This window comes from Archocentrus centrarchus, chromosome 1 (genome assembly GCF_007364275.1).
Source record: "Archocentrus centrarchus isolate MPI-CPG fArcCen1 chromosome 1, fArcCen1, whole genome shotgun sequence".
Classification (NCBI taxonomy): Eukaryota; Metazoa; Chordata; class Actinopteri; order Cichliformes; family Cichlidae; genus Archocentrus; species Archocentrus centrarchus.
Genome location: NC_044346.1, coordinates 1,710,611 through 1,850,888, shown reverse-complemented (window position 1 = coordinate 1,850,888; position 140,278 = coordinate 1,710,611). Strand labels below are relative to the sequence as shown.

Sequence of the window (140,278 nt, the reverse complement as noted above, 5' to 3'; positions counted from 1 at the left end):
ACACAATGACGGAACATTGTGTTTGATTTTATGATCAATTGTTCTATTTTTCTTTAATCACTCAGCTTCTGTCCGTTAGCCTCGACTGGAGCTGTTTGTGTGTCTGACAGCCATCAGCCTGCAGGGAAATGAGCCCGTGTGTCTAAATCTGTCATATTTCTATGATGAAGTGCTCGTGTTCATGAATATGTGAAATAAAACAAACTCAGCTGTTTAAACTAAGGCATAAAGTTGCTGCTTCCTTTAAGAGAGGATGTTAAACCCAAAGTTTTCTTCTTCCTGCTGTTTTTCCCGCCTGTTTCAGTAAAGGTGGAATTTATTTGATATTTTCTGTACCATTTTCCAAGATGCTGGAGCAAAAGCTCATCAGGAATCCACTCCATCCCTCTGCTGTGACCTTTGACCTGGAGTAAATGCCCCTCAGGCTTCTGCTGCTTTTCGTCTCTCAGAACCACAAAGCCGGGACTCGCCAGCAGCTCCATGTGTGACATCAAACGGATGTGACGGAGTCACTTACCGCAGAGTTTACAGGCGGTAATGAAACAGTAACTGGAGTCTTTTGCACGCATTAAACTGTGAGACTCCGGCCACTCGACTCCGGAGCCTGTCGATGGGAATTCTGAGGACGGAGGAAAGACCACTCTCCTGCACGCAGCCCATGACGTCGCTGTGCTTCATGTGTCTTTATTTTGTGCAGTTTTACGCGTGCATTAAAATTACCCTGACCCACTGAGCCACATCCGCTCTGTTTTCTATTACTTGGATATTTTTAATGCCAGTTTTCAAAGGAAAATATGAAGGAATCAATGCCACAAAACATTCATTTTCCCATTAGTGTGAAGTCCAAGAACAGAAAGTCCAGATGCTGTCCTCTGGATCGAGCCTTTCCTCTCAGATGTCCTGTTCCTGCTAAAATTTCATCTTTATAATCACCTTCTTCTGTTAGTGTGTTGGAAGAGCTTGATGTGAGCTTCTCAGGAAGTGCAGTTTTACAGCGATGAACACATCATTCAGAAAAAGCCATAATAATAAATCCATATCCACGACAGCCTGAGCTGGAAGATAATCATTTAAACAAACCGATGCTCCAAAGTGAGGCTGAGTTTGAGGCTGCCTGCGATGACCTGTTTGGATGCCAGATGTCCACCAACGCCTCATGGGAGCAGTGAGACGCCAATAAATGAGTAACAGAGCTTATCTGAACCTCAAAGATCTGCTGGATGTCATAAAAGTGCAACAAGAAGCATCAGGTTCTAGCAGGTAGCCTCACTTTGCAGTGTTCACCTTTGGAAAAGGACCTACGTTGAGCAAAACACAACCTTCACAGTGCAGACAGCAGATGCAGCTGAAACATAACAGAGCATGGCTACGTTTCCTCAAAAAAGCTTCTGAAAGCTTCCTCCACCTCTGCTCATTGTCAGCTGAATATTTTGGGTCTTTTCATTCATTTTTTATGTGCCGATCCAGTTCAGGGTCACAGGGCTGGATTTCCCAGCTGCAGAGGTCACCGTGTCTAAGAAGGCACTGCCAGTGTTTTAAGACTCTGTGCTGCACGTTTGAAATTCCACTTCAGATTCAGGTTTGATCAGGAATGATTCAGCATGATGAGCAGAGACTTCTGACTCCTTAGAATGAACGTAGCTTTGACTCTGCTCATCTTTCTCTGAAGGCTTCGTCCCTCAGTCAGGACCGCTCGATTCTATTTAAAGGAGCGCGACGCTTCCTGGATCAGGTTTCATTATTTCACATCAGCAAGATCTTCCTCGTGTAATTTAGGGTGCTGTGGTCTACATCGCAGATCCTTCACAGAATTTGGGGGATTTTCTCTGAAAAAACATTGAAATTTTGTCCTTTTGAACTCTATAAAAAAGGTTCAACAGACAGCGCTGAGGTGACTTTACACCTGATTTACAAACTCTTACCCACCCCATCCCTGACTTTAATGTAGGCAATCAAAGCCTGAGGTTTTGGCTTTTATTAGATCATCAAGAAACAAAGAAAATAATCCTTCCAGCTGACACACATCACATCTCTTCCAGAAATGTCTGGCTCGCCTTCCTCCAAAACACAGGGTGAGGTCACAGTGTGCACCCGGGGGGTGGGGGGCATCGGTGGCACGTCCAAACAGACAGTGATGGATGGCTGAGATTAGAGAGCAGCATATCTGGCACTGCCCTCTGAAAGCGCCCGGGCCTTTTCTAACGAGCCTCCGGATCACGTTTCAAAGAGTCCGCTGAGGGGAGCGAGCCGTTTAGGCCGCAGTAATGTTAAAAGCAGGTAGATCGCTGCTTCCTGATTCCTGCCGCTCACACTGAAACGCTGTGTTTTCTTTAGAGCAGCAGGGTTTTCTAATCAGACACACGGCCCAGGAAATATGCTGTATCTGAGTTTGGCGGAGGGCGATCCACCGCTCAGCTTTCACCGGCGACCACAGCTGCTGAGCTGGAAACAGCTTCAGTCTGACGAGCAACTCTTTTTACACGTTTGGACACTTCATCCAAAAATACTCCCTGAAAGGGGCGTTTTACAGCTTTGATACACTTTTAGGATTAAAGGTGACCTTCTTTGCTCCTTGCAGCTCCATATTTTTATTCCTGGACTCCTCCAGAGTCGCTTTGCATGAGTCACGGTTCAAAAATAATCCTTATTAATACCATTTAACCTCCTCATACTGAGCAGGCCTTCCCCCCAGCAGCTGAGTGTTGCAGATAATAACAAACTCATTTTAGAGAGGAACACTTAACTTCCTTAAAACTGTGTTGTGTTCATTATCTCAGTTTGGTTGTGTCATGTTCAATTTCAGCTTTGTCCTTCAGGTGTTAATAAACCCGATCTTCCTGTAAGTGTGCCACACATGAGGACACACAAATGTGACACAACTTTGAACTCAGAACATGAATACTGTGTGTGCGTATTCTTACATTTATTAAGTACTGTACACTTAAACAGGCCAGCACTGCTCACCCCTCTTGAAGCTACTTTTGGCAAACTGGAACTGAAGCTTTCACCACCAGAGGGCGGTGTTTTACTAGCTGCTGTGTTGAAATTCTTTTATGTTTCTTTAATATTTCTCTTTGGTCTCATCCTCGTTTCCTCAGCAGCCTTGTCCGTGTCTCAGCCCGGCAGCGTAAGTAAAAGTGTGTCCTGAACTTTGACCTGTCTGGGTAAATGAGGCTTGCAGTGACTGGTTGCACCATCTTGTGGTAAAAAGTGGTATTACATGAAAGTACAGCCCAGCCCTGGTTTGCTTTCAGCTGATATCTCCTCAATACAACACGCAGATGTTTCGCACACAGTCACAGTCTGCTGAGGCTTTAGTTCATTCTGCAATATTGAAACGATTTTTAAACACAGGAATTTAAAAAACACCCTTAAGTGGACATTAATTCATTTATTTTGTAAGTGAAGTTCACATGACTTCATTTGTTTTAATAAGTCCAACTTTAAAAATGTTGCAGTGCATTTTTTAAAAATGGTTTTTAATTTGTCATTTTTTAAATGAATGCATGATTATTTTTATCACCATGATTGTCTCTGTGCAGCTTTGGTCAGCGTCTGTTGTGTTTAAATGTGCTATAAATACGACTTCACTGTCCAGTGGAGAAAGCATCCTGTGATTTCAGCTCTCGACACATTTCATACAAACTGCAGTCGCTGCTGCAGCTTAGCTGTACACAAACAGAGCCAGAACCCGAGGATGGAGGTGGAGGATCCTGCTCATTTACCCATCAGTGCTCTGAGTCGCCTCCACCATCATCTGCTGTGACTCACTGCTCGCTGCTCTATGTGTAGGTGTGTTTTATCCAGAGTTTGAATCAGAATCAGCACAGCAGGAGGTGATGCACTAATCCTTCCTTTGGGGGATCTGAGGAGGCGGAAGAGGAGGAGAGCAGCAGCCGACACATACAACTCCTGCTGCCCATGGACCTACAGCTGCAGCCTCAACACAAACGAGTCCATTAGGATCTGAATAAATGGAGATTTATGGCTCCTCTGCATCTCTGATCTATCTGGCCCCGTGGCCGGGGGCCCTTTGCATCTGATGGGACGAGTACTCAAACCATCAGGTGTTATTAGAATAACAAAGACTTCTAAAAAATGTGTAGTGTTGTGGTGATTCATTTTTACTGCATCAGTGTTAGAACAGGTTCAGAAACATCAGTGTCTCTGACTCTTTGTAATAAAGTTGTTTTTTTACTTGGTCTAAGTTTACTTTTTTACAGTCTCTCTGTTTAATCTCGCTCTGACCCAGATCTATCTATCTATCTATCTATCTATCTATCTATCTATCTATCTATCTATCTATCTATCTATCTATCTGTGTGTGTGTGTGTGTGTGTGTGTGTGTGTGTGTGTGTGTGTGTGTGTGTGTGTGTGCGCGCGCGCGTGTTATTCTGCTACTCAATTTAAAATTGGGTCATTTTACAAAATAAAATATTATTAAAGCTTATCTCCATAAAATTGTAAAGACTCAAACATATAAATTCAAAATAAACATTGCCGTGATTAGTTGCGCATTTTCCGCGCAGCTTTGTTGCTCTCGAACGCGTCACCGAAATGAACTGTGGGACGGAAAGAAGATGGCGGGACGTTCAAAAGCTCCTTTGACGGTCCGAGTTTACAGCTGAATGAATACAGAGGACGCGCCGGTAACGGAGAGCCGCAGCCTTCCCGCCAACCCTGACCATGGGCGGAGGCCGGACGAAGCCCAAGTCTGCAGTCGGTGTGATTCACTCCCCGCTGGAGGAGCAACAGGCGACGAAACCAAGAGCAAACCGCCTGAGCAGGAGCTTCAGATGGAGGCCGGGGTCGGAGCTGGACTCCCCGAGAAGCCAGCAGTCAGGTCAGCAACATCTTTCTGGGCCTTTAGCGTCGCTTTAGCTCCTCAGAGCTGTTTTCTGTCTCATGTGACCGAACCGACTCCTGGCAACGTCCCGTTCTCCTGTTTGAACTGCACGACACACCAAACTGCATTCAAATATCTGCAAATTTGAGGTTTTCGGGTACAGCTCAATAAAAATCTGCTTCTCGTAACATGAACAAACATGCCTTTATAATCCGGAGGGCTCACACTTCAGTTCGGCTTAGAAGAAACTCCTCAACCTGCAGCTATGCGGCTAAATATTACACGCTTTTGCAACCTACTTAAAGCTAACTTTTGGCCTAAACATGAGTGATTATTATACTTATTCACAGCTGTCCTAACAGGGCATAAATTACTTTGTCTGTGTATATTACACATAGTGAAACTACACTGTCAGACTGATAAACAGACAACAAACAGTGAGATTATTATTATTATTATTATTATTATTATTATTAATCCTTTGGTCCAGATTTTAAGACCCCCACCAGAATCCCCAGGTCCAGACCAGCAGGTAGTTTCTGCGGAGAGTCTCCACATTACGATTCCGACTTCCAGCAGGATATCATCTGGGATGCCACCTCCCCTTCGCCAAACAGACGCGGTAAACTGGAGTTAAAATTGCTGTTTTTATCTGTGTTTAAGGCACTTCCTTCAATGCTGGAGGTGTGTTTGCACCTCGAGGTGATTCTATTATTGTCTTCAGGTAAAAGAGGAAAAAGACACCCATCTGGAGCAGTGAGCATCTCGGAGATCGTCAGCAGGATTGCTCCAAAGGTCAGAATCCGTCAAACAGGACATTTCCTCACCACACACCATGAAGCGTTTTCTCTTAAAGTTAATGATCTACTGCGCTGACTCTGCAGCACGGCAGGCCCGAGGATGCAGATCCGACTTTACAGCAGTGGATCGGAGACAGTGCCACCATCCCCTGCACTCCAGATGTTAGGCCTCCCAAACCCAAGAAGAAGTCCCCGAGGTGGGTTCAGCTCAGGCTACTGATGGGAGCGCAGCTGACGTGTGCTAAAGAGTTTTTGATAAGGAATAAATCTGTCTTTACACTTTACTAAAAGCAGGAAATCAAAAAGCTCGCTGCAGATGACTGCCCCTCTTCTTCCTGTTAAAAGGAAGTTTTTCCTTCCCACTGTCACCAAGTGCTTCAACATAGGGGGTCATCTGATTGTTGGGTTTTCTCTGTGTTATTATAGGATCTTTACCTTGCAGTATAAACTGCCATGAGGCCACTGTTTCTTTTGATTTGGTGTTATATAAATAAAATTGAATTGAACTTTATTTTTCCTCAAGGCTCAAACATTCCTGCAACAAAAGTGCGATGCATGGAGTTAAAAGCAATACAGAATTTGAGGCAAACATGATAGAAAAACCTCACAATGAAGGGCAGCATAAGAAAAAATGAGAAATGCACAAGTGTCTTATTTAAAGATGAAAATAAAGGTGCCACCATAAACCACGAGCCCTGAAGGAGCTGTACTAGAATCACTGATATAAAACCTTAAAATACCAAAAGAATCAGCATGAGGCATATGTTCAGATTACTGCAATATTAAACACCAGTGGACAATAATTATAAATGTAACAAATATAAAAATATCACATACTTTGTCTTATATGCAGATGTGCTGAGTAAATTCCAGAAGTTCACGTTCTCACAGCTCCAGGTTTGAGGTCTGATGCTGTTGAGACCGTAAACCAGCCGGTGCTCGACGTTCTTTCACTAACTCTTATGACACACCTCTGAGGAAAACATCCAGTCCAAAGTTATCAGCTTATTGGTTACAGAAACTTTTCAAGCCTCGAGGAAGAAATAATGTTGGTTATCGTTCTTATAGCACACCAGCGCCTCCTACAGCATTACACAGTACATTACAGTACATTTACTGCCCGTGTTTTTATTTCAGAGGACTGTTGAATCAGCCTGTTTGAGTGAGACAAAAAGGCCTGCAACACCTGATACATGGCCTTTTGTTACTTAAGCACCTCCCACTAACGCCTGCTATTTCCCAGCACTGCTGAGGAACCTAAGAAATCCGATGCACTATACATATATGAAGACCAAAGCTGAGGCAGAAAACAGAAACGGGTAGAAACAAATGACGTAGATCAGGAAAACACACGAAAAGGTTTGAAGTCTTGGCCCGAGTACAACAACCATCTTGAAGCAAGCAAACAGAAACTGAGAGGTGTAAAGAACATAAGTTAACTAACTACAAGCATAATAAACCAAACCATGATACCAAGTGCTCTTGACCTGTCACATCTGAGCAGGTGCACGGGACCAAAGAGGGCTCTTCATGCCCTCGATTTAAAAATGTATCTCATCCGTAAACATCGTCTGGTGGATGGAAACTTAATTCTGGCTCCAGTATCCACTCGCTACACCAGAAGCCCCAAAGATCTATCCCTAGGTGATAGCTGATGTGTTTCCAGTTGGTTCAGGTTGTGACTCTGGGTGTTCTCAGTGAGCTGACATTTTGTTCTGTTGCAGACCGAATGCCGTCGACGACCTGCTGAAACTCGCCAAGCAGTTTGACTTCAACATGTTCCGTCAGGATGAAGAAGAGGTGGAGGATATGCACCAGCAGAGCCTCGAGCTCCTGTCTGAGGACGTCCTGGATTTCGAGAACGGTGTTCAGAGTGAATTTTCACCCTTGCTTCCTGGAAGCTGTCAACCAGCTGTGAGCACAGCAGCAGGGACAGATGTGCAGCTTCATCCGGATCAACACACGGATGACGATTTGGATTTTCTGTTCGATGGGCCGACTCAGCATGTGAGCGGAAATCTGAGTCAGGCGTCCTCAGCTCAGTCACAGGTCAAACCTGCTCTCACATTACCTTCCAAAGAAGCTCCTGGGAAACCGTCCACTTCCTCGAGTTGTCCCACTTCAGCTGTTTCCATGCCAGATGGAAACGGTGCGTCAGCGAAGGACTTCGAGGACGACTGGGAAGAGGATGACCTGCTAAACAGTTCTGTGGTGTTTGAGATGACGCAAAATCCTCTGAAGTTCATCGCTCCAAAGCTCTGCTCCACCCAGAAAACTGCTAGTAAGGAGAATTATCAAAGGAAAACTCCAGCTGCTGCCAGTGTGGCTGTAAGACTCGGCCAATCAGCTGGATCCAAAGTGGAAAAGGAAAACGTTAGGCCTAGAGCGACTTTCAAACTGGAGCCTAATCCTAATTTCTCAGTGGAAAAGATTCAGAATCCAAACCGGCAGGTGGATTACAGTTCAAATTCCACTGACAAAGACTCTCAGCAGACTAGGTTCTCAACAAAAGCTGGATCTTGGCGTGCCCGGCAAACCTGTCAGTCAAACCCGATGAAGCTGGATCTGCAGAAACCACAATTTGACCAAAGGATTTCTGCTGGAAGCTCCTGGTCTGCTGTTCCAGAGACCAAAAACACTCCAAACTTTCCAAAGAAATCTGAAGTTTCTTCCCACAGCGAAGCACCTGCTGTCTCCGACTTCCTAGATGACGATCTGGACTCTTTCTTCCTGTCAGATCTGCTCTGGGACGATCCGGCTGACGATGACCTGCTGTGTGAGGTGTCTGAGGACATGGAGAACCAGATCCAGAGTGTGGTTCAAAAACCGGCTCCTCTTATTGGTCAGATTCCAAACCAGAGCGCAGCTCTGCAGCCAACCAGCAGAAACGGACATGACAACAGGATCCAGCAGCCGGTCCCCCAGAAACCAACTCCTCCCTCCCCAGGTGCAGGTAGACCAGCTGGCAGTTCATTGGATGGTGGATGTTTTTCCAGCATCACTGCAAAGGTGAATGCTGTGAACGAGTCTCTGAGGTTCACACAAACAAAAACAGTTTCAGGATCCACACTCGGGTCAGCGTGTCTGCAGGGGAGCAGCCGGGCCCAGCCAGCTGCGGCACCACAGCGACAACAGCAGCAGCAACCTCTGCAGAGACAACAGCAGCAGCAACCTCTGCAGAGACAACCGCAGCAGCAACCTCTGCAGAGACAACCACCGCAGCAACCTCTGCAGAGACAACCACCGCAGCAACCTCTGCAGAGACAACCACCGCAGCAACCTCTGCAGAGACAACCACCGCAGCATGGGTTGACACAACCGAGACCGCCGCAGCAGCAGGCCACCAAAAACCAATTCACCTTCAAGAGGCCAAACAACCCAGTTTACACAGCGACCAACAAAGGTAAGCGCACAAGTGATCCAATCAATCAAATCAACAGTAATCAAATCTCAGTTGAACTGAGCTGGTGTGTTTTATGAAACTGTGATCAATCGATTATTGGTTGATTCTGTACATTCAGTGAAATGTGGTTAAACCTCTGACACAAATGACTGAAAAAGCTGACTTCATAATAGGTTGTGGATCAAAATATTAAACATAATCATCAGCTTCATCGGATACGATGAATTAAAATTTAAAGCCAAATTGGATCAAAGGCGCTGCAGACGTTTATCTTTAAAGTGTGAAGCACTTTGTAACTGTGGATTTTGAAAAGTGCTTTTAAAAAGAATCTGTTATGTAATTTCAGATTTACGTGCTGATTCGTTGTTTGTCTGAATCTGATTTCTTGCTCCCTTCAGCTGCAGTAAAATGTTCGGCTGCAGAGATCGAGCTGAAGAAGCAGCAGGCGATGGAGCGGAGACGGCAGCGACTGCAGGCTGCCCAGAATCTCCGAGCGCCGACGTGAGGGAGCCGGACCGACCCGGAAAGAACCGACCCCCAGGACTGAGCGCAGTAAACGGGGTCAATACGTCACCTCGGCTGCCTGAGGATCGAAGCAGGCGGACACGCAGACAGCAGCTGCTGCTGCTCTCTGATTTGGTCTGAAGAGGATCTCCTCGTCATTGTCTCCTCTGTGAATGTGTTCCTGCCAAATGTAACTGATGTGTATGTCACTCTGTGTGTTTTTAAATCATTTTCATATTTTTGGTCTGCAGTAAAATATCCGATGAACTTCGGCCTCCCGTGTCTCCAGCTTCACACTACACCTGTAGAGCTTCAGGGAGCAGAAACATCACCTGTTTCCTGTTGTTTGGTCTTCCGTGTGTTCACGGCTGGTTTTGGGAATCTTATATGAACCTTTATAAAGCTGCTTTTTGCATCTGTGCCATCGGCTTTGAGTGCTGGTTCTGCACATGCAGTTTTTATGATCTTGTGACCGCTGGAATGAAAGTTTTTTTGAGTTATGCTTGAAAATGGCACGCATGAGCTCCCTGAGCCATTTGAAGATGGCTCCCAAGGGCGAGTCTTGATCTAGAAGGACTTCAGTAGTTTTCAGTGCATTCTTTGTCCAAGCACAGCTTCAAGTAACTGAAAACTGTTTTCTGGGGTGGAAACGTTTGGAAACTGCTGAGTTTTTACGAGGCGCCAGCCGTGTCGGCGCTTCTGAATGACCAGCGTGGCTTCAGAGTTAGACTGCACCACAGCACGCTGGTTTGGCATTCTTGCACATGCTTCAGTTTTTGGACCTTTACGTGGACGGACTGCGTGTGTGGATGTGGGGATCGGACCTGCAGCTTCAGTAAATACTGAAACCACAGACTGTCAGCTGTCCCACAGTTAACATTTTGGTTTGATGAGCTTATTTGGCTGCTGAGTTTCCAGGAAGTCAAGTTCACAACAATGACAACAAACGAGCGCGAGCAGATGAATGTACAGGTGACTCAGTAAACATCCCTCAGGTGGAGATCCTGGTGGAGTTGCATGCTGTAGAATCAATTTTCAGTTCTTGGTGCCTTAATTTAGTTTCTTTTTATTCACATTGAAAACCAAAATTTAAAGTGATTTATGTAAACATGGTGTGAGCGCTCATCCCCGATATCATTCAGTGTGGCGCCGCGTTTCCTCCAATGTCTCCAACAAAGGTGGAGAGCGTAAAGCTGCCCTGATCCACAGAGAAGCAGCAGGTGGAGTCATGAGACGCAGGCGAACAGTTTCCTGCTCCAAGTGTCCCAGGCTGTTCCTCCTGTGATCAGTCAGGCAGAAATGTGAGAGGACCATCATGTGGGTTTCAGTGGGAGTTACATGTTGGTGCTTTGACTGTGTGGCCTCCATCAGCACAAATGTCTAAACGATCATTTATTCCGTTAATGTTTAAATACTGAAATGGTAACGTGTCTAACTCTCCTGAGAATAAAATGAATCCGAGAAGTTTACAGGATGAACGATCAGTGTGACAGCAGGAAGTGACACAAAGATATTCAACATGTTCCACACAAGCCTCTCTCCCCACAGACAGCAGAATAATTGTGTTTCGCTGGCCGTGTGTTTGCTGGTGGTCTTTGTGGTGCCGCGGGAGGCTGCTCGGTCCTTCGTGGTGTTTCAGGATCATCAGACCTGCAGGAGACTAAAGAACAAAATCTAAACTAGACATTAACCAAACCAAGTGAAACAATATTGGTTATTTGCAAACAGAAAAAGTGCAATAAAAAAGTTGAATATTAGTATTTGTCAAGTTTGGTCACATTTTATTTGATTTTTAACCTGTGTCCAGTTAACTACTAACTAACTATAATTAATTACATTTGTTGTGAATAAACTATTTTCAGATAGTGCTGGGAAATGCTGATCAAAAAGCAATAAATGCCAATAAATCTATACACTTAATAGGTGTTTTGTAGACCCTGTATAGGGCCTGGTGGGTTTTTTCTGACCTCAGCCATTAAAATGTTATTAATATATTTTTAATATATCTTTAATCTGGTGAACAGTGCAGACTTCAGCACCGACTCCCCGTGAAACCAGAACCTGTGCTCACCTTTCTGCTTCACTGCAAATGAAATGGCTTTCTTTGGATTTTAAACTTTGAGGAGAAGCAGAATCCACTGCACTGCAGAATCACTGCAGCTGCTCCCTTTAGATCATCTGCCTCCATCTCCCCCATCCCAGCATCCTCTGTCACTCCAACCCACTGCATGTCCTCCTTCCCTGCATCCATGAACCATCTCTGAGGTCTTCCACTTTTCCTCCTGCCTGTAGCTCCAGTATACACCCCCCCCCCCCCCCCCCCCCCCCCCCCACACACACACACACACACACTCATTTCTAGTCCTGTCCCTCCTGCTCACTCCCAGTGAAGATCTGAACATCTTCAGCTCAGCCTCCTGTCTTTGTGTCAGTGCCACCATCTCCAAAGCATCCATCACAGCAGGTCTCACTACCATCCTGCAAACCTTCCCTTTCACTCTTGCTGTTCTCCGTCTGTCACAGATCACCCCTGACACTCATCTCCATCCTGTCTGCACTCTCTTCTCCTCTCTTGTGCACCGTCTGCTGCTTTGGATGGTTGACCTCAGGTATTTAAACTCATCCACCTTCATTCCCTCTGCTCATTGCATCTTCACCTTTCCACCTGTCTCCCTCTCATTCACCCCTGGACTTCTACTGATGCTCATTCCTCTTCTCTCCAGACCATACCTCCACCTCTTGAGATGCTGCATGAATCTGCTGATGTTTGTAACATTCGATAACATAAAAATGGCTGGCTAAGTTGCCAGATCTGCCCTGGGAGCTGGGTGCTCGGTGACTGTGGTGATTAGCTGGAGGCCACAGACTGTTGTCCTCTCCTCATCCTGCCTTGCTGATTGTTCTCTAGTTTTGCTTTTTGCCTTTTAACTGCTGGTAGCATGAGCTGCACAGGTAGTCCAGCTCCTTCAGGATGGAACATCATGTGCCTCCCAGCACGGTGAGGATCCAGGAGATGAGCTGAGAGCTGGACAGGGCTGAGGAAAGAGATCAACCCAGCAGCAGGACCGGTAACTGCTCTGCTTTTGAGCAGTGTACTTACTTCACAGTGTCTTCATATATAAAAAAAATGTTGCATAAAGCAAGTTAAAAATGGGGCGAACCAGAATTAAAGTGACTGAAATCCAAAAACCAGGGACGCTGATGTTTGAGAAAATGGAGTGTGGAGTGGAGTCTTCTGTGTCTGCTGCTCTGGATCTTTGAGCTCTGTTGGTCACAGCAACAAACTGACTTCTTTTAGTCACATTTTATTTCCCCATTTCTTCTCCATGAAGCACTTTACCAAAGTGGTTTCATGGGGATTTACCAGCAGAATTACAGATGATGTCATTCACGAGTCACTGTACCTGAGGATCGGCCGCCGGCAGCCACCTGTCCCTGACCGGGCGGCCCGTGCACTCGAGCTCGTCGGGCCTCTTCATTACCAGCGTGGCAGCTGTCTGATGGAGCAGATACTTTCCCAGCAGGTAAACTGAGCCTCGTTATCAGCAGACAGGTGTGTAACTGTAGTTGTGCAAATCACAGGCTCACAGATCTGTAATCTGCCTCGCTTCAGTCACATGACATTTGCTCTCACTTCACTCTGTAAGGGAAACTCACCACAGGCTGTTTTGAGTTTAATTACGGAGATCCTTTGGGAAGTTAAAGTCATCTGTGTCAGTGTTTGAAAAGTATACTGTTAAATTATTCTTCAACATGTACACAAAGACAAACTCCTCTCCCTCAGTTTTACTCTTCTTTGGAGCGACTGTGCTGGGGTCAGTTTTTGGAGCATTGTTCATTCAGGGCCCAGAAGAGAAAAGAGTTTCTGTGACTGTTCCTCTGTGTCACACTACAAAGCTTCAAAACAAGTAAAAAACACACACACCAGTCTCCATAACCAGCAGGCAGAGCCAAACCTGACCAATCAGGTTTGAGCACGCTTTAGGACTGCATTTGCTGAAATGCACTGAATAACTACAAACGATTTAGCTCTTTATTAGTTTATAAATGCATTTGTGTTTGAGGCATGAAGGGAAGGTCTTGGCCTAAATATCGACTGACTACACCAGAAGTCCCATAAAACTGCCAGGGGATTGGCCAGTGGATCATAATGAGTTAATGACAACCTAATTGACTACGTAATGGACGTCACCTACCTTAGTAGTGCTGTCAGCAAGAACAATGATCAAGGCTTGCAAGACTCCAGCTCATGATGAAGTCAGACTTCATGACGGCAGCATCAAACCTGCCCTCTATGAAGGCTGGCACCACGTGTTCTGAAAAATCTTAAATAAGATGACAACGTGCCAGAGTGCAGTGCAAGAAATCAAAAGCCAGTGCTTCCATGGGTTGGGCATGTCCTCAGAATGGACTGAGCTGCTCTAAGATAGACACAACCTACAAAAAGAAAACAGCAAACTGTGGCAGCCAACCTGACAGATGTGGATCTGACAGGTCGCCCAAGACGGGCCCAGATGGATACACCTCATCAGTGCTTTATACGTACCCCCCAGGGATGAAGAGGACTAACTGAATGATGATCACTGAGCTGACTGAAAACAGCAAACAGTGCGAACTGGAACATGAAACAGCACACATAGAATCAGCAGTCAGGTCTGATTAAAGGTTTGCTGGCTTTGGCTTCAAAATAAAGTTGTTTTTAAAAGCTTTTTTCTCCCCCACAGGTTATAATTCCCTTCAGTATGAAAGCTTCTGATTGGCTCAATCCAGAGCCCGCATGACTGATGTCTCTGGGTCCCCCCTTTCATGCAAATTCACATAATGGATGCAGTGTGAAGAACTATAAGTACACTTCCCTCCATCTTTGCAATGATAACCAGTCTCCCACCACAGCTCAGACCATCCTGAGCTATTAAAGAAAGTGTTTTTCTCTGAAATGTTTTACCTGATTTGATGTCTTTAAAACAGTTTTTATTACGACCGCCATGGTTCCAAACTCGATTCCCTGCAGGAAAACTGGGATAGAAGTGACTTGGTTGTATTTACACTGTGGCTAATTGGAACTAATCAGAAGGTTAGGGGTTTGATCACCAGCTGCACCTGTCTACCTGCCAAAGTATCCTTGGGCAAGAACCCCAAATTGTTCTCTGATGCGTTCATCGGAGTGAATGTTAGATATAAAACACTTAGGCGTAGAAAAAAAGTGCTTCTCTGAATGTGTGTGACTCAGTAAGCAGGGTTTTATCTGTATCGGTCTCATTAGAAAGTTTTCCATCTACTAGCCAAAAGCAGGCCGTGAGCTTTGAGAAACAGCATCTGAAATACTTTTCTTCTGGTGGCGCTCCCCCTTAAAGACATAAAGAGGCATGTTTAGGGACTTCCAGGTTATCCGTGGCAGTGGTGCAGCGGGTAGTGCTCGCCTTGCAGCCGGAAGGTTGCAGGTTCGAGCCCCTGTCCCTGCGCTGTGTTGTGTCCTTGGGCAAGACACTTAAACTGGTACAGCCGGTCTCTGGCTGCATGACATCTCTGGATGAGTAATCTGGAACAATCATTTCGTTGTGTGCCTCATGCGCACAATGACAATGAGTTGAATCTAACATCTAAAGGGCACCAGAGCTCATTGCAGAGATATCTGGTCTGGGAACACATCAGATTCTCCAGGAGGAGCCGGAAAGCTGTTGATTAAAGGGATATCTGGACCAATCCACTGAACACATAAGGAACTGAACAGTTTGAAGCTGAGTGCCGTTACAACCCACCTGACTCCTACAACGGCATCAGGGTTTACAGCAGATCCTCTTCCCCGCTGCAGCCGACACTTACCTGCAAGTGAAATGAAGTTACCTGAGAATCACGTTGAACTCTGAATGACCTCTGTTTCCTCCCCCGCCTGCCTCTCTCCATGAATTATTCCCATTCAGTCAGAGAGGATGAAGACAGGTGAGAGGACTGGCTGGTGTCCGTCCAGACGGCAGACACGCTGATAAAGAGCGGGACAGGTTTCACTTTAAAGACGCTCCCTGGTGTCACCAAACAAACAGCAGCTACACAAAAACTGGGTCACTAAAACCGGAGAAAACCTCACTCCACGGAACAGCAGGCAGATCTCTGAAATCTGGTTTTAATTCAAACAAATGAGTCAGGAGGAATTCTTCTTATTTTTACTTTGGATTCAACTCAAACTTTCCAGTTTATAAAGTGACCTGTTGAACTAATTTAGGCCTTGAATTTAAATTAGTAACATTTTAATTATGCAGTTCTTCAAAACCAATGTGTTTTACAATTAAAAAGAGAGCAAACAGAAGGTTCACAGACTTTCCTCTCTATACATTTCCATTACAAACTGCCCTCCATCTGCAGTTCCAGAGGTCAGCGCTGAAAAAAAGAGACGCTTCAACTTAGATTTAAAACCAGTCTCAGCTGATGCAGTCTGGGAGGTCATGTGGAGGCCGTTCTAGAGTTTCAGTACAATAATAATAAAGCACCACCCGCAGTCTCTGTAAGCTTCAACCGCACGATGGTCAGGAGTGACTGGGAAGCGGACCTTGAGGGAGGGACACAGCAAGACCATTAAAGGCTTTAAACACAAGCAGTGTCACTTTATACTGGATTCTGTCATTCACAGAGAGCCAGTGCAAAGCTGCTAACACTGCAGTAACTTTTTGTCCTAGTCGGTAACATGGCTGCAGCATTTTGGACTGACTGCAAAAGAGGAAGAAATGAATCATTAACTCCAGCATACAGTGCATTGCAGTCCAGTCTAGATGTAATAAAAGCAAGCATAATTTTGTTTGTTTGTCAGTTATGTCAAATGTTGTCCCAGGATTTTAACCTGTTTTTTTTTTTTTTGTTTTTTTTAAAGAATTAAAGAGCCAGGCTAATTCTTTAAGCTCTGAGCTGGAGGTGGAGGTGGAGGCCCAATATAACCTCTGTCTTGCTGTCAGTCAGCTGTAAAAAACTGTGGGACATCCAAATTTTTATATCCAAGTTACTCTCATTGAGCCTTTGTATATAGTGATGATTTCCATAATTCAATACAGTTGTAAGCTGTCTGCATAGCAGTGAAGAGATGCTATGTTCAGAAATAATTTGACCAAGAGGAAGCATGTACAAAGAAAAACGAACAAGCTCCAATACAGACCGTTGTGGAATTCCAAAGTAGAACCCGACAAATTGCCAGTGGGCTATTTATTGATCTATCTGTATATTCAAATGATGTAGACTTCATAGATAATTGGAAAACATTTTGGGGAAAACCTAGACTTACAGGTGCTGGTCATAAAATTAGAATATCATGAAAAACTTGATTAATTTCAGTAATTCCATTCATAAAGTGAAACTTGTATATTATATTCATTCATTACACACAGACTGATATATTTCAAATGATTGTTTCTTTTAATTTTGATGATTATAACTGACAACTAATGAAAAACTCAAGTTCAGTATCTCCAAAAATTGGAATATTGTGAAAAGGTTCAATATTGAAGACACAATCTAATCAGCTAATTAACTCCAAACACCTGCAAAGGCCTTTAAATGGCCTCTCAGTCTAGTTCTGTAGGCTACACAATCATGGGGAAGACTGCTGACTTGACAGTTGTCCAAAAGACGACCTTTGACACCTCGCACAAGGAGGGAAAGACACAAAAGGTCATTGCTAAAGAGGCTGGCTGTTCACAGAGCTCTGTGTCCAAGCACATTAATAGAGAGGCGAAGGGAAGGAAAAGATGTGGTAGAAAAAAGTGTACAAGCAATAGGGATAACCGCACCCTGGAGAGGATTGTGAAACAAAACCCATTCAAAAATGTGGGGGAGATTCACAAAGAGTGGACTGCTGGAGTCAGTGCTTCAAGAACCACCACGCACAGACGTATGCAGACATGGGTTTCAGCTGTCGCAGTCCTTGTGTCGAGCCACTCTTGAACAAGAGACGGCGTCAGAAGCGTCTCGCCTGGTCTAAAGGCAAAAAGGACTGGACTGCTGCTGAGTGCTCCAAAGTTATGTTCTCTGATCAAAGTACATTTTGCATTTCATTTGGAAATCAAGGTCCCAGAGTCTGGAGGAAGAGAGGAGAGGCACAGAATCCACATTGATTGAGGTCCAGTGTAAAGTTTCCACAGTCAGTGATGGTTTGGGGTGCCATGTCATCTGCTGCTGTTGGTCCACTGTGTTTTCTGAGGTCAAAGGTCAACGCAGCCGTCTACCAGGAAGTTTTAGAGCACTTCATGCTTCCTGCTGCTGACCAACTTTATGGAGATGCAGATTTCATTTTCCAACAGGACTTGGCACCTGCACACAGTGCCAATGCTGCCAGTACCTGCTGTAGCCCCTTAACTGGCAAGGGCCCGGTGACGGGCCGTTTGTAGTCCCTTTTATATGGCAGGCTAGACCCTCCCATTTTTATTGACACGTCATTCGGCCAATCATGTAACTGGCTGCACCAAATCACCTGACAAAGCTACGTGACGCCCTCTGAGTATTATTGGCTCTGGGAAACCCATTTCTTAACATGATTGGCCGAATGAGGTGTCAGTCAAAATGGGCGGGTCTAGCCTGCCATATAAATGCACTTCATTCGGCCGGCGGACCAGACGCAGCCAGTTAATAGGCTATGAAATGGGTTGTTCAGAGCCAATAATAACCAGAGGGTGTTATGTAGTTTTTGTCAGGTGATTTTTTTGCTGCCAGTTAAGGGGTTAAGGACCATGGTATCCCTGTTCTTCATTGGCCAGCAAACTCACCTGACCTTTAACCCCATAGAAAATCTATGGGCTATTGTGAAGAGGAAGATGTGATACGCCAGACCCAACAATTCAGAAGAGCTGAAGCCCACTATCAGAGCAACCTGGGCTCTCATAACACCTGAGCAGTGCCACAGACTGATCGACTCCATGCCACAACGCATTGCTGCAGTAATCCAGGCAAAAGGAGCCCAACTAAGTACTGAGTGCTGTACATGCTCATACTTTTCATGCTCATACTTTTCAGTTTCAACATTTCTAAAAATCCCTTTTTGTATTGGTCTTAAGTAATGTTCTAATTTTCTGAGATACTGAATTTGGGGTTTTCATTAGTTGTCAGTTATAATCTTCAAAATTAAAAGAAACAAACATTTGAAATATATCAGTCTGTGCGTAATGAATGAATGTAATATACAAGTTTCACTTTTTGAATGGAATTACTGAAATAAATCAACATTTTCATGAAATTCTAATTTTATGACCAGAGATGGCATCCATCTATCATTTCTAGAAAATTGCCTGAATTTATTAAACCTCCCAAACTGTAACTACCTGGAGTTGAAATAAGTAAATCAATTAAATGTGGATTATTAAACATTAGGTCTCTCTCTCTTCCAAGTCCTTGTTAGTAAATGATTTAATAATTGATCAATGTATTGATTTATTCTGCCTTACAGAAACCTGGTTACAGCAGGATGAATATGTTAGTTTAAATGAATCAACACCCCCGAGTCACACTAACTGTCAGCATGCTCGAAGCACAGGCTGAGGAGGAGGAGTAGCAGCAATCTTCCATTCCAGATTAGTAATTAATCAAAGACCCAGACAAAGTTTAATTTTTTGGAAATTCTGACTCTTAGCCTTGCCCACCCTAACTGGAAAATTCAAAAACCTGTTTTATTATCTATTGTCCACCTGGTCCTTACTAAGAGTTTCTGTCTGATGGGGTGGCTGTAGCTCAGGAGGTAGAGCAGGTCACCTACTGCTTGGAAGGTCAGCGGTTCGATTTCTGGCTACTCCAGGCTGCATGCCAATGTATCCTTGGGCAAGATCCTTAACCCCAAGTTGCTCTGTCTGTGAATGTTAGATAATAAAAGCACTTAGCTTAGTAAATCATGGAAATGCGGGTGTGAATGGGGTAAATGTAAACGCGTTGTATAAGCGCTTTGAGCGCTCAAACAGAATAGAAAAGCGCTATATAAGAAATAATCCATTTACTATGATTTCTCAGACTTTTTATCTGATTTAGTGCTCAGTTCAGATAAAATAATTATAGCGGATGATTTAAACATCCATGTAGATGCTGAAAATGACAGCCTCAGCACTGCATTTAATCTATTATTAGATTCAATTGGCTTCTCTAAAAATGTAAAGGAGCCCACCCACCACTTTAACCATACTCTGGATCTTGTCCTAACATATGGCATAGAAACGGAAGACCTCACAGTATTCCCTGAAAGCCCCCTCCTGTCTGATCATTTCTTAATAACATTTACATTTACTTTAATGGATTACACAGCAGTGGGGAATAAGTTTTATTACAGTAGAAGTCTTTCTGAAAGTGCTGTAACTAAGTTTAACGACATAATTCCTTCATTATCTCATTCTTCCATGTGCTGCTTTATATAAAGATAATCAGCATGACATCATTCATTTGTTTCTGGACAAGTTCAGACATTAGTGTTCAGTAACATCCCGAAAAAAAAAATCCCAGAATTTCACTCAGCAAACTGGAGCTCCGCCTTTTTGGACAGTCTGTTAGTCCAATGAAGTGTACAGCAGCCATATTATTGGTCAGATAACTACAATAAAAATGTTTCAAAGGCTCCAACAGTACAAACACGGTCCAGATGTCCAGTTCAGGGACTCCAGTTAGCTGAGGTGAAGCCTAGCAGACAGCTAGCAGCTACAGCCGCCTGTGTGCCATCCACCTGTCAGTCAAAGAGGCCACGCCCCTAATAATAAAAACAGGTGAGTTATAAAAACATCCTCCCCATACAGCTGTTACAAAGGTGGTTTTAACAAAATAGAGCTACTTGCAAAAAATTATATTTTCAAGCCCTCTTTTAAAAAAATATAGATGTGGTTCTTCCTTTTTGTGTGTGAATTTTCACTGCTGAAATACAAGAGGCTGTGCTGCCCCCGTGAGGACAGATGGTGCATTAACTGTTCAGGTCAGAAAATCTTGCTTTTTTCCTCCTGATCCTCGACATGCTCATGTTGAAGAATGAAACCTGTTGTAGTCCTGATGTCAGAGAGTTTTTTTTTTCCAGAACAGCAGCAAAAAGAGATGAATTCATTACAAAAGCCATCAGATCTTTAGACTGTTTCTGGTGCTGAGACTCCTTCAATGAACTCTGCAGAAAGGAAAAGCTGTGACAAGCTGTAAATGTAAATGATATTAATCCTTTTTATAGGTTTTTTGCTTCTCCTTCAGTATGTCTGTCTTTCTTTCTAGTGGAAGTTTTAACAATGCTGTTGTTTTCATTAAAGAAAGATTCATAATTGTTTGATTATTTTTATTCTAATGGTGTCCATCATTTTCACGACTTTAATCAAACCCAATGAAAGCTGCACAATTTAATCAATAGGAAAAAGTTTGAAGCGTAGCCACATCGTATCGTAATCTGGAAGTTCGTGTAGCAGATTTACCCAACTGCATAAAATATTTAATAATCAGAAAATCCATCCAAGTGTGGCACCAAATTTGACCAAGCTGGGAAAAAAGAGCTGATGGAGATAAAGAGCAGGTGGAGCTGCAGTCTGCAGATGAACAGCTACATTAGAGCAGTTTGAGGGTTTTTCTGTTTTACATCTTCATGTGTAAGCCAGCAGAGCAGCAGCGGTATGATCACATTTCATACTCTGTCATTAGTCTTGTTTAACATCAGGAAACATGTTTGTGAACTTCCTCTCTCTTCATGGGGTCTTTCACAGCTGCCCGGATCATCAACACTCTACAGAATCATCCTGTCAGTCATCAGTGGCCCGAGCGCTCCTGTTAGTGATGTTATGTCTTGTACTAAAGCCCAGAGGCCTGTGTCGAGCTAAGGCGGCTTTACAAATGGAGCCTGTGTCGTCTTTCAGAATATCTCGTAACAAAAGCCAAACGAGGCCCCGTTTTCTGAAATCATGTGACTGCCTGATTAGGTGAGTTGAGACGTGAGAATAGAGGAAGTGTTCTGGGTGATCAGAGGTGAGTCTGAGCCTCTGTTAGAGCGGCATAATCAGAAACACCTGCATCCTCACCTGTACACATTAGAACTTCAGTCCTTTGTGAGAGAGTGTTTTCTAAGTAAGGGGAAGTTACCAAAAAGGAATCACCTGAGCCCCAACACTGTCATTTGTTTTTATTCTTCAATAAAAATCAATAAAACACCACCTCCACCCAAGCACCCCCTGTATCTGTTTATCCACAAACTCGCCACACACTGTCTATAAACAGTACTTTATTGACATACCATAACCGATCTATTGATACTCAGATTTACCCCGATCAGGATAGATTCATTTAATCTGGTTTTACAATACATCAAATGGAGATTTTGATGACATAATTGCATAATTATGCTAAAAGATCCACAAACCAACATGTCACACAACATCAAACATCCAGCAGATGTCAGCACTCCTGAATCTCCCCTCTGACCTGCTCCCTGACTCCCCCTTGCCATAGCATTTGTGTTGTACCTCATCAATCTCTAGCTCAGGTCTCTTCAACTCCAGGCCTCAAGAGCCCCTGTCCTGCAGGTTTTAGATGTGTCTCTGCTTAATCACACCTGAGTCAAATATAGAAGTCATTAGCAGGACTTTGGAGAACTTGACTGCAGACTGAGGAGGTAATTCAGCCATTTGATTCAGGTGTGTTGGATCAGGGACACATCTAAAAGCTGCAGGACACTGGACCTCGAGGCCTGGAGTTGAAGAGCCCTGCTCTAGTTGCTTCTTGCAGATGTTGGAACACTGAGGTAGGATAATGTGTACAGATGAATGTATTTTGTAATAGAAGATTATGTAGACAAGACCTGATACTATGGAGCCTTCCATTCAGTCATGTCAGCTTCACACAGATGAATCTTAAAATTTTCCATCACAGTGAAAACCAAACATGCTATACAAAAAGGTTGTACCAGCAGTAGTACTTTGTGGGTTTCTGTGTGTTCAGTTATTGAACAGGAATGAGACAACACAACAGAATAAGGAGTCCAATTATTAAATTTAATTAAGCCATTTCAAACAGTTTTACAGATTAATCTGGGTCAGGACTGCATGCCATGCGAATGACATGAAGTGCTGGTACATTCTTTTTCAGCTTACAGTTTAATATAGTCAAAGCTTATCAGTCTTGGTTACATCATTATACAAAACAATATGTGGAAAACAGATGACCTCGAAGTCTCCATTTCTATCATTTATGTAGTCTCCATCAGGGGCTGCCGAGACAGAGTACTTGCATCTGTTATGGATAATCTGTTAGAGACATACCCTGAACGAACTGTTCTTGGCTGAAACCAAACATTATGTACTTTATGTTTATCTTCTAATCTAAGACAAATTTCTCAGGCAAATAAATGTACATAAAGGTATACATATGGCATGTACCATGAGTATATAGCTCAGGAGGTAGAGCAGGTCACCTACTGATCGGAAGTTTGGCAGTTCGATTCCTGTCTGCTCCGGGCTGCATGCCAAAGTATCCTTGGACAAGATACTTAACCCCAAGTTGCTCTCCAACACAAGCGTTGGTGTGTGAATGTTAGATAATAAAAGCACTTAGCTTAGATACTCATGGAAGTGCTTGTGTGAATGGGTAAATGTAAACATGCTGTATAAGCACTTTGAGTGTAGAAAAGCACTATATAAGAACTAGACCATTTACTTTGATGTCTAATGGGAGGAAATGCTTTACACTACGCTGAACACAGAGACACTGAGGAACCGGACCAAAACCCAAACCCAGGATACAGAGCTTTAGTGAATGTGGTGTTGAAGGTGTGGAGGTGGAAAAGGGAGTCCGAGGAGACTCTGTAGTAAGACAGAGTACCAGCAGGCCAGTCTACATACACTCCCACTCTGTGAGAGACCGTGGAAGATGGGGGGATGAATGTTCTTGTGCCATCATGGCACGCAGAATAACGGCCATTTTCAGAGCAGCTCAGCATCCAGGACCGATCATTGAATCCAAACTCCAAGTCATTACTGTCTCCCTTCCTGCTGATTTCTCTGTAGCTCACCGATATCTCAACTTTTCCTTTCCACTCGACTTCCCAGTAACGGCGTCCAGTCAGACCATTCGAACACAGCAACTGAGGCCAGAAGTCAAATCTGTCATGATGATCAGGATAGGTCTGTTCCTCCTCCAGCTGCGTCACCGTCCTGCTGTTGTCAGACAGCTTCAGCTTTTTGTACACTGTGTTGGTGTCAAATCCTAGTTCACAGAAATCTGATGGAGAGAACAAAAACAACAGCTCTGCAGTAACTGATGCCATCTGTTCATTAATTGACACATTGATGACGGTTGTGACATCAGAGATGATTTCACAGTTGTGTGTTGCTGAGTTTTTATGAATTAGATTAAAATCACACTTACACTTCCTCAGACCGGGTTTCAACCATTCGTCTCCAGCAGGCTCCACCCTGAAAGGAGGAAGTAAGTAACTTATTTGGTACAGAGGCACATATATTTCCAAATGTGAAATTTCATCAACACAGAGTGTTATCACACCTTTGCTGTAAATTTATTTGACCCTTATTTTTTTCGTATGCACACAGAAATTAAACACGTCTTCACTCTTTTATACATAGTCACAGACTGAATACCAAATGTAGCCTGCTTAAAAATATAGAGATCTATCCAAACTGATGTGTGAGTAACAGAGAGTTATCACTGTTGTTCTTGTTCTCTTATTTGTGTTTAATTAGTACATGTTGTGAGGTCAGGAAAAAGGCTCTCACTGTTCAGATAACACAGATTTGAGAAAATGTCCTCCTGTGCTTTTATAAGACACTGACTGTGGTTGCAGCAAACATACCTGAGAGCGACCATGTCAGGAAACTGTTGCATCACATTTGCTCCTGTGTTATTGTAGCTCAGGTCCAGCTCTCTCAGATGGGAGGGGTTGGCGCTCACAGCTGAGGCCAGAGATCTACAGCCGTCCTCTGAGATCAGACAGCCCGACAAACTGCAGACACATCAAACAAAACATGACAGATACACAGAGAAAACGTCTGTGTGCTGTGAAATATACGAAAGAAATGGAAAATGTAACTGAAAATACACAAGAATCTGTAGAAGCTGCACAAGGTTGTGCTCAGACACACACAAATGCTGACATCAGCATGAAACAAGGTTAATATGTACATCTAGTGAGACAAAATGTCTTTGAATCAGGAGTGCAGCCTTTATCAGAACAAAAAATTAATTCAGTGCTGAAAAAGGTGTCAAAGGAGCCAGAAAAATAGGAAACAAATAGTCTGGTTCTCCAGTATTTGAATATTCTGGATATTTTCTCTATATTTTAATTTGGTGTTTGATCATTCTGGTCAGGTACATCAGGCAAATTGGAATCATTTTTGATGAGGCACATTTTGGTCTCGATGAAGGTAGAAAATAAAGAAAAGGATGAAATGGAGTGGATACTGAAAATGACTGGTCTGGACTGGAGGCTCACGTATTTAAACCCTAATGGGGGGGGTTGTCATCTTTGGATGTGGTCTTTGACCCACTATTTCTCATGTGCGTCATCACATGAGCCAAGGTGGGAAAAAAAGGTGTGGATCATTACCACCAGGAGCTTTGGGTGCGTGGGTTTTCTCTGGGTACTCCGGTTTCCTCCCACAGTCCAAAGACATGCAGTTACTGGGGTTAGGATAAATGGTGATTCTAAATTGCCCATAGGTGTGAATGTGAATGTTTGTCTGTACAGGCTGGCAGCCTGCACAGGGTGTACCCTGCCTCTCGCCCTATGACAGCTGGGCTGGACGCCAGCCCCCCCACAACCCTGAACAGAACAAGTGGAAGAGCATTGATGGATGGACCACTGTGAGACCTTCCCACTCGATGATGTGAGCTATTGAGGTCACCTGAAGTAAGGTGTAAGTGGGAGCTGAGGTACTGTGTCGTAATCCACCACCTCTGTTCAATGATGATCATCCACAGTGGACATAGATGGCCTTTTAGGTCTGATTTGGTCTCTTCAGGGCCTATGTACATAACCAGAAACCCCTCTGAATCCTATGCCATAACCTACAACATAACAGATGACATAGCCTGATGTGCACCTCTCAGGAAAGGTAACTACATGTCAGATCAGCACAGCCCGCAATGACTGTGATAGGCCCGTTCAGCACGGTTGAGTCCTCCTGTGCATTTTCCACGAGTTTTTGAATTTATCAGTGAGAGAATACCAATCATCGTCTCAATATGAAGAATAATAAGTATAGCATCAATAGAAGGACTCACAAGTGTCAGCAAATTCCTGGAGGGAGATGGGGAACTATCAGAGTGTACAAAAACATGGACATTCATTGTGTGATAAAAACTTACGGTTCATTTTGACATGTGATAATTAATAACCTGATTTCTCACAGTGTAGACTGTGCAGACTTTACCTTTTGGGCCAAATAGCTGTTATAAACTCAGCTTAACTTTATTGTGGGATGCACATTAAGCTCATATAAGTTGTAAATTAGCCGCTAGCTTGATGACCGATTTATGGAGGGGTATTTAGCGGCATCTCCACCCACTGCTGACCAGTGTAGCCACTAGATTGTTGGATTGTATTTGAATGTGAATGCCTTTATGCCTATATAACTGGAGTGGATTATGTTAAAAAGGTGGAATAGCACAGATTTGGGAACTGCTGCCTGAAGTTTGGGTAACTTGGGATGTGGTATTCATATTTATCTGTGTATTGAGTTGTATTAATGTAAATGTTATTTCTTTGTTCATTTTCTTTCAGACCTTACTATCACACTCCAACACATGCTGATGTTACTGTGTTGTTCACATGCTGGAGCATAACTGAAGAACCAGACTGCATTAGATGGGCTGTCGTGACACCCTTTATGAGATCCACCAATATATAGTCCTTTCAGCACTATTCAATCACCATCATTGAACAGAGGTGGTCAAGTCACATTATTTCTTTTCAATCTCTTGAGACTACATGAACTATATGACCGACTACAAAGGTTAATAAAAATATGTTGAAAGGTTTGATGGATCCTGACCTGAGAGCCTTCAGTTTACAGTTTGAATTCTGGAGTCCAGTAGACAGCTGATTCACTCCTGAATCCTGCAGGTTGTTGTTGCTCAGGTCCAGCTCTCTCAGACGAGAGGAGTGGGAGCTGAGAATTGAGGATAGGGCTTCACAGCTTCTTTTTGAGAGGTTGCAGCCATTCAATCTAAAGAGAAAATAAAATTAATTCAATTTAATGTTATTTATATAGTGCCAAATCACAACAGTCGACTCAAAGTGCTTAATATTGTGAGGTAAAAATCAACCTAACAATCAAAACGACCCCCTATAAGCAGCATTTGGTGACAGTGGGAAGGAAAAACTGCTTTTTAACAGGAAGAAACCTCCAGCAGAAACAGGCTCAGGGAGGGGCAGCCATCTGCCATAACTGGTTGAGGGACCAATGAACCAATGAGTAATTTAGTTTTCTCTGTGACATTGTTTTGATTATTGAATACATTTCACTACACTTACAGAGCTTTTTTTGAGACTTGGATCACTGGCAGCAGCCTCAGAAGAGCCTCCTCTGAAGCAGAGTATTTCTTCAGGTCAAACACATCCAGATCTTTTTCTGATGACAGTAAGATGAAGACCAGAGCTGACCACTGAGCAGGAGACAGTTTGTCTGTGGAGAGAAGTCCTGATCTCAGGGATTGTTGGATCTCCTCCACTAGAGAAAAATCATTCAGTTCATTCAGACAGTGGAACAAATTGATGTTTCTCTCTAGAGACAGATTCTCACTGATCTTCATCTTGATGTACTGAATTGTTTTCTGATTTAACTCTGAGTTATTGTCTCTCTTTATTAGCAGGTCCTTATCTTTTTCCTGATTCATCTTCAGTGAAAGACCCAACAGGAAGCGAAGGAACAGGTCCAGGTGTCCATTTGGACTCTGTAAGGCCTTGTCCACAGCACTCTGGTAGAACTGCGTCTCTGCAGACTCTCTTGTTTCAAACTTCATGGATGTTGGTTGTTGTTCTTCCAGCAGATTGACTCCAGAGTTGATGAAGGTCAGATGGACATGAAGAGCAGCCAGAAACTCCTGAACACTCAGATGGATGAAGCAGAACACCTTGTCCTGGTACAGCCCTCTCTCCTCTTTAAAGATCTGTGTGAACACTCCTGAGTACACTGAGGCTGCTCTGATATCGATGCCACACTCTGTCAGGTCTGATTCATAGAAGATCAGGTTTCCTTTCTGCAGCTGTTCAAAAGCCAGTTTTCCCAGAGACTCAATCATCTTCCTGCTCTCTGGACTCCAGTGTGGATCTGTCTCAGCTCCTCCATCATACTTGACCTTCTTCACTTTGGCCTGAACCACCAGGAAGTTGATGTACATCTCAGTCAGGGTCTTGGGCAGCTCTCCTCTCTTTCTGGTTTTCAGCACATCCTCCAGAACTGTAGCAGTGATCCAGCAGAAGACTGGGATGTGGCACATGATGAGGAGGCTTTGTGATGTCTTGATGTGGGAGATGATCCTGCTGGCCTGCTTCTTATCACTGAATCTCTTCCAGAAGTATTCTGCCTTCTGTGGGCCAGTGAACCCTCTGATCTCTGTCACCCTGTCAACACACTGAGGAGGGATCTGATTGGCTGCCGCAGGTCGTGTGGTTATCCAAATATGAGCAGAGGGAAGCAGGTTCCCCCTAATGAGGTTTGTCAGCAGCACATCCACTGAGGTGGACTTTCTAGGGTCAGTTAGGATTGTAGTTTTGTGGAAGTCCAGAGGAAGTCGACGCTCATCCAGACCATCAAAGATGAACACAACCTGGAAGTGTTCAAAGCTGCAGATTCCTGCGGCTTTGTTTTCAGCAAAGAAGTGATGAACAAGTTCCACCAAGCTGAACTTTTTCTCTTTCAGCACATTCAGCTCCCTGAAAGTGAATGGAAACATGAACTGGATGTCCTGGTTGGCTTTGTCTTCAGCCCAGTCCAGAGTGAACTTCTGTGTCAGGAATGTTTTACCAATGCCAGCCACGCCCAGCGTCAGCATCGTTCGGATTGGTTCCTCTCGTCCCGGTGAGCCTTTAAACAATTCTTCAAGTTTAACTGTTGTTTCTGGTCTGTCTGGTTTCTTGGATGATGTTTCAATCTGTCTGACCTCATGTTCATTGTTGACCTCTGCAGCCCCTCCCTCTGTGATGTAGAGCTCTGTGTAGATCTGATTCAGGAGGGTTGGGTTTCCTGCTTTAGCGATCCCCTCAAACACACACTGGAACTTCTTCTTCAGCTTAGACTTGAGATTATGCTGGCGTGTGATGGGAAGGTCTTAATAAAACAAAAATTAACATTTGTTTAAATAATGAATGCACTTGTTTTAGGTTTTATTTTAAGAAGTAACATTTATATATCAGCATGTTGTTTTATTACTACATTTAAATCTTCAGAGAAATCCTCTTACTGCTCTGCAGACGGTCAGCCAGCTCTTCCTTCTTCCTTCTCCTCAGGAAGTGCACTATGATCTGATGAAATGCCTCCCTGCTGTTTCTCCTCTGCTCTTTATCTTCACCCTCCAGCACCCCTTCGTCATACTCCAGACTCTCTAAGCATTCTGGGTGATCTGGGCTCAGAACCTTTTTAATCTTTTCCAGCTCATCTTTCACAAAAATGTTGATGTCCTTCTCCAGCAGCTGGAAGGAAATGTTAAATAAATAACTTAGACTAAAATCATGCAGCCATGATGGTGAGACCACAGAATGCAGCATGGAGATGACTGTGAAAAGAATATGTGTAAAAGCAGCATTTGTACATGTACAGACCTCGAATGTGGAGTCCAGCTTTGCTTGATGTTGCTGGGCAGACTGACCAGTGGGGACATCTGAGCTCTTCTGGCTGACTCTGTGGGGGAATCATGAAGAATGAGGTCATGTTACAGCCTCTTTCAGATACACACTTTTCTGTCAATCTGATGTAATCTGAAGATACTCATTCAATTTAATTTTACTTATAGAGAAGAAGAAGAAATCCCTTTATTAATCCCACGATGGGGAAATTCAGTATAGCTGTGGCAAAGGTACAATACAGAGCACAAACAAAAACTAAGATACAATAAGTACAGTACAATGGAAAAAATTTACATAATGGAGGACAGAATATATTATATAACAGATTATGTTACAAAATCGAATATTATACTAACAAATACTTAACCTACTTAAAAATGAAGTAAACTGCATGGTACTAGTAAGAGTAGTGAAAATCATAGTGGTTTAATTCTATTTCTGTGAGCAGTGCTGTTTAACAAATATGCTGCAGGGAGAAAAGACCTGTGATACACTCCATCAAGCATTTTGGATGCAGCAGCCTATCACTGATGGAGCCCCTCAAAGCTGTCACAGTGGGGTGGGAGTCATTTGACAACAAGGAAGACAGCCTTGCAGTCATCCTCCTCTTGGCATGACCTCCACAGTGTCCAGGAGGCAGTCCAGGACAAAGCTGGGCTTGTTGAAAATTCAAAAACCTGTTTTATTTGTTATTATCTATCGTCCACCTGGTCCTTACTCAGAGTTTCTGTCTGATTTCTCAGACTTTTTATCTGATTTAGTGCTCAGTTCAGATAAAATAATTATAGTGGGTGATTTTAACATCCATGTAGATGCTGAGAATGACAGCCTCAACATTGCATTTAATCTATTGTTAGATTCAATTGGCTTCTCTCAAAATGTAAAGGAGCCCACCCACCACTTTAATCATACTCTGGATCTTGTCCTGACATATGGCATAGAAACTGAAGACTTAACAGTATTCCCTGAAAGCCCCCTCCTGTCTGATCATTTCTTAGTAACATTTACATTTACTTTAATGGATTACACAGCAGTGGGGAATACGTTTTATTACAGTAGAAGTCTTTCTGAAAGTGCTGTAACTAAGTTTAAGGACATAATTCCTTCATTATCTCATTCTTTCATTTGCTGCTTTATATAAAGATAATCAGCATGACATCATTCATTTGGTCCTCTATTTGGGTGATACGGTACGATTATGTTTCAAGTTTGTGTGTGTGGGTTTTATAAAGTTACACAGCACAGACCCCTGTGGAACCTGTGGAAATTTTAGCGCATTTAATCAATAAAGGTCTGCAGCTGGAGTTGTCTTTTTAACATTTATACTTGCAATAAGGAATTTGGTCAGTACAAAGCATGCAGCCTTGCAGTGAGGAAGACAGACCTTACTTATACAAAGTCTCAGAGCATCATGTTACGTTGTTCAGCCCTGTCCCACTATCCTACACATGCCAAACACAGTTCAACAACATATATGTAGCAGATTGGGCAAACGAGTCTCATCTGTGTTGTAAATGGAGACACCAAGACAGAAACCAGGACCCTCTTTTAGGGAGGTCCTGCGTACCTGCATCTCCCCTACATGCAGTGGTCAAGAGGTCAAGCATGAAGCATGAGAGAAAGAAATCTGAGTTCTTGGACATAACAAAATAATCCTCAACAAACTCCATGACTACATTCTGTGTGTGAGGAAGACTAATTGAATAAACTGGAATCAGATATATTAGTTCCTTTAACCTTGGTAAGTCCCAGTCTCTGTAATAAAATGTTGTAATCACTGGTTTCAGATGCAGTGGTTTTACTGTGTTTTATATATTTATTTATTTAACCAGGAGCAGCATGGACAGCCCTGAACCCAGCTTTGTGTCCATGAAGAGTGACCAGTCTATGGATCAGCATATTTTCTTCAATACACAAAGGTAAGTTCCTTGAAAATTGACAAATTTTAAGATTTATTCAATTCAGTTAAATTTTATTTATATAGTGCCAAATCACAACAGTCACCTCAAGCTGCTTTATATTTTAAGGTAAAGATCCTACAATAATTACAGAGAGCCACAGTATCCAGAATAATACGCAGTGTGGTGTTGGTAATATTTTTAAGGGTCTCCAGAGGAAAAAGAGGTGAATGGAAAAAGAAACACTCATTATGTGAACCCCCCAGCAGCCTATAGGCCTATAGCAGCATAACTAAGGGGTGGCTCAGGGTCACCTGATCCAGCCCTAACTATAAGCTTGATCATAAAGGAAAGTTTTAAGCCTAATCTTAGAAATAGAGAGGGTGTCTGTCTCCTGAATCCAAGCTGGGAGCTGGTTCCACAGAAGAGGGTCCTGAAAGCTGAAGGCTCTGCCTCCCATTCTACTCTTAAGTATCCGAGGAACCACAAGTAAGCCAGCAGTCTGATTCACTGACATCATCGTACACCAACAACAAACCCTCTAAAAGCAACTGGCTTCCTTTTATGCTGGAAGCCAGGTGAGTATCCAGATTAACCCAAGTCTCGGTGTAGAAAACCAAATGAAAACCAAATAATCACATACACAAATACCAAATAAAATATAACACAAAGAGGGAATATTTACATATATACAAATTCCTAATTAATTGATTTTATATATCTTGACCTATACCTTGACCTAAACTCCCCTAACTGTTTTGCTCCAGGGACTCATAAGCAGGTAATTGAGCTCCTTGTGCTACATTCCTGCAGAGGAGACAACCAGGAGAATGTGAGTACTCCTAACATTAACAGGGGATTACACAGGGGATTAAATATGACCCACGCCCCCTTCACACCTGGGCACATGTGTTCACACACATGATCAATAGAGGGTCATAACCACCTCCAGGGGACTACGCCCACAGGGGTTTAAATACCTGGGTCTCTCCACCATTTGGTTGAGAACTGAAGAAGCCTTTCGGATGAGAGGTGAAACGTCTTCAAGAAACAAAAAGAAGTCCAGTCGCCTTTTTCAAGCTCCAGAGACTACTATGACCTGGATGACTGAGAATCTACACAGACATATCCTAACATTAACACACACTTTAATATTTATACAACACAGAGCTGAAGATTGCGAGACAAAAAAATAAAGTAATGGTGAGATGAAGCTTCATGAAGCACTGGAGCGTTCCATAGCAGTCTCATAAACTGTAATGAAATAATCCTAGGGGATCAGTAGCATTGTTTCTCCCCCACCTCAGCATGCATTGATAGCCTCTGATGATGACTGCAATGTATTTCTAAATCATTTTGTAAATAAGGCGATGGGCTTAAAATCCAAACTCTCCATTGGTTTTTCCCCTTTTGAAGATGACCTTCAGTGCTCCTCATCATTCATTTCCTTTTCTCCAATTACATTAAATTACTTAACTAGTATAATGGATAAGATCAAACCCTCATCATCCTTATTAGAGACTGTACCTCCTTCTGTCTGGATCTCTTGCTATTGGTCCTTCACTGGTGTCTATTATTAACAGTTCACTGAGGCAAGGTTGTGTTCTTTCCTATTTTAAGCATGCTGAGGTAATTACTTTACTTAAAAAAAATCTAATCTTGATGCCAGTTCGCCCAGCAGTTACCGGCCTATTTCAAAATGACAATTTATTAGCAAATTATTGGAAAAAGTTGTTGAAACTCAATTCATATCCTCATTATGCACATCACAGATTTGACCTTTTCAGTCCAGTTTTCAGAAACAGAACTCCACTGAAACTGCTCTTTTAAAGGTCTATAATGATCTCCTAATGGCATCCGATGCAGGAAATTGTTCTGTTCTCAGAACCACTGATACCACTTTGATACCACTTTGATACCACTGACCATAATATTTTATTAAATAGGCTCAAAATTTTGGCTGGTATCTCTAGCTCAGTCTTCGGCCGGTTTTCCTCCTATATATCATAGAGGACTTTCACTGTTAGGGCAGGTACGTTCTCCTCTAGCACTGCTTCTTTAACCTGTGGGGTTCCCCAAGGTTCAATACTGGGTCCATTGTTGTTCTCTGTTTACATCCATCCGTTAGCCGGTATCATTCAGTCTTTCTCGGGCATTTCTTACCATTTTTATGCTGATGACATTCAGCTGTGCATGTCTTTTAAGCCTCACCAGTTGGATAGGTCTGTCCACCCTAGTTGACTGTTTATCCAGGATCAGTGACTGGCTCTCCAATTATTCCCTTTTATTAAACTCTGACAAGACCGAGGCCATGATTATAGCTCCTCCTGATATTCATTCAAGTATCAGTCAGGTGATTGCTTCCTTTTGCTCACCTGCAAAAACCACTGTTCGTAATCCTGGAGTGGTATTTGAGTCGTCCTCGGGATTTGACACACATATAAAACCTATCTCACGTTCCTGTTTCTTTCACTTATGGAACATTTCTAAATTGATAGCTATATTCTCCTCCTCTGATCTGGAAAATACTGTTCATGCATGTGTGCCATCATCGCGCCTAGATTATTGTAATGCCCTTTTTACCAGCTTAGATAAATCATCTTTTTCACGCGTCCAAGCAATTCAAAATGCAGCAGCTAGACTCCTCACTCACTCTAGCAAACAAGCACACATTACCCCTATCTTATTCTCTTTACATTGGCTCCCAGTTGCTTTTAGAATTCAATTTAAAATTCTCACTCTTACATACAGAGCACTAAACTTGTTAAATATAGTGCTGCTCGCTGCCTTCGTTCAGAAGCTCAAAATTTTTAGTTGTCCCACATACAAAACTAAGGACTGGAGGGAAGAGCTTTTCAGGCAGTGGCACCAAAGCTCTGGAACAGTTTACCACTCCAGCTCTGTTTAAAAGACTCTGTGGGGTCTTTTAAAAAACTGTTAAACTTTTCTGTTTAACCAGGCTTTCTGTTGACATTATTTTTATTCTTTTTCTTTTTAATATGGTAATTTAATATATTTTTAACATGGTGTTTTCTGTTTTTTCATATTGTGTTTTAATTATTGTACAGCGCTTTGTGACTTTTTGTCTGTGAAATGCGCTATATAAATAAACTTTATTTATTTACTTATTTGCCCTACTGCGCCATCAAGTGGACAGAAAATGTCAAACAGGCAGAGTGATTACAGTCACACCTTGGCTTTGGTTTGTGAAGCTTTGAACAGAATAAATAAATGTTGTGATGCCAATACATAAATTCCAAACTGTCTGTCTTTATGATACAATGGAGGGGTCAAATTGGAAATTGGAAACAAATTGGGGAGAGGGTTGTGATGTGATTTTTACTTTATTATGAATTTCTTACTGTGTACATATCTTATTATGAGAGATCATTTCTCTTTTTTGCTGGTTCCATCACACAAAAAAAATGAAGCTCAAATAAGTTGCAAACAAACTTGCAATAAATTCACAAACTATGAGGGGGATCCATTGGGTTTTGCTGCCGCTTATATTTCAACTTGCACACCCTGCAAGCCAACACAAGACAATGTTCACTTCACAAAAATATTCCTGCACTCAGCACATGTTTCGAAGCCTCAACACAGAAAGACACAACACTACTGACTGTTTTCTCTTCCACACAGGTAGGATGGCCACTCAATCTCCATTTCTTCACCTTTCATAACTGTTACTTAAACAATAACACCGAAATATCAAGCTCAATAAACCCAATAAAGAATCCTCAAACCATAAATATGTTCCTTTTTATATAGCTTTTTAAAAAATTAATCCTTCATAAAATAATATAAATAGGAAAAGTAATGGAAATCCTGGTCTCCATTACACCAGCCTAGAAGTAATAAATGCATGAATTAGCTTTTCAGCATCACTCTGAGAAAGGATGTTTCTAATTTTAGAGATTTTGCAGAAATGCCAAAGAACAGACCTATATATTTATTTAATTTGTGATTTGAAGGCCATATCCTGGTCAAAAATGACTCAAAGATTCCTCAGTGTTACTGGCCAAGGTAATGCCATCCAGAATAAATGTTTGTAGGACCAAGTACAATAACATCAGTTTTACCTAATTGATCCGTGTCATTTGGCTTCATGGATAGATAAAGCTGGATATCATCTGCATAACAATGAAAATGTATGCAATGCTTTCTGATAATACTGCCTAAGGGAAGCATGTATAGTGTCAATAAAATTGGTGTAGCACAGAACCCTGTGGAACTCCATAATTAACCTTAGTGTGTGAAGAAGACTCCCCATTTACATGAACAAATTGGAGTCTATGAGATAAATATGATTCAAACCACTGCAGTGCAGTAACTTTAGTACCTATGGCATGCTCTGATCTCTGTAATAAAATGTTATGGTCAAGAGTATCAAAAGCCGGGGCGCCTGGATGGGTCAGTGGTGGAGCTGGCGACCACATGCATATGCTGCTTTGTGGCACGGGCGGCATGGGCTCGAGTCCTGGCCTGTCACTGATTTGCCTGCATGTGTTTCCCCATTTCCTGTCTCTACACTGTCAACAAAAAGCCACTGTGGCCAAAAATCCCCCCAAAAAGTATCAAAAGCTGCACTGAGGTCTAGCAGGATAAGCACAGAGATGAGTCCACTGTCAGAGACCAGAAGATCATTTGTTTAACCTTCACTAATGCTGTTTCTGTACTGTGATTAATACTAAAACTCTTCAAATAAATTCTGCATTAGTTTGCAGATTAGATCAGATTGGTCTTTACTTTGCGTCACTTGCTGCTGTCATCTGCTTTCCTTTCTGTCATTTTGACCATAATTCCTAATGTTGCTCTGTCCCTAATATCACACTGCCCGAGCAACCAGACACACTTCACATAGTTCAAAGATCTGAGCTCCTAAAGTAAACACTGAAAAAAAATCAGAGCAATAATCTTTAATTATACAGTGGCAAAACAACAAGAGAGAGCAGATCAGTATTAAAATGTGTATTTTTATTGAAATCCATTTTAAACATGCAGTAAGTAAACAGTCGTAGTGTTATCTGTGAAGACTCAACATGTGCTGCAATCACCACTCACTTTATTACTTCTGCCCTGCAGGTCATGTTTTTATTGTTTTCTGTCAGCAGTGCAGAAACTATCAGGCTGAGGGTGACGTTCAAACGTCCTCAGAGCTGCAGGAGAGGCAGAGTAACCAGTGAAAGACGAGCGCTTCCATGTCAGAAACCAGCCAAAGGCCAAACCAAAGATAAGTTGGTTAAATCATATTCCGCTACTAAAGTGGTAGAGGATGACCTCACTCACTGAAAAACTTTACCTATATCACTCATGGGGAGAGTTGCCACCATTACAAATATGGTTTTGCCAAAAATCATCTACCTGTTTCCACTGATCGCCAAGAAACTATCTATTGGAAATCATTCCTACTGTTCTCTGTAAAACTGTATAATAACTCTTCTTTCCCACAAATATTTCTGTATTATATCTTCTTGCAACTGTCTTTCAGATTCAAAGTGTACATATTATTTATTAATGCAATTTGCACTACTCTTGTACAATGTCAGTCTTACTATGACTCTTCTTTACCCACATTTTTATATTTTATTTATTTTTGTTTTTATCACTGTTGTATAGTTTTGCACTCATAGTTTAATGGCTCACTGTGCATCAAATCAAGTTCGTTAGACAGCCAATGATTGGGCACAGAACAAGCACTTTGTGCAAGAGTAAAAATCTTCAATTCATCAGTTTTATTTATATAGCACCAAATCAATACAGTCGCCTCAAGGTGCATTATATTGTAAGGTAAAGACCCTATAATTACAGAAAAACCCCAGCAGTAAAAACAACCCCCTTGTAGTGCCATGTGCGATAACTTCAGCTTTATATGAATTTAGAAGCAGGAAATTAGAGGTCATCCAGGCCTTTATGTCATTAGGACATTCCTGGAGTTTAAATAATTGGTGTGTGTCATCTGGCTTCATGGACAGATAAAGCTATTTAAAGCTATCATCTGCATAACACTAAAATGCAATGCTTTCTAATAATACTTCTGAAGAAAACCATGTATTGTGTAAATAAAACTGGTCCTAGCCCAGAACCCTGTGGAACTCCGTAATGAGTATGTGAAGAAGACTCCCCATTGACATGAACAAATTGGGGTCTATTAGATAAATATGATTCAAACCACTGCAGTGCAGTAACTTTAATACCTATAGCATCTCTGTAATAAAATGTTATGGTCAACAGTATCAAAGCTGCACTGAGGTCCAACAGGACAAGAACAGAGATGAGTCCACTGTCAGAGGCTCTGAGAAGATCATTTGTAACCTTCTCTAATGCTGTTTCTGTACTGTGATGAATTCTGGCTGCCTGTCCTGGGCTGGGTGGCTGGCCTCTTTTGTGGGAGTTGGGGTGTAGGGTCTAGGGTCCTGGTGCCCGAGTGTCTCTTGGGGCCCCTTGGGCACAGACAGCATAAGACAGTAGTCATAACCCTCTAGCCCCAAGAAGCCATTGGACATTTAGGTGAGGGAGCAGCTCTCATTCAGTTATGTGATCGTTTGGGTGGGCTGGGGGCAGCTTGTTTCAGATTTAGGCCAGTTTGTCTTGTCCCTTTTTTGTGTCTGTTGTTGACTGAGTCAGTGTCTGGTGTAGGGGCTGTGGGTTGTGGCTTGTGGGTGCTGACCTTGGGCATGGTGGGGCTCTTGCCACAGGCTCCAGGTTGGCTTTTCCCTGCCTTGTGATGGGGTGTGAATGTTAAATAATAAAAAAAGGAACTTTTATATCTGCATCATGCGTGGGAGCATCACCACCTGGATGGGAAACTGCACCAAGCAGGACTTCATGGCCCTAAAAAGGGTGGTTCGTTCAGCTGAACGGACCATCAGAACCACCCTCCCCAACCTGCAGGACATTTACACCAAGCAGTGCAGGCTGAGGGCCATGAAGATCCTAAAACAGCCCAGCCACCCCGGACACTCTCTCTTCTCCCTGCTCCCATCAGGCCGGCGTTACCGCTGCCTGTGGGCTAAGACTGAAAGGTTGAAGAAGAGTTTTTACCCACAAGCCATCCGTCTGCTCAACTCTGAGCCCTAAATTGGACCATTATTGCACAGTGTAAATATTATAATATTCTATAATTCCATGTAAAAGTGTGTATAGTGTATAGTATATAGTGTATAGTGTGAATTACTTATTTTTATTTTTATTCTTCTTATTTATATGTGTGTGTATATATGGTTGCAGGTACAAAATACATTTCACTGTGCATTGTACTGTGTATAACTGCACATGTGCCAAATAAACACTATCTTATCTTATCTTAAGATTATTTTTGAAATAATCCACAAAAATCGAAATAATCCATTTTCCTGAAATAATCCACTGGACTCAAGGAGGATTCGTTGCAAGGATTTATTTCCAGAAAGTGTTACAAAAAGAAAGAAAGAAGAAGAAGAAGAAGAAGAAACAGCCTTTATTGTCCCACAGAGGGGAAATTTGGGTGTAACAGCAGCCGCAGTTATTATAAATATAAATAAAGATATAATAATTTACACTATTAAGAAAAGAATATATATAAAATCAACAAACAAGATTAACCTTAATACTACTAATAATAACACTATATACAATGTACATGATGTGCCTGTGTGTTGAACCTTAACAGGCCGAAAGCAAGCAAGCACCTCCCGGGAGTGTACAGCCTTAAGCGGTTAGTCCAGCAAAATAGAAGCAGCGCAGACAAAGAAAAAAGCCGCTCCAACCACGAAAAACAGGGCAGTTATATCCTGTCCGCGGGACTTTCCTCCACCCCAAATTAATATGCATAAGTTGTCACCCTTTGATATTTAATCCTCACCCCATCAACTTTTGGGCACTCTTCACCCAATTTAGGACACATGATTAAGGCTGCATCTCACAGGTCTAGCTCATAGGTCACAACAGTTCAAACAGATGACACCAATGCTGACCTTTTCTACTCCAACATCTGTTAAGATAAGATCACCAGTCCCCCACTTAGCCAGATTTTTATTCCTTCCCCCCCTTCTCAGCTGTAAAACTGCAAGGGGGCCACAGACCTCCTTTTTTGGAAGTGCACCTGCCGTAGAACTTTACTGATATATGACAATAGGGTAGAAATGTCAAATAAGACAGTGCTTAAGTTGGCAACTCGTCAAATTCAATTCCATTTCAATTCAATATTATTTATATAGCGCCAAATCACAACAAACAGTTGCCTCAAGGCGCTTTGTATTGTGGGTAAAGACTCTACAATAATACAGAGAAAACCCAACAGTCGAAACGACCTTCTATGAGCAGCACTTGGCAACAGTGGGAAGGAAAAACTCCCTTTTAACAGGAAGAAACCTCCAGCAGAACCAGGCTCAGGGAGGGGCAGTCATCTGCTGAGACTGGTTGGGCTGAGGGGAGAGAAAAGACATGCTGTGGAAGAGAGCCAGAGATTAATAACAATTAATGATTAAATGCAGAGTGGAGTATAAACAGAGTAAATAACGTGAATGAAAAGAAACAGTGCATTATGGGAACCCAACAGCAGCCTATAGGCCTATAGCAGCATAACTAAGGGATGGTTCAGGGTCACCTGATCCAGCCCTAACTACAAGCTTTATCATAAAGGAAAGTTTTAAGCCTAATCTTAAAAATAGAGAGGGTGTCTGTCTCCCGAATCCAAGCTGGGAGCTGGTTCCACAGAAGAGGGTCCTGAAAGCTGAAGGCTCTGCCTCCCATTCTACTCTTAAGTATCCTAGGAACCACAAGTAAGCCAGCAGTCTGAGAGTGAAGTGCTCTGTTGGGGTGATATGGTACTATGAGGTCTTTGAGATAAGATGGGGCCTGATTATTCAAGACCTTGTATGTATAGTGATAAGTACCCACTACTACCTTAGGGGAAAGTATATATGCTGGATAAAAGTAGCAATAAACTTGCAACACTTGCCACAGCTGCTGGACTGGACAGGTTTTTGTTTTTAAAAAGTCATCCATGAAGCACGTTGGGAAGAAAGAAGGACTCAGAGGTTTAATTAATTCATTTATAACATATTCAATTTAAACTATCATTTCAAATCAGAAAAAAAATCTGTGACCAGAAGCTCTCAGTCTGCTGTGGAAAAAGGAAATCCAGGTGAGTTACCTAATGCCATCATTACTGTGTGAACTTTACCCACACACCACTCCTCCCACATGCTGCACAACATAACTGAGTATAAACTAGCTGATTCCTCATCCTGTAGAAGGAGAGACAACAAACCCAGACCAACAGTTGCACGTACGAGCAGAGCAACACCTGAAAAGTCAGCATACTATTCAAGAACTGAAAGTTAAAGTGAGTGACAGCAGAAGTGTTTGGCTCTAAAAGACGATTCACCGGACTCAGATTTTACTCAGCAACAGTGGTGAGTGCAGCTGATCATATTTTCTGTTCCCTCACAAATCTTCAGTTCACTATGTTCATTTCATGCTGACTCATCACAGTCACACTGGTTCAAAATATGATTTTGCTGATGTTTGCAGCCCAATAGTAATGAATCAAACTAGGCAGGCATAAGCTCCCTGTTGCTTTTGGCTCCTCCAGAAACCTCTTTTTCATTCGTGGGACAGATTTGTTCCATATGTATGAGGAAATTAGTTTGCCGATTTCACTGAATACAGACCTAGGTAGAAAGTAAGGGATCATTTGGAAAAAAATACAGAAAACGAGACAATACTGTTATTTTAATTGTACATGTATTTACCTTTCAAAGCAGGGAGGTGGGCAAAAGAGACCATCTGTTAAGATCCTGTTTTGTTTTTTCCAATGCAGTTTTAAAGTTGTGTTTATAAAGATCTGTGTAAGAACGTGTGATTTTAACTCCTAGGTAAGTCAGTTCTTCAGCCTGAGTAAAGGGAAAGGAGCTAAAGTCCGTTGACAGTGCTAAGTCATTGATGGGGAAAAGAGTACTTTTAGAGAAGTTTAATTTGTAGCCTGAAATCTTACTATAGGTCTGGAATATGTTAATAAGGGTTTGACAGAAATATTAGAAGGTCGACGGCATATAATGATACTTTGTGTCTTTTCCCATTTCTGACCACTCCACTAATCTTATCATCTTTTCTAAGAATCATAGCTAGCAGTTCTATGGCCAGATTAAAAAGGAGAGGAAATAGGCAACAACCTTGTCTTGTGCCACGGTGTAATGGGAAGTAGTTTGATGTCATTGAATTAGTGCGAACTGCAGCTACTGGTGAGGAATAGATTATTTTAATCAAGAGATAAAAGTTGGGCCAAAACAAAATTTTTCCAAAGTAGCAAAACAATATTCCCACTCCACCTGATCGAATGCTTTCTCAGCATCAAGTGAGATTGCAGCAGACGCAGTCTCTACAGGGATGGGAATTTGGGGGGAAAGACAGGAGGACAAAACCTGCAGAGAGGTGTGTAAGACTGCAACTCCACTTCCTGGTCTTAACTCTGCATAGTCACATTTTTCTTTTTCTTTTTTTTTTTTTGGGGGGGGGGGGGGGGGGGGGGGGTGGGGGGGGGGGGGGTCCTTAGTAAGTTTCCCAATTATTGATACAACCCACATCGTTTTTGGATCCCACACTCAGGCAACCAGCAATTTAAGATAAGGCATCATATAGCTGGAGGTGGGGTACCAAAGTCTCTTCCATCTTTAGTCTTTAGTCATTCCGATCCTGTTACCAAGTGTCTTGTTCTCTGAGCCTCATCAACCTCCAATCTCTTCTGCAGGCTCCCCATTCGCTTTCCTAGCCTCCTCTCTCCAGGCCTATGCTGGGCTTTCAGCAGTAGCCCTTTGAGACCTATAATAGAACAAGTCTGCCAGACCATATTGTTACAGTTATACATGCTGTAGTACCATCGTGTGGAATATTACAGCTCACTATACATCAATAGAACCTTCAGAATCCTAATTATAATGTGTAGTAACTACATAAGGTAGCTAAAGAGTGAGCTAACCCACTGTTGTGGAAAAATAAGTTGAGCCCTGAAACTAAACTGATTTTATGATGATTTATTGAAAGTAAGAATATAACCTTTGCAAAGGAATCAATACAGCACGAACAGCCTTTGCACCAGCATTGACCAAAGGGCAAAATAACCACAGTTCCTTTATAGTCATTGTGTTGATACAGTCTTGTTCTGTTATCTGTGGGGAGTTCAGTTTCCCACCATCATGTAGCACCTGCATGATAACAAGTGCATCATGGCCTTGGACACAGCTTACAGTTAAGTTGTTTTCTCACCTTCACACACTTGGTCTTTGTGCTAGAAAATTACAGTTACATACCAAAGAAGTACACAGAGGTTATTCGAGTTGAAAACATTTTTTTCCATTACACCCACAAAGAAATTGAAAACCATTTTCTGCATCTATATATTTTTCTAGATACAGAAATGCCATAGCTGTACGTGCTAATGCAAACCATAAAGCACATGGAGTACGTGTTGTTGTTGCCACTTTCTACGTGATTTTTGTGAACCCGTTAGAGGAAGGATACAACGCTCTGGGACACGTTGAATGCATCATATTTAAGTGTAAATCCTCTGGACTTTTTGCTCTATCATATGTGGTTTCAGTTTTATCGGCATTTTAAAGCAGTCAGCAGTCGGCACCGCCAGTGATCCGGCAGGTCACATGGATTTAACACAAACTCTCACACTTCACACTTGCCTCTCTCCTGGCCTAAAGTAGCCTTTCATGTGGACAAAGGTTCTTGGATGATTCTCTCTCTCTCTCTCTCTCTCTCTCTCTCTCTCTCTTACTCTCTCTCTCTCTTTGCCTGTCACCTGACCTGCACAGGCCTTTCAGCCTGATCACATGCTCTCACTCCTGCTTCTCTCCTGGCCTTCAATAGCATGTCAGCCAGTTGTCGGCTCTCTCTATCCTTTTTTCCTGGCCTTTGATGGCCACTAAGCCTCTCTCTATTGGCCTCTGTTGGCCCTTGGGCCTTATAACAGTGTGTTTTATTCTATAGTCAAACTTCCCTGCCATGGTACGATTGGTCTTCCTCCTTTTGGGGGGTATCCTGTCCTACAGTGTGTGCTCTAAATCTCTAAGTTGGCATACAGCTGGTGTTGTCTTGTCCTCGTTCCTGCTCATGCTTTTTATAGGCCCTCTGCTTTTGCACAGCTGCCATCTGCATCTAGCCTTATTGCAGGCTCTCTTGCCTCGATCTTCAGGCCTTCAATGGCCATTCAGCCATTGTTACAGACTCTCTCTTTTCCCTTGCCTAGCTTCAGGTAACTTTCAGCCTTATTGTAGGCCCCCTGCTTCCTTCTGGCTTCCAACAGCCTGGAGCCTAATGCAAGATTTTTCTATTTTCCTTCCTATCCTGTGCCAACTCTACCTTATCGCAGGCTCTCTCTCCTGACCTTTGTCTACTCTACTTTATCACAGGCTCTCTGCTCTCTCCTGACCTCCAGTAGCCCTTGAACCTCCTCTCTCCTCCTTTGCCATCTCTCAACCTATTGTAGGCTCTTGGCACGCTCTCCTGGCCTCTGATGCCTCTCGAACTTTAAAAGAGGCTGTCTTTCTTTTCTTTCTTGACCTTTGCCAACTCCCAGCCTTTTGCACGCTCTGTGCCCTCTCCTGGCCTTTGCTGGCCTTGACCCTTGATGCAGGGTCTGCTCTCTTCTCTCTCCTGTCCTTTGCCAACTCCCAGCCTTATCACAGGCTCTGTGCTCATTCCTGGCCTACAACAGCCTTAATGCAGTTTCTCTCTCTTTTCTCTCTTGTCTTTTGTCAACTCTCAGCCTTATTGCAGGCTCTCTGCTCTCTCTCCTGGCCTAGATCAGCTTTGAGCCTTCATCGCTCTCTTTTCCTCTCTTAACCTCAGTCAACCCTCATGCCTTACCTGAGACTCTCTGCGCTCTACTTGCCTCCAATGGCCCTTGAACCTTATCACAGACTCAACCTTTACTCTGCTTCACTTTTCCTCTTTGCTGTCCAGACCCTTCCCTCAGTTTTCTCATTCACTACGATGCATTTCTGTTCATGTTATGCCTTATCCTGTGCCTTGACAATGCTGCCACTAGCGTTCGTGTGTTTTAAATTTTATAGAAAATAGAACTTCCAGTCACGGCGAGATTGCTTTCCTTCTCTTTTCCTTTGGGGGCCCTGCCCTAATTACTATCATTGCTGCTATGATGGGGCGTCGGACTCTAATCACCAGACAGCTTAATCAAAATCTAAATATCAATAAATTATGTTTATTTCCTCCTAATGATCTCCCCTTATTGAAGCTTGTGTGTAAATTCAATAAGGAAAATCTGCAATCACTCACCTGTCTGCTTTCTATTCTTCATATCACTTCCACTTTTCCATGATATCAAACTCAAAGCTGTCATCATTGCTCTAGTCTAATCATTGTTCACCAAATACCTTAATTGAATTTTGTATATCAATAATTTATGTTCAGTTCCCCCTAATGATCTGTCTTTATAGAATTATATAAAACACTGCATCAAAAAGAACAACTAAGGCTATAATTGGGCAGTGGAAGGAATACTTCAAGAACCTCCTTAATCCCACTGACACATCTACTGGCAAGAAAGAGGAGTCTGGGGACGAGGGGGATGACTCGCCCATCACCGGGAGTGAGGTCACTGAGGTAGTTAAACAACTCCTTGGTGGCTGGGCCCCTGGGGTAGATGAAATTTGCCCTGAGTTCCTGAAGATGTTGTCAGGCTGTCTTGGTTGGCACACCTCTGTAACGTCATGTTGAGCTCTGGGGTGGTTTCACTGGATTCAGTTATTTTAAGATAAGATAAGATAAGATAAAACTTTAATGATCCCACGACGGGGAAATTTGTGCATTACAGCAGCTCAATACAGAGAAAAAATGAAAAGGATGAGTAAGAACAAATAACTAAACTAAAAACTAAAACTAAAATTCAATAGAATAAAATAAAATAGCAAAAAACTATACACATATACATAAGCACTATATACATAAATATATATATCAGTGTCAATACCCACATTTACATATACACACATATACACACACGTCAAACACTATATAAAGATATCAAAATATTATATACATTTGTAGCCGGTAAGGTACACAGCATACACGGTATGCATTATATGGGTGAGTGTAATAAATAAAATGTATCTGACTGTATGGATAAAGTGATGGCAGTGTAGGTAAAGTGTCCAAGTGACTCAAGACATTATGATGTGTTATACAGTCTAACTACTGTTGGGATGAATGACCTGCGAAAGCGCTCCTTCCTGCAGCGAGGATGTTTCAGTCTCTGACTGAAGGAGCTGCTCAGCTCACCCACGGTCTCATGAAGAGGGTGATGGGGGTTGTTCATGATGGATGTCAGCTTTGCTAACATCCTCCTCTCACCCACCACCATCACAGACTCCAGAGGACATCCCAACACAGAGCTAGACCTCCGCACCAGTTTGTCGATCCTGCTCCTGTCCCTTTCGGTGCATCCACCCCCCCAGCAGGCCACCGCGTAGAAAAGGGCAGATGCTACCACTGAGTCATAAAAAGTCTTTAACAGAGTCCTGCAGACACCAAAGGACCTCAGTCTCCTCAGCAGGTGGAGTCGACTCTGGCCCTTCTTATACAGGACGTCTGTGTTTGTACTCCAGTCCAGCTTGTTATTGAGATGAACACCCAGGTACTTGTAGGAGACCACTGTCTCAATGTCCTTTCCCTGGATGTTCACCAGTGCTGTAGGGGGTGGCTTCCTCCTGAAGTCTATGATCATCTCCTTCGTCTTGCTGGCGTTGATTTGGAGTGCGTTGTTCTCACACCAGCCGACAAAGTCACTGATGACCCCCCTGTATTCCTGGTCGTTCCCATCTGCTACGCATCCGATGATGGCCGTATCATCTGAGAACTTCTGTAGGTGGCAATGGTCTGAATTGTACCTGAAATCTGAGGTGTACAGACTGAACAGGAAGGGTGAGAGGACAGTGCCCTGTGGCGCCCCCGTGCTGCAGACTACTACATCAGACATACAGTCATGGCACCTCACATACTGTGGTCTGTTGGTGAGGTAGTTGATGATCCATGCCGTCAGCTGCCTGTCCACTCCGGCTCCCTCCATCTTCCCTCTCAACAGTGCAGGCTGGATGGTGTTGAAAGCACTGGAGAAGTCAAAGAACATGACCCTCACAGTGTTCCCTGCCTGCTCTAGGTGAGAGAGGGATCTGTGCAGCAGGTAGATGACGGCATCGTCCACCCCGATGCCAGGCTGGTAGGCGAACTGCAGGGGGTCCAGCGCTGAGCTCACCAGTGGGCGGAGGTGGTGCAGGATGAGCCTCTCCATGGTCTTCATCAGGTGAGAAGTCAAGGCCACAGGTCTGTAGTGGTTGGACTCCCTGGGATGTGCGATCTTTGGCACTGGAACTATGCAGGAAGTCTTCCACAGTTCAGGAACCCTCTCCAGATTCAGGCTCAGGTTGAAGATGTGCAGGACCACCTGACAGAGCTGGTCTGCACAATCCCTGAGCAGTCTGGAGCTGATTCCATCTGGACCCGCTGCCTTCCTGATCTTCGTCTTCCTGAGCTGACTTCTCACCTGATCAGCTGTGAGGTGGATGTGAGGCTGGGTTTGGGTGGTTGATGGGGCTGGCTCCGCTGTGGGTGAGGGGGAGGAGAGCGCAGGCAATGATGGCATTGCACCAGGAGAGAGGGGGGTCAGCATAGGGAAGGGGGCAGATGGGAGCTGAGGGGTGGGGTGGGCTGCAGCGAGAGCTTTGGCCGCATTGCCAGCAATAAGTCGGACTTCCTCTCACTGGTTGTTGGGGGAAAAAAATAGCTTAACAATAATGATGACAAAATCTGACTTTCAAACGTGTTTCAGTTTGAGTGTAAAGTGTTCATGTCAGATGAACCCAAATGAGATTGAACTAATCTGTACAATTTTTAACGTGCAAAGTTTCACAATAATAAATAAAGGGAATAAATGTTCACTCAGTGTAAAATACATCCAGAGTGTGTAGTCTGAGGTCAGATATTTTAAACTGAAAAGAAAATGAGAAACATTCACAGACCTGCTACATAAAATAAAATGTTTTCTGACTTCATCAGGGAGCCATGATGACATCAGAGGAGCTCTTAAACACTCTGGAGGATTTAAACGATGATGAGTTTGATGACTTTAAATGGCGCCTGCAACAGCCAGAAATCCTTATCGGACGCCCAACCATCAAGACGAGCCGACTGCAAACAGCAAAAAGACGGGACACTGTGGACCTGATGGTGCAGACCTACACTCTTTCTGGAGCTGTAGATGTGACCAGGAGGGTTTTAGAGAGGATCAACAGGAATGACCTACTGCTGAGTTTGTCTGCAAGCAGTTCAGAGCAACAAGCTGCCAAACCAGGAGAGGTTCCCTGTGATGTCTGTGCTGGAACCAAACTGAAGGCCCTAAAGTCCTGCCTGGTGTGTCTGGCCTCCTACTGTGAGACTCACCTGGAGCCTCATCTGACAGCTTCACGTCTGAAAAGACATCAGCTGATGGAACCTGTGGAGAACCTGGAAGGCAGGATGTGTACGAAGCACGATAAACCTCTGGAGCTGTTCTGTAGGACCGACCAGACATGTGTCTGCCCACTCTGCTCTGTTTTAGACCATAAGACTCATGAGTTTGTTCCTCTGAGGGAAGAATATGAAGAAAAGAAGCCACAGCTGAGGGAGACAGAGGCTGGAATTCAGCAGATGATCCAGAAGAGACGACTAAAGATTGAGGAGGTCAAAGAATCAGTGAAGATGAGCAAAGATGCTGCAGACAGAGAGAAAGCAGAAAGTGTTCAGGTCTTCACTGCTCTGATGGAGTCTGCTGAGAGAGGCCTGAAGGAGCTCATAAAGGAGATCGAAGACAAACAGGAAACAACAGAGAAACAGGCTGAAGGTTTCATCAGAGATCTGGAACAGGAAATCTCTGAGCTGATGAAGAGAAGCTCTGAGGTGTTCCAGCTCTCACACTCCGAAGACCACCTCCACCTCCTCCAAAGCTTTACATCCCTGAATGCTGCTCCACCCACCAAGGACTGGACAGAGGTCAGCATCTGTCCACCATTATATGAGGGGACTGTGGTGAGAGCTGTGGCTCAGCTTGAAGAGAGACTCAGGAAATACTTGAAGAAGAAGCTATTTGAGGCTGAGCTGAAGAGGGTCCAGCAGTATGCGGTGGATGTGACTCTTGATCCTGACACAGCAAATCCTCATCTCATCCTGTCTGATGATGGAAAGCAAGTACATGATAGTGGTGTTAAGAAGAATCTTCCAGATAACCCAGAGAGATTTTCTCAGTGTCCCAGTGTTTTAGGAACTCAGAGTTTCTCTTCAGGCAGAATTTACTTTGAGGTTCAGGTTACAGGAAAGACTGACTGGGATATAGGAGTGGCCACAGAGTCAATCAACAGGAAGGGAGAAATCAGACTGAAGCCTCAAGAAGGTTTCTGGACTGTAGTGTTGAGAAATGGAAATGAGTACAGAGCTCTTGCTGGCCCTCCAGTCAGTCTCTGTCTTCAGTCTGCTCCTGAGAAGGTGGGGGTGTTTGTAGATTATGAGGAGGGTCTGGTCTCCTTTTATGATGTAGATGCTGCAGCTCTCATCTACTCCTTTACTGGCTGCTTCTTCACTCAGAAACTCCACCCATACTTCAGTCCCTGTATTGATGATGGTGATAAAAACTCTGCACCTCTGATCATCTGTCCCGTCAATCAAACTGGGTCAATCAATAAATGATTTTATTTGATTAACTGATTTGATAAACTGAGGGAATAAATGAGCAATGTATTTGTTCCAAACAGACAAATTGAATCCAGAAATTTTCCCACTAATCGAGACTTGAGCTCAAGACAAAAAAATATCAGAGAACAAATGTCAAAAAGTGATGAGTCAAGCTACCAGTGACAGAACAGGAGCTTTTCTTTAAATGTTAAGACAAAAGAGAGTTTTCATGGAATATTGTTAAATGTTCTGTTTCTATTCCATTTGTCAGAACAAAATCCAGAATGTGAATCACGTATCAAGTAGTGGGTGGCCTTATTCACATTTTGAGAGAAAATTGAGTTTAATATTAGATTACATGCAGTGTTGAGGCTGTCATTTTCAGCATCTACAATGAATTAAACTGCTTTTTGAGTTTTCCAATTAGGGTGGACATGGCTAAGAGTCAGACTTTTAAATGAATTAAAACTACGTCTAGGTCTTCAGTTTGATTTAATTAATAAGCTGGAGATTGCTGCTACTCCTCCTCCTCGGCCTGTACTTCGACCATTCTGACAGTTAAGGCCTTTACATGTTGGATGCATTGTGAAAAAACAACACAAAATTCAGAATCTTTTGGATGTGAACCTATATGTAACCTATATACACACGGAACGTATTCCATTGTTGCAAATAATCCATCCCCATAAAACGCACTGTGAAAAAAAATTAGGTCGATATCAAGCGATGATAGGATAAGGTCCCAATTTTTCTAACCAAGAAAAGAAAGAAACAGATTCTGGGTTCATCCAACTATCCCTAACTAACCCTTCCTTTTGTTACCCTGCTTTGCTGCTTTGCTGCTTTAGAGCGTCTCTTCACACAACTTTCGAACTGGAATTTATAATTATGGATCTGGTCAGCTGGGCTCTCCATGCGATTGCTTTTGATCAAATTTTCACCATGAGGAGACTGGGGGAAGGAGAACCCTATTCCCTCTTATTAATTGACATTCCAGCTGGCTACATTATAGATTCCTGTGTGGTGTGGAAGATGACATGCCTGTATCATATTAAACAGGCGCCACATTTATTTAATGCATTTAATCCAAAAGGCTTAAGTTTTTTCCATAAATCATGGTATTAATTTTGTTTTTAACCTTTAGTGAAAGCTGATAAGATGAATCAAGAATCAAATAAACACACATCAGAACTGGTTTAGAAATGGGAAAAGAAAGCTAAGGTTAAGCTTCTAGAATGGCCTTCCCAAAGCCCAGACGATCTGTGCCAGCAAACCATCCAATTTAATTAAACTCCACCAATTCTGCCAAGAAGAGCAGAATGATGCCAGAAGCATCTGATCAAGGTGCGCTTTGCCAAGAGACATCTAACTAAAAATCCAAAATAAATCCAGAATAAATCTTGGCTTCTGCTCTCTGACAGGGACGGTCGCATTCTATCTCTCTCCTGCATTCCTGCCCCCGCCCCATCTTTCCTGCTTGCTGCTTGCTGTAAGAGCGTCTCTTACACACTGACCGAATAAGAACAAGATTAAGAAGCAACATGGATCTGGCAAACTGCAAGCTGGATGCGTAGTCCAGCTGAGATCGTGCTCGCAGGTGAAAGGGATTCGATCTGGAGATAAAGTTCCTGCATGGCGACAATGGTAACTAAATGAATTTGGATTATTGGATTACTAAATGGGTTCCCCAGTGAAACTGAAGGTTGTTGGAAAATAACAAGCAGCCTGTTCCAAAACAACATCTGCGTGTGTGACAGATGCTCTTCCCCTCAGCCCTCTCTGTGATTTGTGTGAGCTGGATCTGGTGTACCATGGCCGCTGATGAACATCCATCACTATCAGCGAACTGTTTTAGCTAGGAGCTGGCATCTGGCTCCACAATGCCCTGACCCTCTCATCTCTGTTTGCAACCCCCCCCCCCCCCCGCCCTCCCTACCCTACCATATTGCTATCCCAGTTTTATGTGCAAATATGCTTTGCTTAAGGTGGTCTTTTTGGACCCTGGTATGGTGCTCAACATGAGCACCGTACCAGATGAATTTTTTTAAACTTAATTACCCTGTGTGTGTCTGTTTCCTTTCTTCCGGGGACTGATTGTACCGGTGGTGCCCGTAGTGGCAGCGGCTGCAGACACCCATCTCCCCTATGTTAGTCTTGTCTGTTCTCCTCTGGATGGTTGTTCTGAACGGAATTTCGTTGTATGTATCATGATTAATTTTGTTGTATGTATAATGTTAGGGATTATTTTTTACTCTATGAATTAAAGGACAAATGTTTAAAGGCAAACTCCAGTAAATTAATTAATAAACAGTGGATTAACCAAATAATAAAAATTAAATAATACATTAGACATAGAGCAACAGATCAGAAAGTACTAGACTAACTTCTCTGTCTCAGTGCATCTTATCTTGAGGCTCGGCCACAAGAACATACAATTAAAACATCACCAACGTCACCATGTTCTGTCGTTAATCTGGACTAGATTTCTCTCTGACAAATTAAAACATCAGGAAGAAGATGTGCTCATGACTCCACTGCTGAGGAATCTGGGCCATGAAAAACCAGCTTGAACAAGACTGAATGACGAAGGTCAACTTGTAGTACCCAGAGATTTTTTATGTTTACATAAATACAATAAAATGGTATTCTATTCTAAATTTGTGCACCCAATTCTTGTTTTTGAAATCATTAAATATGTTATATAATTTCAATAAGTTCAAATAATTTTATTTTATATTCATGTGCATACAGAATTCTCCTACTTTCCACCTATGCAGAGATCTCTAGGAGTGAGTTGGGATGTCACTGAAGACTTGTTCACCTTCCAAGTGTCGGTCGCAGAGAAGCCCTATACCAGGTGCAGGGTCTTGTTTTCTATCAACAGCCTTTTTGACCCACTAGGATTCGCGGCCCTGTAAGCATTCAGGGGAGAAGTCTTCTCAGGGAGCTTTCCACAGGGGCTAGTGACTGGGATGCCCCTCTCCCAGAAGAGAAGTATAAAGAATGGAAGCTGTGGAGAGATGCTCTGAAAGAGCTGGAACAAGTCAAGATTCCACGCCAATATACCTCTATCTCATTCAGCCACGCACTACATAAAGAGCTATGTGTTTTCTGTGACGCATCCACGATTGCCATAGCCGCTGTTGCCTATGTGCGGACAACTGACGTGAGCAATAACACAGATGTTGGCTTTGTGTTTGGTAAGGCCAAGCTTGCTCCACGCCCTGAGACAACGGTTCCACGGCTTGAACTGTGCGCAGCTGTTTTGGCTGTGGAAATAGCAGAAGCGATTGAGGATGAGATGGACACCAGATTTGACACCGTGACATTCTATTCTGATAGCAGCGTGGTCTTAGGTTACATTCACAATGAATCGAGATGGTTTTATGTGTATGTACACAACAGAGTGCAACGCATAAGGAGATCAACCAGTCCAGAACAGTGGAAATACGTCTCTACAGATGAAAACCCTGCTGACCTGGGCTCAAGGTCAGTCCCAGCAGACAGCCTGGCAAACTCAATATGGTTGTCAGGACCAGCATTCCTGTTGAAGTCAGCCAGGCATAAGATAGCCTGTACTGCCTTTGACTTGGTTGACCCAGAGATTGATGTTGACATCCGCCCACAGGTTGCTTGTCATGCCACCGGTTTCAGCAGTGATAGATTAAACCCTAAACGGTTTGAGAGGTTCTCAACCTTCAAGAAAGGCAGCGCCTGAAGGGCTGGCATATCCATGAAAACCACAACCTTAAGGAGGACTTGGCCCAAGCGAGGAACATTTTGGTCTGTAGTCTGCAACAAGATGCCTTCGCTGAGGAACTGGAATGTATTAGAAAGGGAAAGGACATTCTGAAACATAGCCAACTCTACAGATTATGTCCTTACATCGACACTCTTGGTCTTCTAAGGATCGGAGGACGCCTGTTCCATGTGAGAATAGGCAGAGACGAAATCAATCCCCTATCCTCCCTGGGAGGAGTCACATCACGACTCTAGTCATCCGCCATTACCACGAACAGGTACAGCATCAGGGGCGCCATATCATGGAGGGCGCTTTGAGAGCAGCTGGCCTGTGGATTGTTGGTAGAAAACGGCGAGTTAGCAGCATCATCCACCACTGTTGTGATGTTGTCATATGGAAAGAAGGTCAAGTTGGAAGGAACGAATGGCCTATGGGCATGATCATCAAGATGTTTCCAGGAGCAGATGGGAGAGTTAGGAAGGTTGAGGTTAAGACGACGAGAGAGGGTTCATGCAAGACCTTGTCTCAGAGACTGTCCTACTCTTCTCCCCAGAGACTGATTAAAGTTTAATTTCTTCATGCCGTGTATCATGAGTGGTGGCATCCTTTCAGATGCCAGGCGGGGAGTGTTCTGTCCTGAGGGATTGGAGGGAGGCATGTTTCATTCTGTGGCCACTAGGTGGTGCTTTTTCTGTTTGGGGATTATCGCCATTTCTGCTTACCCTCTGTAACCCGTTGGCAGCCATATTTGTTTTTCCCTTGCACTTTGATAGAGAGCACATTGTGGATTCAGGTAGTCAAAGTATCTGCTATCATCCTCATCTGGGAATCACTATAGGGAGCATAGTCTGTGAGTATGGTTGTATTAAGATGCCTATGTTTGTTTGACATGGATATTTTGTACAGTTAACCAGGTTAAGTTGTGTTTTTGTTTCATCTGGTGTTTCGTATGTAATGTGTTATGTTAAGGAGACTCTTTACTGAGGGCAGAACATACAGTGATGTGAAAAAGTATCTGCCTCCTCCTGATATATATATTTTTTTTTTCATATTTGTCAGACTTGCGTGTTTCAGATCAGCAAACAAATTTTAATATTAGACAAAGATATCCTGAGTAAATAAAAAAAGCAGTTTTAAATGATGATTTCATTTATTAAGGAAAGAAAGCTATCCAAACCTGCCTGCCCTGTGTGAGAAAGGCATTGCCCACTTATTAAATCCTGAATTAACTGTGAGTTCAGTTTCACTGCCACACCCAGACCTGATTACTGCAGACCTGCTGAGCCAAGAAATCACTTAAAAAAAGAAGCTGTGTGACAAAGTGAAGCTCAAAGATCTCAGAAAGCAGCACATCATGCCACGATCTAAAGAACCAGCTGAGAAACAAAGAAACAAAGTCTGTCAGCCTGGAAAGGGTTACAGAGACATTTCTAAGGCTTTGGGATTCCAGAGAACCACAGTGAGAGCTGTTATCCACACATGGAGAAAACCTGGAACACTGGGGAACCTTCCCAGGAGTGGGTGGCTACCAAAATTACTCAAAGAACACATCAACAACTCATCCAAGAGATCACAGAAGCTCAAGAGCACTTGGGTTATGCAGCAGGACAAAAATCCAAAACACATCAGCAGGTCCACCTCTGAATAGCTCAGAAAAACAAAATGAAGGTTTTGGGGCAGCCAAGACAAATTCCAGACTTAAATCAGACTGACATGCTTTGGCGTGACCTTAAACAGGCTGGAAAACCTCCAATGTGGCTGAATTCAAACAATTTTGCAAAGAGGAGTGGTACAAAATTCCTCCACAGCAACGTGAAACACTCACTGCCAGTTATTGTAAACGCTTGATCACAGTTCTTGCTGTGGCACAAGCAGTGATTAGGTTTAGGGGGCCAATGACTTTTCACACAGGGCAGTTAAGTTTGGATAGCTTTGTTTCCTTAATAAATGAAATCAAGCTCCTAAAAACTGCATTGTGTATTTACTCATGTTATTGTTGTCTAACATTAAATTTGATGATGTGAAAAATTAAGTGTGACAAATATGCATAAAGTCAGGAAATCAGGCAGGGGGCAGATACTGTATTCAGTATTATTGATCTGTTATTTAATTGTTTATTACCTTTCATTCCACACTTTCATGCATATTGCTGTTGTTTTGCTGTATAAAAACCAGATCACTAATAAAATGATCAGACTGGCTTCTATATAGAATGTCTTTATTGTCATTATACAGAATGTACAATGAGATTGGAGGGCCACTCCTGTTCAGTGCCATGCAATAGAAAGTCAAACTTTAATAATCGAATATAATCTAAAAAATATAGAGAAAATATACAGAAAATAAAATGTATTAAAAATACAGAAAATAAGAGAATGTATAAAAATATATACATTGTAAAAAATAAAATAAGTGTATACATATAATAATGAAGATAGTGAATATTGCACTAGTGAATGAATATTGGATATTGTACAATATAGGAGTGATAGATATTGTTCAGTATGAATAATATATAATATTGCACAGAGATGTGGGTGTTGCACAGTTACAGTGGGTGAGTGTGTGAGTTCAGGGTGGTGATTGCTCTGGTGAAGAAACTGTTCTGGAGTCTGTTTGTTCTGGCTTTGATGCTCCTGTAGCTCCTGCCAGAGGGCAGCAGGTCACACAGGTCAAAGCCAGGGTGTGAGCTGTCCTTGATGATGTTTGTGGCTCTGCTGAGGCAGCGGGAGGTGTAGATGTCCATCAGGGAGGGGAGAGGGCAGCCAACGATTCTTTGTGCTGTCTTGACTACCCTCTGAAGCCTCACCCTGTCTGCCTCAGTGCAGCTGCCGTACCATACTGTGATACAGTACTTCAGCAGGCTCTCAATAGATGAGCGGTAGAAGGTCAGCAGCAGGTTTGAGTCCAAGTTGTTCTTCCTGAGGACCTTCAGGAAGTGAAGTCGCTGCTGAGCCTTCTTGATAACAGCTGTGATCTTATCTGACCAAGAGAGATCAGCAGAGATGAGGACACCAAGAAACCTGAAGGTGTGGACCCTCTCTAAACGCTCGCCGTTGATGTAGAGCAGTGATTCTCAAATCCAGGCCTCGTGGCCCAGCGTCCTGCAGGTTTTAGATGTGTCCCTGAGCCAACACACCTGAATCAAATTATCAGGACTCTGGAGAACTTGACTGCATATTGAGGAGGTAATTCAGCCATTTGATTCAGGTGTGTTGGATCAGGGGCACATCTAAAACCTGCAGGACACTGGGCGACGAGGCCTGGATTTGAGAATCACTGATGTAGAGGGAGGCTGGGTCAGTCCTGTGCTTCCTGAAGTCAATGATGATCTCTTTGGTTTTCATGGTGTTCAGCACCAGGTTGTTTTCTGAACACCAGGCTGTCAACTTCAGGACCTCCTCTCTGTAGGCTGTACAGGAGGGGGCTCAGCACACAGCCCTGTGGGGAGCCAGTGCTCAGTGTAGGGTGGAGGAGAGAGATGGGGGGGAAAGTCTCACAGTCCAGGAACATGTGAGAGGAGGGAGGCCCAGGGTGTGCAGTTTGGTGGTGAGAATATCTGGGATGATTGTGTTGAATGCTGAGCTGTAATCCACAAAGAGCATTTGAGCACAGCTCTGCTGCTGCTCCAAGTGGCTCAACACAGAGTGGAGAGCTACAGTGATGAACCTACACATCAAGACGATACCCTCTATGAGATCCATATTACATGCAGTCCTTCCTGCTAGCACTATTCAGCATTGGTCCCTTGAGCCGGAGGTAGTGTCATGACTCAGTGACTGAGAAGTAGCCTGACAACCTGCAGCCATTTTCATCACAGTCAGAAGCAGTTAGGCTACATCAGCAAATCCATCGATATGCCTATCTTCAGAACGATGGCCTGAGTATACTAGTGACATGTTGGCCAGCCTACCTTTAAATAGCACAGGAGGTACAGATAACCGAGGGGATGAACAACCCAGATTGGAGGAAAGAGAAAAAAGGTTGACGCCAGTGTCTTCTAGAGACTCAATTCATGGGTCAAAGCTGTTGGGAACTTTGAACTCATTTAATGCATCCTTTGAAAAAAGAAGCACCCCTTGCGAGGGGGCAGGAAAATGTTTTCTGCCCTTCTAGTCCACTCCTTTAGTCTGGTCACCCATTGCAGTCATCTCCTTACCATCAACCTTGGGAGAGAAAGCCCCAGCAGTCACCTCTGGTGCCAGTCAGTCATGGGAAGACTGTTGAGTGAACTGGGAGCTGGTTCCACAGAAGAGGGGCCTGAAAGCTGAAGGCTCTGCCTCCCATTCTACTCTTAAGTATCATAGGAACCACAAGTAAGCCAGCAGTCTGAGAGTGAAGTGCTCTATTGGGGTGATATGAGACTATAAGGTCTTTGAGATAAGATGGGGCCTGATTATTCAAGACCTTGTATGTGAGGAGAAGTATTTTAAATTCTATTCTAGATTTAACAGGGAGCCAATGAAGAGAAGCCAATATGGGAGAAATCTGCTCTCTCTTTCTAGTCCCTGTCAGTACTCTAGCTGCAGCATCTTGGATCAGCTGAAGGCTTTTCAGGGAGCTTTTAGGACAGCCTGATAATAATGAATTGCAATAGTCCAGCATAGAAGTAATAAATGCATGAATGAGCTTTTCAGCATCACTCTGAGAAAGGATGTTTCTAATTTTAGAAATATTGCACAAATGCAAAAAAGCAGTCCTACATATTTGTTTAATATGTGCATTGAAGGACAAATCCTGGTCAAAAATGACTCCAAAATTTCTCACAGTGTTACTGGAGGCCAAAGTAATGCCATCCAGAGTACCGTATTTTCCGGAGTATAAGTCGCACTTTTTTTCATAGTTTGGCTGGGGGTGCGACCTATACTCCGGAGCGACGTATATGTGACATTTATAACACATGAACCAAAATACTCCAGCCACTTGACATCTCCGTGAACTGCAGCTTTAAGGCAGTCTTGCGTAACCTGTGGGCGCAGTGGATGATGGATGGAGAGCACAGCTTAACGGCAACTGGGAGAATGCGCCACCCAACTTTCCTGGAAGTCATTGGATGGATCAAGAAAACATGGGCTTCAGTGACAAACCATCCTGTTGGGATTCAGAAAGGCTGGAATAATTGGAACTGCAGCTGACGACGAGTCTGACTAACGCGACACAGAAGAGGAAGCGGCGCTTCGTCTACGGAGTGTACGGAATTGTTTAGAAGTGACACCGAGGATGAAGAATTCAATGGATTGATGGTTTGGTTAACTTGTTAGTATGTTCTTTATGCTATGGTTATCTGAATAACTTAATGTTACGTTAACATACCGAACATGTGTTCGTTGTGTGTCATGTAGCTGAATGTGCTACGTTAGCATAACGTAGGCGTAACCGTGTTCGTCCTGTTCTTTAATCCATTATTATTTTAAATTGCCGTTCAAGATGGAATTTCTGCTCTGGGTCTCGGATTCTATCAAACCCCCCCCCTCAAAAAAAAAGTGCGACTTATAGTCCAGTGCGACCTATATATGTTTTTTTCTTCTTTATTATGCATTTTTTGGCTAGTGCAACCTATACTCCGGAGCGACGTATAGTCCGAAAAATACGGTAAGTATCTGGTTAGACACCATGTTTCTAAGATTTGTGGGGCCGAATACAAGAAGTTCAGTTTTATCTGAATTTAGAAGCAGGAAATTAGAGGTCATTAGAGGCCTCCTTCCGCCTCTTATGCAGGTAAACCCACCCTTACCTGGCATGGCACCAGCAACCACGGTATGAGGCACCCAGAACTGTGTATGCTCACCCACCACAAATGCTTCTGCATCACTATCTCACTATCAAAGGCCAGGTGAGTAAATAATGACTGAGGATTGCTCTCAGTAACTTTCTGCCTCCTGATGCTACAGTAATATTCAATAATCAAATCCTGATCGACCACCTGAAGTTGGGAGAATGGTGATGCTGGTTGACCCACAGTTACCTCATTGACCCAGCAAACTAGGAGAGTAATCAAGGTCAAGTTCATTTATATAGCACATTTAAAACAACAAAGTTGACCAAAGTGCCACACATTCAAGTATATAGCCCCAAGAAGGCATTTCCAGGCACGGATGGCGAGATAGTGGACCAAGTGTACATCAATGTGCACTTAATAATGCTCACAGTGATAACAGATCCAGAGGGCAGCTCTGATGGGCAAGAAAGACCATAACCCAGCCTTTCCAGGGAGAAAATTTGGACCAAACTTTGGGAGTGGCTATGTAGGAAAGAGCGACCTTCTGAGCATGCTCCATTCCATTCAATTCAATTTATTTATATAGCGCCAAATCACAACAAACTGTCGCCTCAAGGCGCTTTGTATTGTGGGTAAAGACCCTACAATGCATGCAGGCATCAGCAGCTTATGAGGGAGGTGAGATGCTGAAGTGAACTGTAGTGGAGAAATCCTGTGTGTAGTGTGTGTCATTGCTGAAAGTGTGAGTTATCAATTGTTAATGTGCCTTTCTTCACAACATTCCACTTGTGAGGGTGGAGTTTGTAGAGCAACACAAACTTTACTGCAGTGACACACACTCCCCTCCATAACGTTAGACTTTGTGTACTCTTCGCCTGTTACATCAGATCAGATTAGATGCTGTAAACTTAGTTTAGCTTGATTAATGCATGCATGCAACTTTTAGATTAGGTGTAACACTAGCAGCTGGCTTAATAGAGGTGCTACTCCAACCTGCTTTGCTCCGAATTGTTCTTTAACTCATTTAGATTAGATTAAATTAGATTAGCCTTAACTGTGTCCCTTAGGTGAAAATTGAACAGATTGCATAAAATAATCACAACATAAACAAATACACACATTTATTGTTCACCTGTTATTCAGTAGTTTGGTGTGTGTGTGTGTGTGTGTGTGTGTGTGTCTGTGTGTGTGTGGGGGGGGTTCCACACTCATTTCCAGAAAGCGAACAGTGTAACAAAGACTGCCCAAAAAAGTTTGCAATAATTAGGGGCGTGGCCTCTTTGACTGACAGGTAAAGAGGGACGCCAACTGCACCTCCAGAGTGTGTTTGTGCTGAGCTCCTTTCAAACAACATCACAGTGTCAGACTACTCAGTACATGTTACTGATGCTGTCAGTGATGCTGTGACCCTGAAGGACGGATCCAAACTAATACCTCTGTGTTTGCAACTCGTTTAATCTCATTCTGTGAAACATGAATCAGAAAACATTTACACATGAAATCACTGAGTTCCTCCTCCTTTCACTCTGCCCTCCTGCTGCTCAAACACATATAAAAATATTAACCATAATAACAGAGCAGTCCAGGCAGCAGATCCTGTGTGATCAGTCCAAAGCGACCTGAAGGGAGTTCGTAGCATCTACATGAGTTTCTGCTTCTTCCGAGCCTGAAACTGCTCCGTTTTGCTTTTAATGGATTTGACGAGCAGCGTCAGACTCGGGTCCATCTGCTTCTTTGTCGTCTGAGCATCAGACTCGTTTTCCTGTCTCTTCCCTGCTACTTCCGGTTTCCTGCCTAGCTCTGCCTGCACGGGCGTGGTCTTCTGAGCGTCCTCCAGGTGGCGCTGCTCCTCCGCTCGCCTGCGCTGTTTCTCAGCCAGGATGCTCTGCGTGGCTTTGGTCTTCTTGTAGCTGGGGTGGGAGGGGTCCAGGTTGAAGAGGTGGGAGGTGAACATGGCCTGGAAACGAGGGTCTTTAACATCCACCTGCAGAGAGAGAGAAACAGGAAGAGGGTTGGTGTTCCAGACATTTAAAAAATAATTAGATCTTTATTGTGTGTCTGATGTCAGGCTAACTTTGTGTTTTCTCTCTAAAACCTCAAACTGACTCCCTGCTTAGTTCAGCTGAAAGAGAGAGCCTTAGGTCAGCAGGATCTACGTAGGTTCTGAAGGGTCATTAACAGTTGCCTCTCTGAGGGTGTCTCACCCTGCAAACCTCTACTTTCTAACCCATCGTTATTCTGCACGCTCGCTCACTCGCAGCAGAGAGCAGAGTGAAGGATTTTCACCTGGAAGTCGTCGTCCTCTGGCAGCTCCTCGCCTTTCTTCAGCAGCTTCTTCCTCTTCTTCTTGCTCAGGTTCTGCTGCTCCACGATCTTGTCGTAGTTGAAGTGTTTGTGTTTGCCGTCGTCGTCCTCCATCAGCAGAGCCATCTCAGCCTGGAAACACGCACACAGACGGATTAATGTGAGATCCACAAACAGAATCAGATCCAGAACCAGCTGCGACGACCTCTGACCTTTTGTTTCTGCAGCTCCTCTTCCTCCTCAGCGGTCCGCTCCTCTTCCTTCTGCTTCTTCTTCTGGCTTTTCTTTCCTTTCTGTTTCTTCTTCAGGTCTGCAGAGAGAAAATCAGACGACAGTGAATCTCTAACGTGTTGAAGGTCGCTCATCTTCATCAGTGACAGGACAAAGAACAAGCTGCCACACTCAACCTCTCCACACACACACACACACACACACTAATTTTTAGGTCTGTTGGTATTTAATGACACCATGGTACTGACAGTACTGTTGTCTCACAGCTGAATCACTGACTGAGACACTGATCGATCACCTGCAGTTCCGAGCTCCTCGGAGAAGAAGGGGTCGCTGAGGTCGACGTCTGGAGGAAGCTCGTCGTCGCTGAGCGCCGCCTCGCCCGCTCCCTGATGAAGACAAACCATCAGACAGGTTAATAAAAGCACCACAGGGGGGCGCTCTCCAAACTGGAGCTGTGATGAGACTCCAGACGGCGAAGACAGGAAGTCTGAGTGATGACCGAAGTGCAGTCATTTCACTTCCATCAGTGGTCTGGACTGTTTCCTGCGTGGAATATTTTAATATGATCCTGTAATAAAATCCTGAATATAAATCTGTCATGCTGGCTGAGCATCAACACTCCAAAGGGTGTTAATTATTCACCAGTTTATCCTGACACTGTAACACAGAGAGGTGTGTCGATGAGCAGAGGAACCTCTGCAGCATCTTCACACCATAAAACAACTGTTGCCTCAATAATGAGCATAACTGATGAGTAATTAACAGTAAATATCGCTCTTCTGGGGTTTATCCCTCGGCTGCACCATCAGCCAATCAGGCTTCAGTCTCAGGAAGATGTAAGCAAACCTGTTGGACAGAAAACAGTAAAACTCGATGCCGAATCATCAATCAACTGTTTGCTCTGTAGCAGTGGCTGCACCAGCAACTGTCCCCGAATTACTTTAATACTGAAGAAATGTGGAAAAAAAGAAGATTCTCAAGCAACTTCTGAACAGTTCCAGTTCCTGCTCCATTAGTCTGATTCACATGATCCAGGAATCATAAGAAAACTGTCTCAGGATCAGCACCGTGAGGACTGGTATCAGGTCAAAGTGCTGCTCGCTGCAGCCAAGAAGGAAGAAGCAGGAGATGGTGCAAAAATGCTAATAAACGAGCTAATAAAACACAAAGTGTGTATAAAGACTGGAATATTTTAAGGTGCGTCACATTAACGGAGGAATAAATGGCCTTTCTCTCACCTGTTTTCTTTCAGACTTCTTCTGCCTCTTCTTCTCTATCTTCTTCTGCAGGAACTCCTCCCAGGGCGTCAGTGTGTCCTTCCCCTCCAGCTTCTTCTTCACCAGCTGCTCCGTCGTCTCCTTCAGGCCTGCAGCATGGAGGAAAAAACATTTAATAAACTGATCGCAGCTCAAACCGCTGCTAAACAGCACGTTTCCACGATGGTTCCATATAAAATCAACCAAATCTGAAAAAAGCCCTCCCGCCTCACCTGCTCACACTCAGCTCATTCTTTCTACAATAACTTTAGTGTCTTCAGTGACAGCGTTCAAACTTTTACCTTCATACTATAAAGATTTTCAGACTGAGACGCCCTGAAAGGAGTGGATCGAAACTTTTCCCAGCCTGTTTGAGTCCTTACAACTTTATAAGTGCAGAAGGTATCCACATCAAATTCTCAAACAGGAAGTGCTCGTCTCGCCATCCTTCACCTGTTTTTCACACAGGTGAGCTCTCCAGCCTCGTCACTACCTGCTGGTACGGTGGAGATAATGTGGGCTTGTGTGTGTCACTGGCTGCGGTTTAAAGCACCACCTCCCAGAACAGCTGTGTGCTCAGTGGCTGCATCCTTTGAAGGCCTTCAAATGGAGGCCGACTGCATCACAGCAAAGTGACACAGCTGCCCACCCCTGTTCCAGTCTCTGCTGCCTCAGCCTGTCCTGCCCCACCTCCTGCACAGTTGGTACCAGCACCCCTCCCTGCCTCTGGGCCACTACCCGGGCCACCCAACTGACCAGTCCTTCCAGTCAAGGCACCAGATCTCTAGGGTCCTCCCAGGGTTGTTGGGTCCATAGGAATATGCAGCCATGTGGCCCTGCCACCACAAATGAGTGGTCCTGGTCTGGGTGGGGTTCCTGGACTCCGGACTGTTGTAGTCATAGGAGTCATTTGAACTAACTTAGTTTGCCCCCCACCCAGGACTATTTTGAGCTGAAAGACTCTTGCATCGGCAGGTTGCACCAACAACACATCTCCTGGAATCCCTCCATCATGATAAGGTGGTGATTCATGGAGGAGATCATCTTCTAATACATTCATATTTAAACACCTGTGAGTGACAAACATCAGAGTTCCCATGTTCTGCATCACAGCTTGACTGGGAGGGGGTCAGCTGGGGGGGCATGTTGGACTTGCTTCAGAGTTCACGGCCCTGCTGAAGACACTGATTTTTATGTTCTCTGATTTTTCTGTTACACTTGGAAACGTTTGGGTATTAATGTGAAAACAAACTAAAGAAGAATATGACCTCCTGTTTCAGCTCTGGAGTTTAGTCTGAGCTTCTCATTTCACTTTTTCATCTTTCTGTCCTTCAATCTAACTTCATTCTTTTGCAGTTGTTTCACATTTTAGCCTCATTTGGTTTTTCCAGCTCCAACAAACCTCTGATGGTTTTAAAGATCTTCACTGGATCAAGGATCTGATCTCCTTGCTGCCTGATCAAAATCAAAAAGGGTCCCACCTTCCAGCCCTAATCTCTGCTCATGTTCGTGTTTTCTTGTTAAGAAAACAGGAAGTGATCATTGTAGGGTCTTTACCTTACAGTATAAAGCACCTTGAGGTGACCGTTTGTTGGAATTTGGCTGTGATTTCGTACCTGGCACCCAGGTGACCTCCATCTCCATGTCTTTGTCCTCCTGCACCTTCTTCTCTTTGTCCTGGATGCCTTTCAGCAGCTCTCTGTACTTGGAGATCTGCTCCTTGCTCTTCTTCTTCTTCTCCTGGTTTTTGTTCTCCGCCTCCATCGCATGCTCTTCTGTCCAACACAAACACAACTCATCTCCTCAGTGCTGCTTTCACCTGTGAACAGTTAAAACACATTCGTCACGTTCTCGTGTTTCTCACCTCTTGCTGTGCTCACATCCTCGTCACTGCCTTCAACGTCTCCATCACCACCTTCCTCCTCCTCCTCCTCCTCTTCTTCTTCTTCGCTGGAGGAGGCCAGGTAGGCTTTGAAGTCCATGTCCAGCAGTTCGTTTTTGTTGAACTTCCTGTTCAGGGCCGTCACGCGCTCGTGGTCGGTTTCATCCCACGTCAGCTGCACCTGATCAGTTCAACACAAACACATCAGTCCAAAATCCTGCTATCACACTGTCCAAGCAACCAGACACAGTTCACATGGTTCAAAGATCTGAGCTCCTAAAAATAAAAATCAGAGCAACGAACTCAAAACAACAAGAGAGCAGATCAGCATTAAAATGTGTATTTTTATTAAAATCCATTTAAAACATGCAGTAGGTAAACAGCTGTTATCTGTGGAACCTTTTTAACATGTGCTGCAGCCACCGCCCACTTTATTACTTCTGCCCTGCAGGTCCTGTTTTTATTGTTTGCAATGCAGAAATGATCAGGCAGAGGGTGAAGTTCAAACTTCCCCAGAGCAGGAAAAAAAACCCCCAGACACACAGAGAGAGGCGGAGCAACAAGGGAAAGACGGCAGAATCCAGCCGCGGTGCAGACCAATGGGGAGTCCTCCTCCTCACTGCTTGGTCACCGCCTCTCAGCTGCAGGGAGGGGCGGAGCAAAAGCTGACAGACAAAGGCTTCAGCGTCATAATCCAGAAATGAAACTGGAGAGTCTGAGCTGAGAGCAAGCTGTTTCCCTTCACAGGAACATTAAACTGAGTTTATTGAGACTTTCTTAACAACACTGGTGACAGATGAGCATGTTCGCGCAGTCCAAACCAAAGGTGAGTCCTCCTCTGTCTGTGGCAGGAAGTAGAACTGTGATGCTGCTGAAGCCGGTGAGTTCAAATCAAATAAGTGCTGATTTAACAGCAGCTCTGATCATTTGTTGGAAAAAGGGGGGAAAAAAAAGGAGTTTACAGGAAAAACTTTTCTCTCTGATCTCAGGGCCTGAAAAGCTCCCCTCTCTGTGCCTAACACACCTGCAGGGGGAGGCGGAGCTTCACCTGAGTGTATCAGGTTTCTCTCAGTAGTGAGACCAGTGTGATCCAAAAGCTCCCCATGAAGACAATCAAGGGACCAGGTCACCTCACCAAGGGCAGGGTTCCTAAAAACCACACACTCTATTCTGCTCTGAAGCTGCAGTCAGCGGGGTGCTTTTATCTCCCAGTTCAGTGTCTGTGCATTGGGGTTATCCTCAGTGGATGAGAGGGATCTTCTCTGGATCAGGGAATGGCTCTTTTGAGTCCACGGGTGCTATGTTGTAAGTCACCCAATCTGGCAACTCCCAGTGCCCACGTGGGTGAGAACAGTGAACCCTGGAGGGGTGTTAGTGCCCATTATACCTGCCACATTGGTCATTTCCCATACCGACAGTGATGTCACCACAGCTCTGCATCACTGAGTACTCGCTGCAGTATTCTCCTGAATCACAGGTGTCGCCACACCTCCACATCAGAGCTGGTAGATGCAAAATTCAAATCAATTCAATTTTATTTATATAACGCCAAATCACAACAAAGAGTCACCTTTTTTATCTCCAGTGTTTCCATATGGAATTTTTGGTATGATAGCATTTTCCTTGTTTTCCTGCTACAGCGCAGAATATATGAGTGGGGCTGGGTGGGTGTCTAATTGGTAGGTGGGGGCATCAGGACGTTGGGATGATGAGAGGATGTAAGTGAAGGGGATGCATATGTATAACACTTTGAATTGCATCTTTTTTGTATGAGAAGTATGATATAAATAAAGCTTTAATTGATTGATTTTTTTTTTTATTAAAATGGAGGTAAAAACCAACGGGCTCATACACTCGTGTCTCCGACTCAGCTGCAGCAGCAATGGCATGTAAAAGAAATCAAGATGTGCACGACCAGCCTGAAACACCACCAACGCGTCAGCTTGCGCCAGCAGAGGTGACGTCACTTTTGTCGTACAGCGCTGCTCTCCAGTGGAGAAGGTGCTATGGGTGATGTTCTGTTGGACTTACTGATTACAGTCTGTCCATGAGGACCGTCACATTCAGGCTCTGCAGTGTGTGAAAAACTGAGTCTGCCCCCTGATTCAGCAGCTTGTAGGAACTCCTTTAGCAGCAATAAGTTGCAGTGATGGTTTCCTGTGTGACTTTATCAGTCTATCGCATCACTGTGGAGGAGTTTTGGTCCACTCTCTGTCACAGTGTGGCTTCAGTTCACTGAGGTTTGCAGCAGGTCTGGACTCTGACCGGGCCGTTGCAGCACCTTCATTCTTGCTGCTGTGCTTGGATCTCTGTCCTGTTGATGACCCAGTTTGGTCCAAGCTTCAGCTGTGGGACAGACGGCCTCACATGTGCCTCTAGAATACTTTGGTGTACAGAGGAGTTCAGGTCACTCAGTGACTGCAGGGGGCCCAAATCCTCAGCCCTCCTCCACCGTGCTGACAGCTGCTCTGAGGTGTTTGTGCTGAGTTTGGTTTCCTCCAAACGTGCTGCAGTGCATTATGGACAAACATCTCCACTTTGGTCACATTTGTTCCAGAAGTCTTGTGGTTTGTTCAGATGCAGCTTTGCAAACCTAAACTGTGATGCCGTGTACCATGTTCTGTGGCAGTGGAGTAGTTTGGTGAAACCACGGAGAAATATATTTGGTTGGTTTCTAAACAAATGTAGCAAAATATTAAGAGACTCGTGAGGGGAAAGTGGTGTTCCACCTAAATTGTAAACGGTGGAGACATAGACCTCAACTGGGGATAAAGTCAGGCAGTGGAAGGAATGCTTCAAGGATCGTCTTAGTCCCTTCCATAGAGGAAGAAGAATCTGGGAACGTGGGACCGCTCATCCATCTTTGGGGGTGAGGTCACTGAGTGAACTCCTCAGTGGAAGAGGCTGTTTGGTCACCACACTCAGAGCCTGACTCATGATGCCAGGAATAAGTCAGAGTTCACTACTGGACTTGTGGATGGTGTGGTTTAGCTCAGCGCAACACAGCAGGAAGTCTCAGGCCATGGTTATCAGGCGGGAAACAGTTGAGTGCCCACTCCAAGTTGAGTTGGTGAACTAAGTCGAGTAGTGCAGGTACCCCTGTTTTAAAATAAAACATTTTTCGTCTTTCTCCCTCAGGGTGCAGACATGTCTGCTGCCAGCAATCTGCCACCTGAAGATCAGTTTCTGTGCTCCATCTGTCTGGATGTGTTCACTGATCCAGTCACCACACCATGTGGACACAACTACTGCACAAAATGCATCACTCAGCACTGGGATGTTAATGTCACGTGCCAGTGTCCCATGTGTAACAAGGTGTTCAAGACGAGACCTGAACTTCACGTCAACACCTTCATCTCTGAGATGGTCGCTCAGTTCAGACATGAAGCTCAGCAGAAATTCAGCAGCAGCAGCTCAAAGCAACAAGCTCTCAAACCAGCAGAAGTTCTCTGTGACGTCTGCACTGGAACCAAACTGAAGGCCCTGAAGTCCTGCCTGGTGTGTCTGACCTCCTACTGTCAGACTCACCTGGAGCCTCATCTGACAGTGAAAGGTCTGAAAAGACATCAGCTGATGGAACCTGTGGAGAACCTGGAAAGCAGGATGTGTATGAAGCACGATAAACATCTGGAGCTGTTCTGTAAGACCGACCAGACATGTGTCTGCACACTCTGCTCTGTTTTAGACCACAAGAACCATGAGTTTGTTCCTCTGAGAGAAGAGTCTGAAGGAAAGAAGGCAGAGCTGAGGGAGACAGAGGCTGGAATTCAGCAGATGATCCAGAAGAGACGATTGAAGATCGAGGAGATCAAAGAGTCAGTGAAGATGAGCAAAGATGCTGCAGACAGAGAGAAAGGAGAAGGTGTTCAGGTCTTCACTGCTCTGATGGAGTCTATTAAAAAAGGCCTGAAGGAGCTCATAAAGGAGATCGAAGACAAACAGGAAACAGCAGAGAAACAGGCTGAAGGTTTTATCAGAGATCTGGAACAGGAAATCTCTGAGCTGATGAAGAGAAGCTCTGAGGTGGAGCAGCTCTCATGCTCTGAAGACCACCTCCACCTCCTCCAAAGCTTCTCATCCTTGAAAGCTGCTCCACCCACCAAGGACCGGACAAAGGTCAGCATCCGTCCTCCATCATATGAGGGGACTGTGGTGAGAGCTGTGGCTCAGCTGGAGGAGAGACTCAGGAAAGAGAAGAAGAAGCTGTTTGAGGCTGAGCTGAAGAAGGTCCAGCAGTATGCAGTAGATGTGACTCTTGATCCTGATACAGCAAATCCTGAACTCATCCTGTCTGATGATGGAAAACAAGTGAATCATGAGAGTGAGAAGAAGAATCTTCCAGACAATCCAGAGAGATTTTCTCAGTGTCCCTGTGTTTTAGGAACTCAGAGTTTCTCTTCAGGCAGATTTTACTTTGAGGTTCAGGTTACAGGAAAGACTGACTGGATTTTAGGAGTGGCCAGAGAGTCGATCAACAGGAAGGGAAAAATCACTCTGAGTCTTCAGGAAGGCTGCTGGACTGTGTGGCTGATAAATGGAAATTACTGCGCAGCTCATGGTGTCCCTCCAGTCCGTCTCTGTCTTCAGTCTGCTCCTGAGAAGGTGGGGGTGTTTGTGGACTATGAGGAGGGTCTGGTCTCCTTTTATGATGTAGATGCTGCAGCTCTGATCTACTCCTTTACTGGCTGCTCCTTCACTCAGAAACTCCACCCATTCTTCAGTCCCTGTACTAATGATGGTGGTAAAAACTCTGCTCCTCTGATCATCACTCCTGTCAATCAAACTGGATAAACTAACAAATTTCACTCAGAGAATAAAAGTGTAAATACAGTAATGTTTACTGAGCTGAATTAAGATTTTGGGGGATATCAATATATCGGCATCATAAAAATTCATTTAAAATGAAGCCTATCAAGTAAGGAAAATGTATTTATATACACCTTTCTAGATAAAAGTCTCCTTTAGTTTTCAGTTTAGAGCGAGGAACCACCAACAGATTTTGGTCAGCAGACCTCAGCGGTCTGTGTGTTATGTATGGGTGTAATAGCTCGCTAATGTACGCAGGCATTTGAACATGCAGAGCTCTGAAAGTGATCACCAAGATCTTAAACTGAAGTCTGAACTTTATGGGGAGCCAGTGTAAAGATGACAAAATACCTGCATCAATGACTTCAGTGTATATGGACAAAATTGCCTCGTTCACTAATACTGTATGTGCTCAAAAATGTTTTTTGTTTGCAAAGAGATGGAAAGTTAACCACGACTACATTAGAACACAACTCGATGTCATCAGTTTCATTATTTCATGTATTTGATGCATTTGTAAATCAATGGTTTTAAATAAATTTGCTATTAAACCTTTCTGAAATCAAAGGTTTCCTGACCTCACTGGGTTTGAGTCAAAAGTGTGAGCAGCCTCTCGCAGTGATGCAAACGTATCTGAACCAGATCCACACATGAAGGCCCTGAAACGGACATCCTCTTAGCAGTAAAAGTACTCGCACAGCTGAAAACTATCAGGCAGCTAAGAGCTGTCACACTGAGAACATATTGTTGGCTTGGCCGGTAGAGGTGATCATGAAATGGTGGCAAAAGTCCGCAGCTGCGTGCATTCATCACAAAGCTCATTATAGAAAAATATCTAGAACGTACTTTGTGATGAATCTTAGGACAGGTTGATCTTTCTACTGTAATAACAGAAGCTCAACGTGACTGCCAGAGGAATATGTGCGTGCACACAGTTTGTGAACAAGGACAAATACACGTCTGTGTTACTTAGTTCAAAGGATCTGGGTTAGTGTCGGTGTTTGGTCCCATTATTCTGAATTCTGTGAACAGTTTATATTTAGTGGAAACATTAAAGATGATTAAGATTCACAGAAGCTGGTGACGCCACAGAGATTTTCACAACATGCTTCAGGTTCAGGAGAGCGGAGTCGCTCTTCAGGCAGATTTTACTTTGGGGAGGGTCTGGTCTCCTTGTATGGTGTAGATGCTGCAGCTCTGACCTGCTCCTTCACTCAGAAACTCCACCCAAACCCAAATCCCTGTCTCAGTGCTGGTGGTTAAACTCTGCACCTCTGATCATCTGTCCCGTCAGTCAGTGAGTCTGATCGGTTCCCGTGAGGAAAAATGGAATTAAAATTCATTAAAATAAAATTCATTTAATACGACACAAACCAGAAGCCCTCAAAATGGAAAACAATGTAAAGTGTGAACATCTACAGCTTCAACCAGTCGCACTGAGCCCGCCGACGTTTAGTTTCCTGTTAAACTGTTTAAACGTTTATAAAGGCGACCCACTCAGACGGTCCTGTCTGAGAAACCTTCTGTTTCCCCTTCTGAAGGCACAGCCATTAAAGCACACGCTGTATGAGAACAAACACGCGGTCTCTACGCTGCCCGGACAAAAAAAGTCACTAATACTTCTTTGGACTGCCTTCAGTTTTGATGGCAACACACTGTGACATCATTTCAATAAGCTCATGCATTGACAAGTCTTCTCCAGCACATCTCAAACATTGTCAGTGGGGTTCAGCTGTTAATTCCGACAGCTGCAAATAAACCTTTTGAAGTGTCTCGTGAGTCCGAGTCTGTCTGCTTAATCATGAGAGCACCTTACACGCACTTACTTAAATAAAAATATCACCTTTACTAATGATTAGCTGGTGAAGTTCTTACCTTTGAGGTGGAGCTCGCAGACGAGGTGAAGAGTTTGGGCGTGTAGGCCGACAGGTTCACGTCCGTCGCCACGTCTTTGGGCTCCTCGTCAAACTTCACGTCATCAGGAATGAAGCTGTTCGGTTTGAGCAGATTTAAATATGAGGAAGAAAAAAAAAAAAACTGAGTTCAGGATGTGAAACGTTTAACAGGTGAGAGTACGGAGCACAGATTCACACAGCGAGATCCTCCTGGCTTACAGAAAAACATGAAAATATGACTTCAGATACCTGCAGATGTGCAGTTACATTGAGCAGAACATTAGAGGCAGAGCAGGCCTCGATGGCCCGATACTGGAAATATTTCTCGGTGCTCACCACAATAACTCAATTTTTTTGAGTGCCATCTAGAATTTATGAATGTGCTGTTATAGTAAAGTCAGTGAAGGAGTGTGTGGAGTTTGATGAGCTTGAACAGGAAGCATCTGCGGTGTGAATTTGAACATCCTGGGTCACATCGTTCTCAAGTTATGGCCAACATTAAAGTTTTGTGGAAGGAATTTAAGCATTTTGAGACCCTAAGTGTCTTAATTTAATGAATTTTAATAATAGACTTTTTCTAATGACTTGCAGGAACTCTGCTGTGCGTCTGAAACGTGTGCTTTCCTGACAATCGTACCGGAGGTCCAGGACGGAGCAGCTGCTCTCGTACTCGTAGCCGTCACACTCCTGGTAGATCTTTGCAGCCGTGTCAGCTGAGTCGCACTCCACCACGGCGTAGAAATACTTCAGACGTTTGAACTGGTAGTCACGCAGCTTCTCTCTGTAAACCCTGAGAGGAGAGGACAGCATCAGCCTCACGACGGTGTGAAAACGTCCGACAGGTAACAGGTGAAACTCACCTCTAACACGTGTTTCTGACTGGACACAGAACTATTTGTGTCCAAATTTCAAAGCATCACAGCTGCAAGGTTAAAGTTACTCACCAGCCACTTCATTAGGTACACCTGTTGAGCTGCATGTTAACACAAATGTCAAAACAGCCAATTATATTTGAGCAGCTCAGTGCAGTTAGGCATGTAGACGTGGTCCAGACGAACTGCTGAGGTTCAAACTGAGCATCAGAATGAGGAAGAAAGGTGATCTGAGGGACTCTGAATGTGGTTGATGGTCTGAGTGTTTCACAAACTGCTGATCTGCTGGGATTTACCCACACAACCATCTCTGGGGTTTACAGAGAAGGTCTGAAACAGAGGAAATATCCAGTGAGCAGCAGCTCTCTGGGAGAAAATACCTCACTGAGGTCAGAGGTCAAAGGAGGATGCACAGACTGCTTTGAGCTGATAGGAAGGCAACAGGAACTCAAATAAGGAACAATGAGTTCACAGCACTCAGACGGCCTCCACAGTCAGCAGACCTCAGCCCAGCAGAGCACCTTTGGGATGTGCTGGAACGAGAGATTCTCATCATGAATCTGCAGCAGCTGAGTGATGCTGTCATGTCAGCATGGACTGAAATCTCCAGCACCTCATTGGATCTGAACCATGAAGAATGAAGGCAAAGAATGATAGTGGCAAAGTGTACCTAATAAAATGTCCCCTCGGTATTTGTTTTAACAAAAGAAATATTTGCATATTTTTGTTAAAAAAAAAAGCCAACATGTCTGGGTGTTAAAGGCAGATCCTGGATCAGTAGTTTTAATTAATTTTTTTTACCATTAAAACATTTTAATTGGTTCATTCTAATAAACAGCAGAATGGACCAATTAAACCTTTTAATAATAACATTAGTTTCTCAGACCTTTACAGACGCCGCTGGACGAATAAAGTTTGGTTGAAAAAATGAATTTTAAATCCTGCTGGTGGTTTTGTCGCACCTGAAGTAACCGACTCACACCCACACCTCTATGACCTCATCGTTACCTCTCCTCCTCCGTGTCGTCCTCCGAGTCGTCGGGCAGCGCCTTCAGCTCCATCGGTCCTTGAGTCTCCTCCACCTTCAGCCTCTCCTTCCCAAACTCTGACGAGTAGATCTGGACAACAGTACCCAGAATGCACTGTGTTAATCTCTCTCTTTAGAGCAGACAACATTTCAAGTCATCTCCACACCAACAGCCAGCTCACAGTGGATCAGATCACCTTCACAGAGAGCACGGCTCCTCCTTTGGGGGTGAAGGAGTTGAACAGAGCCAGCAGGTCTCTGGCCTTCATCCGGTCCCAGTCCATGTTGCAGACGGCGAGCCGAGCAGAAACCTGACGCACAAACACGGTGAGACCACGTTAGCATAGTTTGTGTTTCCTGGTGGGACAGACTCACCTTTGACCTTCACCACACGCCACCTCACCTCATCGCTCCGCGGTGCGTCTTTGCACAGCTCCCCCCAGTCGTGCTCGATCTCCTCTTCCTCTTTTATCAGGATGGCGTCCACATCATCCTCGTCATCTTCGTCTGAGCTGGTCTCTACGTTGCCCTTCCCTCGGGCCAGATCCGGGCCGCTGTCACTGTCATCCCCCGAATCCAGACCGGACTCCTCTTCATCAGAGCCACTCGCCTCATCACTCTCCTCCTCCTCCTCCTCCTCCTCCTCACTGCCATCAGACACACTGTCTCCTAGGTCAACATCGTCCTCCTCTGCAGACTGCTGCTCCTCATCATCTTCATCACCTGAAGGAAATATTTAGAGTCAGTGTGTGTGCAGTCTGAGAGACTCAGCTTACAGTCACAGCATCAGACAGAAGAAAAACCATCAAATTATTTCTGACACGCTTTAGTGAACAGGGTTAAAGGTCACCCGGAGAAGCATTCAAACATTTTTACTGCAAATCTGATTTTCATAAATGTGTCTTCTCTGAAACAGCTTCCAGCACGAGGTCCTGAGGTCTTCAGTGGTTCCTCACCTGACGTCCAGGTATGACCTAAATTATGCTCCTCCCACATTTTACAACTCGACTGCACTGATTGGTCTCCTTTGAACAGCTGACTGAAATGTCAGACTGTGTTTAGATGGTGGAGAGCTTCAGCTCAGGGATGGGAGCACATGCTGCAGCTTCATTCATCAGTTACAGGTAAATAAACGACACCTCGCTCCCTCCTCACCAAACCGCGGCTAAAACACCGTTTACATGAGTCACTTCATACATTTTTATATTTGGTGAGGTATTTTAGACTTTTTTTTTTAATCGGTTTGACAAAATGATGCAATCTGGGTCAGGTTACTGTAAGACAATCCCCACGCTCTTATTTTGAAAGTTCAGTCACTCCTAACTAGCCAGCTGGGGTCCTTCCTGTTTTGTTTCTCCAGCGACTAACTGACTATGTCAGCGAATCCTCCTCCATGTTGGACCGCAGCTGATTCAGTTCTCAGAGTCCTCTCTGAGCTGGAGCGTCACTCTGACCAGAACCTGCAGCGGGTGGAGAACCAGTTCATGAGCCACTACGCCGAGCAGAACCAGGACTGCCAGCTGCAGAGCAACATGGAGTGGATGAGCAGACTTGATCTGTAGGAGGAGAGGCGGCTGAATATTTGTACGAGTGCAGGAAAACTCATTCTTGAATATCTGATGGAAGCTCAGACATCTGCGTGCTCTCCTCTCCTGATCCATCAACACAAACACACCGAAGAGTTTCTTCTCCGATGGGGAACGAGATGGAAGCGTGGTGGTGTGGTTCAGAGGGAGTTTATGTGCCACCTCTCCATCTCACATCTCATCTCCTGCTCTCGTTCAAGTTGAGCTTTGTGAATCCAAACTTTATTAAATCTGCATTTTCCTGGAAACTAATCTCGACCCCTGAAAGAGCAAACAGCGACTGAGCTCAGAGTCACACATCGATCAACAGGAAAGAATTCCATTCATTTGGAATTTTCTTAAACACTATCAGTGTTTTATTTGTGTAACTGAACCATGCAATTCCTGTTTCGGATTTTTCTCTGTGATGTTTTCTTCTGTCTGAGCTTTTATTGTATCCAGTTTTTCCGGCTTTCCGTTTCCTGTTTCTGTCTAACAGTTGTTAAAAGGTGCAGTTCACTCTGAAGGAACACTCGATCATCACAAAGCAAGTTAACTTCAGGAACATCAATCTGTCCGGTTAAGAAGCAGAAACCACCATTTCACCTGCACAGGTGCAACTCAAAGTGTCAGCAGGTGCAGTGGAGAGACAACAACACAAACTCCAAACAGGGAGTGGTTCAGCAGGTGGTGGCCTCAGGCCGTTGTGCTCTCCTCCTCCCTCCTCACTGATTCTTCTCAGTTTTGCACTCTGCTGGTGTCCCGTCTAATGCTGCTAGCATGAGGCAGTACCCGCAACCCACTCAGGTTGCACAGGTAGTCCAGCACCTCCAGGAATACAAACCTACAAAGGTTTTTTGCCAGGTTCTGGAGCGGAGGAGATTCCAGGAGATACCTGCCGTTACATGAGGAGAACTGGACAGAAACCCAGCATCTGCTCTTTGAGTGAGGAGGAACAGGAGGAGCACAGCCAGAGTCCTACCAGATGACCTCAGCTCCAGCTCTGCATGTTTCTGACCAAACTGTCAGGGTCAGACATGATGCAGCAGGAGGTCCTGACGTCTTCAGAGGGAGCTGTGCTCACAGAGCAGAGAGCAGGTTCACACCAAGCACGTGGCGTCTCCAGACTCTCACACCTGTCAGCGTTCCCCTCAGCGTGAACCTGCTGGCTGTGCAGAGAACATTTCAATGGTGGACCTGCCAGCTTTGGTGCCTGAGTGCTTAAATGAAGTTATGGTTAATTATTAATCAAATCCCATGATTTTATTTGATTTAGGTCTTTCTGTGCAGAGTGATGCTGATTTAAAGCTGATCAGCAGAGACGCTCTGTGAGCCTCAGAGCGTGGGAACGATCGGGATATGAAAAGATCAGCCTCAGAGATCGGAGACGCTGCTCCCCCTCGGTTGTTGTCTGGCACACAGCAGAGGAAGCTCACGTCTCCATTTAAGCAGTTTTCATAAACTTAAAGTTTAATTTACATAAAAAAACATCTTCTGACCTTCTGCAGTGACTCTCACTCCTCGTTCAGGCTGCTCTGCTTCAGAGCCACCATCCTTCTTCGCTTTCTTTTTCTTCTTTTTCTTCTCTGCCGCCTTCCCACCTTTGGCCTCTTCGTCCTCCTCGTCTTCGTCCTCTGAGTCGGACAGTTTGTAGAAGCGCCTCAGGTCCTCTGCGGAGGTGTGGTTGATGGGGCGTCCTCGTTTGTCCACCGTGTACTTCACCTTGAAGCGTTTGTCGTGGAACATGGACTGGAAGCGTTTGTCGATCTTGACTTTGTGCTCCCTCTCGGGCATCTCCCAGAACCGCGGGTCCTTCTGGACCCGGAGAAAGCGCTCGTCCCCATCCTGGTTCTTTTTGGACGACATGGCGGTAAAATCGCAGCGTCACCTGTGGAACAGAAGCCAGGGTCTCACACTTCACATCCACACAGGGTTGAGTTATGTTTACTAAATACAACATTTCCTGCTTTGTAAAATTGAGACATGTTTACTGTTAATCCCATTTATTTCTGATTGGACAAACATGGATCAGGTTCATTTATTACAGATGAAACACCGACTGTTTAACTGTTTCTGAATGTTAAATTAAAGTGAACAACAGAGAAATATCAGCGCTGATATCAGGTGGACACAAGTTTATATTCCAAACATTTTTACATGTTTCTGATATCAGTATTTACGGTGCTGAGCTGTCTGCTGGATCAGATCCATTCCTGCCTCCTCAGAGCTCCAGGCTGATCACACTTTGTCCTCAAAGACCAACTTCTTCCAACTATCCAGGAGCAAAGCGGTGACAGTCTGTGCCGCATGCTGGTGCAGAGGACAGCACTGTTGCCTCACAGCAAGAAGGTTCCTGGTCTGAGCCTGCAGGAGAGCTGGGTTCTCCCCGTTCCCCCGTGGGTTCTCTCCGGCTTCTCCAGCTTCCTCCCACAGTCCAAAGACACGCATGCTGGATTAACTGGTGATTCTAACTAAACCTCAGGTGTGAATGTGTCTCTGTGTTAGCCGTGCGACACCCATCCAGGTGGACCCAACTTCTCGCTTCATGCGACAGCTGGGATAGGCTTCAGCCCCCCCACAACCCTGAACAGGGTAAGTGTTAAGAAAATGGATGGATGGATATGTGTGTTTCCCAGCAGGATGGAGCAACGCGTCACAGAACAAAAGAGATGACCAAAGAGATCGGAGAGCTTTAGATCCCATCCAGAACCTGCAGTCAGACCTTAGGAGGAAGAAGTTGACATCGTGATCAGCCTGGAGCTCTGGAGCTCAGAGGAGGCAGGAACGGATCTCCATCCATCATCATCTGACCCTGACACTGAGATCCAGCAGATATTATGAAGAAGGATCAGCACTTAAACGCTGACGCTTTACTTATTATTTCTGTTCATGGACATGAAACGTGTAAAAAATGAACGAGTAAAGTGTCTGAACCACGGACCAAACTTCAGACCTGTTTTTGATGCTCACAAAGCTTCAGTGTTTCTCTGAGGACCTGATCAGCTGGGATAAACTCAGTGATCAGCCCGGACTGTGATAAGCTCTGGTATCAGGTCTGACTGCGATCAGCTCAGTGATCAGCTCTGGTTTCTGGTCTTAGTGATCAGCTCTGAGGTCCGGATTTCTGTTTCCAGTGTTTCCAACCTGGAAACACGTGAAAGCACCGGAAACCCTGAAACTGCTGAACCCCCTGCGGTTTAAAATAAAGTGATAAACAACTGAAACCTTACCAACGGACTCTCCTTCTCTCCGATCCAGTCACACGTGTTTACCCAGCATGCAACGCCGCTTCGTCACCTTGCTCCACCCCGCCCCTTTCTGTATGGCGAGCGAAGCGGGACAAACAAGAACGAAACGCGCAACTACAGTAACACCCACCCATCATCCACCCACCCACCCATCTCGCAGGCTCAGCAGCTACAGCTGTTATTTACAAACATCAGGAAACAAAACCTTAATCGTAACACGTTTATATCTATCAGCATACCGTGTTAAACACTTCAAACTCTAGAAATTATCAAGTTTCACGGATTTTTTTAAGTTTACAGACTTTAATGCGGGAAGCGGATAAAATATGATCAGTAACTGCAGTCATTTATTTATCCAAGCTCAAATCTAGCTATCGCTGATATTGTTTTATTTTATTTTGCCATCAGATAATGGATGAGGTGTTACTTTCCTCCGCGGTCCGCTCTCGGGCTGTGATCCGGTTCCGCAGTTTCCAGTGAGCTCGGCGGACTCCGGCTCCGTGTCTTCGGTGCTGCTTCCTCGGAGGTGACCCGGTGTGGAGGACAGGAAGCGCCCACCGTCATGTCGAGGTGTTTGTGAGTGTGACTGCAGCGGGATGAGCAGCGGACTGTACCTGCGGAGGCTGCTCGCGGCCGGCTCTGCTCCCGCCGCCTCCTCGCGCGGCTGGAGCCGGATCTCCTGCTGCGGGCTCCGGGCCGGGGTCAGGCTGGAGCCGAGCAGGGGCCTGTCGGCGTCAGGGAGAGGCAGCATGAACGTGTTCAACAGGGAGATGAAGAAGAGGCAGAAGAACTGGGCAGCCTCCCTGCAGGACAGCCAGCAGTACGACTACCTGAGGGAGGAGGTGAGCTGACCCTGGGGTCCCATCCACCTCTGCTTCCATCTCTGTGGGGGTGTCTGCATCTTTCTGGGTGTTTTGTGTGTCTTTGCCATCGTTTTGTGTCCTTGTCGTGTTACAGTTGGATCTCTGTGGATTTCGGCTCCCTGCTGTCATTAGTCCCCTCCAAAAACCAATCCTTTAAAGGGTGAAGGTCAGGCAGGTTTGGGACGTTTGGAGGATGAATTTTAAATGTTCATCGTGTAGAAAGTGTTGGAGCTCGGTGCTTGAGATGTTTGAGGGTGAATATGTTCTCCTGTGGCTCAGCGAGCATGGACTCTGAGGAGATGAGCTCAGGCTGATGGAGGGTGGAGGAGGTGTGATCTGTGGCAGCAGCTTTGGAGGAGTTTGCAGGTCAGAGCTGAGATTTAAAGTCCAGAAGATGGACTCATTTTTAATCGTGTCCATCCGTCTCGTCCCATAAACATCTGAGCATCTTCAGCTTTGCCACCTCCACCTCAGCCTCCTGTCTTTGTGTCAGAGCCACCATCTCCAAACCATCCATCACAGCAGGTCTCACTGCCATCCTGTAAGCCATCCCTTTCACTCTGGCTGCTCTCCTTCTGTCACAGATCACCCCTGACACTCGTCTCCACCTGCTCCACCCTGCCTGCACTCTCTTCAGTGTAGTCCTAGTGCCAGTCCCGTGTGGAGGAGGGTAAAGAATCAGAGGCCCAAAAAGTCCTTTTTGTTTTACCATAAAGGTGGAGTTACATTTGGAGCTCAGTTTGACGTCACCATCAGTGATGACTGAGATCTGACACACATTATGTGAAATAAATCTGTGAAGATTCGACGTTTACCTCCTGAAACTACAGAAAGATGCTTTTTATGTTTTTCAAAGCATAAATGATGAAGGTTCACAGATCAAAGTGCCTCATTTCTGTGATTTCAGTGGAATAGGATGATTATTAAAGGAGTGTTCAGCAGGAAAATAGTTTCATTATGAATCTCCTGAAAACAAAAATGCAGCTTCACTCATCAGACTTCCTCTGTTTGCAGGTTGGCAGTCGAGTGGCTGATCGAGTTTACGACATCGCACGGTGAGTTCACGATGAGGCGGCTCGATCCACGTTTATCACAGACACGAGTTTGACTTTAACCCCAGAGGGACACGTTTGCTATTTTCACTTTGTTTTAAAATTCTTGGAAATCTTCACGTCACCTGAAGAGGAAAGAGTCGGGCCTGCAAATGTTTGGTTATTTTCATAAAAACGCTGCCGTACTAAATCACAGCAGATCTGAACTGAAGTGCTGACCCGGCTTGAACAAAAACATTCACACAAGCTCAGCATCGCACAGAAGTGTTAACGTCACGCTGTCTTCCTGTCTCCTCAGGACGTTTCCTCTCGCGTTGGACGTCGGAGGTGGAAGAAGTCACATCGCGGAGCATTTAAGCAAAGTACTGTGTGTGTGTGTGTGTGTGTGTGTGTGTGCGTGTGTGTGAGAGTGAGAGAGAGTCTGGGCTGTGGTCTAAAGCAAAACACCCACCTTCTGAGGTGAAATATTTATTAAATACAAGGACTTACCATATTTTAGCTGCTTGAACCGTTCCTATCAAATACATCAAATGAACTTTTACGTTTTAGCTCAAAATAATAAACCAGACATACAGAGAGCAAAAAAAAAAATACAAAAAACAAAACGAATCAACTAAAATCTCTAAGCTAAAATCATTTTTAATGAAAAGCTCCACTTTATGTTTATTAAAGGCCTCTGAACTCAAATGAACCTTAAAGGGGAGCTGTTGTATTTTTGCTGTTATGACATCACAGTGTTGTTGTTCATATTAAACATGTAAAAAAATAATGAGGTCAGAGGTCAGCGTACAGAAAAGGCCTCAGACGTCAGCGAGTTTTTTCTGCTTCAGTGACAAGCTGACATCAGTCAGTCACAGCAGCGCTCACGAGCTCTGCATGCTGCCCCTCTGCAGGCTTCCTGAAGTTGGCCAATCAGAAGGAACAGAGGCTTTAGGGGCTTAAGGAGACTGGAGCTAAAATATTTCAGGCAGAATCAGATCAAGGATGATCGTTCTGAGCTGTGAATCAAGCAAAGCTGCTGAGTTCAAGAAAGGACTCCACAGAGCTGGAAATGAGCAGAATATTGTGGCGCTTGTATCTGTGTCAGCTTCAGCACTTATGTTGGTGTTGTAATAAACATAAACTAAACATAAAATATAATAAATGATGATTTTTCCTGCCGGTGTTTCAGGAGGTGGTGGAGCGTTTCTGCCTGACAGACATCTCCCTGCAGTCTCTGGTGTGTACTGAAACTCATAATCGAATATTTGAGGACGCAGACGTTTGAAGCCTGTATCGAATCATTTTTATATATTCAAATGTGGTTTCATGATGTTCAGAGACAGAGGAGACCGAGCGAGATCCCGACTCGTCGCGTCCTGGCTGACGAGGAGTTCCTGCCGTTTAAAGAAAACACCTTCGACCTGGTGGTGAGCAGCTTGGCGTGAGTAATGCAGCCATCCTCTGAGGTCCTAAACCCGCCCCTCGTTTCACTGCAGCTCGTTCGTCACGGTTTCAGGTGGACTGACTGCAGTTTAACAGCAGTGCCACAGTCATGCTGTTTGCTGCTATACAGACTTCAGCCACAGGATGGCGTCCTGAGCTTGTTTACATTCCTTTTAATCCTGCAGCAGCTTATGATGATCCTCTGTTGTTGTTTTTGGCGTCTTTTTAAATATTTTACTGTGAGTTTGTAGCTGTTTTCAGTTTGCATCACTTTCTGATGCCTTACCTGCTGTTTTACATTAATATTGCTCATTCAGGTTTGCATCTGATTCAATTCATTTTACACTTCTTTATTTACTTTGTGGTCTATTTAGATGTTTCTGGTTATTATAAATCTTTTTCTAGTGTTTTTGTGTCTCTGATAGACTTCCTTTACACAAAATAAAGTCTAGTAAATGAATCATTTTTCCTGTCTTTTAACTGATAATCTCAGTCCATGTTTGAACATACACTAATTAAACGAAGAGGAAAAACCTAAAAATGGTTCTAGGCCATGTCATTTCTCCTGATTTTCTGTTGTACAGGTGTATCCAGAAATGCAGTGGGTTATTTTAAATTACAAGTTGTATTTCATGAATCTCTTCTTTTGCCCATAAAATGCATGACATAAAAGCAAAATATACACTGAAGGCACGAGGTTTTAGTAATGACACCACGCAGCAGCTGATATAAGCATCTATAAAGCTGTAGATTATTATTGTAGCTTCATTTAAGCATTTTTAGCTTCTGTTTTTTTTTTAAATAAACTCATGTCTGTTTCTTCCAGTCTGCACTGGATCAATGACCTACCTGGAGCTCTCAAACAGGTGAGATGAACCTTTTGTGAGGCGATAAATACCGGTGATGGTTAACCCCACCTCACCATCATCCTGAGACTCTAACCGCAGGTCCAGCTGTGTACTCAGAGTGTGTGCTCCATCCTCTTAGATCCACCAGGTGCTGAAGCCGGACGGGGTGTTCATCGGTGCGATGGTGGGCGGGGAGACGCTCTACGAGCTGCGCTGTTCCCTGCAGCTGGCTGAGACCGAGCGGGAAGGTGGCTTTTCCCCCCACATCTCCCCCTACACCGCCATCACTGACCTGGGAAATCTGCTGGGCCAGGCGGGCTTCAACATGCTCACCGTGGTGAGTCTTGAGTTATAGTTAAACACTCAAAATGCGCAGGCCTCGAAAAAGTATTTTAGAAACTGTTTTTGCATCAACTCACAAAGATCCCTGCAGTGTCTCTGAGCGCTCCGCTGTCTTTGTTCCAGGACATCGATGATATTCAGGTTCACTATCCGGGAATCATGGAGGTCATGACTGATTTACAAGGTACAAAACAAGCAAAATAACACTTAACATTTTATTTCTGGAAAAATGCAATGAAAAATAAACTAGATTAATGTAGAATCAATAAAAGTTGAGCTTTAGGAATGTGAGACGTGACGGCCTTCATTTGTCAGTGTGGCACAACCAGGAGTACTCTGTACTCTGCTGTTTATCATGCAGGTCATAGAGACATTCAGAGGGAGAGAGCAGACGCTGATTTAGGTAACGGGTAAAGCAGAACGTCGTCAGCATAGAGGTGGAGGTCAATAATAAAGATTCCCAGGATGGAGCTTGTTGGAAGTCCCTGAGTGAATGTGGAGTTTTGAGATCTTTCTGTGTGTGACCATCTTTAATTTATCTACAAGTACAGTATTCAAAGTGACCTGCAGAGCCTCAGGTGCACTGCAGACTATAACCCAATCATTACCTCAAATGGATTGATGTCACTAAAACAGGACATGTCAGGATCAGCTGTTTAAATTCTTTAAAGCAGAGACAGCAACACCTTAATGCACTGCAGTGAGAAATACATTTTTACCTTTTATAGTGTACTTTTTCTCTGTTGTTGTATAGTATTATTATGGGCTCTTTTATTGCTACGTCAGTTTTTTTTTTCCCCATGCTCCATGCATTTTGCTGCTGTTATGTGTGTCCCAGCTGTGGGACTGATAAATATCTGATCATATCTGATCTTCCTGAAACCGTTTCAGCTCTGAGGTCGTTTTTGAGGCCGTGACTGTGGGTGAGACTGTGTTAGCTTCCACAGGTGTAAAACTTTAGATCAGCAGATAAAGTCTAAATCATCAAAGTGCACCGTTTCTGTTTGTGAACTCAGAGTAACCCTCTAACTTTGTGCAGGTATGGGTGAGAGTAACTGTGCATGGAACAGGAGGTCGCTGCTGCACAGAGACACCATCTTAGCAGCAGCAGCTATTTATAAAGGTGAGTCTGGGAGACCATTCAGAAAACTTTGTTTATCCCACAGTCTGACAGTCATCATAAATAAAATAAGGAATCGAAACAAACAAATGAAGTAAAGAAAAAGAAAAAGTCTAAGTGTAAGTTGTGTTGTGTGTGAAATGTTTCAGAGCTGTACGGGAGTGAGGACGGCTCCATTCCCGCCACCTTTGAGATCCTCTACATGATTGGCTGGAAGCCTCATGAGTCTCAGGTAAGAGCACCTGATGTGGGGTTGTGACAGTGCTCCGTGTGGTTCAGTCTGTTTCTGCTGTGTTCATGTCCTGCAGCAGGGATGTGAGCACGACTTCTAAGCTGCAGAGAGAAGATCATAAAGTCTGAAGTGGTTAAAGCTCCAGCGACACGTGTGGGATAAAAAACGAGTTTACTGTCTGATCGACCTCTAACAGCTGAAGATGCTCGCTGTCCCGCTTCTCTTAAATCACAACTAAGCTACACAAACAACGCTCGGGATTTCCTCAGAACCATCAGGCAAACAGTTTGTCCAGCGTGTGAGCAGGAACGCTGTTCATGCTGTTTACAGGGAAGACGTTTAACTGCGTGTAATAACTGAATCTTTGAAACACGAAGGCTTCTTTTAATCTGAAGACGGTCGATTGGATGGAAGCCTTCATGTTAGGAACAGCTGGAGCTCAGCTGGATCAGATCTACAGCAGAAACTTTAAAAAATCACAGTTTAAGTCACAAACAGCTTCTGGCTTATAAAAGTGTGTTTTTGGATTCATGACTTCAGTGTTTTTTTCTCCTCAGGCCAAACCAGCGAAGCGAGGATCAGCCACCGCGTCGTTTGGAGATTTATCGAAGATCAGCCGGCCGACCAGCACGGACAAACCGTAGAGCATCAGAAGGGACTGTAGAGAGGACAGTTAATGAAAATAAACATGAACTCTGTGTCTCTGAAGCAAAGATGACAAATAAAATGATGGAAGAGTTTTTGTCTGAACAGGAAGTTCTTTTTTTTTTTTTCTGAAAATAAGAGCTGACACATCCTCCCACATAGCAGCTGAGACATGAAGTCAGCAGGAAGATAAACTGAACTGTTAAAAACACTAAAGCAGAGACAAACCAGAGGGATCTGAACACTGGGAATAGGAACCTAAACTCAACATCAGAAACGTGGGATCACAACAGATTCTCCTGAGGTTCACGTGTGAATCAGATTTATTATCAATTTGATCTGAATTTGATAGTTTGGAGTGTGTTTGCACTGATTTCAGGGCAGCTGCTGCCAACATATTACTACATGGCAAATAATAACAACTTTCACCTGAAATCTTTTGCACACTTGATAAAATCATTCCTCCTCCTGGACCTTCAGGTCTCAGAACCTCTCTGGATTTTTAAAACACTCTTTAAGGAAAGGTTTATGTGGGTAGAAATCATTTTTCTGCAGCTAAGAAGGGATCATTTTGTGCATATTTGGAGGAAAGGTTCAATGACTTTTCAGAGGACCTAAAGCTGCTAAAGGTTTGTCTCCACCCACCACATCGACGTGTCAGGACTTCCTTCTTCACAGAAACACTTGTCATACTCTCACCGAGAAGCCTGCAGGCTGCAGACATGTTGTTTTACCTCTGCTTTCTCCTGCCTGGATGCTTCTGTTACAGCTCTGCAGGTAAGAACATCTTCATCTGCACTCATCACCCACTTTATTAGTTACATGCATGTTAAAGTTCAAACTGAGCATCAGAATGAGGAAGGAAGGTGATTTACAGTTGTGTTCAAAATAATAGCAGTGCATTATTCAAAAACATGAATAAAGCTCAGAATCCTTATAACAGTTTTTATTTACAGGCACTGGGGATGCTGCACATTATATTCTAAATCAAAACATGTAGAAAAATGTATAAATTACTTTACAGGAAATTAAGAAAAATTAATGTTGGGCTGTTTTAAAAAATAGCAGTGTCTGTATTTTTCTTTATAAACTCAAATATTCACTTTATGAACTGAAAAATCTTTAGGAATTAGCATTCCTGTGAATCACTAAACTAATATTTAGCACCATAACCACTGTTTCTGAGAACTCCTTCACATCTGTGTTGCATGGAGTCGACCAACTTCTGGCACCTGTGAACAGGTATTCCAGCCCAGGATGATCTGACAACTTTCCACAATTCCTCTGCATTTCTTGGTTTTGCCTCAATAACAGCATTTTTGATGTCACCCCACAAGTTTTCTATTGGATTAATGTGCAGGAACTGGGCTGACCACTCCATAACTTTCATTTTGTTGGTCTGGAACCAACAAAATTAAAGTTATGTTGGTCTGGAACCAAGATGCTGCTGCTTACTGGTGTGTTTGGGGTCTTTGTCTTGTTGAAACACCCATTTCAAGGACATTTCCTCTTCAGCATAAGGCAACATGACCTCTTCAAGGATTCTGATGTATGCAAACTGATCCATGATCCCTGCTATGCGATAAATAGGCCCGACACCACAGTAAGAGAAACATCCCCATATCATGATGCTTGCACCATCACGCTTCACTGTGTACTGTGGCTTGAATTCAGTGTTTAGGGGTCGTCTGACAAACTGTCTGGGGCCCTGGGACCCAAAAAGAACAATCTTACTTTCATCAGTCTACAAAATGTTTCTACATTTCTCTACAAGCCAGTCGATGTGTTCTTTGGCAAACTGTAACCTCTTCAGCACATGCCTTTTTTTTAACAGTGGGACTTTATGGGGGCTTCTTGCCGGCAGATTAGCCTCACACAGGCGTCTTCTAATTGTCACAGTACTCACAGGTAACATCAGACTGTCTCTGATCACCCTGGAGCTGATCATTGGCTGAGTCTTTGCCATCCTGTCTATTCTTCCATCCATTTGAATGGTAGTCTTCCGTTTTTGTCCATTTCTCTCTGGCTTTGCTTTCCATTTTAGAGCACTGGAGATCATTTTAACCGAGCAGCCTATTGTTTTCTGCACTTCTTTATATGTTTTCTCCTCTCCAATCAACATTTTAATCAAAGAACGCTGTTCTTTTGAACACTGTCTGGAACGGCCGATTTTTCTCAGGTTTTCAGTGAGAAATGCATATACAACATGTGTTGGCTTCATCCTTAAATAAGGGCCACCTGATTGATGCCTGTTTTTTCACATAATGAATGACCTCACTGATTGGACTCTACACTGCTATTTTTTTTTAACACACCCCTTTCAATTAATTATTCAGTTACACAGACTCAGGAGCATGCATCTCATGAATGTTGGGTCTGTTGGTTTTCTATGACTCTACTACACCTACTGGTAAATTATTTGCCATGTAGTAATATGATTTCTACCAAAAATATTGATTGATCTGGTTACTCATGTTGGACTGCTATTATTATGGTTGCTGCAGTCATTCATGGTTGCTGGTCTGAGTGTTTCAGAAACCACTGATCTGCTGGGATTTTCCTACACAGTCATCTTACAGGGATACAGGTTTACAGGGAATGGTTCAAACAGAGCAGCAGAGCATCTCTGAGCACACAAATCTTAAAGTTGAAAGCAGAAGACCATTGTGGGTGCCAGTCCTGTCAGAAACAGGAACTGAGACTACAGTTCACACCAAACTGGACAGTAAACGACTAGAGAAACGCCGCCTGGTCTGATGAGTGTTGATTTCTGCTGCAGCAGACCAGGGTCAGAATCTGGTGTCAGCAGCATGAAAGCGTGCATCCATCCTGCCTCATATCAGCAGTTCATGCTGCTGTGATGTGTGGGAGATATTTTCTCAGCACACTTTGGGCTCCTCAGTACCAGCTGAGCATCGTTTAAACTCCACAGCCTACCTGAGTGTTGTTGCTGACCACGTCCATCCCTTTATGACCTCATGTACCATCCTCTGATGGCTCATACGGCCATCACAGTCAACTGATCTCAGTTCAGTAGAGCATCTTTTGGATGTGCTGGAACGGGAGATTCTCATGGATGCAGCCGACAAATCTGCAGCAGCTGAATGATGCTGCAGTGTCAGCATGGACCAAAATCCTTGAGGAATGATTCCAGCACCATGTTGAATCTGTGCCATGAAACATTAAAACAGCTCTGAAGGCAAAAGGGGGCCAACCAGCTGCTAGCAAGGTGTACCTAATGAAGTGGCTAGAGACTAATAATTATATGAGCGTGCCGTTTACACGAGACCGTTTTCATTTTGAAACGGTGTCGTTTTGATGCGTTTCGGCCTTCTGTTTACACGACAACAGAGTGAAAACGATGTGTTTCAGAAACGGGGTCCAGAGTGGAGCGTTTCAGAAACGCACCGGCTTGCGTTTTCGTGTAAACACTTGAAACCGGGGTGATTTGAAAACGCTCGACTCGCACATGCGCACTATGGTTGCGACGGCCAGTTTTTCGCGCACGCGCAAACTGATAAACAGTACTCGCGGATTCACGAGTGCTTCTTATGCTTTTCCTGTGTTTTTACCGTTTTGTAATTCAGCGTTGTGTGCAGCAGCGATCCAACCTCATCATCTGTCCACACAAAACCTCTCACATTGGCCGTTTTGTAAGTAATGAACAATTTGCCGCACTACCTACTGTGTCACTCCACGCATGCGCGTCTTGCGTAAACAAACTGCAAAGAGAAAACCAACGCCAACTTGTGGCCTGGCATGGGAACTACATCGTTTTCATCGTTTCACATGTCCTCGTGTAAACGCGGATCGTTTCTGAAACGCCATCGTGTAAACGAAAGGCTGAAACGCATCAAAACGACACCGTTTCCAGTGAAAACGGCTTCGTGTAAACGGCACCTCAGGCACAGAGAAGATGGCAGCATGTGTTCCTGTTTTTTCTTTGTTTGGGAGAGTTTGAACTGCATTTGCTGAAGCAGCAATGAATGTGTTTTTTCTACCATCACATGTTTACAGTCTCTTTTTGTTGCTCTTGTTTTGTTTTTTTGAAAGCTAAAATCCAGAGATGAGTTGTTCTGTGTAACTCCTCATTTCCCCGAATCTGTAAAATGGAGGTGGAGAGCACAAACAGACGATTACAGCAGACGGTTTCAGAAATGTCCTTCGAAGGTTTCCTCTGAATGACTGCAGGAGATCTGAGCTGAAATCCCCAAAGTGACCGTGCTGCAGCACTCACCTGTCCTCAGGGCGCAACACTGGGTCATTTACACCTCAGAACAGAGTGTGTGAGGTGAAGTGATCCTCACCTTTGCCCTCTGCAGGTATTAGGATCAGCTTAGATCTGGTTTTAAAAGCCAACATGACGCCACATTAAAGCTGCAGACAGTGAGTAAAGAAGCAGCCTGGTGTTACTGTACATGGACCCAACAGCATCCTCAAAACCACACAGAGCCGGATGAACGCCAAAGACTTCCCTGAACAACACCGGTGAAAGTCGCCAGGACATTAAAGGGAATGCAGGTTTATGAAGCACTGGTCTCACTGTTCAGACCGTAAGGTTTGATGAGGTCATTTTACTTAAAAAAAGAAAAACAAGAACATTGAAGAAAAGTGAAAAAGTAGAAAGTAGTAGAAAAGTGACATCACTGTGGTGAGTCAACAACAGAGTTGAGATAAGTTTAACGTAGGACCCGCCCACTCACCTCACTAATGGTTACTTCATCTGGCGTCACTCATCATGATACTCAGGACAGACTGATGCTGCACATCCACCAGAACGCTTTGAACAGTTTGAGTACAAATGATTAAATAAATAAATAAATCCTCGTTATTATCACAGCAAAAAGTCTACAGACCTCAACACGAGTCTGTGAACTTCAAAAGCTAAATGAAGTTCAAATGCAGATATTTAAATAAAGACACTTTTTTAATTCATGTCACAGATGCAGGAGCTACACCCAGAGACACAGCAGGCTGAAATACAGTGGAAATATCCTTTAAAGACTTAAAAGATGAAAATAACTGGAAGGAAAGAGGGAAGAGCAGTGGGAGCGTGGAGTGACTGAGGAAGCACAGAGTCAGACATGTGTTACTCATCATTTCTGCTTCTTATTCACAGAATCCCCCAAAGTGACTGTGCTGGAGCACTCAGACGCTGTACTCAGCTGTCCTCATGCTCAGGGAGATGTCACCTGGAGCCGACACAAAGGTGGGCTGCTGACTCTTCTCACCGTCAGAAACGGTCAGGTGAGCAGCAGTGACCAGCGCTTCAGTTCCCGGGAAAACCATGAACTGGTTATCAGGAATGTTGTAGAGTCTGATACTTCAATGTATCTGTGCAATGGAGAGAAGACAGCTTTTCTCGAGGTGACCACAGATCCCAACAAGGTGGATCCCAAAGATCAGCCAGTCACACCGAGAAAAGAACAGACGGTCACAGCTGCAGGTGCAGACATGAACCAGTCCAACTCTCACTTATGTGAAGTCCATACAGGTGTGGTAATTGGTGCTACTCTGGTGCTACTGTCCATGTTAATGGTGATACTGTACATAGAAAAGAGAACAGTGAGGAACACCGGGGGGGGCGCAGTAACTGAGGGGGTTTAAGACGAGGCGCGGCCGTGGACTCAAAGGCCTCCATGCTGACTTTCTCTTTTTTGATTTTATTTTCTTGTTTCTTGAGCTTTTCTGTGATTTTATGATCTGCTGGTTGTGTTATTTGTGTGAATCTGTAATTAATTTTTGAACCTGCAGTAAATGAAATCTCACAGAGACGTGTGCGTCATTCCTCACTGGGATGAGTGTATTCCAGTTTTTACTCGTAGTACTTTTCAAAATGCAAAAACGACCTGTTTAATCAAAACCAGCAACTGTTCATCATGTTTGCATTTCTACTTACAGTCGACTTAATCAGCGAATAAAATATCATTTTATCCAAAGTAATTAATCAGTTTCATCGTTTCTGCTTCATTTCTGAGTCCTTTAAGTTTGCAGAAGCTCTTTAAGTTGATCGTACACCCAGAAAACAACACAAAGAGACTGAGAGCATCAGCAGACTCAGAACAAGAGCCACACAGCAGACGGCACAGAGCGCGTCTAAACTGAATGAACACGTCCGGAGGTCAAACAGGAACTGAAGATGAAGCAGCTGTGACAGCTGTGATCTGAAGGAAGTTCTCTTTTAGAAATGTTCAGATGAGCTGCTGACTTATAAATATCCACCCACACAGCATGAGCTCAGCAGCCTGATGTGGTACATGGCTGAAACAGCAGGAAGATAAGCTGAACTTTTGTCACTGCAGCATCATGATAAGATCCTCTGCTCTGCAACAGCTTCGAGTACTTGTAGTTTCACTTTTTAACATTTTTAATTGTCACTGATTTGATGTAAAACTCCTGTGATCAGCTGATAAAATGCTCCCCCAGCTCCCATCAAAGGTCATCAAACCTTTATTTGTTCACTGCTACGTGCAAAACAGAGAGAATATGCTGCACTTTATTCAGGATTCATCAGGAAGGTAAGACTTTCTAACTTTGTGTGGTCACACTGCTTCTTGACAAGATTCGAAAATGATCATATAATACACAATCAAAGCAAAGACGGCTGAGACACTGTAGCTTTACTGTAGAATAAAACCCTTTATTTTCTAACCCAATAAAGAGAAAATTACTGAGACCATTTATTAGTGACAGAAGGAGAGCAGCCCGAGTGAACGTGGCTCTGACACAAAGACAGGAGGCCGAGCTGAAGGTGCTCAGATCTTCACTGAGCTGTTCGAGGAACAGCTCGGACAGCTTTGGGTTTGACATTAAAAGATGAGACAAAAGGGCAACATCTCAGCTTTTATTTCCATCTGGATCTGACACAGTTCAGAAGGAGCACCTTTGGTCTGAACCCACCCACTCACTGACAGGTGTGTTCTGTTTTTGGACTGATGAGACAAAGATGAACCGTTACCAAGGTGACGGAAAGGATCTGCTCAGGATCCCAAACATACGAGCTCATCTGTGAAACACAGCGGAGGTGATGTCATGGTTTGGGCTTGCATGGCTTTTTCTGGGACGAGCTCATTAATCTTCATTGACGATGTCACCGTGATGGCAGCAGTACAATGAAGATGCAACCGATGGGAGATCCTTCATCACGCAGCAACACAATGACCCAAACGTGAAGAACAGACTGCGTGCATTCGCAGATGATGCTCTACATTCATTTATTATTGTTTTTATTTAATTTCTTAGTGCGTGAGGTGAAGTGATCCTCACCTTTGCCCTCTGCAGGTATTAGGATCAGCTTAGATCTGGTTTTAAAAACCAACATGACGCCACATTAAAGCCGCAGAGTGAAGAGGCAGCCTGGTGTTACTGTACATGGACCCAACAACTTCCTCAAAAACCACACAGAACAGGATGATTGCCAAAGACTTCCCTAAACAACACTGGTGAAATTTGCTAAAAAGTGTTGAAGCCATAAAGCTTTAAAGAAGCAGCAAGAGGAAGAGAAATGTGATGAGGTGGCTGTTTGACGGTGCTCGGTGTTTGGGAGGCGCGGCTCAAACCCTTCAGGGCTTCAGCTGCTGGTTGGTTAGATTCAGGAAGCTGGTGTTAAAAATAGACTGTTTCCCAACATTTACCATGTGAGAAGGAAACTTTTCTCCTCTGCAGAAAAGCATCTGCTGTTTGATTTGATTTAAGAGAACTTAAATGAAGAACTTTAACACTTGAATACAGGTTTAACCTAAACCTGAGAGTTCATCAAGGGTGCAGAGAAGGAGCTGCACACAAGATTAAAAAAACATCTAATTTTGGGATCTCCAGAAAAAACAGAAATTATGTCATTTCTGGTCTGTGGCATGAATAACACATTTCACTTCCACCCATCACATTCATCAGTCAGAAGTTCCTCTTTCGTGAAACAGTGGAGCTGTCGCTCAGACGTCTGCAGAGATGTGGCTGTACGCCTGGTTTCTCCCGGCTGCGTGCTTCTGTTACAGCTCCGCAGGTAAGAACAGCTTCATCTGCCGTCTGTTAGACATCAGTTTAGTCGGGGTCAGAGTTCAACAAACAGCTGCAAAATTGTCAAAGGACTTCTGTTTGTCTAGAGAGAATAAAGGAGCACCAGTCTTATACCTGTTTTCTGATTAACTCATCAAAAACAGTTGTGAACCAACACAAGGATAAAAATACAGAAAACAGAGAAGAAGCTGATTTTGGAGCTCTGTTTAAATACACATGTGGGTTTTAATCTATTTCGCATTCACAGCTCTGCTGTTTGTCGGACTAAATTTGAATTCTTGGCTGGTTTTCAGCATGATGTCACCCTCTGCTGTGTGATCGCTGTTCAGACCGTAAGGTCTGATGAAGTGGTTTTACTTTAAAAAAAGAAAAACAAGAAAAGTGACATCATCATAAACGTAGAGCTGAAGCAGTGTTGGATAAGAGCTGCAACATCTGAGCCGACCATCATCATAAAAGTGATACCAGCCTGTTTGTCCTGAGTGTGGACGACTTTACTGGCATAAACTTAATATACCAACATAAACACAACTCATAAACTTTAGCTGTACATGCTGGCAGCCAAAAGCCCCGCCCACCTTTACAGCCTCACATCGCTCTGTGCTGAGAGGCCGCTAGAGGACAGTCTGCAGGTGATCCTTTAATGTGCCTGACATATTCTCACTTATTTACATGATGAATTCATGACGAACATGTTTGAGCTGAGTGGGACCTACAGGTATGTGCTGCACCTGAACTCATCGTTTACTGCTGTTACTGTAGGAGAAGAACAGTCAGAGGTATCCTTCGCTTTCATTGGCAGAGTTGAGACAAGTTTGACCTAGGCCCCGCCCCCCCACTCACCTCACTAATGGTTATTTCATCATGACACTCAGGACAGACTGATGCTGCAAATCCACAAGAATGCTTTGAACAGTTTGAGTACAAATGGATAAATAAATAAATGGAAGGAAAAGATGCTTTGTGAGTGGAAGGAAAGAAGGAAGACCAGTCGGAGCGTGGAGTGACTGAGGAAGCACAGAGTGAGTCAGACATGTGTCACTCATCATTTCTGCTTCTTATTCACAGAACCCCCCAAAGTGACTGTGCTGGAGCACTCAGACGCTGTACTCAGCTGTCCTCATGCTCAGGGAGATGTCACCTGGAGCCGACACAAAGGTGGGCTGCTGACTCTTCTCACCGTCAGAAACGGTCAGGTGAGCAGCAGTGACCAGCGCTTCAGTTCCCGGGAAAACCATGAACTGGTTATCAGGAATGTTGTAGAGTCTGATACTTCAATGTATCTGTGCAATGGAGAGAAGACAGCTTATCTCGAGGTGACCACAGATCCCAACAAGGTGGATCCCAAAGATCAGCCAGTCACACAGAGAAATGAACAGACGGTGACGGCTGCAGGTGCAGACATCAAGCACTCCCCCTCAGACCTGTGGAAAGTCCCTGTTGCAGTGCTGGGAGGTGCTGCCCTGGTGTTCTTATCCCTGCTAACTCTGAGACTGTGGAAAGCCAAGAAAGCAGCGAGGAACACGAGCGGGGTCGAAACTGGACATGAGGTGGTTTATGAGGAGATCGGAAACGACGACGTGGAGCCCGGCCGGAGGGAGTCTGAGGTGGAAAGTCCGTACTACTGCTCAGAGATCAGGGAGCCACCGAACACCTGCACAGTGCCGACGTCTCCTCTCTACAGCACCGTGCACAAGCCGAGACCGGGAGGACGTGAAGCCGAGACCTGCGTGTATTATTTCAGCCAGAATCCTTCACAGACATCCTGACTGCTGCTGGGTGGCCGTTCGGACCTTTTCTCTGTTAACCTGAGGAAAGGTCAGCATCACGGGCTGTGCATGAAGATGGGCAGAGCCAGCATAATGTCACCTGTCAGTTAGTGACACCTTGAGCTGAGCAACTTCATCATTACCTTCCAATTTTTTTAAACCAGTCTTTACAAGCAAGGGGCAGGTCTGACGGTGACTCCTCCCCCACTTCCTACCTGGACCATAACTTCCAAAATGAACTTGAACTGAAAAGCAGCGACTGAACCCGGAAACTGATCAGGAAAGAATTCACTGAGCTCAGAGATCAGCTGAGCAGGATGCTCATTCTCTCAGAGAGAATCAGACCACAGGAGCCCCCCCGCAGGTTTAAGGCTTCATTCTTTAGACCCAGAGGCTACCTCCATCTTTCATATACAGTCTGTGTTCTGGATGCAACAGATCAGGCTGAGACTAAGAATTATTTTCATCATCACTGAATCAGTTCATGTACAAAAACATCTTTAGATATGAACAGCAGATCTGAGAGGCTGGAAGCAGCAGATGATGCTGCAGATGTTTGCGATTTTATTTCTGCCTGCTTTGATGAGTGTATGATTATTCTAAAAGTGACATCTGAATAAATGATTTATTTTATTATTTCAGTTCAGTGCATAGATGGTCATTGTAATGATATAAAATCCATCAATAAATAATTGTTTTAAAAGCTGTTGAGCTTCTTCTATTTGTAAATGACTCAAACAATGATTTTTAGTCTCCAGCCTGTATTTTCTCAGAGGACTCGTGATCAGCAGGCTGGTCTGACCAGCAGTCTCAGCTGTGTGATGACACACACACACACACACACACACACACACACACACACACACACACACACACACACACACACACACACACACACACACGGGGATGGGTCCACGCTGTTGTTTAATATTTTTGTTCCTTATTTAATTTCTTATTCGTTAGTTTCATCGCGGCTGCAATTTAAGTGTAGTTTTTTCAATAAAGATTTTTCTTGAAAGGGGAGAAAAAAAAGTTTGGGACAGTCACGTGACTGCGTTGCCATGCCAGCTCCTGTTGTTGACACGAGCGGAGGCACGGTGAGGTAACTGTTAAAGGTAACTATTAAAACGGCTTCCGTCCCGGGTTCAGCTTCCCGCTGTTATAATCAAGGTTTCCGGACTCAGTGACTCTGCGCAGTGCTTCACGATGGTGAGTAAAGTTTTATTTTAAGCCGCAGTTTCTTCACAATGATGCTATGGGTCGCAGTTAGCTTGCTAGCTTAGCTGTAGCCTGAGAGCGGCAGTACCTTTGTCCAGGTGAGCTGATAGTCACGCGCGTTTTACTTTTTCTTCTCAGCCTAAAAGCAAGAAGAAGAGCGGGAATCTGAAGTCTTCTTCGGTGGTAGACGGTCTGTCCACGGAGGACATGTCCAAGGATCAGGTCAGAGCTGCTACCGGTGGTCTCTCAGTGTATTCATGGGGTCCATTTGTCAGGGGGGTTCATCAGAGGTACACTGGAGGCCCGGCTCTTTACTCCAGTACGTTAAAGCCAACCACTCAGCTGATCTTGATCTTTAGGATATAAAATAAGTCAAAGGAGCCGGTCTCCACTTTATTAGGTACACCTGTGATCAGGCACAGGGTTAAAAAGGAGCACCTTCAGTCCTTTGCACAGTGAGGAGGAGATTATTAGGAACGGCGCTGACCTCAGAAAATCCATTTCTCTGAAACACAAAATACTTCCTGAAGTCTGGGCTCTGTATTTACTGCAAACTCCAGTTTTGACCGTCATGTTTCAGTGACCTGATTGTGTTTGATCTCCAGCTGGAAACGCACATCATCCGCCTCCGGGAGGAGCTGGACCGAGAGCGAGAGGAGAGGAGCTACTTCCAGCTGGAAAGGGACAAGATCCAGACCTTGTGGGAGATCTCCAAGAGAAACCTGGAGGAGTTGAAGGCCGAGCTCAGGAACAAGAGCCGGGAGAAAGAAGAGGCTGAGGAGCGCCACCGAGTGGAGATCACAGTAATGCAATCCTGGAGCTCTAACCTTTAATTTTAATCTAATCCTGATGTTATGTCTATCTAATGCTGATCTTGAAACTATTTGAACCAGTTTGATGATGAACCTGCAGGCTGCAGGTGAAAATGAGCCTGTAGGCTAACTCTGGACTTAACTTAAGTGCTCGTGTTAATTGTGAAGTATCCTTTTTAAATAAATATAAACATAATCCTGATATTTCTTTAACCTAATTTATTTTAACCTAATTCTGACATTATTGTAATTCTGACTTCACTTTAACCTAATCTGGATTTAAGTTTAACCGTAATCTTAATCTAATGTTAACTTTAACTAACTCCTCCCAGAGCTTTATATTTAAACCTATTTCTGAGTTTACTTACCCAACATATGTTAACTCAATCCTGACGTTAAATTAATTTTAAGCTTACTTTAACCCAACCCTAACCACCTGTCCCTGGTCATTGTCCAGGTGTATAAGCAGAGACTGAGGCACGTCCTGTCTGAGCAGCACAATGCCATCACTGAGGTGAAGATAGACGCTGTCGCTGCATCCTCGCTGGTCAAGAGGAAACACATGCAGTCGGAGCTCTCGCTCCACAGGAACCTTCAGGGTCTGCAGGAGGAGCTCACGGAGAAGAAATTCCTCATCGAGAGCCGCGTCAAGGCACTTCAACTGGTGAGATACACCCTGCAAATGTATTTATTGAACACTTTATTTTTAGACCTGAACACCTTTGGTGATGCCACTTCCTTCTCTACAGAAACATCAGGTGGAGCTGATGGAGCTCACAAATGACTACGAACGCAGGATCAGAGGTAAGAACACCAGTGAGCTCAGCGCTGATCAGGTTACTTCATCCTCAACGTTCAGATGAAATTGTTTCAGCTTTGGGACACGCTGCACTCATCCATGACACTTTTTTCCCCTGACCAATCAAACTCATGAAGGGGCGGGACTTACAACATCAGCAGTGTAAATGATGATGGCGAGGAGCTTTGAAAAAGGTTTTGCAACAATGAGAAAAGGAGGTCTACCAAAAACTCTACAGCAGACTCTGAAGCCATCGTCCCCTCCTTCATTTCATCCTCTCCTTGTCCTCCTTTATTCCCTTCATCCTTCCTTTTCTTCCATTCCTTTAATGCATTCTTTCATCCTTCTTTGTATTTCCTTCCTTTCCTTATTCCCCCTTTTTTCTCTTTCCTAAAGTTCATGTTCCTTTATAACCTCTGCTCCTGCTTCCTTCCCTGCATAGACATCGAGGTGAAGTATCATGAGAAGATGCAGCTGATGATCGAGAAGGAGGAGGAGAAGCGGCGGGTGGAGGTCGCCGAGATAGATGACAGGATGAAGAGTCGTGAGGTGACCCTGATCGAAGAGCACGACCGAGCTCTGCGGAGAGCCGAGGAACATTTCTGTTCTACTGAGGAGAAACTGCTGGCAGACCGGAGGATGCTCAAGGTGAGACATGTTAGCCCGGCCAGAGTCAAGGTGAGACGCGACAGGTGAGAGTTTAAGGCTGTAAAACAGGAGGAGCGTGGTGGGTGGAGAAGCACAAAGATTAAAGTTCCCTGTGGTGTTGTTTCATTTGCACTCAAACATTTTCTGTTTTACACATAAAATAATTCATATTTAGAGAATTTTTATATTTTGCTTCTGAGGAGCCGCTTGCTTCCTGTAGTTTTTAAAGTGCTCTTGAGCAACAGTTCTTCAGGTTTCTGAAGGTCTTTTCTGAAGGTCATGTTCAGTCTGTGTGGCTGACCATTTTTAGCGTTTTTTTTTTGGTTTTTAAGCGTCTGACCTCTGACCTGTGAGTCATTCAAGCATAAAAAGGCTCCAAATTCAGGGATGAACCTGTGCTGTGTTGACACATAACAGACGACTGAGCAAAGAACCAGTTTAATCTGGGTCTTCAGGCTCGTTGTTACCAGCAGCCTGAAAACTCTGCATGAATTCAAGGATATTTATTGTCATTCGCATCACATTTACATGCACTGGAACACAATTCTGTCCTCAGGTCCCAGTGTTACTCATGTAATAGTTACAAAGTTTCCAGATATATTAAAGAAGAATAAATATAAGAGTAACAAATAAAAAAAAAAAATACAAATCTAAAATAAACAACTTTAAAAAGTGGAATGATAGTAGTAACAGGTGGTGCCACAGCAGTGACTTGTGTAAACGATGACAGCAGTAACAGTAGTATGAGTGGAGGTAAAGCTTGATGGAGGGAGAGCAGTGCAGCTACACACCCACCAGAGCACACCGTGGTGTGCAGCGTGCCCTTAAAAAACTTGAGGCAACTGGACACGTGGAGGACAAGTGTGAGGCCTAAAAATCTATCTGCAGCAGATGAACAGAATCTGAAAGTGCCGTTCTCAAGAAACAGGAACAAATCCAGCAAAGAGCTGACACAGGACCTGAGAGATGCATCTGGACCTGAAGCCTCATCACAGATGGTCTCAGTGGAAGGGCGGCTGTCAGGAAGCCATTCTTAAGGAAGGGAAACAGGAAGGTCTGCCACGACTACATGTCTGATGGAGTCGAAAGCCATCCGTGAAACACAGTGGAGGCTCTGTCATGGAACAAAAGGCAGAAACATCCAAAGAAGAGCTTTAAATGTTCTTCAAGACTCCCACACTTCCACCCTCAGGCCCGAGGTGCAAATCCAGGACATGTAGATTAAAGACTCTGAGATTTTTTTTCAATTATATACAACTTTAGCCATTTTATTCCCAAAAAAAAGGTTCTATCTAAATGTGTACATAGTCTATTGCAGCTCAGATTCTATATATATGTAAACTGTATTTCTCATACTGTTTTTATTATTATTATTATTACTTTTGTGTGTGTTTTTAAATTATCATTTTTTTTCTCTTCATCTGTTTTATATGTGGATCTTTGTTGTCGGCACCGGGACAGCAAAGACAGAAATTCAGTTTCTTTACTGTGAACATGACGAACTTTGCAACTTTAAACTAATGCTGCTTTTTGTTTGGGGCTCACTGCCTCATAAAGCCCCCCCAACACCTCCCATCTTTATGCTTATGTGTTTCGTGTGTTTGGCAGGAGGAGCTCACTGAGTTGGAGAAGCGGCAGCTTCGAGTGTCCAGAGAGCTGTCAGCTGCTCAGAAGGAGAACAAACGTCTGACGGAGGCTCTGACGGGGGCCCAGCAGAAGCTGTCCGAGCAGCAGCGAGAGCTGGAGGAGCACAACCGCAACAAGCCCAAGATGGTGGTGGGTTTTCATTTTAAATTCATCAGTTCAGCTTTCACGTGTTTCAGACCAACACAAAGTTTCTCCTTGAGTCAGTCGCACAAAACCAGCCAGTTTTTGGATCATTTCACAGCCAATGGGAGGACTTCTTCCTACGATCTCTCCTTTTTTTTACTCTTTCCAAAAGCTCCATCTGCCCTCAGTCGGCATCACTAAGCTGCTCCTCTGCTCCTGATTGAATCTGGAGAATCCCGCTGAGAGGTTTTCTCCATGCAGAGTTGAAGTATTTTGTTAATTTTACACAGTTTCACATAAATGCTTCATTTGTGGCTCTCTAGGAGAAAACCACACCATGCCACGCCCCACACAGCCTGGGTGGTGTTCTGTGAAGTTTGAAGGTTTGATCCCAGCAGTCCGACACGAGGCCGGGGAGGCTCGCGCTTTGTTTGGGCTTCATTAGAATCAGGATAGGATCAGTTTCCTATTCAATAACAAAACATCACTTCCAGTTTTGGCTGATTTGATATAGAGTGACTTATGACATCATCTGGATGTACGGTAAAATCAGTTCCGACTAATTAGTTTACATCTTTAACTAAAGTCATGTGACTACAGTGTAAAGATGATCCATCCTGCTCTTTTCCATCTGTTTTTATTCCTGCACTGATAGAATCATGCAAAGCTGCCCTCAGTTCAGAATCATCCTCTCATATCCTGTCTGAATCAAGCTGCTTTAGCTCCGCCCACTTTCAGCCAACATTTGATATGGACATCCAGCATCGGTACATTATCATTTGACACGAACCTTCAGGACTGAAACTAGTTTAAATCACCAAACAGATTATTTAAAAACATGAAAGCTGATAATAAAAACTGACATGACTAATCAGCACTGATTGGAATCATAAAAATAATCACTTTGGGTAGACAGATGATGATTGATGATGAATGATAGATGATGACGGTGATGATGCTGATGACAGGAGAAACGAGCTCAGATGAAGGTCATAGAGAAGGAGCTGAGAGATCTGACGCTGGAGCACGACCTGCTGCTGCAGGCTTTCGAGAAGGTAACCCGCCCACATCAGCTTCCTTCCTCCATTCATTCATTCACCTGCTGTGAGCTGATGTGTGTGAACGTGTCGGCGTTGGGCAGGTGCAGCAGGAGCGTGACGAGCTGCTGAAGAAGCAGACGGAGGCCATCTTGGACATGCAGCAGAGGAGCGGGCTGAAGGCGATGGTGCTGGAGAGGAAGCTGGCGGTGCTCACGGAAACCCTGGAGAAGAAGGAGGCTCAGCTGTGCGCCGCGCTCTCAGCCTCCAGTGCCGACCCGACAGCGGGAGGTGGCGGTGCCACCAACAAGGTGGAGGTAAAGACCCTGCACGCTTTATGGAATATCAGGAATACCAAATGAAATTCAGAGATTTGGGTGGTTGAACAAATACTTCTGGCAGTATAATGTATTTGGGTTTGAGCACTGACATCATGTTCAATTCTTTTAGGAGATCATGCAGCAGAAGCAGGTCACCATCGAGGCCTTACAGGAGGACCTGGCTCTACAGTGTAAGGTGAGTGTCCCCAGCTGTAACTGGAGGTGCACGGGTTCACCTGTCTGCAGCTCAGGTGGTGACTGGCGTGAACGTTTCTCTGCAGGAGTACGACAAGCTGCTGCAAACCTGCAGGGAGAGGCTGCAGGCTCAGGGCGTCCCTCTGTACGACTTCCCCTTCAGATCCGCACAACAGATCCTGGAAGGACCGCCCCCCCGCACACTGACCGCTGCCCCACAGGTGTCATCCTGCTGACACTTAAGACTGGGTCAGTCATTTAGTTCACCTGGTACACACCTTCAGCAGCATATGAAAACATGATTCGCAGGCTGATGAATAATAATCAAACCATTTTTTCCTCACAGCGGACGTACAGGCCGGAGCCGAGCTGATCTGAGTTTCCAGCTGTTGATTCTTCCATGAATTTAGATTCTTTCCTTTTTTTAATTAAAACTGATGGAAATCTCCAGCAGCTGTTTCATTGTCCTGCTGTTAAACGCTGTGCAGACACTCAGGCTCTAACCTGCCGCACTAAGACTACGAACGTGTCATCAGTGATGTGTGTTCCTCATCTTCAGCCAGCACGGACTTCACTTTGGATTTTCAAACCTGTAAACGTTCATCATCTACAGAGAAAACATCTGGAACAGCAGCTGCTCACATTCAGCTTCCAGCTCAAACAGCTGCCGAGGAGCAGGAGGCCTGGTGGAGGTGCACGGTCTGAACCCTCCCCATGGATCAGGATTGAGGCCGCCGCACCGTGAACTGCAGCTTTCCAGTCAAAAGAAAATGAAACTTCATATTTTTTTATTGAATATTTTTCATGAGGATGTCTGCAACCTTCAGCTCTCATGTTTTAGCTTTACAACCCTTTACAGACACTATTGTGATAAAGTGATGCTCAAAAAAAAAATTAAACCTTATTTTGGGGTCTAAGTCTTTATTTTTTTCAGTCAATATTAAAGTTATGGATCTTTTCCCTTTTTAAAAACAAAAAACAGGCTTTAAAATAACCGCTGGGATTCACTCCAGCATGTCGGCCATGATTAGGCTTTGACACGAGCCACATGCTGGAATCAGTCTGAACTTTTCCTTCACAGGGATCACGGCACATACACGGAGCTCGTTATCAGAAGCTTCAGCACTGAAACAGGAGATACGGGACAGGAAGGAAAACAGGTCCCCACACGTCAGCCTTTATTTTAAATACAGTAACATGTAGAAAGCTCAGTTTTTTGAAAGCTGCCATTATGTCCCCACCATCATCCTCAGTTCCACATTTGAAGCCTGAATGTTTTAGCTGCCACCATTTTGGTTTTTTGAAGCCAGCTGTGACTGGATTTGCATGCCCTAAGTTCAAGCTTCATTTACAGGCTGCACGGGAGCAACATCCCAATAAAATCCCAGAATTTCACTCAGCAAACTGGAGCTCAGCCTGCTTGGACGGTTTGTTAGTCCAATGAAGCACACAGCAGCCATATTATTGGACAGATAAACAAACACAGTCCAGATCAGGAACTCCAGTTAGCTGAGGTGAAGCGTAGCAGACACAGCTAGCAGCTACAGCTGCCTGTGTCGCCATCCACCTGTCAGTCAAATATGCCACGCCCCCAATAATGCAAACTTTGTTTAAACAGGTGAGTTATAAACAGCTGTTATGAAGGGGGAAATTATCTACAGAGACCAAAGCAGTTTCTGTATCAGCTGTAAACATGTTTATTTCTGCTGGGAAGTTTTAACATTGGAGTCTATGGGGACTGACTCACTGTGGCGCCTCTGCTGGACGGCAGAGGAACTGCAGGTTTTTCATTTTCCAGCCTCAGAGGTCGATGTGTGGTTTTTCCTGGTGATTCTTTTTGAGCAGTTTTTATATCTCAGAGTCCAAATTACAGTTCATCTAGAAGCCTCAAAATAATTGCCCATCACGAGTGCAGCTGCTGTGATTGTAGCAGCTTGGTTTGCCATCTTTGTGTAACTGGTGTTCATGAACGTCCCCCTGACTCCGCCCACTAAGATGGAGGTTTCTGGGTGATGCAGTCATTGACCTGCTTGCTTCTTTTTGCAGGAGCTGTTTTGAGCACAGCGCTCATCGTGCACATAAACAGAATCTAAAGCCAGCAAAGGAAACATCACTGATAAACTGAGAAGGAGCAGCTCTTCTGAAACGAGTGAATGTTTAATGAAGTGACTAAAAATGCCCTGATCCACTGAGCCCGAGCACAGTGACAGTCATGAACATCACAGCTGCAGGTGAACACCTTAAATACAGATGCTTATTGCGTGAACGGATCTTGAAGAGTCCCATTTTCCTCTGAACAAACTTCCTGTTTAGCGTTCATGCTGAGTGGCACCTGATTGGTCGATTCTGACGACAGCAGGGAGCTGGAGAGGAAAAACTGACCTGCACGTTTTCCCTGCTCTGCCCGGCTGAGGTGACTCTCCCGCTCTGCAGCGCCGGAGAAAAAGGCACCGAGCAGTTCTTTTAATGTTTTGGTTTTTTGGAGGTTTCCGACGGCGCGGCGCAGTCAGCCGGTGCCGTGGCTGCTGTACTCAAAGACGCCTTTTTTGAAGAACGGCAAGAACTCGCAGACATCTCGTTTGGACAGATGGAAAAGGCCGTCTTCGTCTGCTCGGAGGGGAGAGCTGGAGGACGACAGCATCACCCGGAACAAGTCCTTCAGATAACGCTGCAGAAAACCAAAGAAGAAAGTCACCTGTGTTAATGAGCCAAAACATTAAGGACACTCACAGATGTTCATGTTAAAGATCTTTGTCCACACAGCTGGATTCAGTACAGGTGTTTTAGCCTTATTTAAAAGCTTCAGTCATTTCCTTTTTTTGTGTTTGTAGAACGTGCTGTTTAAATAAAGTTAAAGCTGTCATCATGAACCACATCTGCTGCTGAAGTCACGGAGGAGCTCCAGAGCCGTGTCGGTCGTGATGTTTTGGATCTGTTTGTGCGTGTAAATAAAATCGTTAAGCGTACCTCCAGGTGAGTCCGGCGCTCGGCGACCATTCGCTCGTCCCTGTTTCTAAACAGCTTCTTTGGTGGGAAGTCGAGAGCGGTCAGCTGAAACAAACACAGAGCTCAGTGACGTTTGACTCAGCAGACCTGCTCAAAGATTACTGGATCCTGACTGATGTGATTTATAAGCAACGTGATTAAATATCATTAGTAATTTGGGTGAACCGGATCCATTGATAACATTTCTAAACTTTCAAATCATATAATTTAACCAGCCACAGCAACTCAGCATACCACAGTTCACTGTGACTAACATACAGGCTGCTATACCATAAGGATCCTGTGGGGAGTGCTGTGGAGCTGAAGGTATTCTAACTCGGAGGAAACAGCTACAGCTCCTGATCCAAACCAGGATCAGGATAAAGGGAAGCAATTCTTAACTGGATGCTCACATCAATCAGGTCAACGTTTCCAGGAATGAGCTCAGAGTGAGCCAACACTCTGATGATGTCACTATGACTGGATTTCCGTACACAGAAGCCCCGCTCACCCGCTGTTCCAATCTTTTACTTGTGAGGGGCAGCGAATCAGAGGAAAGCTGGCTTAAAGTGGGAGGAGCTAGAGGATGGACTGAGGAGCGGCATCAAAGCCCAGAATGAGCTAAAGGATTATTTTTTCATTCATGCAAAACTGGAGTCCAAGAATAAAAGCACAGAGCTGAAAATGAGCAGAGGAGGTCCACCTTAAACTTTATCGACCACACAAAAAAAACTTCCACTTAGAGCAGTGGTTCTCAAATCCAGGCCTCGTGGCCCAGGTTTTAGATGTGTCTCTTCTTCAACACACCTGAGTCAAATATAGAGTACATTAGCAGGACTCTGGAGAACTTGACTGCATACTGAGGAGGTAATTCAGCCATTTGATTCAGGTGTGTTGGATCAGGGACACATCTAAAACCTCCAGGACACTGGGCCACGAGGCCTGGATTTGAGAACCACTGACTTAGAGTGAGATTTGTTTGAGAGCAGGAGCCACAACCCAAAAAACTCTCAAAAACTCTCCTGTATAAATAATAACTTTCTGGGTGTCTTTATCCATCTTTCTGACTCAGAATATTAAAAACAGAAACATGTTTACGCTACTTTGACCTTAAAAATGGTAAAAGTTGACATCTCACCTCTGAATATTTTAACTTCAGGTTCCTGTGCATTTCCCGGAAACGGCTGTAGCGTCTGAACACCGTCCACGTGTCATCCATCACCGTGATCTGATGGAAGAGAACCACACAAGCATAAACACCAAGGCAAGAGACACCACACCAAATCTGAGCCAGCTCATCTATTCAGCCAGAGCTACAGTGGCATCCAGGAACTGGATCCACCAGCTGCAGCTGATTTGCTCTGCTTTAAAGCAGTTCAGCAGAACCATGAGAAAAGTTACTTTGCTTATTGGTCACAAGTGTTTGAGATGGGAGAGCTTATATACTCAATGGTCACTGCAGAAATAAAACTCGTTAACGTTAGAGGGTCACCTAGGCAACTGGAGCCTGGGATGGTCACAAGTGGTCAGCCTCAAAGAGTCGTCATACGCGGCTTCGGTGATGCTGGCGACAACGCTGTGTGAACTGCGATTGATCGGCGATTTCTTGTCAAAACTTCATAGAAAATTAAGTTAAATCAGTTTTTTGTTTGCATGCTAATCTAGAAATGTTCAAGTTTCAGAGAAGAAAAAAGTAAGAAAAGAAACGTCTGGACTTTGGTTTTCGCCTGCTGCATCACCTTCTTCATGAATGGACTGGTTTTCTGCTCCACATGAGCGCTCAAAGCGCTTAACTGAGCCACCATATGATGCAGTCAGCAATTACTACATGATGGCATGAATGCATCACAAGCCTTTGCTATTCCATACTGTTAGTTTGAAGATGTGAAACTCCCCCTGACCGTCGCCTGGATCCACCTTGTGAGTTCTAACATACCGAATCACCAGAACACACCATTTCTGGGTTTTCAAAGTTGTTTAACGAAGTCTTGATAATGAACACGTTCTAACCAACATGCTTCAAAGACAGGGTTGGGGTGACACGCAATCACAGGTGATAAAACCAAGCTCAGGTTTAAAACCACCAAAACATGAACTCAAACAGTTCAGACATTTGAACCAATCACAGGAAGTACGTCCGGCTACACTGGACATCTGTACCTAATAAAATGCCCCACAAGGTTACAAGCTTAAAATCTGAATTTTACCATGTTTCATGTATCCAGGTAGAAACTGTGACTCACCTTCACCTCAAACTCAAAGTGCTCGTCCTTCCCCTGCCCGCGGAGAACGTAACGAGGAATGCTAATTTTAACAGGCTCTTGGACACCGTCACAGCTCATCCCAGGAGGACGAGACACCAAGTGCTGGAGAGGAAGTCATCCGGGGGAGGGGGGGGGACAGAAAAAGACATGGAAAAAGAAGTGAAGGGTAAAAGGCTGACTCAGAAAAATACAATCTGGAGATTGTTCATTTCCAAACCCGTTAAAGCCCCCCCCCAAAAAAAACCTCAAACAAAATCAGAAATTAAGAATCAAACCAAAACTTCATCTTTATTACTTTGTGAGCATATTAACATGTATCCCTGCAATAAAAAAAAAAAAATTATAAGTCACATTAAATATCATCGTGGTCATATTTCCCATCATGATCTTCTGAGACAAAACTACGTCGTCATCGTTCTCATCGTCTCAATCATTGACGCCTAAAAACAAAACAAAGCCTTTGATAAATGGAACCATTCATCTTATGATCAACACGGTGACTGATCACAGCTAAATCCCATCGACTCTTCCTCAGAGGAAAGTCTTTAAAGACAATTACACAAACAAATTATAAAGTTTAAAATATTTTTTAAAATACTTCAAGATGAGGCAGCTTTTCAGGTCCAGGTTTCCCACATTCATTAGAAATTATTTAACATCTTAAAAATAAATAAGCTCTCTGATTTTGAGCAAACACTGCATCCATGCACATTCATTCAGTGATAATGCCTTCAGTTACACAGATGATTAATCAAGACCTGAGCTTCTGAGGAGCAGCCAAAGCATAATCTCCAGGACTCTTCTTTAGAGGGAACACCAGCCGAGTCCCGTCTGAACTGCATCTCTCTCTTTAGAGTTTGTGGCTTTTTAAAAACAAAATCTACCACCACACAGGTGTCAGTCTTCTTCACGAGCAGGCATCTGATGTCTGAACGCTTGCGGAGTTCGAGTCCTTGAAACTGAGGCCGGGCGGGGACCAGACTGGATCCCCGTGGCACTGGATGGAAGACGCCATCCTCCTGGAAAAGAGCTACGTGAGTGTCTGTCAGGAGGAACTGCAAGATAGTGTCCTGGTGCCCACGGGTGGAGTTCCTGACTTTGACACTGGTGTAGAGCAGAGGACAAATATTAGCAAGGGAAGGTTTGCCGGGACCATCCATGTTCCCGTGGATGATGTAGAGTAGGTCTGCGAGGACCCGCTTGAATCTGGAAGTGATGTGAGGCCCACTGTGCGGGTTGATGTCGGGAACAATCGAAGTCCAATCCAAAGAGATTACCATGAGGTCATCAGAGAGTAGTGGGTGACCTTCAGTCCCTTCAGGGAACATCTCAAGAGAGAGAGCCTTCACTAGAGCCTTGCAGAAGTCTTGAGTAAGCTCTTTGCTGTAAGTGAAGACAGCTAGGACGGTGTCTTCGGTGCTGCTAATTAGGCGGATGTGCTGCCCTGCCAGACTAATCTGGACCTCCTTGATTTCCCGGAGTTTAAAACGATGAAAAATAGTCACAGTGTCTGTAGAATCTGTGCTAGCTGAGAGAACCATTAAGTTCTTTTCTGACAAAAGCAGGCAGGCAGGTCTTGGGACTGGTTTCTTACGGTTAGCTACTCTGAGCCAAAACAGGCTCAAAACTTTGCCACAATTCTCCTGAGGAGCCAAAGATTCCAGTTTTTCCAGGATCTTCTGGGATGAGAATGTCTGTAGTTCAGAGAGAACTGTTGGAAGCATGACCAGCCTCTGATGGAACACTTCTGGACTTGTGTTTCTCGATGAAGATACGGATCCTTCGGGCCATCCCGAGATATTTGGGATTGCTGATGTACAGTAATTCTGAGGAAGCCTCAGGGCACAATCCTTTGACAGGTCCACTGAACTTCCCTTGTGTTCGGCTGTGATGGGAGGCTCCGGCTGTTGCTGAGGCTGCATTCGAGGAATCAGTGGCAGCTCTTTGGATATCATGGTCACATACTGAGAAAGGACGACCTTCATTTCGCCTGCTTGAACATTTCGAATGATGTCCCGTGTGCCCTGTAGCCTTCTACCAGCATCTTTATACACTTCAGAAAGTTTTTCAGCAAAGCACCCAAAAACATAGCTCTTACTGGCCGTCATCTTCTCTGCTTCCGGATCCATCTCCTGTTTTGTTTGACCCTTAAAGGATTCCATCATCTGCTGCTGACTTACTGTTAACCACTGGATCACTGAACCAAAGTAACCACTGTTAAAGCTGTGCAACTTTGATGAATGATTACTGGAAAGTTTGGCCTCTTCTGCTGTCACTGGGTCACATGTTTGGTGTTCAGCTTTTTCCTCTGAGTAAGATGAAGAGCGTCCATTAACAAGAAGCTCCTGCTTTTTATCATCATCACCAACACAGCAGGTAGAATCACCTTCATCCTTCTTGAAATGCTCGTTTTCATCAGATTTGTTGGTTTGTTGGTCCTGGGGTTCATCTTGCCTAAAGTCACGGTCGGTGTTAAAACAGTCACGGTAACAAACTGCTTGGCCCACTTCTCCTTGTGGAGTAATCACTTTTCCTTTGTTGAGGTCACTTTCTTTAGGAACTCCTACTTTTTCAATCAAGACTTCATCTGTAGATTCTAGCATTTCTTCTCTCTGAATCTGTACAAGACCACTCTCTGGTTCTTCTGACACATTTTTGTGGACATTAGGAGGACAGACTGCCTCAAACTCCAGGGAAGGCTGGAAGCTAGACCCGCTGGCTCTCTGTGTGCACAAGGGGGGAGTCCATGACTAAATCGATAAAGATGTGGAGGCTCTAGGAATTATGCTGAAGTTCATAATCCACCCCAATGAGAATTATAGTTCCTCCAATCACCAGGTGCACAGATGGGATGTAAGTGATTTTAAATCAATACGTGAAGAGGTTTATCATGCAAATTAAATTGACAAGTGCACAAAACCTTCTCGTTGGAAGCTCTGAATATCAAACATGGGTAAAGAAGCATTTGCAAGCAGTTTTTTTAAATTATACTCTTCCAGGGGCAAATAAGGTCACCTCAGCTTTGACTAAACATCTGCAAATACTGTTTTACCCACCTTTGATTCTGCACCAAAGGAAAGGAAGGACATATGGACATTTAGATAATTTCAGGGTACTTTGTCATTTCTGCTTTCCATGCACTGATCATAACGCAGAGAGTGAGCTCTCGTTTTCTTGGTTCTTCCAAAAATTAGGAAAAGAAGCCAACTGCAGGGTTTTCCCAACCAGGTTTAAGCTGAATGAAGTAGGTTTAACTGGTAGTAACTCAGGCCTAAGACTGCATGCACTACCCTCGAAAAGGCTCTGCAAACACTGTGAAAGCACTAATAGGAATGGAGTTCACCAACTACTGCTTATCCAGCAAAGATGGCTGACATCACATAAAAACACATCAACTAAACTAGCAGATCTTTAGGTGGTACAAATCCCCTGGAAGCACAAGTTCTCAAACACATAATTACAGGTCTCAGTAGATCTTAATGGGGTGCATGCTAGTGTCTTTATCTTATAATCTAAAGCGCCTTAAGACAACTATTGTTGTGATTTGGAGCTATAGAAATAACTGAACTGAATATGAGCCTCAGTGACTCTACTCACCAAGTCAATTCAAAACCAAATGGCTGAATAAGAACCAGGAATAAGAAATGCTGAAATCATAATAAATATAAACCACTGAGAATACCGTCGCTGTCTGTGATCAGCATTATTATGATAAGAACCGAGATTTTTAGTAGATGCATCTATGGTATGAAACTGAAAATCCCAGGTCACATTGTTCCTGAGTTATTGCAAAGGTGAAAGTTGGCCGCCTGCCCGGCAGGGTGACAACAACACCCCCCCAACAGCCTTCTTAGGCCGAGGCGTAAAAATGGACGCAACCTCTGGATCTGACAAGCAAAGTCGCTGCTAAAGTGTCTTCAAATTCTTAAAATTAAAAAAATAGGTCCTCTCTGACTCCTCTGGCTGTAAGAGGCTGCGTCCGTCTTTTATACAGTCCAAAGTGTTCCCATGAATTTTCTAACGCAATCACGGGTTTAAAACAAACAAACAAACAAACAAAAACCAAAGGTAAAAAGGTCTTTTTTTATGTGACTGAAATAAACACAAACACACCAACCAGAAATCATAAACTCTCAGGATATCTCCAGTTTTGCACCACAGCTGAATATTGGTGACACTGTAACTGCTGTTTAACACATTTCACTAATCTTCTGCTTCCTGTGAGCACCGGGGGAATAACTACATTCTCTTTTAGTAAATTTATCAATATACAACACACAGTGATGGACAACAAGGTAGAAAAAAGATAAACTAAAAATCTGGAACCATTTCAAACCCCTTGAACCACCTCCACCCTCTGCTGAACATCTGGGTTAAACCCTGCAGCTGGAATGCTCAGAGCTGCCAATGAGAGCCCATCTGAGCTTCTGTGTTTGTCAGATCTGAACATTTAAAAGAGAAGGCCCAATATCTGTTTCCTTTCAAATTAAAAGCAGATTTTGGATAACGTTAAGAGTTTTCTGATTAACGGCGTGCATATGAGGCACATTTTGCAGAGATACAGAACCAGTTTAATAGCAGCGGGATTCGATCCCAGTCTTACCTGATATTTGAGCTTCCTTGGATTCATGTTTTGGAGCTTTTCCTCATCCTGGAAACAATAAAAATAAACTTCAATGTCCTGAATATTCTCATTCCGCAAAGCACCATGTTTGTTCATAATCATCCATCCATCCATTTATGATGACAGGAAAAGGGAGACCGATTAAATAAAACCAGGATAAATTAAACCCAGGGAGAGAGGAAATCAAACCACATCTGGGGGAGTCGTGCAGATTACAGAGCAGAAAAGTCTGATGGTGGAAATCAAATGAAGGGTTGGAGGATCCTGGTCTTACCTCATCTGTCAATCTAACAGAGCTACAGTCGCTAACATCCTCCTCCTCCTGCAGGGTTAAAGAGCTAAACATCAGTTCTCCAGAGAAAGGCTCACATGTATTTACTGCACCTGCTGGATTTATTCACTCATCTTTACTGGAGAGGCCAAATTTCAAGCATGGAGGATCACAAAAAGAGTTTTACTACAAAACATGAGAAAACATTTTCACTGGAAACCAGCAGGGACTAGAAGGCCTCTTTAGACTTTCGATCTGTATATAACAATAAGTTATAACATAACTGATCAGATTCATTACCTTTAAAGCTCATCAAACAACTGCTGCCACTAATTAACCTGCCTATCAGAACTTCAGAATAAAAGCCAGATTCAATTTCAGCAGATTCACATTCAGATATGAATAAATGAGTTCATCTTATTTACAGTTAATTTCTGTCACAACAATCTGCAGATGTGTGGGATTAAATTTGTGTGAACAACTAAATTAAATAAGCTGAAAGCAGTTTGTACAGCTCAGAGGCAGAAAGGTGCTCAAATATTTTTTTAAATTTTCTCAAGCTTAAATAAACTCTTATTTATGCTTCTGTGATTCTCTGGAGGTTTTGTTCAGCTGTAATAAAACTGCAGCTTTAATGGGGACAGTGATGGAGGGTGCGGTGGAGCTCTTACTCGCAGGGATTCACAGGACAGAGACAGATCCACGCCGCTGCTGCCATTCAGGAGATTCATCTTCTGTAACCGTCGCTGGACTTCCTCTTCGATGTACGCGTTTATCCTGCCGCACACACAAACAGAACAGCTGACTAACGTAAACATGGAGAAGCTTTCCTGCAGAGTGATGCGGAGCTCGGCGTGGCGTACCTGTCGTCCGACAGCGGCAGCAGGGTGTTCAGACTCTGGATGTGGCTGACCGGCGAGCCGCTGTGAACCGTCCTCTCATCGTTGCTGATCGAGTGAGTCCTGCTGACCTCCTCGCCCTCGCTGATCCTCTGTCGCAGCTTCTGGATCTCCTGCTCCACCCTGAAAATACAATACTCAACTTTCAAAATAAAAGCCTAAGCAAAAAACCTTTTAATGGAGAACTGTGGACATTCTGCCAGGATTAAACTTGTTCCATTAATAAACTGTTTCCATAGAAACCTCTGCTGGTCCATCTCCGCCCCAGTCCTCGAGGTCCTGATGATGAAGCTCTTGTGCCTCTGCTCCTCAGAGTCGGGCTCGAGGGAGATACTTCGTCTCAAGGCGGAGTGCCTCTTCTCCAGCCGGGCCACGGCCTGCTCCATCGCCTCCCTCTGCTGCTTCTCCTTCGACTCGAGGATCTCCTTCTCCTTCCTCCTCACTTTCTCCTCCTGCCGTGCTACGTTGGCCGTGAACTCGTAGGTCTCTTGGAGCTGCTGGAGCTGCTGGGCGCTGTGCCAGTGGAGGTTCAGTTTCTCCTCCTTGTCCTCCAGCTCCTTCTCCACCTGGAACAGCGTGTTGTCGAGGCCCGGAGGATTGTCGCAGTTCCCGTTGCTGCCTCCACTGCTACGCTCCAGCACCTCCACAGCTCTCTGCTTCTCCTCAGCGACTGCGGGGAGGAGACTGTCGGCCAGGCTGGCGAGCTGTCGCTCCTTAAACTGCAGCCTGTGCTCCGCCTGTGTGACCAGCTGCTCCTCATGGCTCCACGTGGCGTCCTGCGCTCCCTTCTCCGGCGTCTCCTTCAGCTGCTGCTGACGTTCTTTGAGGCTGTGAGTGAGGAGAAGCAGGGTGTTGCGCTCTGCAGCAACTTCCTTCTCCAGGCGCTCCCTCTGCTGCAGCAGCCCCTCCTCTAGCAGATCCAGCTCCTTCACCTGAGCCGTCTTGAAGTCCACGTACCGGCTCTGGGCAGCTCTCGCCTCCTCACTGGCGTCCTCCACATCTGGCCGCTCTGCAGTCTCTTTGGCACGAAGGAGCATTTCTCTGATCTCTGCCAGTGCTCGCCGCTCCTCCTCAAGGCGTCGGGAATCTTCCCGGGTTAGCAGGGTGGTGGCAGCTTCGTGTTTCTCTCTCAGCTGCTCCTCCAGCCTCCCCACCAGACTGAGCTGCTCCCGCTCCTGCTCCTCCAGCCGCCGCCGTTCAGTCTCCAGACGGACCTGCTGCTCCTCACGCTCCCTCTTCAGCCTCTCCAGCTCGCGGTAGATCTCCGCCTGCTGTTTCCGCTGTTGCTCGTCCTGCTCCTCCGCCCCATCTGCTTCACACTCCTGCAGCTCCTTCCGCCGCTGCCTCCGTTGGAGATCAAACCCCCGGATCTCGGAGCGCCTCTCCTCCTCAAAGCGCTCCTTCTCAGCCAGGAAGTCTCGCAGGCGGCTCTCGATGTCCTGGCTGCGGCGGTGGAGGCTCTCCTCCTGTCGGAGGATCCGCTGCTGCACCTCCTCTGACTCCTTACGTTGACTCTCGACCTCCTGCTGGAGGCGCTCCAGCTCCGCCTTCTCGCTCTGCTGCTTCGCCTCCATCTCTTTGATCAGCCTCCTGCAGAAACAGAAACCCGTTACCATCCAACACGATGGAGACAAACCCAACATCGCCTGCTGAGGAGCTTAATCCACATCTGTGCACTGACTCCCTGAATTCTCCATCAATAAATGAGCTGGTCTTAAGGTGGACTTCCATGAGAGTTTACCTTTTCATCTCCAGTTTCTCCAGCTCCTCTCGCTGCTGTCGCTCAAACTCCAACCTAGAAAACAAAAAACCTCCATCAGCTTCCTTTAAAGGATGTTAAAAAAAAAACTCAAAACACATAAAAAGGAGACATCAAAACAAATAAAGTGAGTGAAGGCAGCATGTGAGACAAACAAGCTTTGAATGAGACGGCAGGCAGCGACACATCTTCTAATCTCAGAGTGGGGACAGAAGCAGGAAGCTGGTGAGCAAATGAATACAAAACGAATGAAGCAGACAGCTAGCGTGGAGGTGAGGAGGGACGGGACGAGTCAACACACGTCTCTGAGTCAAACGGGACAGACAGGAAGTGGACGGCTGAGTCTACCTGAGGAAGACGGGGCCCTTCTCAGTGAAGAGACTGTCAACAGGACAGGGGGAAAGAGTTAATTCAGGAAACTCGGTTTGTCCTTCTTCAAGTGTAAGGTGGCTTTTTCTCACCGCTGTGTGTGAAGGTAACTAAAATTTAATGATCGCTTAAACTTCAACTGCATCACATGTGCATAAAAAGGGTTGGGTTTTTTTTTGGTGGGGGGGGGGGGGGGGGGGGGGGGGGGGCATTTTCAGACAGATTTCCAGGCGTTCCTCCATCCCTCCTGGAGATGCTTACTATAACAAACTGTACAGAGCTGGCTGTCTACGTTCAGCCATTCAAATTATTCACAGTAGCGAGGACAACGATTGGTCGGTTGGCCGCAGCAGGTCGCAGAGGGTTCAGAGACGTCTGTTGATGCTAAACTGCAGAAAGAAGAGGAAACACCTGGACAGATGTTTCTTTACATTCACAGATTCATAAAATTGCAGCTTCACTCATTACAGGAAGCTGAGTGATAATATCAGACCGACACAGACAGCTTCATCCTCTGAGCAGCTTCAGTCTGATGAGGTTAGATCATAGAGTGAAGCTCATTTCACAGGAGTGAATGACGGTGGTCACTTTTCTAAATATTAAGCGTCATCATCATCATCATAATCATCACGTGTAATTAATTATCTAAAATAAAAAGACATTTGTGCCCACAATGCAAAGCGGAGTTTTTAGACCAGATGCAATAAAAACGTCACCTGTAAAACGTGTTCAGACCCACTGCTGCAGGTGGAGGAGCGAGAGCGGCCAATGATCCGACTGTAACGAATTTAAGATTTATTGTTAATGTTTAGCTGTTTTTTTTCTTTTTTTTCCCCCAAACCTCGTTTAGTTCAGTGATCTCACTTTAAATCTGTACAGAGTGACACTGAGCCAACAACATGCAGCTGCTGGTGCACCGGCTGAAGCTCGTGTCTGAAGAATATTTTAAAGACAAAAGCCTCTCGTGGTGCTCGGACGCTCGGACACAGCAGGGTCGGCTCAGTGTTGGAAAAACCCGGCACCACCCCTGCGCCGATGGAGGAGGAGAGCTCACAGGTTTGGAAACGCTCTGGATTTGTGAGGAGAGGCAGAAACTGTGGAGCTGACTGAATAATAATAAATAAAGGCTTTGTGCAGAGCAGCTTCCTGATATTTTAATTATTTTATTTTTATAGAAGATCTAATTATTTGATCTGTTTATTCAATCATTTGAGGGTGTTTTAAAAGTCAGTTTTATGTTGAAGTAAATGCATCTGTCCCGTTGTGTTGGCGTGCCTTCTTGTGGACAGTCTGATCCTGCGTGCCCCCCCCCAGTCGTCTTTCCTTATGAAGACGGCACAGCAGGAGAGAGTCTGCCTCGGCTGGATTCTCACCCTGTGCGGTTTAGATGAAGGAGCTGTGGGACAGAGCAAGCCGATGCATTCGCTGCTCTGTTTGGACAGCGGTGCAATCGGAAAACACAGACTCAGTTTGACGAGCTGGCAGGTTAAAGAGCAGCCAGAGCCCGTCAATTTATTGTCATTTTTCTGATTTATTTTTTTTAATGATTAGAGAACTGGCTGCATTTGGTAAGCAGGTCTGTCAGCAATCACTGTAGGACATGAAGCTTCCTTTTGTTTGAGAGCTGTGTTTTGAAATCCCAGATCTAAATGGCGTTTAGGCTGACGGTTTACCCCCCGTGTGTGGGAGGGTGTCCTTTGGGTGCAGAGGGGAGGATGTGCTGCAGATACTGAGCTGATAATCATGCAGCTGATGTGTCTACTCACTCACCCGGGATTGTAGAGCATCACAGTGGAGAGGTTCTCACAGGATTTAGACAAATCCGTCATAGAGAGGCTGAATGTGGTGAGAAGGCCACTCTGAGGGAATCAAACAGGAAGACGGTGTCATCGTTAGGGTCAGCAAAGACCTCAGAGCTTCTGAAACGCACCTTCAGCATCTAAACAGAGGCTGCACCCTCACCTTTCGTTTCTCCCTCAGCTTGGCCGCCTCCTTCGGATGGTTGAAGCGAAACATGTTGGTCCTGCCGAGAAGAATAACGGCGCCTGGAAGGCAAAACACCAAACCTGAAGAAAGTGAAGACTGAAATCATAAACAAACGTGGAGAAAACATCTCCCTGGGTCATTCAGAGATGGGTTTGTTCTCTGCGGATGATTCTCAGTCACGTCTGTCACTCATTTGTGAAGCTGCACCAACCTGCATGAAAGGCGTTACATTAAATAAAGTTTGACTCCAGTATAAAGAGAATGTGTCTCAGTTTTAGTCTTGTTCACATGTGTTGATTTTTCCACCTTAACGGATGAACAGGTTGATCTGCAGTAAACCTGACACCCAGGTGCCGAAGCATCACGTTACTGTGGCAACGCAGCCTCCATAACTTTCACCCAGAATTTTTATTCTTTTTAAAAATCTGTTTAGACAGAAGAAGACTGTTAAAGGCAGCTAGTCTGAAGAACCTGAGGAAAGCATTTAACGGTTAAAGAACAACAACGAGGCGTTTTGTGAGTCCTCACCTTGGTTGAGCTGCGACGGCTCCGTCACCTGGACCCCGTTAACCGAACACTGAGCTCCGCCGAGCGGCACCAGAGTCACCGTCCCGTTCCGGTTCTCAAACATACAGTGTTCGCTCTCCAGGTCCAGGCCGTGCAGAACTGCAGGAGGAAGAACAACAAGGAGGTCATCATCAGAAACATCACCCTCAACACGGTTAGAATATTACAGTTGTTTTTAATGAAGCTCAAATAAAAGTCTCTGAGACGTATGAACTCACTGATGTCCTGCTCTGTGGACGCGTCCTCTCTGCCCACGTAGGTCCGTCCCTCCTGCGGTGGAAGCGAGAGAGAGACGTGCAGTCACTCGACACACTGAAGCCTGTTTTCAACCAACTAACCAAGCAACCAACCAACCGACCGACCGACCAACCGACCCACCAACCGACCCACCCTTAAAAAGCTGCAGTTCATCTGCCACCCAGCAGGGCGCCAGCAGTGAGTCAGTCCCCATAGATGTTAAAACTTTCCAGCAGAAATAAACATGTTTGCAGCTGATACAGAAACTGCTTTGGTCTCTGTGGCAAATTTCCCCCTTCTTAACACCTGTACGGGGGGAAGGGGGGGGCTTCTATAACTCACCTGTTTAAATAAAGTTTGCATTATTAGGGGTGTGGCCTCTCTGACTGACAGGTGGCTGTAGCTGCTAGCTGTCTGTTAGGCTTCACCTCAGAACTGGACCTCTGGACCGTGTTTGTGCCATTGGAGCCTTTAGGAGCATTTTTAATCTGACCAATAACATGCAGCTGTGCGCTTCATTGGAATAACAGAGCGTTATTTGGATGTTAGTGATTAGCAGGTATTTGTGTGATGCTCCCACACAGTCTATGGATGCAGCCTGGTGCCCAAGCTAAAGATGGTCACTTATGCCTCCAAAATAAAAAACCCAACATGGCTGAGGCCAAAACTCTCATGCTGAGTCCAGGTGAAACACATTGAGGATGCAGTAAGTTCTCAGACTTCTGGGACCGTTTATCTCTGGCGTCTGACCTTTAAATGGTAAAGGATGATGCCGGTGCTGAGGAGGTCGTCGTCGATGCCGATAAGGTGAGGCAGCTCGGAGTCCAGCACCACGCCGATGCCCTCTTTCCTCAGAGCGAGAGTCTCCTCCTGCAACATTTCAAAACTTCAGCCACAACTTCACAGAAAGAAAAACATCTGAGAGGAAAAATGAAAAATGCTCCAACAATATTTGGATGATAATAAATGCTCACTCGTACCTTGAGGATGTTCTGAGTCTCGTTCCATTTGTTGGTCCACTCTTTGGTCAGCTCCAAGACCTGCAAACAGGAGAAACAGACGACAGTCAGCCTGTCCGGTTTCCTTCCTGCTGACAGTCACTGAGTATCTGCTCTGATCTTTAATGTTAAATATAAACTCATATGAGACTCACTCTGGCTTCATTCTGGTGCAGCTTCTCCTCCATACTCAGCGCGGTGGGAGAATCCAGCAGAGCGATCTGACAAAGAGACACAGACGATAAAACTAATGAGCTGTGAAGTCTGCGGTTTCAGACTCTGCCTGCACTTCAGAAACAGGAAACGTCCACGTTACAAATCTTTGGCTCGGACTGCCATTGAGTTTGTTTCAGTCGTTCTTTTAATCGCTGCTGTTGTTGGTACGTCTCCACAGCCTGTGGTCCAAAATGATGCTATTATCAGATGTTACATCCCCGGGACAGCTGATTCACTCTGCTCTGTAATCACTCATCTCGAAACTGAAACAAATAAAGGTTAAGAGGAGGCTGCAGGCAGGATTTAGTGATGAGCTACTAATAAAGCCCTGATTTAAAGCAAGCAACAGTTTTAGTTGCTTCACTTTGTTTGGCATCATCATAGAGTCTTTACCTCACAATATAAAAGCACCTTGGGAACAGAGAGAAGGTCTGCATGTCTGTAGGTTCTCAGTGACTCAGGTCATGGTAGTCTGGAGTGCTTGAAGTGAAGGAAACTGGCTTCTTCACCTCTTCCCAGGTATTTAAGCCCTCGTTAAATTGTGTATCCTTTCTAACAGGTATGAAGTTTTTGTTATGAAGTATGAGCAGGTGCTTGTAAACCCAGGTCTGTTGGATTATTTAATCCAGTAACTTTTACTCAGAGTACGGTTTAACTGACTGACTGGTCGGCTTCAGACAAATAAATGAGTTTTCACTGACATTCATTTGGATTTTCTCCTCTGCTTTGGATCTGCAGAATAACAGAAGCTGCACTGAGCCAACATTTCTCATTATTAAAAGGCAGAGAGGAAGATGCTGTGAGTGGCGCCCCCTGTAGTCCAGGCCTGTAGTTTTTACCTGGTTGCCCTGAACCAGCAGAGCTTTGAGCCGAGCGATTTCAGCCCGCAGTTCTCTGATCAGCCTGACGTTGGCGTCCTCGTTGATGGTCGGCTTGTTGATGATGTTCTTGGCTCGGTTGGCGTAGCGCAGAGTGCTGAGCGTCTCGCCGTAATTCACATCAGCAGGAGAAATGGCTGAAAGGAAATTAAGAGGGTTTCATTTCTCTTCTTGCCTCTGATGCTCTGCGATGCCTGATTTATTGTATGTTGTTTCTGCTCACTGGCGATCATGATGGTCTTGGAGTTTCCGCCCAGGCTGTCCTTCAGCAGCCACGTCAGCACCGAGTCTCTGTAGGGAACAAACACCGACTTCCTCTTCAGGTTGGTGTTGGCGCCGCCCTGCGCCATGTCGGCTGAAACGACAGAAACAGAGCCCCGAATTTTATTCCATCTCTGCAAAAAAAAAAAAAGACTGAAGTCTCTGAACGTAAACAGAAAATTACAGAGATTAAAGTGGTAAATTAAAAAGATATTTAAATATAAAATATGAACCATTTTACTTGCAGAAATTAAAGCTGTAGAAACATCAGAAAAATGATTAGGAATAAACTCTGTGCTCAGACCTCTCTTTTCCGCTCTACTCTGTCATTTATTATCTTTATTGGCAGCTCTGATTGACAGCTCCAGCCCTTTCAGATGAGCTCGCTCACAGCTGGATGATGGACAGCTGTTTGACTCGGTGGAGTCCAGATGATTTCTGGCTCCTGAAAACAAACTCACAAACTTCCCAAAAACAGCTCCGATTATCCGTTCCTGACCTAAAGCAGAGATGACGTTGCCCAGAGTGACCAGCGACTTGTTGATATTTCCTCCCTCCTTCAGTCGGACGCCGGTGGCTCCGGTGGCGTCGGCTCGCTCGCTGCCGGCCAGGTCGACCAGGTGGATCTTACTGATGGTTTCACTGGGCATCTCAGCATCAAACTTCGCCTAAAGGGGAGATTTATATGTTTAGGACAAGAAATTAAAAAAAAAAAAAAAAAAGGTTCCAGATATAAAACACACTGAGCTGTCTTTGGATTAGAGACGGTCAGACAAACCATCTCAAATCCTCCTCCTAAGAATCTGGAAACAACAAATATTCTGAATTTCTGCAGTTTTCGGTTGATCTGTGGTGGGAGATGTTAAGCAGTCAGAGATGCATCTCTGAAACATTCACTCAGTAGTTCAGCAGGTAACTTAAGACTGCAGGGAAATCATTCACAGGAGGATGCAAGTACCAAAACTGGTACAAATAATCTTTCGTGATTATTTTTTGCTGATAAAGCTCAACATCCATGTGAAAACTTCGCTCCAGAAAGTTGATTCTGTTCATCGGGATGTAGCAGAAGCATTCATGACGTCACTTGGACGAGTGACAAAACTATTCGTGCGCTTTGTTTCGGTCACACCTGCTGGACGGAGCCCTCACTCTCCTCACTGGTTACCCTGTTCCTGTGTTTATGGTGACTCCGGCACCATAAACACAGGAATGACCTTCTGACCTGTCATTAATATGAAGGCAACATAGTTTCATACTCAGAATACAGTCAGAACACTGTGTGCAAAGAGAGAACTCGTACAGCTGTCACCACAGCGGGCAGATATCTCTAAAAACGATGACTGTAAGTCTTCTCGGTCAGACACGCCGCACGCTGCTGCCTGTCAAACCCCGAGGCACCTGTCTGTGTTTGCAAAGTGTATGTGTGTGAGCATTAAAGGTGTGTCTGTGTGTGCCTGCAGTGTAAAAATATGTATAAGCGCTTTGAGTGCTCATACTGAGTAGAAAAGCGCTATATAAGAACTAGTCCATTTACCATTTACCATTTAAAAACTGCTCTGACTGCCAGGTGAGAGTAACAAAGTGTTCTAGTCTATTTATCATGGCCTAAACTGGAGAGGCTAGAACACAGAGAACACCAGCTAACATTACAAACTCGGTAATGCAGTTTGATCAGTTACGTAAGTCACCCACAGCTCACCAGGCTAACTTGTAAATTGGCTGCTGGTGTGACGGCTCGCTCCATATGAGCCATACTGTGCCAGCACGAGAGAGCCGAGCGGGGCTAAAGGAGTCCATGAAATTCAGTGAACTGAACTGACACTGAGTGAACCCAGCTGTAAGCGTCATGGTGCTATCAAAGGGGTCAAAGGGCAATCCATCGACCTACACAGCATTCTGCAGCTGCCATCAGAGCTTTGGAGCCACATGTAACGTGTGTCCCTGCTTTTATATCACTTTAGCTGAAACAAAGTTACAGTCAAAAGCATCTAAATCAAAGTAAAACCTCTGAGATGTATCCAGTGGTTGAAAAACTGCAGTAAAACAGCCGCTTCCTGATGGAACTTATGGAAAACTGGAAAATTTAGAATGAAGCAGCTTATGGGATTTTTGAAATGAAACCCTCCAGAAGGACAAACGTGCAAACTCTGATGCTGTTATCCACATTTAAAAGATGCTGTAGCTTCACTTACCTGCAAAGAAAATACCAGTCATACATAATAATCACAGGAGGAAGTGTTAAAGAAGCAGAAATGTCTCCATTTGGAGATGAAGCTCTTTTCTCCACTCACTTTTTTTGGAAACTAGTAAAAAAAAGAAAAAAACCTCTACCTCCAAAAAAAAAAAAAAAACCATGATGCTGCCATAAAGCCAGAGATTCAAAATAAACCAACAACAACAGTGTGCAGCCTGAACTGTTCATACACTCAGCTCATTATTAGAAACTGTGGGCACTGGAACAGTACATACATGACAGGAAGTGGAAAAAACAATGAAGGGATCATTCAGTCATCACAGTATAACGCAGTGAGTGAGTTACGCCTCTGGGGGGTCAGTCTGTGCATTAGAAGCAGAAACTTTAGAGAAAGATTGGTCTGTTTTCCTGGTGGATTCCTGGTTGGTTTATTTCCTCACTGTTCCCACAGTTTTACCGTAGCTGCAGATAATCGTGATAATCGTCTTTTCACCTTTGGTGTCATTTCTCTTTGATTTTCAGTAAAAAGGTACTTTAGTGTTTTATTTGTAATAAAATAAGTAACTTAAATTCAGTTGAGTCCATTATGCTCTCATTTCTAATACTTTATTATTTCCACAGGATGAAGTGTAACCTGCTGACCTGTGTGAAGTTGATGGTAAAGATGGCGTGCGAGCGGCTGCTGACGTCGTTCATGCCGGTGCTGGCGGTGGTGCGGTTGATGTTTCCGGCCTCCATCAGCTCCTCGACGTCGCTGTAGTTCTGCACCAGGTGTTTGGACAGATCTGAGGTCAGGAGGGTAAAAACAGGAGGCGTTCACACAAAGAGCTCAGAGAGGAAGGATCCAATCAAAGATCAGACCACAAGGATTCAAGGATTCAATTCACGGATGCAGTGAAGGAGGATGCTGGGATGGGGGAGGTGGAGGCAGATGATCCGCTGTGGCGCCCCCTAAAGGGAGCAGCCGAAAGAAGAAGAGCAACTCACTGCAACACCAAACATTTCAAATACCTCCACCTGTGCCTCTCTGCAGGTATGCAGAGTACTCTTATTGGTTGTTGGAGCACTTTAAGCATCATTGTAAAATGAGCTAATAAAGTATATATAATTTATTAAAGATTTCTACTTTCAGAGGCTTCCAGAGGAGCAGCCCCCGCCCCCTGTACCAAATATTTTGCGTACACAGTACAGTATATATATCACCTAGAGTGGCCCAGGACTGAACCCAGTTTTACCTGCTGCCTTCATAGATTTACCTTCTACGTAGGGTCCATCTTTGGGGTGCTCCCTCACTCTCAGGTTGTAGGTCTGAGTGGACTTCCTCCTCAGCAGGTCTCTGACCCTCTCATTGTAGATCTCCAGGTAGCTGAGGGCACAAACGCAAACATGAAACGAGCCTTTCCAGCATGTCAACCCCTCGTGCGGCTGAGCTGGACTCTAACCTGACTTCTGTGCGAAATGAAGCTTCGTCCCATCGAGTGGCCTCCGAGACACGGCTGAACAAACCCTCGCAGATCCTCGGGATCAGACCGGCGTCGCCCTAAAACAAGACGACAAAACAAACACGTTAGACTATCATCCTGTTCTCCAACATGAAGAGAACCGATGTTCCCTGGTTGAACATCAAAGGAAGAACCAAGAAAGCATGGAGAACATCTCAATAACTTTCTTTTTAAAAAATCCAGAGACACCGACGTCAGTCTTTCAGTATCCACGTCTGCATCATTCTTTAATTCTTTGCCAGTTCCAAACTTTCTCATCCATTATTCTTTCTTCCTTTTCTGGTTCCTCTTAATTTTCCATTCTGTCTTTTTAATCTTCACATCGAATCTTTTCGCTCCTTGTCTGTTTTTTACCTTCCTGTCAACTTTACATAACCCTCACCTTTCTCACCCCCTGCTCTCCTCTTTCCATCTTCCCTTTCTTCCTTGTTTCTCTTCTTTCTTTCCTTCATCTTCTTCACTACCTTCCTTCACTTTTATGTACTGAAAATGTTATTTGATGATCTCTGAGCTGCTGTGCGACAGATGCGCAGACCGTCACCTGACAGGTTATTCGGGGCATTTTTAGTGCGGTCAGTCCTGAAACAGCAGAATTCCAGAAAGATGTAAAAAAATAATCTCAATAAAAATTAAAGCAGCAAAGTGACTAAAACACAAAATCTTTGCCACTGATAAACTTTTGGAAACGACTGCACGCAGAAATAAACCAGCAATTATCCAATCAACACCAACTTCAACTGCCACCGATTCACTGTTTGAGTCATTTTTAAGCAAAATATATGAAGTCTGTTAGATCAGTGTGGAGAATATTGAAGAGAATAATCCAACATGTTGGTTTAGAACATTAATTAGCAGACAAACGCCTCAGCAGGCAGATTCAGGCTCCAGCATGGACGTACTGTCCTGCTCATGCAGCCCCCGGCAGGGTCGATAAACTCTCCACCTTCATATCTGTTTCCTGCCTCCTGTGTTTACCATCAGTGCGGCTCAGTCAATAAAAGACGAGTATTTCCTCTCAGTCACGTCTCAGCACATCGGTGAAATCTGAGAGCAACCAGACGGCTGCAGCTGTTATTGACAGCAGCTGTTAATGCGTCTGTGAGAGCAGATAAGGCTGAAGGAAAATAAAGACAGTACTGTTATGTAAGAAGAGGCAGATCATAACCTTTGAACCTTCAGGTGCGCTCTGTTGTGTTTTTTTGGTAACTCAGGAGCTGGTGGGGGGGTGATGAGGAGGAGGAGGAGCTGAGTTTAATGTTTTAGCCTTTACGTCTAAGCAAATACACTCAAAACAACACGTAGAGTTTCAGTTAGTGAAAAAAAACACAAACCAGCATCAGCCACATTAAAAACCAGCTGCTCCTTTCACACTCTGTGTTTTCATTCTTCGCATGAGTCACAGTTCAGAATAATACTTGACCTCACACCGGGCTCCTCGGCCTGAAATAAGCCGTGACTTTCCTCTGATTGGCTGTCCCTCACAAACAGGTTTTAACAGTAGATGGGTGGAGCCTCTCTGTGACATCAGAGATCCCCTAGTAGAAAAAAAAAATGACTGTTTAGAGCAGTGTGCATGGTTTAGGCTGCATGTTTTCATTTTTTTAGTGTTTGCAGAGGCTTCCTGTGTCACGCTTCGTACAGTCTATGCAGCAGTAACCATGACAACACTGGCTGATAAACTAACACACTGCCCTCTCATCCAAATCTGGTCACTTCTGGGTTAAGAGTGCAGGCAGGGTGGAGTTGGTGGAGGTGAGTGTCAGGGGTGATGTGTGACAGAAGGAGAGCAACCAGAGTGAAAGGGGTGGTTTACAGGATGGTGGTGAGACCTGCTGTGATGGAGGAGATTCATGGATGAAGGAGAACAGAGGAGGATGCTGGGATAGGGGGAGATGGAGGCAGATGATCCACTGTTGCGCCCCCTAAAGGGAGCAGCCAAAAGAAGAAGGGGAAGAACAGCAGCAGCCAAAACACTAACACTGGGACTTAAAACCACCAAAGGCCAAGTCATCTTTTCATCCCCCTTGGTGGGGTTAACAGTTCCCCACAAATACATTAGCTCTACTGCAAAGGACCAATGAGCTTGGAGCAGAGAGCCACAGACGGGGTGGGAAAATTAAACTCACTACACCTTAAATCTAACAGGCACACTGAGCAGCAGCCCGTCACCCTCTCAGCTCTGTCCTGTTATCTGAGCTCTGCTTTCCCCTCGCTGTCATTTAAAACGAGATAAGGCGGATCGAAGTCAGCTGACGGAACCTTCGCTGATGATTTCCGTGCTGTCGCTGAGCTGACCGATCAATATTATTATCGTTTCTCCGGAGAAGGAAGACAGGCCGACTCTCACCGGTGCTCCCATCATGGTGTAGGACTTCCCGGAGCCCGTCTGACCGTAGGCGAAGACGCAGGCGTTGTAGCCCTCGAACGCCGCCTTCAGCACGTCGGAGCCCAAATCTTTGAAGACCTGTGAGTGAAAGAGGATAAACAGCGTTTTGTTTTTGCTTTGTGATGTCACAGGTGTGGGGTCAATGTGATGAATCGGAGATCACAGAGTTAAAAAAAAAAAAAAAAATGCTGCTTCAGCTGAAAACTGTGACCTGCTCACCTTTTCCTGAGAGACGAAGGCGGCGCTCTTGCAGTCCATCGAGTCGTAGGAGAAGTCATACGTGAAGGTTTTGGTGTGCTCCCTCATCGAGTCTCCGAGGACGCCATCGGGAATCTAAACCAATCACAACACGGAAGTTAGAAACTGAGTTGCGGGTCTCGCTTTCCAGCCGGGCTGAGAAGTAAGGAAGTTACCTTCAGGTTGGTGATGGAGGTTTTGGTTCCTTCCATCTTGATGATGCATTTTGCGGTCAGATCCTTCTCCCTGAAAAACACCACAGAGCTTCAGGAAGGTTTTCTCTCCTTTCTGGGTGAACAAGAAACCGATTTACCCTCAATAAAAATGCTGCCGATGGCAACCGCATCAGCCGTTACCATAGTTACACAGATGATGCACAGCTGTATGTTTACATAGTGTTTAACATTAACAGATGAAGGCAACGTGGCCCTATAAACCAAACACAGTCTGCTTATTCAGAACTTAGGGACACTGGTGAATAAGTCGCAGCTCTGAGCTATTTTGGAGTCTGAGCTTTAAACCCCTGCACTGACTTCATCACCAAGACGGTCTTTTTCCATCTCAGGATTATTGCAGAGATAAGAACCCTCCTGACTCACCATGACACTGACAAAGCTTCAAGCGTCCGTGTGAAGCACACACTGAATTACTGCAGCACTCTGCATCGGGACTTCCTAAGAAGGCTCTCAGTGGGCTGCAGCTTATCCAGAGCTCTGCTGCAAGGTCATTAATGAAAACCAATAAAAGGGAGCACATCAGTCCAGTCCTGGCAGAGCTACACTGGCTTCCAGTACAGAATTGAAAATACTTTTACTTACATATAAAATCTTACAATGATCTGGGACCATCTTCTCCCAGTTTGCCCTCCTAACCTGTTCGATTCCCCTGCATCACCAGTTCACAGGAGAACTGGGGATGCAGCTTTGCTGTTTATGCTCCTCAAAATATGAACCTGTTTAATCTGGCATTTAATCAGCATTTCCACTTAATACTAATAACATAAAGCTGCAGGGTCAAAGTGTTGTTATAGTAAAGTCAGTGAACACGATGGTGTGAGTTTGAACACCATCGCTCTCGAGCCAGCGTTCAAGTTTCTGTGGAACAGACGCCGCCGAGGCCGCGACAGCAGCTCGACTCCTTCTTTGAAACAGCCGAGCTAATAAAGCCATCCATAAACTGCATGTGACCGAACCGCGTGTTTGCTTTGTGGACTCTGCCGTCTCCACCCTCGTTTATTCTCCAGCTCCCTGTGAGGTCTCACTCAGGTGTGTTTAATCTGAGAGTCCACGGCAGGTTGTGCAACTGTTTGCTCCCACACTGAGACCGTCACATGACTGAGGACAGAGTTAACAGAAAAACAGCAGAGCAGGGCCCAAAAAAAAAAGAAAAAGAAAAAGAAAAAGGAGAGCTTGGAAACGTTTGATTTAACCAGCAGGAGCGGTGACTGAGGACGTTTCATCCAGCTTTCTGGCTTTAATTTGCACGCATGCCTTCAGATTTGGGCTTTTATGTTTTCGTCCCGTGATCATTTTCATCTTACTGCAATTTTATTTTATTCTCAACCTAATTAAACGTTCACATCACAAAAGTAAAAAGTTAAAAATATATTTGATTTATTTTCACAGGAAACTGAAAAAATAATAATCTCTTATTTCTGCTTTAATCTCAGTTTGAACCACTAAAAATGATCAAATCAAACTGAGGATAAACAAAGAGATCGATCCCACAGCATTAAAGCAGACATGAATTATTAACGAACTCATTCAATTAAGAAATGTAAATCCATACTCAGTGGTGCAAAATGACTGAATAAGTCATCAACTACATGCACATCAGACAAAGATGTTTCATTTGCTTAAACTCTAATTAATGCTGACTTAAGGCAGCAGCTTCCAGCCTGCAGCAGAAACACTGACGTAAACGTGATGAGCACCGGGGCCCCTGAAGACCCCCAACATTAATGCCAGCGCACCCACAAACCTGCACAACAAAACATGTTCAGCAAAGTCAGAATCTCTTCAATTAGACCTAAAACCCAAGTCAGGATCACCATGGTGCCACCCTGAACTACACCCTGTTCACCCTCCCGACATCAGGCGGTACAGGTGCATAAATGAGCCATCAGAACATTCACCTGCGCATAAAGGTGTGCAGCAGCTGTTCTGTAGTGAACGGCATCGCTTTGGGCCAACGTGAGTCCCAGCTTCATGCTTTATTATTTCTAAAGTCCTTTTTAAATGTTTTACTGACTTTTTTGCACTGAACAGAATAGTTCTCAGAATCTTGCTGTATATTTCTAATGTACCTTGACAATAAAGGCTTAATATTATTATTACTGGAGTTTGTGAAGAAGAGCAGCTCAGGTAGAGATGCCTGACACCAGGGTCTTTCTGGCTGTGTTAGCTCTAAGCTGCAGGTGCGTCACAACTGCGAAGCAGCACGCGACAGCTGTGATTGGCCCATTTCATCCTACGCATTTCCTGCTGCTTCTTCTGTCCCATTTTTCAACTCGACTGGAAGAGAGAGAGAGACCCCTGAGCCAGCTGATGCTCTGGCGCAGCTGTGCGGGCTCCGCATGGATTCAGCGTATAAAGGACACGTTAGACACAAACGCTCTGCAAATATTAAAGCTGCGAGTCTGCGCTGCCTCACATCACAGGGCTCGGTGCATTTCTCCAGTCATTTCTAACCTTTTGAAGCTTTTTATCCTTTGAGCTCCAGAATAACAACTGCAGGTGTTACACAGCATTAACACGACTCTACAATCGTCATCATTCAGTAACAAAAACATCAATTTACTGTCAGTAACAGTGACTCATCATTCAGACACAAACCACAGACAGGCTGCATGCGGCGTCAAACACACACAATCAAAAACTTGTTTCAAACTAAAAATGACCGAATTCACAGTTTGTTTTTTTTTTACCCCCAAATTTGAGCCAGAAAGGAATCGAGGGCAACATCCACCCACAGAAACTCATAAAAAATAATGTGCTTTACTATTTTCCAGCTTCCTTGTAAAACAGTAAATTCCTGGATAACAACAGAAATGATATTTTAGCATTAAAATATCACTTTGATTGAAGAGCTTGTGGACACTGGTGGATTAACCATTACATAAAGAATGATTTGTTACTGCACTGTTAACTTGGGGCAACTGCAGCATAAACTTCACTCTGGGTGGTGGTCTAACACATGATATTTGGGAGCTTAAGCACTGCTCAGAGAAAACTGAAGCCACCTCAACACATTTAATACTGCTGTGACCAAGAAAAGAGGTGAAAAACACAAAAACAGCTTCGGTTCATGACGAAGCTGAAGATTTTGGTTCTGAATGAACAGAAAATCTCAGATTATGTCACTTCCTGTTTCTAAAGGAGTCTGCAGTCAGAGGATGGGTGAGAATATTTCAGCAATGGGAAGTCAGCGTTTATGTTGTGCGCCTCAGGGCCTACATTAAATCCCTCCTGTGTGTCTTTGTGATCTTTCAATGAGGAGTCAGAAAGGTGTGGATAAATTTCTCACCACACCCTTTTACCCTCATACAAAAACCATGCAAAGCTACAGACTAAAAATATGAAGCTGAGACAATGAAGGTCTGAAACAGCCTGCTGTGTGCACATTTACAATCACAACTACAACCAAAACCAGCCAGAAAGGTTTCAGTTCAAAGAGACATGAATGAAGCTGCTGTGGGACTGAAAACGGAAAGAAGGCTGTGCACCTACAGCCAGAAAATATCAGCAACATACAGGAAATCAAATCTGTCTGCAAACCCACAGAGACGGCTTCATAATCAGGATAACTCAAACTAATAACACAAGGAGTCAGTATACAGTCACTGAAACTAAACTAAAGCTAGCTGTAACAAAGATAACAACAACAACAACAACAACAACAACAACAACAACTAGGCTTCACACAAAAAAGCAAACCTGACTTTGCTTTTTTTGTGTCCTTTTTTGTGTCCTCCGGGGAGGCTGAGGTGCCTGTGAGACTTATGATCATAATCTGAAACTAAACTAAAAAATAAACCTGGACATCAACAAGAAATAAACAAATACCTGCTGATGACCCAGACCGGGGTGTCCCTGACTCCTAAAATCAGAATAAATCATAGTAAACTTTCCCACAATTTATCCTGAACATAAACACAGACTGACTGAACACGTTAAACTTTACAAACTGACACAGACGGATGTGATGCGGGGTGAACCTGAGGGCACCTGGGGGCTCCTGAGGGTTGGAGATAGCAACTAATGAGCCGCTTTTCTCCCTCTGATCTCTGTGCAAACTCCTCCAGCTGAACCCGTGGAGCCTCTCAGGTACACGCAGGTGAGGGATGATGTCAGCAGCTCAGAGGCTGTCAGCCACTGTGACCCGCTTCATGCCGCCTTCAGAGCCGCAGTTTAACTACCAGCCTCTAACCCGCTCATTGAATGACCGCGAAAGGGCTTTAAAGTGACTCACACAACCGCGCTTCAGCCGTCACTCACCGCCTGTTCATGGGCCGGACCCGCACAGCCACCCGGACCGATGCCATAGCTCATCCCGTTGCTGTCCGTCCGGTCCGTGGAGCCTCAGGAGAGAAAGCCGCGGAGAGGAGCCGCTTTGTGGCCGCTATTGGCTAACGGGCGAGCAGGAGTCGCAGCGGGATAAACAGGGCAAAAGTCGCGCAGATAACAGCGGCCTGCGGGAGGAAGGTCCAAAGTACACAGACGAAGGACGGGGTGGGAGCAGAGAGGGTCCCGGGAGGGGGTGGATGCTATCAGGGTCCGCTGACACCGACTCGCTGCCCCGCTGCGGACCGGCTCAGACCCACTGTTAGCGGTAGCTATTAGCCTGTTAGCCGGCATCAGCCGATAAAAACATCGGGAGGTATGGAAGCCAGGAGCGGACACAACTCTCCAAAAAAATTATGTGAAAGATCGATGTCACTTTTAATGTACAGAAGAGGGGTGTGTTAAAACGACTGTATTTATATTTCGTAAAACAAAGGATAAAAGGAATACGAGGATATGCAAGATTTTTATGTACATTTATATTTTAATCTCTATTTATTTTTTATTTATTACCAAGCCACAGGGTGGGGTAGGGTGGGGTGGGGTGGGGCAGTGTGCTCCTTGTGCCGGTCCCAAGCCTGGATAAATGAGGAGGGCAGCCAGCATAAAATCTTTGCCAGATCAAACACTCAGATCATGAAGAATGAGATTTCCATGCTGGATCAGTCGGGAAGTGTGAATGAGAGGGAGGCAGGTGTAACAAGGAGCAGAAGGAGTGAAGGATGAGTTTAAATACCTGGGCTCAAGCATCCAAAGCAACAGACAGTGCACAAGAGAGGTGAAAAACAGAGTGCGGACAGGGTGGAGTAACAGAGGAGGATGCTGGGATGGGGGGAGATGGAGGGAGCAGCAGAAAGAAAAAGAAGCTTTATTTTTTATTTATGAAGAAAAGGGAATAGCAGTGGACCACAGTAATTATCAAAGACTGGAACATATAAACAGCAATGAAGGAATGTGGGTGCAGTGAGAAGTCAGTTAATTTATGACTGATAGATTGAAAGATGGAAAAAATATAAACAATTATCTATACAAAAAAAATAATCATATTGCCAAAGTGATGCATGCTTAATTCTGCTAGTTTTAATACAAATGTAGTCTGTATTATTATTAGTAGTATTTTGGAAGGATATCAATTAAAGTTTCAGTCAACTGCAGCAGCTGATTAAAAATAATTTTAGAAATAGATAACATTTTAAACCACCAGAAAACGTAACTCACAGTTTTTTAAATGACTGGAAATCAATCTGCACACATTTGTTCTTAAAGAAAAAACATGCCAGCTCACACAAATGAAGGGTGGAGAAAAATCATGAAAATGAGTAAAAAATGTTTGAAAAATGCAGAAATATGGAGACTTCGGGTTTGAATGTGCTGTGCTGGGAAAATCCTTGAAACAGTTTGGACTGAGCGTGCTGAGACGCTGACGCTACGGATGGGTCGGCTCATAAGTAACAGAAAAATCTGGAGACGATAAACAGAAAAACACAGAAAACAAATTCATTCTTGCAAAAATATGCAGTGAATGTACAGATATGTGAAATGAAAGAGATTTGCCCTCATCAGTCCCGAACTGGTCAGTTTTGTTACTGAATTTTCTTTTGGAAATTTGTTTTTGTTTGAAGTATTTTTGGTATTTAGCCAGTTTATCAATCTTCATTTTGATCTGTTTGCCCCAACTTAGAAAAAATCTGTATATCTGTTATTGTTGGTTTCATTAAAGTTCTTCAAGCTTAAAAAAAATAAACACTTGACTCAGTCATTCAGACTCTCAGTCAGCTGACCACACTGACAGACTCAGACTGAATGTCCTCTATAAGAGCTGTGAGCTTAGATGGTTTAGTTGCAGAGATGTTAGCTGCAGTGAGCTTTTAGGAGCTCTCAGATCCATCAGAGAAAATCAGCAGGCTGCAGTTCCCCTCCTGGCCTGCTGCTGGCGGTAGAGGACAAAGGTTTGTTAAAGCTGCAGCCGGCGCCCCAGCATTGTTTCCGGTGGCTACATGAGCGGCGTGAGCGCGGATGAGGTGAGCTTCATATTTACCTAAAAACGTTTAACTGAGGCTGGTCTGACTGCGGTTTAGCTGAGGAGCAGGATAGGCGACGGTTAAAGCTTACAGATGATGTTAGATGGAAATTGCCGCTGGAAAAAATAACGCTTAGTTTGAGAGCTAGCTGGCTAACGCATGCTAACATTAGCAAAGAGAGGCTGAAGTTTTTACCCGTAAACATCAGAAACGCTTTTTAGTTAAATGTAAATGATGATGTTGCTGCCGTGTTAAGCTGGATCAAAGCTGCTTCTGCTGATCCAACTTCCCTCTTCTCTCCTCAGACTCCAACATGGACATCAGGCCGAACCACACCATCTACGTCAACAACATCAATGACAAAATCAAGAAGGAAGGTAGGTGCTCACAGCCGGCAGCAGCGAGCTTTATTCACCTGTACTAGTGATACGTACACATGTAAAACATCTGAGAAGACCAGTGCTGGCTGATCACAGCAAGAGTTTTATTTTATTCATTCATTCAGTCAGTCATTTTGATTAATTTCGGCCGAAATGAATCGTTTAACCCTTTAAAATTCATTTAATTAAGTTCAGTTTTATTTATATAGCGCCAAATCACAACAAACAGTCGCCTGAAGGCACTTTGTATTGAAGGTAAAGACCCTACAATAATACAGAGAAAACTCAACAGTTAAAACGACCCCCTATGAGCAAGCACTTGGTGACAGTGGGAAGGAAAAACTCCCTTTTTTTTTTTGTTTTTTTGTTTTTTTTAGAACTTTTTATTTTCAATAACAATTTTATCAACATATACATGTCCACCTTTGTCCCATCTCACATTTCACATGTTAACATCTTATTTACGCAGACCGTTTTGGACATTTCACCTACACCAAGCAAACAGGCTATTTAAATTCCGGCTCTGTCAAAAGTTATCCAGGGATTAATGATGGAGGAGACAAATCCAACAGAGATACATTTCCTTCAAATATATGTTAGTCCCATTAAGAGAGATCTATATTCATTAACAACATCCATGGATATATACATCACAATAATTTCAGTGACAGGGACTACAGTAGACATAGTGAAAATACAGATTAAGTTAATAAAATTACAGAATAATAATAGTACAAAATAAATTCGGAAGGTACACAAACAAATAAATAAATAAATAGATAGAGGTGTCAAGGCTACAGTATGAATTTAGTTATAGGTCTCCACTTTGTTTCAAAAGTCTCCATCTTAAGTTGTAGTCTTGATGTTGTTTTTTCCATAATATAGACTTTTTTAATCCTCTCTCTCCACTGTGTAATACTGGGAGGTTGTGGCCTTAACCAAGCATATGTTATACACTTCTTCGCAATCAAAAGCAACACTCTGATCAAGTATTTATTGTCTTTGTCGATCATGTCCGAGGGTATTATTCCTAATATATATACAGATGTATCCAGATCTAAATAAATACCTAACATACTTTTTATATCTGTTTGCACATTTTTCCAAAACTCGACCACCTTCGGACAATCCCAAAATATGTGAGTAGGGTCCCCCACCTTTCCACAATTTCTCCAACAAAGCCGAGATGTTTTACCATATTTAGATGTGGCAATTGGAGGGTTAAAGTAACGCATCTTAACTTTCCAGTCAAATTCCCTCCACGTCGGGCTATTAGTTAATTTGTGTCCAGAGCTGAATGTTTCTTCCCAATCTTCATCTGCTATTATAATATTAGCCTCCAATTCCCACTTCTCCTTAATTTCCTTATTATTAACATTGGATTCATATTGCAGGCTTTTATATAATTTTGAGATTAGGCCTTTTTTTGATTCACCTTTTGCTATTGATAATAGAATTTCTTCAGTCTTGTTCATATCTGTTGAAATTTTCTGCCATTCACTGTGGCTCTGGAGATAGCGTCTAAGTTGCAAATATCTATAAAAGTCAGTTTTTTGTAGATTAAATTCCAGTTGAATTTGTTCGAACGAGTTCATTGTCGCCCCTTTAAAAAGTTGTGCTATAAATACCAGTCCTCCTTTTGTCCATCTCTCGAACCCTGTATCCATAGTAGCTGGGATAAAATCTGGGATTTTAGCTATTTTTACAATTTTTGATGTTGAGTCAGGGAAATTGAATTTCTTTTTTATTCTTGACCAAATATTAATTGTTTCCTTAATCCAGTAGTTTTGGATTTTCGAAAAACTCCCTTTTAACAGGAAGAAACCGGTCGTGGCAGTCATCTGCCGCGATCAGTTGGGGCTAAGGGGAGGGAAACAGGACAAAAGACTGTGGAAGAGAGCCAAAGATTAATAATAATTAATGTTTAAATACAGAGTGAAGTATAAACAGAGTAAATAAGGTGAATGAAAAGAAACAGTGCATTATGGGAACCCCCCCAGCAGCCTAGGCCTATAGCAGCATAACTAAGGGATGGTTCAGGGCCACCTGATCCAGCCCTAACTATAGGCTTCATCAAAAAGGAAAATTTTAAGCTTAATCTTAAAAATAGAGAGGGTGTCTGCCTGCCGAATCCAAGCTGGGAGCTGGATTTAGTAGGAAAAGGAGACCGCAGTCTTACCGCAGTAAATCGTCATGGTAACTAGATTAGACATCAGCGGGTATGAAATCACCACCTCACTCATCAGTTCTCCAGAAAACAGCATCATGGTTCTTGGAGGATCCCTCGGACCCCTGTGGGCAGCAGGAGGGTCTGAAGGTTTGAATAGCATCAGAAGTCTTTGTTTCCCTGATGAGCATCAGCAATTTTATGTATAGCATTAATATATGATCCTAAAACAGCTTTTATCAACATTAACCAATATTAATGAAATACTTGATTATAATCCATCAGATTCCCACGCATCTGAATGACTGATCTGTGATCAGTCTTCCACATCAGTTGCCATTTTTCCCAACTTTCTTTCCCGACTTCAAATAGGCCAAAAAAATACAGTGGCTCATTTTCAGTCTGAGTAAAGTTTAGACTTTCAGTGCTTCTTTGCTTTCCTCTCTCACACACACACACCGCCGTGCTGCTTTCAGTCTGTATTGTGTATTTTTCCTGTTGTGTAGTTTCATCTTCCGTTGAAAAATCAGCCACTCTGCTGCCAGTACACTTATCAATAATTGTGATTGGTCCGATGCTGCCAGCTCCACCCGTTTCATGTGAGCATGCTTGATCAACTCAGCGAGTGGATAACCAGCTTCGTGTGACCGTTTATTCCGATCGGTGGTGTTAGGGCAAAAAAAGCCGGTGTGTGCTGAGCTCACTTCGTAGTGCAGGGCTCAGGGTAAGCCAACGTCCGGCTCAAACGTTGAGAACTCCACGTTACATAAAATGACCTTAAACGCATCGGGTAAGAGCAGCTCCTGAGATGCGGTTGAATTTTTATTTAATTTTTTGCAGCTGATTCCTGCACGTTTCACCCTGAACTTTGATCCAGAAAGCAGATGTTTAATGTTTCACTATGAAGTTTTTGAAAAAGCAGAAAAGTTATTCTCAGGGTTCCTTTTCTTGTCATTTTTCTGATGTTTAAAACTTAAATATTTTGTTTTATAACGTAATTTAAACATCTTTCTGAATGTTTTTGAATGAATGAATGTGGCTGCAGACTCTGCCCCCCCCCCCCCCCCCCCCCCCCCCCCCCCCGACCGTCAGGTTCTCAGTTTAATTCATTTGCCAGAAACAACAAAAGCTGATAGAGCTGCTGTTTCTGCCTGCAGATGTTGCAGTAAAATCATTATTGTCAGTGATCTCTGATACAGTTACAGCTCTAATGGGAACCTCATCATTTTTGACATTTTGAAGTTTAAATGTTTGATTAACTGATTAATCACTAATAATGGATTGGTAGCAGCAGCGTGTCCATGAAAAGAAGATGAACTGCGGTGATGATTTGTGTCGTTCTCGTCTTTCTCCCGCAGAGCTGAAGCGCTCGCTCTACGCGCTCTTCTCCCAGTTCGGTCAGATCATCGACATCGTGGCCATGAAGACGATGAAGATGAGAGGACAGGCTTTCGTCATCTTTAAAGAGCTCACCGCCGCCACCAACGCGCTGAGGCAGCTGCAGGGCTTCCCCTTCTACAACAAGCCCATGGTAGGCCTGACACCATCATCGCCGTCTTCCTTCCTCTGTGAGCAGCAGCGACTTTAACTCGTGTCTGTTTTTCAGAGGATACAGTACGCGAAGACCGACTCCGAGGTCATCACCAAGGCGAAAGGCTCGTATGGCGACAAGGAGAAGAAGAAGAAGGAGAAGAAGAAGCCTCAAGAGCCGGCGGGCAACGTCACAAAGAAACCAGCAGGGGTGAGCGAAGCTTCTGTCAGCGGCAGAGTCTCAGATTAGAGACGCTGCTCATTCCTCTCCTTTCTCAAACCTTTAAAAGTCTGAATCACGCTACAGTAATCAGAACGGGTTGAAGTAGACGTTATTTAGGACATTTTCACCTCTTGACCTGCTGTCAGACAGGAAGTGGTCATTACTGTCTACCAGCCTCCATTCACAAAAATAGGGATTTTACCTCACAGAACAGGTGAGCTGTTCACCTGCTGCTGTGATTGGTCAGTTGGTTTGTGTTGTTCTGTGTTTTTGGTGTTTTTAAAAGTACAAATTTGGTGTTTTGAACCAACATTTGAACATTTTAAAGCACAAAAGTCACCAAAGAGACAAACGAGTCCAGTTTCCTGTGAGGCAGAAAACTGGGTGTGACTGTGGCTCAGGAGGTAGAGCGGGTCATCTACTAATTGGAAGGTTGGTGGTTCGATTCCTGGCTGCTCCTGTCTGCATGCCAAAGTATCCTTGGGTAAGATACTGAACCCTGAGTTGCTCCCGATCTATTCATAGGAGCGTGAATGTGTGCAAACGTTAGACAGAAAGCACTTAGATGTAGAAAAAGGTGTGTTGTAGAAAGCTCTTTGACTGGTCAGCTAGAGTAGAAAAGTGCTCTATAAGAACCTGCTTCTGTTACGCAGCCTGGCGGCTCTGAGGCGAGCGATTTCTCTTTATTTCATTGTTCAGCATTAAAGGTGCATTTTGAAAATTGTAACAAACTTTCACCACCAGGGGGCGGTGTTTCCTTTTGTTGTTTATAGTGGAACAATGATGACGGGCAGGAAAGTGGACTTGAACTCGAGCCACTGCACTCTGGCCATGTGACATGTGATCGCCACACACCAAGTGCTGCCACTGTGGTGTCCCTGTGAATATCAGGGGAAAAAGAAGCTTTTATTATTCAAAATGCTGTTTATTATTCCTGGTGTGCTCCTCCACGCTGTCCGAGGGCAAAATGATGAGAGGGAGTATGGGGGCGGGGCTTGTGTGCAAATACAGTGAGATCACTGCACTGTTTTACTTAAATGTTTTTTCTGTGACCACCAGAATATCAGTTAAAACCAAATTTCAGTCAGTGCCAGCACGATCTTGGGCCTCATTTAGTCATCATAATGTTTTTATAATATTTCACTCCTTTGTGAAAACTGATATTTAATGTTAATCTGTTTTTAATCTGGAGATATACAGAACCAGTCTGTGTGTCCCAACATTTGACTGGTACTGTACTTCAGATCCAAATTAAAAATCCTCCGTATGTCCCACAGGTGAAATTATTCAGCGAATCCACTGATGTGTCATCTATGATTGATCAGAACGTATTTTCCAAACAATAAAAAAGTAATTTTCCTGCATGTCTTCATTGAGGCGCTCCCGCTGCTGTAAATGCTGTCTCAGGTGTAGAGCTGTGCCTGTGTGGCCTCAGTGAGTCTCAGAGATGAAGGTTTGTGTGTTTCTGAGCTCGCTGAGGTCAGAACGCTGACGTGCTTCCATCTGCCGGGAGCGCGGCCATTTCTGCTGTACTTTAGTCGTCTGTATTGGACTGTGAATATAAATCAAGCCGCCTCATTTCAGACTAATTCAGCAGACGCTGCACGTGGAAACGGCCAATCTCCTCTTCATCAGCTCCTCTAACAGGGTTTCTGACAGGAAATGGAAGCAGCAGAGCTGAGGGCTGATGTCAAACAGGTTTAAACCAGGATCACTGTGGCTTCATTTTCTGTTCTGGTTTGATATCCTCCAACATTTAACAGTCTGTCAGCCGCCCACTGCACATTTCTCCTCTCATTGTTTGCAGTTTTCCTGGCGCCATTCCCACTGAAGGTTTATTCCATTTCTGGCCCTGTCATCCCTCTGGAAAAAGCCCCATCAGACATCTGGAAATAAAGCTTGTAAACCACCTCAGTTTGTTAACTCGTCTGTCTTCTTGTTTGCAGGGGGCGGCCCCGCCTGTGCACACACCTGCAGTGCAGGTAAGCTCCACTAAAACAGATCAGAACATTTTTATACACTCGTCTCTGTCCAGTTATTCCAAAGGAACCAAAAAGGAAACAAAGTTCAGTGTTTGGAGAAATAAACTGGGAGGTAGTTAATAAAATACGGCCATTTGGGGTCGCTGTGGCTCAGTCGGAAGGTCGGTGGTTTGATTCTCGTGTCCTCCAGACCACAAAGTGAATAAATGATATTCCTCATCAGTCTCAGTAAATGAAGCATCTTCAGTGCAGTCCAGTTTCAGTGGTCCGATTCGGCCCTTTAATCTGTGATCAGGTGCTGATCCGGGTCTCGTTCTCTTCTCAGGTTCCAGATAACCCTCCGAACTACATCCTGTTCCTCAGTAACCTTCCCGAGGAGACCAACGAGATGATGCTGTCCATGCTGTTCAACCAGTAAGTGCTGCGTTCACCGAAAAGTCCGCTTTCCCGTAGGGTCCTTGAAGGCAGCATGAAAGCTGCAGATGTTTTAATGTCTTTAAATCAGGAGTCACTTTCACAAAGATCTCAGCAGAGGTCACTTTAGAATTTCCCCCACAGCTGCTGTTGGTGCCACATTTGGTTAGTGAATCAGTTTTTAAGGTCACGACCGTTTTAATGTCACATGCCTGACATCAGGATGGAGTGATGAGGGTGAAACACCGGGGGGCGCTAGTGTTTTTCTGTAGAACCTGTTACAGTAACAGCAGGTGTGAAACATCTGTGCGGAGTACGAGCTTTAAGTCGACACGTGTCCGTTACTTTAATCCATGAAACGGAGGCGAGGGGGAAGCTGTACCTCTCATTTCTGAAGCCTCCGTCAGCATTTTGGCTGCGGGCATGTTGTCCAGTCACCATTTGATTAGTTGCTGTATCTCTACTTCCTGATTTATTGATTTTTATAGGAACTCTGCATTTAGAGGAAAAAAAAAAACATTCTGTAGGTTTGAGCGTTTGTGCAACAGAGAAATTTAAAAAGCAGTTTGATTTCTGAGTGTTTGTTTAAAGGCGCCTCCTACAAACCCTGAGCTGGAACAGACTGGTTTCCCTGAACTGGAAGAGGTGGCAGCCCAGTTTGACATCAGGCGCTGATGTTTGTTTGAGAGGCTGTTGAAATTTTCAGCTTTGTCTAACAGCTTTGTGTAACAGATTGACCTCTACGGAGGACAAAAAGTGACTTGATTATAGGACGTGCATAGATGTAGATATTTGTTTATGTGCTGGAATAATTGAATTGATTTTCATGTCATTATTTATGAACGGCCTGAATTCTAAAAAGGTTGCGACGCTGTGAAAATGTAAATAAACAGAATGCATTTACTCCTTTTAATCTTTATTAAATATGTATTTCAAGAGTTTGTAGTGAAATACAGAAATGGGTTACATGGATGAATCCTGAGCGAACAGCCCGTCGCTGAATGTGAATGAATCTGTAGTTTTGGTCCTCTGCAGGTTTCCGGGCTTCAAAGAGGTGCGACTCGTCCCGGGGAAACACGACATCGCCTTCGTGGAGTTTGAAAGCGACACTCAGGCGGGCGTAGCAAAGGACGCGCTGCAGGGCTTCCGGATCACGGCGACCTGCGCCATGAAGATCACCTACGCCAAGAAATAGTCCCTGCATCCAATCAGGGACGGGACACAGAGACTGAGTGGGAGGTTGGGTGGGGGTGGACTTTTTTTGTTGTTGTTTTTTTTAAGTATATTTTCTTTCATTCACAGCTGAGAGAAACGCCTCAGGCCTGATTCTTATTTTATAAAATAAAAGAATAAAATCATTTTTTCATACATGTCTCTCATGAGTTTTTACACACTTACATTTTCTCTCAGGTTCAGGTTACATCTCATCACGCACCATGACTAAAGCCCACTCACACTGACCCAGAGGTTGACCTTTCCCGTTGAATCCTTTTGGAGTTGTTGATGTTCACTTTAATTGTGGCCAAGGTTTCAGAGAGCTAAGTCATCAAACTGCATCCACAACCTGTACAGGAGCATCACACACATGCACATACCTGCAAGTCAGTAACGTCCAGATAAAATCCCAGAATTTCACTCAGCAAACTGGAGCTCTGCCTAATGGATGTCTGTTAGTCCAGTGAAGCTCACAGCAGCCATATTATTGGTCCGATAACTGCATTAAAAAGGCTCCAGCAGCACAATCACGGTCCAGTTCAGGGACTCCAGTTCGGTGAGG

General features: G+C 44.2%; 10 protein-coding genes across 19 annotated transcripts; 7 read left to right on the top strand and 3 right to left on the bottom strand.

Moving 5' to 3' along the window:
- Positions 1-4,558: 4,558 nt before the first annotated feature.
- On the top strand, positions 4,559-9,689 carry etaa1a (ETAA1 activator of ATR kinase a). Of its 2 annotated transcripts, XM_030731947.1 has the most exons (7): positions 4,559-4,843; positions 5,337-5,468; positions 5,571-5,641; positions 5,731-5,843; positions 7,371-8,783; positions 8,892-9,049; positions 9,448-9,689. In XM_030731947.1, exons 1-7 carry the CDS (start codon positions 4,687-4,689, stop codon positions 9,552-9,554), a joined length of 2,151 nt encoding a protein of 716 aa, XP_030587807.1. In that variant the 5' UTR covers positions 4,559-4,686; the 3' UTR covers positions 9,555-9,689. The 2 variants fall into 2 exon arrangements, with proteins under 2 accessions (XP_030587807.1, XP_030587799.1); XM_030731939.1 differs by having other exon boundaries at positions 7,371-9,049.
- Positions 9,690-23,207: 13,518 nt separating this feature from the next.
- Positions 23,208-37,725, bottom strand: LOC115789463 (NLR family CARD domain-containing protein 3-like). The gene is made up of 8 exons (XM_030742895.1): positions 37,577-37,725; positions 29,298-29,376; positions 28,940-29,168; positions 27,012-28,806; positions 26,530-26,703; positions 24,330-24,479; positions 23,888-23,934; positions 23,208-23,740 (listed from the first exon to the last, which is right to left on the bottom strand). The coding sequence occupies exons 1-8, from the start codon at positions 37,723-37,725 to the stop codon at positions 23,208-23,210; spliced, it is 3,156 nt and encodes a 1,051-aa protein (XP_030598755.1).
- Positions 37,726-47,287: 9,562 nt separating this feature from the next.
- LOC115782007 (E3 ubiquitin-protein ligase TRIM21-like) lies at positions 47,288-48,943 on the top strand. The gene has a single exon (XM_030731980.1). It carries the CDS (start codon positions 47,288-47,290, stop codon positions 48,941-48,943), a length of 1,656 nt encoding a protein of 551 aa, XP_030587840.1.
- Positions 48,944-59,608: 10,665 nt separating this feature from the next.
- esf1 (ESF1, nucleolar pre-rRNA processing protein, homolog (S. cerevisiae)) lies at positions 59,609-77,513 on the bottom strand. The gene is made up of 14 exons (XM_030731928.1): positions 77,461-77,513; positions 75,730-76,118; positions 73,069-73,388; positions 72,863-72,976; positions 72,647-72,756; positions 71,404-71,556; positions 70,747-70,861; positions 64,048-64,246; positions 63,800-63,958; positions 62,166-62,293; positions 61,223-61,313; positions 60,906-61,003; positions 60,676-60,825; positions 59,609-60,373 (listed from the first exon to the last, which is right to left on the bottom strand). The coding sequence occupies exons 2-14, from the start codon at positions 76,094-76,096 to the stop codon at positions 60,029-60,031; spliced, it is 2,349 nt and encodes a 782-aa protein (XP_030587788.1). The 5' UTR covers positions 76,097-76,118; positions 77,461-77,513; the 3' UTR covers positions 59,609-60,028.
- LOC115781998 (E3 ubiquitin-protein ligase TRIM21-like) lies at positions 64,766-69,376 on the top strand. The gene is made up of 2 exons (XM_030731971.1): positions 64,766-64,891; positions 67,204-69,376. Exons 1-2 carry the CDS (start codon positions 64,862-64,864, stop codon positions 68,854-68,856), a joined length of 1,683 nt encoding a protein of 560 aa, XP_030587831.1. The 5' UTR covers positions 64,766-64,861; the 3' UTR covers positions 68,857-69,376.
- Positions 77,514-77,930: 417 nt separating the features above from the next.
- Positions 77,931-84,110, top strand: ndufaf5 (NADH:ubiquinone oxidoreductase complex assembly factor 5). 2 transcript variants are annotated; one of them, XM_030732076.1, is made up of 11 exons: positions 77,931-78,320; positions 79,356-79,396; positions 79,692-79,755; positions 80,565-80,612; positions 80,713-80,816; positions 81,645-81,684; positions 81,806-82,003; positions 82,132-82,192; positions 83,048-83,131; positions 83,278-83,360; positions 83,918-84,110. In XM_030732076.1, exons 1-11 carry the CDS (start codon positions 78,075-78,077, stop codon positions 84,002-84,004), a joined length of 1,056 nt encoding a protein of 351 aa, XP_030587936.1. In that variant the 5' UTR covers positions 77,931-78,074; the 3' UTR covers positions 84,005-84,110. The 2 variants fall into 2 exon arrangements, with proteins under 2 accessions (XP_030587936.1, XP_030587944.1); XM_030732084.1 differs by lacking the exon at positions 79,356-79,396 and having other exon boundaries at positions 78,075-78,320; positions 79,721-79,755.
- Positions 84,111-84,246: 136 nt separating this feature from the next.
- Positions 84,247-94,200, top strand: LOC115782085 (uncharacterized). 2 transcript variants are annotated; one of them, XM_030732103.1, is made up of 2 exons: positions 84,247-84,782; positions 93,090-94,200. In XM_030732103.1, the coding sequence occupies exons 1-2, from the start codon at positions 84,728-84,730 to the stop codon at positions 93,788-93,790; spliced, it is 756 nt and encodes a 251-aa protein (XP_030587963.1). In that variant the 5' UTR covers positions 84,247-84,727; the 3' UTR covers positions 93,791-94,200. The 2 variants fall into 2 exon arrangements, with proteins under 2 accessions (XP_030587963.1, XP_030587955.1); XM_030732095.1 differs by lacking the exon at positions 84,247-84,782 and adding an exon at positions 91,908-92,007.
- Positions 94,201-94,850: 650 nt separating this feature from the next.
- On the top strand, positions 94,851-101,465 carry LOC115782028 (dynein regulatory complex subunit 4). Its single transcript, XM_030731999.1, has 12 exons — positions 94,851-94,999; positions 95,147-95,230; positions 95,614-95,811; positions 96,278-96,484; positions 96,570-96,624; positions 97,062-97,267; positions 98,876-99,043; positions 100,006-100,092; positions 100,179-100,391; positions 100,525-100,590; positions 100,676-100,838; positions 100,936-101,465. The coding sequence occupies exons 1-11, from the start codon at positions 94,997-94,999 to the stop codon at positions 100,823-100,825; spliced, it is 1,437 nt and encodes a 478-aa protein (XP_030587859.1). The 5' UTR covers positions 94,851-94,996; the 3' UTR covers positions 100,826-100,838; positions 100,936-101,465.
- Positions 101,466-102,263: 798 nt separating this feature from the next.
- On the bottom strand, positions 102,264-130,106 carry kif16ba (kinesin family member 16Ba). Of its 7 annotated transcripts, XM_030731739.1 has the most exons (29): positions 129,719-130,106; positions 125,399-125,468; positions 125,205-125,318; positions 124,947-125,063; positions 122,540-122,637; positions 122,354-122,463; positions 121,740-121,882; positions 119,403-119,571; positions 118,866-118,997; positions 118,604-118,779; positions 117,704-117,769; positions 117,531-117,590; positions 117,301-117,420; positions 116,532-116,583; positions 116,275-116,412; positions 115,723-115,805; positions 115,531-115,619; positions 113,740-113,772; positions 113,374-113,427; positions 111,876-113,222; positions 111,597-111,755; positions 111,405-111,510; positions 110,737-110,784; positions 110,442-110,489; positions 106,597-108,561; positions 105,818-105,940; positions 104,713-104,802; positions 103,557-103,640; positions 102,264-103,257 (listed from the first exon to the last, which is right to left on the bottom strand). In XM_030731739.1, exons 1-29 carry the CDS (start codon positions 129,763-129,765, stop codon positions 103,096-103,098), a joined length of 6,003 nt encoding a protein of 2,000 aa, XP_030587599.1. In that variant the 5' UTR covers positions 129,766-130,106; the 3' UTR covers positions 102,264-103,095. The 7 variants fall into 7 exon arrangements, 6 of the variants coding, with proteins under 6 accessions (XP_030587599.1, XP_030587619.1, XP_030587611.1 ...); XM_030731759.1 differs by lacking the exon at positions 110,737-110,784 and having other exon boundaries at positions 129,719-130,105; XM_030731751.1 differs by lacking the exon at positions 113,740-113,772 and having other exon boundaries at positions 129,719-130,105.
- Positions 130,107-131,724: 1,618 nt separating this feature from the next.
- On the top strand, positions 131,725-139,869 carry snrpb2 (small nuclear ribonucleoprotein polypeptide B2). Its single transcript, XM_030732115.1, has 7 exons — positions 131,725-131,805; positions 132,111-132,182; positions 135,711-135,883; positions 135,959-136,093; positions 138,052-138,087; positions 138,413-138,501; positions 139,537-139,869. The coding sequence occupies exons 2-7, from the start codon at positions 132,119-132,121 to the stop codon at positions 139,694-139,696; spliced, it is 657 nt and encodes a 218-aa protein (XP_030587975.1). The 5' UTR covers positions 131,725-131,805; positions 132,111-132,118; the 3' UTR covers positions 139,697-139,869.
- The last annotated feature ends 409 nt before the right edge of the window (positions 139,870-140,278 follow it).

Bases quoted from the DNA above. Each gene is read 5' to 3' on its own strand.
- LOC115782028 (XM_030731999.1), top strand. The intron at 100,093-100,178 runs GTAACCCGCCCA...GGCGTTGGGCAG, and splicing joins TGCTGCAGGCTTTCGAGAAG to GTGCAGCAGGAGCGTGACGA. The intron at 100,392-100,524 runs GTAAAGACCCTG...CAATTCTTTTAG, and splicing joins GTGCCACCAACAAGGTGGAG to GAGATCATGCAGCAGAAGCA.
- ndufaf5 (XM_030732076.1), top strand. From the start codon at position 78,075: ATGAGCAGCGGACTGTACCTGCGGAGGCTGCTCGCGGCCGGCTCTGCT. The intron at 80,613-80,712 runs GTGTGTACTGAA...CATGATGTTCAG, and splicing joins ACATCTCCCTGCAGTCTCTG to AGACAGAGGAGACCGAGCGA. The intron at 82,004-82,131 runs GTGAGTCTTGAG...TCTTTGTTCCAG, and splicing joins GCTTCAACATGCTCACCGTG to GACATCGATGATATTCAGGT.
- LOC115782007 (XM_030731980.1), top strand. From the start codon at position 47,288: ATGATGACATCAGAGGAGCTCTTAAACACTCTGGAGGATTTAAACGAT.
- snrpb2 (XM_030732115.1), top strand. From the start codon at position 132,119: ATGGACATCAGGCCGAACCACACCATCTACGTCAACAACATCAATGAC. The intron at 138,088-138,412 runs GTAAGCTCCACT...TTCTCTTCTCAG, and splicing joins TGCACACACCTGCAGTGCAG to GTTCCAGATAACCCTCCGAA. The intron at 138,502-139,536 runs GTAAGTGCTGCG...GGTCCTCTGCAG, and splicing joins CTGTCCATGCTGTTCAACCA to GTTTCCGGGCTTCAAAGAGG.
- esf1 (XM_030731928.1), bottom strand. From the start codon at position 76,096: ATGTCGTCCAAAAAGAACCAGGATGGGGACGAGCGCTTTCTCCGGGTC. The intron at 72,757-72,862 runs GTGATCTGATCC...ACTGTTGTCCAG, and splicing joins GAGCCGTGCTCTCTGTGAAG to ATCTACTCGTCAGAGTTTGG. The intron at 62,294-63,799 runs GTACGAAATCAC...TCCATGCTGCAG, and splicing joins GGAGGTCACCTGGGTGCCAG to GCCTGAAGGAGACGACGGAG.
- LOC115781998 (XM_030731971.1), top strand. From the start codon at position 64,862: ATGAGCATGTTCGCGCAGTCCAAACCAAAG. The intron at 64,892-67,203 runs GTGAGTCCTCCT...TTTCTCCCTCAG, and splicing joins TCGCGCAGTCCAAACCAAAG to GGTGCAGACATGTCTGCTGC.
- LOC115782085 (XM_030732103.1), top strand. From the start codon at position 84,728: ATGTTGTTTTACCTCTGCTTTCTCCTGCCTGGATGCTTCTGTTACAGC. The intron at 84,783-93,089 runs GTAAGAACATCT...TCTTATTCACAG, and splicing joins CTTCTGTTACAGCTCTGCAG to AACCCCCCAAAGTGACTGTG.
- LOC115789463 (XM_030742895.1), bottom strand. From the start codon at position 37,725: ATGTCCAATGGCTTCTTGGGGCTAGAGGGTTATGACTACTGTCTTATG. The intron at 28,807-28,939 runs GTAAGAGGATTT...TGTTTTATTAAG, and splicing joins GGCTGACCGTCTGCAGAGCA to ACCTTCCCATCACACGCCAG. The intron at 24,480-26,529 runs GTCAGGATCCAT...ATGTGTCTGCAG, and splicing joins TGTAAACTGAAGGCTCTCAG to TTTGTCGGGCTGTCTGATCT.
- etaa1a (XM_030731939.1), top strand. From the start codon at position 4,687: ATGGGCGGAGGCCGGACGAAGCCCAAGTCTGCAGTCGGTGTGATTCAC. The intron at 5,469-5,570 runs GTAAACTGGAGT...TATTGTCTTCAG, and splicing joins CCCTTCGCCAAACAGACGCG to GTAAAAGAGGAAAAAGACAC. The intron at 9,050-9,447 runs GTAAGCGCACAA...TGCTCCCTTCAG, and splicing joins TTACACAGCGACCAACAAAG to CTGCAGTAAAATGTTCGGCT.
- kif16ba (XM_030731739.1), bottom strand. From the start codon at position 129,765: ATGGCATCGGTCCGGGTGGCTGTGCGGGTCCGGCCCATGAACAGGCG. The intron at 115,620-115,722 runs GTGAGGGTGCAG...TGATTCCCTCAG, and splicing joins AGCTGAGGGAGAAACGAAAG to AGTGGCCTTCTCACCACATT. The intron at 103,258-103,556 runs GTACGCTTAACG...GGTTTTCTGCAG, and splicing joins AGCGCCGGACTCACCTGGAG to CGTTATCTGAAGGACTTGTT.